Source organism: Eublepharis macularius, chromosome 1 (assembly GCF_028583425.1).
Source record: "Eublepharis macularius isolate TG4126 chromosome 1, MPM_Emac_v1.0, whole genome shotgun sequence".
Lineage (NCBI taxonomy): Eukaryota > Metazoa > Chordata > Lepidosauria > Squamata > Eublepharidae > Eublepharis > Eublepharis macularius.
The window spans coordinates 240,869,924-241,012,214 of NC_072790.1; the positions used below are offsets into that span (position 1 = coordinate 240,869,924).

The window sequence follows — 142,291 nt, forward strand, 5'->3', positions numbered from 1 at the left end:
CAGACAGACTGGTGATTCGCAAGGCCAGATTTATGTACGGTGGAGAACGAGATGATAGAATCGATTGTGCCACTTTGGACTGCGGGGGTGGCTTCTGGTTGTGATTACTGTTTAGGATTAAAAATCTGGCCTGTCAACAGAAAACTAGTATAATGTTGAGAACGGTGCTTATTCCCCCCCCCCACCCTGTTGCCACGACGATTTGCTCGTTGCAGGGAGATTTTCACTTAATAATAATAATAACATTTGATTTATATACTGCCCTTCAGGACAACCTAATGGCCACTCAGAGCAGTCTACAAAGTGTGTTATCATTATCCTCGCCGCTTTCTGAAACGTGAACCCTTCCTTGCCTGAAACCTGCAATTGCGGCGTTTGTCCCAACACCTTATTCTCTTGCATGTGTGAACACTGCCGAGGCCGGATGATGCTGGCCGAAGCAAAGCCCCCCCCCCGTGCAACTTAGCGGGGGCTCAGAGTCTTTCTAAAAACTGCCCTGTGAAGCAACTCCACGTGTCTGCCTTCCCAACCAGAAATCCACGGCCCTTGTAGGTATCTTGCTGGCGGTGGGCAAGCTGCCATTTACACACGAGCCCCTGAGTTCATGCCAAGTTGAACAGAGATCTCTGGCGTCTCCCACCCTTCTCTCAGGAGAGCTCCGGGGAAGTGCCGGAGGAATTCTTTCCAACTTGTCATTTTGGAGCTAGGAGGCAGCTTCAGTCACCGGGCCTGGCCAGGACGGCCGTGGCGGCGCCACTTAATGATGGGTCCGCTGTCCTCCGCCTTCCTCTTGGACCACCTGCGATGACTCCTTGGCACTCCTGCTTCTCAGGTGATTACAAAGTGTCAGAAGGAACTATGATAATTGCTAGAGACGGAGCTTCGATATTAGGCTCCTGGGAAGGGTGCATTCGGGATCCCTTTTTCCCACCAAGCAGAAACGGATTGATCTCAGGCCATGTGAGGGTGGGTGGAGGGAGGGGGAATGAAGGCTGCCGGGGAGGTGTCGGCTTTATGGCAGCTGTGCAGAACCACCACGCCCAGGGAGTAAACAGTACAGCTGGGTTCGATGAAAGCCTGAATGGAGCAGGTGCGGGGAGGATGAAGTGAGAGATAGGCCGGGTGGTGGGAAGTTGTGGAGGAGGCAAGGAACAGTTACCTCGAAGGGACTAGCTTCATGCTGGGAGCTGCACCCTTGGTGTGACCTTTGGTGGAACTTTTGGACCTGCCGCCTGCCGTCTCCCAACTGATTTATTGCTCTAGTGACTTTTTGCCCCCTAAGCTATGGTTCACTTTGTGCAACTGATCAGCAGTGGAAACAAAGACACCAGAGTCGGACCAATCTAGCATGACACCCTCCTTCTGAAAGTAAGCCGCAAGCGGGACACAAAGGCCGCAGGTCTCACCCATTATTGATCTCCAGCAACTGACAATCTGGGGTACACTCAGGGCCGGTGCCAGGGTTTCTGGTGCCTGAGGTGAGACACCTACTTGCGCCCCCCCCCCCCCCGCTAACCAACTTGATATTGTAGGCTTAAAAATGCTGAATTTTAAATACATCTCCAAAATTATACCTTTTCCGGCTTTTCCAGCCTGCTTTCAGTATTCTTGGTGATTGGGAGGGGCAGCGGCGTAGCGTGGTTGTGATGTCATCGCGCAGAAGCGTCCCCTCACCTGAGGCGGGCAGCAGTGGCGAAGGGGCAGGGAGGCGGCCTGCTTCTCCACTCACCTTCCCGCTCACTGCCACGCTGCCAGGGCGCCCAACTCACCAGGGGCCGAGCTGAGGCGGGCGGTAGTGGCAAAGGGGTGGAGAGGCAAGCGGGGACGTGGCCTGCTTCCAGGTCGGGATGTGGTTGTCGGGGGCCAGCATAGCGCCTCTTTTAGACTTCAGCATTCGAGGTGGCTGCCAGCACCACCTCCATGGATGCGCCGGACCTGGATACACTGCCCCTGAAGCTGGAGGTTCCATTTAGCCATCATGGCTAATAGGTATAAAATTTTACATACATACATACATACATGTGTGTGTGTACACACATACACACACTTTCCCCTAATTTTATATCAGTGCTGTAAACGTAGTAAGGATACATGGATGGATAGGTCTATAAAATGATGTATCTATTATTTATTTATTTACTTCATTTATACACCACCTTTCTCCCCAATAGGCACTTAAAGCAGCTCACATCACTCTCAATTTTTCTATTTTATCCTCACAACAATCCTGTGAGGTAGGTTAGCTTGAGAGGGTGTGTCAGGCCCATGGTCATCCAGCAAGTTTCCATGGCAGAGCGGGAGGTTTGAACCCGGGTCTCCCAAACCCTTGTCTGTCGCCTTAACTGCACTGCTGCACTGGCTGGAGTGTATGGAGTGGAGAGATTGGACCCTGAGCATTTTTTGCATTCCTCTTTCATAACACTAAGTTGGCAGCTGGGGGCAATGAAACGGATTGGCTGGAGATTCAGGGCAGGATAGAAATGGAAATACAGTTTGCAGAACATGCCGTTAGCTTGTGGAACTCGCTGTCACCAGATGCGATGGCAGACAGAATGCCTGATCTGAATGTGATACGGGCAGGATAGAAGAGGTTACTCATGCAGATGTCTGGCACCTCATTTAAATGTGGCCACAGTGTGTGCAATTCTACCATATTTGCAGTGCCCCCTCAGGAACAGGTAGTGAGTGAAGACCCAGTTTAAATGAAACACTGGACGAAGGCAAAGTCACAAGGTTATATTTTTCCGTCCCGCCAGCATCATGCTTCATTTGAGCCTTAGGTGGCTTTCAAGGGGATTGGACAAAGCTGCAGGCGATGGGTTGATAGATGAGTTAGCATTATGATAGCTCAATGGAACTTCCAGGCACTGAGGCAGTCTACCTTTAAAAACCAGATATTGGGGTACAACCACCCCATGCCCTGAGGCTCCTGTTCGTCTGTTGTAGGAAACAGATGGACTAGATCAGATACACCTTCTTCTCACCTTGCAAAGCAGATCTTACGGTTTACTCGGATTCTACCCCCTCCCCCCAGAGCTCTGGATCTGCTAATTCTTGTCCATGTTCTCATGCCCAAGGCATTGAACTACAGATGGAAGAGAGGGCATGGCTTGATCACTGGTTGAGATAAAGCGGGGGTGTGGGTGGAGGGGAGTGGCGGAGTCTTGCTTATACAGCGGCTGAGAGAATCTGAAATGGCCCTGCCTTGAAGAGTTAGATCCAGCCAGTCTTACGAGTTTCCATACCCAGTTCTCACATCCAGAGTTCTGGGTGTGTCCACCCGAGATCCGGATGGATGCAAAGCCAAGTCTAGAGTCCGGATGCCTAGCAGGAAGGGAACTGGCAGTCCTGATTTGCATCCTTAGGAAGTGGTTTGCTTACCCCGATAACTGGGCCAATAACTTAATTTGCAATAACTTCAGTTGGCTCCTGAGGCTGGAGATGAATTTTTATCCTTTGTACAAAAAAAGGGAAATTGTCCCTTTTAGGTAAGTGGTCCCAGTTCTGGGTCAAGCAGGGCAGGAGGGTGAGGGGTTAAGATTCATGGCTGTGCTCAAAAGCCTGCTTTTGGGTATTGTATCAAAACTAAGATGCAAAAGGGGCAATTGATGTATGGGAAGAGGAGGAAAGGAAGGAAGGAAGGAAAAGAAAGAAAAGGAGATATATCTGAAAAATAATAATTCACACACAGTCTGAAATTTAAGGATAGGCAATTGGGATTTTCTTTCCACCCTCCCTAAATGGCACCCCTAATTGACATGGAGACAATGGTAACGTCTTAAGTCTTTGAACCAGTCAGTTTCGCCTATCTAAGGTCTTTAAGCTCTGTTAGATTCATCCAACCCATCTCTTTCAGCCTTGTCAGTTTCACTCAAGCAACTTTAATTCTTTTACTATTTTTCGGTGGAAAATTGGATTCCAGAGAGGCTTAAGGTAAATGAAACCAACAAAGCAAAGCCAGGTTTGACAAAGCCAAGCCAGTGGTGACACTGAGAGATCTCTGTCTTTTGGTGCTACACCTCTGAAGATGCCAGTCACAGCTGCTGGCGAAACGTCAGGAACTACAATGCCAAGACCACGGCGATACAGCCCGGAAAACCCACAACAACCATCATTCTCCGGCCATGAAAGCCTTCGACAATATAGTTTCTAGGCAGTTTAGGTCTCCTGGCTGATAAAAAGAAGAAGGCCCAGACTTCTATTTCATTTTAGTGACATTTTAAGGACAAGACCCATGCTGGTTGGTTTTCAATGCGGTCTGGCTTCCCCACTCCTTTTATTAAAGCTGAACTCGTGTTTGGGCTGTACCTCTTCAAACTGCTGGTGGGGAGCAGTGCACATGACTGAATGCTGCCCCTCAAACCTAATTTGTCAAAGGTAAGGATTCTAATCTCCAAGATATGTTACTTTTCTACGTACCGGATACCTTTTGGGGTGAGGCATTCAGCCACACGATTCCCCATTTGCAACTGGAAATGGTACAGTCCAGAAACAGGCAATACCCTCCCCCCCGCCCCGCCCGACAGTGCAAACTGGAACTTCTTCACAGTGCAGAAATTAAATGTGTAAGTCACGCCAATCAATCAAAGCCTTATCGTCTAACTAGGACAATCAGGTCACTTACGCAAGATTATTGGGGATGGGAAAGGGGAAGGAGGAATACAAATTTGAACAGACTAATCATCGCCTTTAGAAATGTTCAGCCAGTTCTTGCTTCACTGGCATCCAACCCTGCCCCCCCTTGCTTCTAGGCTCTCGCCCACAGCTTGAGAACTGCAGCACGAGGCTGTTTCCCAGAGCAGCGTGACTCATTGAGTTTTCCACCTCCTTACCAAACGGGTGCATACTGTTGCCCCAACAGTGTAAACAGAAGAAAATAAAAGGATGCAAATAACTTCTTCTCCCCCCACTCCAACAAACTTGTTGTAAGGCCAAAAGGATGTGTTGTTTTTGCATTTGTGCATGCTATACCGCACCCCAGGAACCTGACCGTAGAGAGGGCGGATAATCCGAATGTATGTCACGGTTGGAAGAGCAAAGAGACTGGTTTAGGCTTCCAAGTCCAAGTCAGAAAACGGGCCCATCTCCTACTGGTTGGGAAAGACATGTTGGGTGATATCTGCATTTGCAAAGGTGACTGTCACCAATGGGATAGATAACTGATGTCACAAGGTACCTGGGGACCTGGAGTTTATCTGGTTGCTTCTGATTTGTCCAAAGTGCTTTGAGTTGGGTTGGGTATACGGCACCCAAGTTACTTCGAGCTGTGCTCCCAAGACTGTGTTTCAAGCTTGCTTGAATGTGAGTAACCAAGATGTCCCACCCCAAAGTTTCACATCCAGTATTTGAGACTCTTTTATACAACAGCGTCCTTTGGTAGCCAAGCACTATTCCTGGAGGTCTTGCATGCCTAAAGCCAACAAATGGACCTGATAGGGTTGCCTTGAAAAATTCCTGGATATTGGGGGCAAAGTTTGGGGACGGCAGTGTTTGGGGAGGTGAGGAAATTCAGTCAATAGGAATGTGGTGCCATAGAGTCCACTGTCCAAAGCTGCCATTTCCTCCAGGGGAGCCGATCTCTGTGCTCCGGAGATCTGTTGTAATTCCTCCAGGCCTCACCTGGAGGTTAGTAACTAGGGTTGCCAGCCTCCAGGTAGTGTGAAAACAAAGGCTGCCCCTGTAATAATCCAGCAGGACAAAAGAGGAACAAATCCACGGGAAGCACAATACAGATAATTTAACAATCATTCACAAAAATGTATTGAAAGTGCAAGTGCTATAGATAATTCATAAATATTTCATACAATCTCATTTCATACATATATATCAATGGATCAACCAGGGAACTTTTCTTGGGTACATAGTGACCAACTGGGTACAATATAAAGTCTCTTAGAATATAGTCCTCCCAAGTCCTCCTTGATGTTAACAAGCGGAAAAAGGTGAAGCTGAAAGACGGAGTTCCAGACCACGCCCAATCTAGGGCCGGCTGCACGCTAAAGATTTCGTATCCACTTCCTCAGGAGCGTGTGGTCCGCTTCACTACAGGAGGCAAACACATAATTCAAAAAGACCTGGAGCGAGATGGCATTGCTTTCTCTCTTGCCTCCAGGTAGTGGCTGGAGATCTCCCGGAATTACAGCTGGTCTCCAGGCCACAGAGATCAGTTCACCTGGAGAAAATGGCTACTTTGGGCGGTGGACTCTATGGAATTATGCCATGCCAAGGTCCTTTCCCTCCCCAAAACCCACTTTCTCCAGGTTTCTCCCTCCAGATCTCCAGGAATTTCCCAACTTGGAGCTGGCAACCCTATTAGTAACCCAAAGATCAAAGCAGAATCATTTTTGTTTTGCCACATGGGGGTGGGTGGGTGGGGTCTTCAATCTAATATTGCACCATGGAATGGAATCCTCCTCTTGGTTCTTACTCTTTGAATCTCGGGCACTTTGCCCCAACCCAGACCCGCAGCACTAAGGATTGTGGGAAATGCATCATTAAAAAATGTATGAGTGTCAGGGTGGACTGATGAGCTACAGAGGAAAAGGGTGATGAGTGGTATTAATGGCTACGCTTTTAGTGAAAGTGGAATTCGAAACACCAGTCATTTGCAAAAAGCATGCTGAGGGTGTTGAAGCCTGGTTCTTCACGATCGTTTGGTTAGGGCTGGGCAGAAACAAACGAATCAAGTGCTGAGTCTGCACGGATGGATCATAGCCAAGGGACGAATCAGGGGATGGGAATACAGAAGGTTACCAGGTCTGCATGCTGAGAAGGCCCCTGCTGGGGTTGCCAAGTCCTGCAAACGATGCAAACCGAATTATTCAAAAAGGCTTTTTAACTCAGATAGGAGGGCGGTATTGTAGGGAGGGGGGTCTCAGATGTTTCGCTAATGAATTAGGGGCCATAGACTTCACCATTATGTTGCTTTACATATTATCTGTTGCTTTAAATATGTGCTCCTATATACTTCCTGTGGTCTAATGTCAGTCCTAGAATTGCTTATGTTCTGTTTCAGCAATTCTTCAACCCCGTATTGGATCCTTGCTAATGCTACGTCTTTGTAAACTTATATTTATTTACCCTATGACGTTGTTTATGGAAATGTCCTTGACTCTGTATGGAAACGTCCCCGCAACTGATTGTACTAATCTCACACTACGTAATCCGCCTTGAGTCTCAGTGAGAAGGGTGGACTATAAATGACATAAATAATAAATAATAATAACCTGCTGGTGGGAGGGGGAGAGCCTGCATGTACCTTGTGCCTTCCACATGTGTGTCTTTGTGTGCCCATGAAGTGTGTGTGTGGTCCTAGTGCTTGTGTGATGATGTCATTTCCGGAAGTGATGTCGTCATGCCAGCAGTGGGAGTACTCCCATGCTGAAACTCGGCCTGTTTGGGGCCAAAATTGGTCCCAGACAAAGCATGGGAGCACTCCCATGGCCAGCGCTTCTGGAATTGACGTTGCATCTGCACATGTGCTGCGCATGTTCCCAGGGTACCTCCTGGGGAAGTGATCTCGGGGGGAGGCTTTCCACCTCCTGCTGATTGCTTGATCGGTGGACAACAGGGCAAATCCCCAGGAGATTGCCTGCCACAGTAACAGGGGAACCTTTTCCCTTTACAAACTTCTCATGACCTGGAGAAGTTACTCCTAGAAAATGTTCCCTGGCATGTACCTCTAAGCTACAGCAACACTCTGGACCAATAGTATGTGTGAGAGAAGTGCTGGACCAAGGAATCCCACCTCTGAGAAGAGCCCTGGTTTTGAGCCTCCTAGAACTTGCGGTCTGACTATCTGCCTCACAGATCTTCAGGTTGTCCACTGCTGCTATCGAAGACAATTGGCTGTTTCAATCAACTGTGACTTCAGCTCCGGCTTTTCAAAAATCCTTTCCCAGACCAGAACAGGGCTCCCCAGCTGAACAAACATTGGCCCGTGGCCAGTGACAGCTTTGTTTAGAGATGACAAGGCGACTCTAGGACTGAAGGCCAGGTGGGAAGGTGAGCAAGCTGAAGATTATTCTTCCAACGGCTTTCTTTTACTTGATTGCTTTCTCTGGATCAGGTAACCCTTACCTAAGAATTCTTTCAATACACTTTGGCACTCTCGTTTGCAGGTGGATTTTCCCATGTCACGCAGTAAAATCCAGTTGCAATGTGCATCCAAAGTGCATTATCCAGCATGTGTGAAAGCAGCATTGATTTCAGACTCTCCAATTCTTTTCAGCGCCGTGCTCTTCCGATGGGGGGCTGGCCCCTCAGATTGCCACTTACTTCTGCCCCCAGTTGGATGCTGGAGCAGCTGGCATGCCTTCCCTCGTCATCCCCAGAGCATCTTGAAGTAAAGTGCAGTGACCAGGCAGGCACCCCGGGGACATGCGTGGAGCATGCGCAGATGCAATATCACTTCTGGAAGTGATGTTGCGCCAGCCATGGGAGCGCCCCTATGCTTCGTTTGGGACCAATTTTGGCCCCGAACAGGCTTTCCAGATTCCTGGATCTCATGGAAGTTCAGGAAGCCCCACCGTGCAGTTTGTTTTGCTATGTATCCAGCCAGTTGGGGAGCAAAGAGGGAAGAAGTAGCAGCTGCTTTGGCTCCTGGTGCGTAAGGATGAAGGACAAGGGGCGAGGGGTGGGCAGAAGCAGGGAAGAGGGCAAGATGGTGACAGCAGCAGAGAAAGTGGTGACTATGCTACTTAAATCTGCAGGTTGTGGCCGCCATCTTGTCTTGTCTTTTTATGGGGTCAGGCCTGGCCCCCCACTTCTAGCATTCCGGTGCAAGACGCCTGTTCTCAAATCTTGCATTTGCTCAGCATTCTTTAACAAAAATAGATAGCTTTGTTTTGCATTCGAGGTGGCCAAACTCTCCATGCTACAGTTGGGAATGGTTATTAAACACACACAAAGATTAGGAGGACATCCGTTGGATATCTGAAAATCTTTCTGTCGTTTTCTATCGACCCATTCTAAGTCAAGCCCTCTGATGAAGCCACAGTAGGGATCCCAGGTGCCCGCTGGTTTTCCTTCTTGCTCGCTGGTTGCTGGAGACCGGCGGGAGGTTCTGGGCCACCTGTGGAGATCACCCGCCACTGGCAGGCACTCTGAGAACACACGCAGTGCGCACGCTCCCAGGTGGAACAATAACATCACTTCCTGAAGTAACATCATCATGCTGGCCGCAGGCATGCTCCCGTACTTTGTTGGAGCCGATTTTGGCCCCAAACAGGCCAGAGTTAGCTCCGCACGAAGTGTGGGAGCACACTTGTGGCCAGTGTGATGACATCACTTCCTGGAAGTGACATCATCACACAAGCACCAGGTGCATGCATGAGAAAACCACCAGAGATGAGGCACGAGGTAAGCACCAGGTCCTTTCTCCCACTGGGGGTGTAGACGCGCCTGGCAACCCTAAGCCACAGGTTGTATGGAGGAACTTCTCCGACCTTCCCCACTCACACTTCACATCGCTTTATTAGTGTGCGTTTGTCCATAGATGTGATGGTGCAGAAGCCGTCTTGCTAACTCTGGGATGGGAAATTCCTAGAGATTTGAGGTTGGACACTGGGGAGGGACCTCAGCAGGGTATAATGCCATAGAGTCCAGCCTCCAAAGCAGCCATTCTCCGCCCCCCCCCCCCGCCTGGGAGAAGTGATCTTTGTATCCTGGAGATCAATTGTAATGGAGGTTGGCAACCTTATGCAGAAGGCCTTATCTGTTAATCTGATCTGCTATGTTTAACTGTTCGGAAGGCCTTATCTGGAATTGTGTTTGGGGAGGGAGCTGTGACTCCTGGGGCTCTAAAGGAAGCTGTGGTGAGGCCCCTGTTAAAGAAACCACTGGATCCCGCCGACCCGCTCAGTTACCACCCACTCTCGAACCTCCTGTTTCTGGATAAAGTGATTGAGCGGGCAGTGGAGAAACAGCTGCAGAATTTCCTGAAGGAGACCTCAGCTCTGGATCCCTTCCAGTCGGGCTTCCGCCCGGGCCATAGGACCGAGACACTGCTGGTCACCCTCACGGACGATCTTTGCAGTCACCTGGATTGAGGTGGAACGATGTTGCTGATTTTACTAGATCTTTCAGCAGCGTTTGATACAGTCGATTATGATCTTCTGACCCACCACCTTGTCGACGTGGGAATTCAAGGGATGGCATTACAGTAGCTTGTCTCCTTTCTCCATGGTTGGAGACAGAGGGTGGTTCTAGGGGAGAAGTTGTCATCCCGCTATCCACTAGTATGTGGTGTGCCACAGGGGGCAATACTCTCCCCATTATTGTTCAACATCTATATGCGCCAAGCTGGTGTGAAGTTTTGGGCTTGGGAGTCATCAGTATGCTGATGACACCCAGCTATACCTGTGGCTGTATGGCCAGCCTGGATCGGCCCCGGATATCCTGGAGTATGCTTTTGAAGCCGTGGCTGGATGGTTGAGGCAGAGTCAGCTGAAGTTAAACCCCTTGAAGACAGAGATCCTGTACTTGAGTTGCGGGAGTGTGGATTTGGGGCCCAGGCTTCCTACACTCAGTGGGGCAGTGCTTACACCGGCTCCGAGAGTTAGGAGCCTGGGGGTGATCCTGGATGCCTCCTTGAAAATGGAGGCCCAGGTCATGGCAGTTGCCAGGTCGTCATTCTTCCATCTCCGACAGACCAGACAACTCACCCCCTATCTTTCAAACCACGACTTAACTACAGTGGTCCAGACAATGGTCACCTCTAACTTAGACTACTGTAATACACTCTATGCAGGGCTTCCCTTGAACTTGATCCGGCGGTTACAACTGGTCCAAAATGCGGCGGCGCATGTCATCTTCACCGGAGAGCCTTCTAATGTACATGTTACACCGGTATTGCACCAGCTGCATTGGTTACCAGTAGAGTACTGGATCAGATTCAAGGTTTGGGTATTAACCTATAAAGCCCTATGCGGACTAGGACTGGTGTATCTGCGGGACCGCCTCTCCCTATATGAGCCCTAGAGGATGCTTTGATCCAGCAACAAACAGCTGTTCATGCTCCCTGGCACCTGGGAGGCCCGCCTAGCATTGACCAGGGCCAGGGCCTTTTTGGTCCTGGCTCCAACCTGGTGGAATGCTCTGTCTAAAGAGACTAGGGTCCGACCAGATTTGTTATCCTTCCGCCAGGCCTGCAAGACGATGCTGCTCTGTCAGGCGTATGGTTGACGCTGGTTGGGCCTCCCCACTGGCCAACTAGAGGAATACATGCCCCCCCCCCCCCAGCCTGTTAAATACTTTGGAGATGGTCGGGTGGTGGTTATTGGAGAAGTCTGCTGCGGCTGTGTTTTAAATATTTATGTGGTTTTATTGGTTTTAAAGTTATATGTATTTTAAATTACTATACCGATTGCAATCCACCCTGAGTCTGCTGATGCGGAGAGGGTGGAACATGAATTGAATAAAATAAATAAATAAATTTGATAGAGCTTTGGACGCAGAAGTTTCCAGAATCAACTCCCAGCAACTCTAGTGAAAAGCATTAGGGAGTAGGGGACATGAAAGACCTCCCCCCTTGACACCCTGGGGGCCCACCTCCTGGTCAGAGTAGACAAAACTGACTTAGACAGTCCAAGGGTCTGAGTCAGTATCAGGATGCTTCATGTGTAAGACCAGATTCCTGTTGGGAAATGACCAAAGCATATGGTGCTGAGGTGGCCAAACTTTACAGTAATTTCTGCTCACCTCATTTCTTAGCCCCTTCACACAGCTCCAGTGTATAGGAAAGCCTTTGCCCTGCTACCAGCTTTGTCTTTTTAAACTACCCTTCCCAGATACCTTTGCATCTCCCAACACGTGCTCTTCACGTATCAGATGTCTCATGTAGAGAGACTCTCAGTCTTCCCCCAAAGTTAGGTCAAATATTGCTTTGATAGCATCTGAACATATGAATCGATGCTCAGGTTGTAGTAGCGGGACTGCCCAAATGCTATGGCACCTTCGATGTGAACGAGATGACTCTGCCATGAGTTTTTGTGGTGTGTTTTGTCAGATGAACGAAGGAGATAGGTTATGTTCAACGGCAATGACAGGAATGCTCACCCAGTTATTAGGTCCAAATAATAAATTATTGCACATAGTCCTAAATGATCTACATTCCAGCTCTACTGTTTTCTGAAATCAGTCACAGACTCACTTAATGGCTTTGAATGGGTGAAAATTGAGTTGTAGGTACGGAGAAGATAAGGTAGATTGGAAATGTTGACAGGCAAGAAGCAGCAGATGTAATAGTTGTTTGTGTGTGCGGGGAGAGAATCAAAGGCAGGCATTCAAGAGGTCTCCAGTGTGTTAAGGTATAATGGAGTGTTTGTTTTAGCACAAGGGAGCGGCTTTGCATGGAACAGTACCAAGTTCAGTCCCGAGGATGCAGTGTTAGGGAAAGGCTTTTTCTTCCTGTGTCCCTAGAGAGTCACTGCCTATCATACAGATCAGCCTATGTCTACTGAAAACTACTACAAAACCATAAACTAATGACTGAGAGATGAACGATTCAGTCGTTCAAATGAGCCGTGGTTTTCAGACTTTGCAGTTTCCCACCACAACTCGCAAATCCAGTGTTTCTGCCACGGAGTTTCTATGCATTGCAAAGAGTTCTGGGACATACTCCAGAGGTGGGTCACACAGGGCAGTGGGGGGACCTATTGGGCCACACCCTCACTGAGTTTGAGTTGAGAGTGCTCCCGTATAACTCTCCCCCTCCGGATATGCATTGGCTGGGAAGAGGGGTAGTGGGGAGCAAGCTTGGTATAACAACGACAATGACAATAAAAACAACATACTATTTAAATACTGCCCTTCAGGACAACTTAATGTTCGCTCAGAGTAGTTTACAAATTGTGTTATTATTATCTTCATGACAATCACCCTGTGAGGTGGGTGGGGCTGAGAGAGCTCTGAGAGAGCTGTGACTGACCCAAGGTCACCCAGCTGGCTTCAAGCGGAGGACTGAGGAATCAAACTTGGCTCTCCAGATTACAGTCCTGCTGCCAAACAGGTAGTGGAGAGTATTTCAGAGAACCCTGTCCTCCGTTACTGGTCTTCTCATTAAGGAAATCAGATAACCTTTAAGAAATCTGAGAAGTCTCCCAGATGTAATTTGGAAGGCGTTGCAGTAGGAAAGAGATTTTGAGTGCAGAAAATATGAAGCCGGTCCATCTAGCTCTGTTTTGTCTACTCTGATGGCAGTTAATCCCCAGGAGTCTTTTCTGACATTTTCCACCTGTGGTTTACTTGGGGATACGGGGGACAGAACCCAGCACCTTCTAGATGCAGTGAACCTGCTCTAACACTGAGCTCTGGTTCCTCCCACTATGTTCTTGATGAGGCCCTTTTGGGTGATGTGGTTTTGAGCAGGTTTTTTATGTGTGTGCAGGCAATGAACGATCCAGTTATTAGAATTCATCGTTCAGGACATGGAAGGAAAAATTGCATTTAGCATTTCACTTCACAGATTAAATAGGATGCCAAATCTTATTTCCAGGCTGGTGTTCTGAATAAGGTACTCTTTGAATAGGCAAACTACAGAGAGAGAGGTTTATCTACAGCTGCAAGAGGTTAAATGAAGTGAGAAATACTCGAATTCCATGTAGGATGTTATGGTTAATTGTCAGATCACATTCGAGTAGTAAACGTTAACAAGACCTGGTATTTCTCATCTGTCAAGATATGAGGTTAATGGCCCATGAGAGGAATATGGATGCTCTTGGGCTGATGAGATTACACAGTTTGTTGGGCAAAAATGGGGTGCGGATGAAAATAAGGGTGAGAGAAGGACATAACATCTCTGTCCGGTCTGGAGAAGCACGTGGACCAATGAGCTGGTGGCCAAAACATTCCACAAAAGAGAGACCCTGCTATTGGGTGATATGAAACTGCCGGGGCTGCTTGTATTCAAGAGGCTGGACCCAGAGAAAATATAAGGACCACCTCGTCGTTGTTCAACATCTTTACTTTTCGCTTTGGCTTCAGAATCTGCGCTACATTTTGGTGAGTCCTGCTTCCCGTTCTCCCCTTCAGACACATGAGTCGAAAACATCTGGAGATGATTCTGGAAAGTACTGCAAGGTGAAACTTGGAGAACAGATGTTTCAGTTCTAGGGCCTTTGTTGATCTGGGTGATGCTCCAGGCAGATGTGCAACTCCCCCCCCCCAATTCTCCTTCCTATTATGCTTAGAGGCAGCGGGTTGAACTCTTTTTATAATGGGAATATTTCCTTCAACATACCTGGAAAGAGAAGTTGCATTTTGATGAAGTTAAGAGAGTGAGGATAGGTAGACATAAGAAAGTGGAACTAGACATGCCCCCATGACGTTTGTATCCCTCTGTTTCCCTTGATTTATTCTTCTGTACTAACAAAATGCTGTCCATTATGACACGCAGCAGAGATTGGGAGGAAAATCTTATCTATTGCAAAGACTCCTGGGTTGTGGTGCATACCTGTGTGCTCAGAGCCCCCCACCCATTGTAGGGCTTTTCGATATTGTGAAACAACATTCTGTAACAGTTCAGGGCAAGCATACTGGGGAAAACGGAGGTGAAACTGGCAGAGCCTTCGGGGAGGCAAAGAAGAAATAAACAAAGCCCCTGAGCGGTGATATTTTCAGGCTCTTTAGAGAGGGGAAATTGACAAAGCCTTCCCATTGGTCTTTTAGAACTCGACTTCCCGGCTAACATTGCGCCTCCCTTCACTTGAGCGTCCTCGTGTAATTTGTCTTGTTTAGAGAGACTCACTGTTATGGAGGGAAACTTGGCTCTTGCCCTCGGTCATCTTGCGTACTCATATCTGCCCGTCCCCTTGCTTACTTACTAGATTTATACCCTTCCTGTTGGTTTGGTTAGACTCATAAGGCAAGGTGCCTTAAAAGGGAAAGCCAGAGTGTTATAATGGTTAGTGTACTTTGGTTCACAACACCACTCCAATATGAAGGTTATTGGGTGACCTTGGGCCAGTTATTTTCTCTCTCTCTCTCTGCATAGCACCTTATGGAGTTACTGAGGGGATAAAATAGAAGAGGGAAAAATCCTGTTGAGCTCTTTGGAGACTAGATACATTCTGGGTTCTGTTTCTTGGTTACTCAAGAGTATGATAGAGTCGTTAAAACTGGCTTTGACACATGTGGAAAAATGTATACATTCAGTTCCCGCTCATCACTTATTCCATCGTATCCTCTTTCTCAATGTGCATTATTCGTCTATTCAGCCTTCTCCCACATTCATCCATTGCAGTTTCTCAACCTTTCCTCTGTGTGTGTGTGTGTGTGTGTGTGTGTGTGTGATGTGCTGTCAAGTCACCTCCAACCTATGGTGACCCTATGAAGGAAAGACCTCCAACCTATGGTGACCCTATGAATGAAAGACCTCCAAAATGTTCTATCATTAACAGACTTGCTCAGATCCTGCAAACTGGAGGGTGTGGCTTCTTTGATTGAGTCCAGCCATCTCGTTTTAGGTCTTCCTCTTTTCCTGCTGCCTTCCACTTTTCTTAGCATGATTGACTGTTCCAGAGAATCTTGCCTTCTCATGATGTGACCAAAGTATGATCGCCTCCGTTTTGTCATTTTAGCTTCTAGGGAGAATTCAGGCTTGATTTGATCTAGTACCCACTTTCCTACCCCCCTATTTTTCTACCATCACCCTCTCAATCATTCCTCCCTGCTCCTAAGACCTTCCAGTATTGGGTCTTAATTTTCCCAGATTGATGAAGCAGTGTTCTAAGATCCTTGCGGCTGTATTTCAGGTTGGTTGCTCAAAATGACGACTTCTTTGGAGAAGGCGCTGGCCACAATTGTTGTCACCTTCCACAAATATTCTGGAAAGGAAGGCGACAAGTATAAACTCAACAAGAGAGAGCTAAAGGAACTTCTGCTGAACGAACTTCCTGCATTCAATAGTGTAAGTTCATTTTGTGGTGGGAGTTAGTGCTAGTGAGGAGAAGCCGCAACATTAAACTCACCTAATCTATCCACACAATCTTTAGGATTAGTTAACAAGTGGATGATGCTTTGCTAACGCCAAAGGGAATGTTCACAACTTGCAGACAGCAACTCAGTTCCAAATCTTACTCATTAACTTAAGCTGTCATCCAACCAAGATATACTTTGTTTTCCTAATGAAGTGCATACACAAGGCAATGTATACTTTTGCAATTTTAAATTGGTTGGGATCAAATTAGTAGCTGCTGAATCCAAGACACAATGCCTGTGAATTTCTCCAGGCTTTGCCTTAATCTACTAGGTTTGTCCCACTTTAGCACCTGTCTTTCCTTGAGAGATGAGTAATTATAAATACAGATGACAACCTTAGGGCTAAACTACACACTACATTTTACACGATTTCACCACGGAGCAAACCATGTTGTGGTCCCGATCCATTGCTTTTACATAGAGTTGTCACTGGGGACTTGCAGCTACAATATGGCTGCCAGTCCCCATTGGGCACTTATGCTGCTGTACCATAGTGGTTAAGTGGTAGGGCTGTGAACCAGCACTCTGTTGGTTCGAATCCCACTGCAGACATGAACACAGTCAGTGGTGTTGGGTAAGCCACTCCTCTCAGCCCCAGCTCCCCAGCTGTATTCTAGGGATAATAATAAAACTTTGTTCACCACGATGAGAGGGACAGTAATCAGTCAAGAAGAACGGTATAGAAGTGCAGTTGTTGTTACATACAGTTTGGTCCTTAAATGGAGAGCAGGTTTGGCTATTGGGAATGGGAAACTGTTCAGATAAAGCTTTGGTGAGGAAGTGAACCTTGAAGGAGAAGAGGTGTGGTTATTTATTGATCAATTTACCTTATTTATTGTCTGCTTTTCTCACTGAGGTTTAAGGCGGATTATAAAATTAAAAACAATGTTTATTTATTTTTAGCCCATCTTTCTCACTGAAACCCAAGGCAATAAAAACAGTAAAAAACATATTTAGTTATTTATTATTTTATTTATTTTATTCAATTTGTATTCTGCCCTTCCCACACCAGCAGGCTCAGGGCAACAAACAAAGCCACAAAATTTGAAAAAATGCAATAGAAACAGCATTGCCTAAACGTTTTCACGGATATTACGAGTACAAATCTGCCACTTGATTAACAGCATCATTGCTTTATAGAATATATCACATACGGTGCTAGAAGAGCAATCTAACCAGTTTGATAGAGCACACTAACTAATGAATCAACTAAACATTGCAATCCTACTTTCAAATAGATAGACGATGGATGTATGGATGGGGCAGGCTTCAGGAAGAGTGCAGGGGAGCATGGTATATTCTTGGATACTGTATATTCTTAGAACTTGGATATCTTAATTGCCCGTTACTTCTACGGACCTGTTACCCAACCTGTACGGATGAACTTTAAAGATTTTCTTTCTGATGATCCCAGAAACAAATGGATGGGGCAGAGTTCCAGAAAATCATGAGTGACCTGGACCACAACAAGGACAATGAAGTAGACTTCCAGGAGTTCTCCTGCTTTCTGGCTTGTGTGACAATGGGGTTTGACGAGTTCTTTAAGAGCTGCCCCAAACTTCCACTCCTCAAGAAATAGATCCATTGGATTGAACGGCTGAACATTCCAAGACCAATTAAATAAACGTTCTTTTTACTATCCCGGGTCTTTCTGTCATTTACTCCTTGTGGTTCTTGGAGAATCTTTAGAGGGTTTATGCAGTGAACTCTGATTGGCAACTCAAAAAACCAAAACCTATAGTTTGAACTGATGATCATCATCAAAGACTGATCCATGATTGAAGACCCTGTAATAGTAGCTAAACAGCTGTGCTTATGAAAGCCTGAGTGAGCCAGTGGACAGTGAATTACTGTCAGGTGCGTAGCATCACCTGTCATGACCAGCTGCATCCTGCTGTTATGGTTATTGGCCAATTCCGCACGGCTTACCTGAAGCTGGAACGTTGCGGGACATTGCGGAACATGCCAGCAAAAATGCGAAAGATTGCGTTTTCTCGTGCGAGTTTTGCGCGATGTTGCGCAAAACTCACGCAAGAAAATGCGATCTTTCATGTTTTTGCCGGCATGTTCCACAATGTCCCGGCTTCAGGTAAGCCATGCGGAATCGTGCGGAATAGCTGTGTGGAATAGCCTGATGCTTTATGTATGGTTAAAGGCTGAGATTATTAGTTGACTGAACTGCTTGCCATTTGGACCTGTGATGGGAAAGTATGCAAGGGAGGTGGTGGTTCCTGCTGTTATCTGTATGCCTCTTTGAACTGCACGAAAAGCCTCCCTCGTTAGTCTGGGAAGAGGTGCCTGCATAAGAGGTACCTTGGAAAATCCCATACATCATTTCTGTTGCTTTTCTTGCCGAGATGCTTTCCCACCGAATATAGATGACAGTCAGACAGGAGGGAGGGGTTTAGAGGATGCCCGTGCTTTTAAGACCTATATACGTATGGTGTTTGTATTCCTGGCAAAGATGGAGTAAGTGCATGACACTAGTAGCTTTTTAATAAAGTGCTTTTAGTGCTTGCAGTCAAGTCTTTGAGAGTTACTTGGCATCCTTACAATTACCTCCACAGGGGGTTTGGCAGAGTTCTCTCCTTGCAGACTTTTGTTACTGGCTTACACACAGAGATGAGAAGCTGCAATGCAATGCGGAACAAATTGCGTAGGAGACTCTACCACTTCCTCCAACTCTCCCACCCCGGAATTAGCTGGATGCATTTTGTGCAACGGCTGGTTCTGAATCAGCCCTCTTGCAGACTTCCAAAATGTTGAGAGCGACAACCTTCCCCTTTAAAGCCTGACATTTCCAAAAATGCCAATGAATTGGCAACAATAATAAAATTTAACATTTGTATAGTGAGTTCATTGCGCTTCATGTATGCCAGCTTGTTGTAATCCCTGTCCCATAAGGCAGTACACACCCTCTGAAATTTCATAGATGAAAATTGGGAGATGCTTGCAAGACACCTGCTCTTATCCCAAGGATCACTGCCCATGGTTTTCTTCCTCGTCATAATTATATATTGCAGAAGGCTCCTCTTGATACATTCGGATCATTTTCTTTGAATTAGCTATCCTTTGCGAAGCAAAGACAGTGTTTGTTCATTTGGTGGGAGATATGCTTTCCCTAAAGTAATGGTCTTACAATTAGAGATGGGCACGAAACAAACCACGGAACAAAATTCCGTATGGAATGGCTGGTTTGTTTGCACCAAAACACGCGTTCCGTGGGAACATGGCCAGGTTTGGAGTTTCACAGACCTTCCGCCAGTTTCAGCCCATTGGCTGAATCCGGCACAGGGTCTGTGAAACTGACAGCCCCAGCACAGGAGAAAGTAACTGTCATTTCACAGACCCTGTGCCGGTTCCAGCATAGGGGTCTGTGAAACTGGCAGCCCATTTCTCCTGATGTCCGGGCTGTTCGTTTCACAGACCCCGTGCTGTGGGTCTATAAAACGGACATCCTGGGCAGCAGGAGAAACTGATAGCCTCTTTCTCCTGCTGCCCAGGCTGTGTAGGGTCTGTAAAACTGACAGCCCCGGCAGCAGGAGAAAGGGGCTGTATGTTTCAAACGCCCAGCACTGGCTTCAGCAGCCAATGCAGGGCGGTTGAAATGCCATGGAACAACGAACCACGAACTGGGAAAAGGTCGGAAGTTCATGGTTCGATATTCCGTGGAACGCTATGAACCACGAATCACGTGGTTTCGGGTTTTTTGTTCCGTGCCCATCTCTACTTACAATATGTTATCACTTGAATGTGTATTTCAGCAACTACAGCATGTGAAGTGGCAAACTGCACATTGTGTGGCATCTTCCTGCACGTGCATTGATGGGGATGTACACTAGGGGCAAAATTCTTCCAACCCAGGCTTGCCAACCTCCAGATGAGGTCTAGAGATCTCCCAGAATTATAATTGATCTCCAGACTACAGAAATCAGTTCCTCTGGAGAAAATGGCTACTTTGGAGAATGGCCTGTATAGCATTATACCCCCTTGAAGTCCCTCCCGTCCCCAAACCCCACCCTCTGCAAGCTCCACCCCCAAATCTCCAGGAATCTCCCAAGACGGAATGGGGCAACCCTACTTCCACCCCAAAGCATTTTAAAGAAGGTATTGACCAAAGTAAAAAATAGGGATGAAATAGGAACCATAATTTACCAGCGAGAGTGACCAGAAACAGAGAGTGTCGCTGGTAAATAGGGACCATAGGAGGATATGTTAATGTTATCTTCATGTTGCAGATAGGAAGTAGGAACCGAAGGGGTTTGGCTAAGATCCAAGCCATATGAAATACGGAGGATCTGCTTAGGGGTTGCCAGATGTATAATTGAGCTGTGCAGCCATCCAATATGGGCTGCGTATGTGTAAAGTGCCATCAAGTCACAACTGAGTGAGGGTGACCAGCAAGGGGCTTTCAAAGCAAAGGAGAAGCAGAAGTGGTTTGCCACTGCCTTTCTCTGCAGAGTCTTCCTTGATGGTCTCCCATCCGAGTACCAACCCTGTGTAGCTTCCGAGATCTGATGAGATGGGGCTATACCAGGGGTGGCCAAACTTGCTTAATGTAAGAGCCACACAGAATAAACATCAGATGTTTGAGAGCCGCAAGAAATGATGCACTGAAGTGACTTCAGATGAAGAGGTGGGTTTGGGGGAGTGTCCTGAAAGTGACATCACAGGAAGGGGTGGGGTTTTGGTGCAGTATGCTGGAAGTGACATAATCAGAAGTGGTGAAGGTTGGGAAGAGCCATCACCTGACCTCTGACTTGGAAGTGACATCACGAAAGTGATGTCACATCCTTGCTAGGCTTCACCCCCAAAGTCCCCAGGTATTTTCTGAGTCAGACCTGGCAACCCCCAAATTTTTATTGAAAATATGAAAGACATGGAAAGAAAGTAAAAAAGAAAGAAAGAAGGAAAAAAGGAAAAGGGAGGGAAAGACATGGAAAGAAAGAAGGAAAAAAGGAAAGGGAGAGAGGAAAAGACACGGAAAGAAAGGAGGGAAGGGAGGGAAGGGAGAGAGGGAAATAACCTAAACTAAAATGTATGGTCATGGCGATACTCAGAAACCTCTGGGAGCTGCACAATATGTCTAGAAGAGCCACACGTGACTCTTGAGCTGCAATTTGGCCACCCCTGGGCTATACCATGCCACCTTCCCTCCCACCAGTATGAATTACAACCATGGCATTTGGGAAGGTGGGGTTTTACTTTCCTCCTGCACCATTTTCTCAGTTGGACGCCCCCCCTCCCAAGATCCTGCAAGGCCCATTAATTAAAAAAGGCAGGTTTCTCCCTTCCCCACTCCGGAAGATTAAAGCTGTAGTGGAGGGCGCTTCCAAATGGGCCTGGGAGAAACATTTGTGGGTGCAACAGCCTCAATCCATACCAAGTCCCCCGTGCCTCCCTTTTGCAGCTTAGCTTTGCAGAGTGCTGATCCACAGCACCCCTTCGGCCGCCTAGTGACTTCATAGCAGAGGTAGGATTTGAACGAGGGGCCTTCTGATTCGTAGCTCGGTTTGCTCTCAGCTGCAGTGTGGCGCTTATGAATCTATTCCTGCTGGATTCCAGAACCGCAGGTCAACCAGGTGAAAGTCTTCTGAAGGACTAAAAGGCTAAATATTCAGGTAAAAAGGAAGGACTCGGTGGGTGGCATGGCTGTAGGGGTCCGGAAACAATATCCCCACCCGGTGTTTGTGGGTGGTTTACAACGTCTGACTTTGTTCTCTGAGGATCTTGGAACACAGAATGTGCCACATTGTGGAACATGAGATAAAAGAGGCCCCTGGATCAGAGAGAAGTGCAAATTCCTGGGTGTGTCTCTTTCAAACACCTGTCAGACAGGTCCAAAGGAATGCTCAACGTCTCCAGTTAGGTCTGGGCATGTTTGAGTTGGAAGAATGTGGTTAATATGCATCACGGGGAAGAATTCAGTTACTGGGTGCCTCCTAGATATTGGGTGTCTTTTAGACGGATAATACAGCTGTACAGGCATTTTAAGAGCCAGAGTTTGGAGGAGATAACTTTATGTCTTCAAAGCCAAGGTCACATGGAGTGGATCCAACTTCTGATCAGCGCTACAAGGATGGAAATAAAACTATCCCCGTCAAAATCCTCTCTTCTGTACAGGAACTTCACTGTGCGTGGCATTATTTAATTGCATTCTCGCTGAGACTCAAGGCAGATTACACTGTTTAAAACAGTGCAATAGGAATAGAATACACACCCCCAAACAGGACTTTTTTCAGCTGGAATGTGGTGGAACGCATTCTGGCACCTCTTCAAAATGATCATGTACTTTGGAAAACCTGAACTGGAAAAAAAGCCGGGATTTAAAAGCTCCTTTCCATGACACTTTGAAGCAACACGGAAAAGGGCACTTAAACCCTGCCACCTCACCTCAGCTGCCTGGTGGGGAATTCCCCGCCAAGCAGCTGAAGCTGGAGTTTAAACGCCCCTTTCCCTGCCACTGTGCCATGCCAGCTCACCTCAGCTGCCTGGCAGGGAAGTCCCCACTAAGCAGCTGAAGCATGGGGGTTTAAAATTTAAAGATCCGCTTGCTACGGAGCTCTGTGCAATGATGTCACTTCCTGGAAGTGATATCATTGAACGGTCTCGGGAGCGAACGTGCATGTAGTGACAGGGTAGCCACCTCCTGCGAGGAGTTGCCACAGGTGCTGCTGGCAACCGCTACCCTGAGTTCCACCATCTGTTTCCCCAGAAAAAAAGCCCTGCCCCCAACAGTAAATAAAACTGGGTTACAAAATTAGAGAGCAATACACTGAAAACAGTATATTGCATACATGGTAACAGCAGAGTTACAAATAATATAATATTGGAAACGCAAAACAGGGAACCAGTACAATAAACGATGTATATATAGAAGGAACAAAGCAATGATTACAGCCTAAATATCACAGGCAGTAACCGTATTGCTTACTATAAAAACACCTTCCCCAAAAGTTGTTTGCACGTTCTGTGGAATTACAAACGCACAGGAACCTTTCTGACGTCCTCAGGCAGGCTAGTAATGGAAGGATGAGGAAAGATCTGTTCTCTCCTTCCTCCCTCCAGGAAATTAATTGAATTGGGTGAGGTTCAAACTGGTTGGGAGAGAAAGGATTTGAGAAAGCTTGTAGCCAAAGCACGGCAGCACAGTGCTCGGCCGGGGCTGGTATTTATGGGTGCAGGTGTGACAAAAGGCAGCAGCTTGGTGGATGTACGCACCTCCCCTGGGCTCAGATCTCTCCTATCTTCCCCCAACAGCTGGCTTTCCCCCTGCACATCTGGGTGAGTTGTTTCCACCGCCTCTTGCAAATTGCTGCTTCTTTTAACCGTGAATCCTTTTTTTAAAAAAGCCAGATGTGTATTTTGTTGGTAAGGTGGTGAGGCTCAAGTGAAACTTGACAATTCTCATTCCTGATGTGCCCAGAAGGATTTGGGGTAGCGGGGCAGAACTCTTGCTCAGATCTTTGGCAAGAGGGCAGGGTTGGGCTAGATGGGCCGAGGGTCTGAGTCTGTGTATAAAGCAGCTTCACGTTGCTTCATGTTTTCCATTCCTATGTATTAAGAAGTTTCAGGGGCAAGGAGAAGCAAAGCCATTAGGAGGCAAGCAAGCTTTTCAAAGCAGGCAGCATCACTGCTAATCCTGCATCAGGTTGCTGCAGGGGTACGGTCGCCAGATTCCTCTTCCCTTCCAGTGGAGGGGGGAATCTGGCATTTAACTTGTGCTGCTCGCGTGTCCCTCTTTGCACACATGTGCGCAGAGTGTGCTCCTGGTGCCTGTGTGATAATGTCACTTCTGGGAGTGATGTCATCATGTTAACCACACAAATGTTCCCATGATCCACCCCAAATGAAGCATGGGAGTGCTCACATGACCGGCACGCCCCCTAGAAGCACATGCATTGTGCGCACTCCTGGGGCGCCTGCCATCTCCTGCTGGCAGATCAGGGGTCAAGGAGGCAACCCCCTGGGGAACGCTATGCAGGGGACAACTGGATCCAAAGTATGCTTCAGCTTTCACCAAATCTAGTGCAACCATTTGACCCTCTTGCTCAGTTTGTATCCAAAATCAAACTCTCTACAAATAGAGCCAGGCTACAAGTGACGCCCGACACAGGTTGAACACTTGTCAGCTTCCCTCAAGTTTTGATGGGAAATGTAGGCATCCTGGTCTTACAGCTTGGCTCTCCATTTAATTAACGTTTACAGAAACCCCACATGCACACCCAGCGGAGGGGAAGGGGGGTGCCCAGCAAGAGCCTGATGCCTGCACCCCCCTCTGGACCACATGTTCTCCCCCACACAGACTGCTGCTCTGTAAACTTCTGTAAGCTGCAAGACCAGGATGCCTACATTTCCCATCAAAACTTGAGGGAAGCTGACTAGTGTCCAACCTGTGTCAGGCGTCACTTGTAGCTTGGCTCCTAGTTTCTCAGCCTTTCCTACTAGTTGAAGGTGTCACTTCCCACAGGAAGGGGAACAGGGGCAGATCAGCCATTAAGGCCACCAGAAAAAGTTCTAGTGGGCAGATGGCCTGGGGAGGCCATCTTCTTGCCGGGACTACGCCCAAGAGAAGAGTGGATGGATTCTGCTGCTGCCACAAACCGGTGGCAATTGTCCCGAGGGCATGTGGAAGGAGATGGCTGGCCTTGCCCCACGAGGTGCATGTAGGAGTTGTCTGGCCCAGCCTCACCCTTCATGGCTCAGCCTTGTTCTGCCTGGAGAGTGACTCACCCAGATGAGGCTCACTTGTCCACTGTGGTGAGGGCTGTGCTTGGCCTGGGCTTGCTCACCCGCCACAACGAGGGATGTGCTCAGCCCTGTCTTGCTTGCCCAATGCTGTGAAGGAGGGGCTCGGCCTGGCCTCACCCTGCCACAACAAGTGACACACCTGACTTGGGTTTGCTCGTTCACCATGGGAAGGACAGGCTCAGCCTGGTCTTGCCTCATTGGCCAGGCCTTGCTCACCTGATGCAGCAAGCGATGTGTTTGGCCAAGCCTTGCAGTGTGGGACTGGCTGAGAAGAATCATTCTTCCTCCTTCTATTGGGTGTGGCCATGAAGGGAAAGGGTGGAGCATGGGTAGGCAGTGGGCAGGCTCTTTTCCAGGGCTCCTTTTTTCTGTCAGTCTGCTCTGTAGGGGACAGTAAATTTGCCCATCCAGGAACATTAATATTCTTTTTTGTTTTATTCCTGACAGCTCGTTAGTAGTCTAATGCCTGGCCCTTTCACAACAGCTGTGAATATGTTCAAAAGCATGTACAACATTATGTTCACAGAGAAGTGTGTGATGACATCCAGGAGCCTGACCTCTGACTTCCATGCACTGAGCCAAACATATGCATGCAGGCTCTATACGTGGATTACTACAGCTTTTAGCAGTGTTTCAATTGTGTGAAGAAGCCTACATGTGCTGTGGACTGTGTCTCTGTAGATGTAGGATTGGATATGTGGGCACAGAGGGTCGATCCAACAGATGCAATCCTGCTTCTGTGCAAGCACTTTTGAATAGCTGCACAGCCCGACAGTAACCAAGACATCAATAACTCGTAACATTATTGAGGGACAGTGTGATGCAGTGGTTAGAGTAGTTAAAATCTGGGAGGCCTGGTTCCGATTCCCACTCTGCCATAAAACTCATTGGTGGTGACCATGGGCCATACTTAGCTTAGCCTTGAGCCAGTTTGGTGTATTAGTTAAGAGCAGGGCCAGATCGAGGGGGGGCAGGGGGGGTAGTCTGCTCCTGGCGCCACCAAAGAGGGGGTGCCGGATGCAGTTGCCAGCTGCCAGGATCGTGGGGAGCTGAGCGGCCACCCACACCATTTGCCTGCCCAGGAGGACAGGGAGCGTGCGGCAAGCTGGCCGCCCCCTCAGCCGGGCAGGTGAATGGCATGGAGGGCTGAGAGGCCGCCCGCATCACTCACCTGTCCTGCTGAGGGGGTGGCCGGCTTGCCACACATTCCCTGTCCTTCTGGGCAGGCAAATGGTGCGGGCAGCCTCCCAGCTCTCCGTGCCATTCACCTGCCTGGCTGAGGGGGCACGGAGAGCTGGGAGGCGCGGGCCACCTCTCAGCCGCCAGAGCTGCCGCCGCTCTGCTGGCGGCATGCCACCCTGTGTGATGATGTTATGAAGTGACATCATGACGCAGTGGTGGGCGCGCACGCGTGCTGCGCGTGCGTGGAAGTGCAGCCAAAATTGGGTTGTCCCGGGCGCCAGGAACCCAAGATCCAGCCCTAGTTAAGAGCGGCAGGACTCTAACCTAGAGAACCGGGTTTGATTCCCCACTTTTCCACTTGAAGCCAGTTGGGTAACCTTGGATCAGTCACAGCTCTCTCAGAGCTCTCTCATCCTCATCCACCTCACAGGGTGATTGTTGTTGTGGGGATAATAATGATATTGACTTTGTAAACTGCTCTGAGCGTGGCAGTAATCTGTCCAGAAGAGCGGTATATAAGCACAAGATTGTTTTATTATTATTATTATTGTTATTATTATTATTATTAAATGAGATGAAATGCGCTAGATAATTATTGAGCTTGTGTCATCAATGGATTTGCTACATTGTGGGGTCACATAAAAGGAAAAAATCCCCTGGCTGAAGTAGCTTATGAGGAGAGGGGGGCTGAACCTGGAGTAAAAGGAGATGAATATGTGGAAGTTCAAATATACTGCGGATGTACAAATCATATTTAGTTACAGACCATTGATGTGACTTTTTATGGCCACAGTCTGAAGAACGGGGTCAACATTTTTGAAGGCAAAATTTTGATCAGCCAGTTTGGTGTAGAGGTTAAGAGCGGCAGGACTCTAATCTGGAGATCTGGGTTTGATTCCCCACTCCCCCGCTTGAAGCCAGCTGGGTGACCTTGGGTCAGTCACAGCTCTCTCAGAGCTCTCTCAGCCCCACCCACCTCACAGGGTGTTTTGTTGTGGGGATAATGGCATACTTTGTAAACCGCTCTGAGTGGGCATTAAGTTATCCTGAAGGGTGGTATATAAACTGAATGTTGTTGTTGTTATTGTTGTTGTTGTTAATGCGGTGGGGAAAACCAATGGCTGCAATTTCATCCTGAGCAGAATGGAACAGTGTTAGGAAGCAGAATTCTCAAAACTGTGTCGCACCACTAACTTATTGAGGGTTCTCATTTAGGTGGTGAAGATGAAGCCAAAGATTTAATTAAAAAGGTGTGTTTTGAAGAGGGTTTACCAGGAAATCGTGAGGAGAAGATCTTGGAATTCACACCACATGGGTGAACAGAATCTAAACCACCATTCACTTGGTGTGTGTTTGTGTTTAATCCTACTTTTTCTTCCTTTTCAGAGGCCAAGATGGAGGCACCTCTTGAAAAAGCTCTTGAGGTTATGGTAAACACCTTCCACAAATATTCTGGCGGAGACGGTGACAAATATAAGCTCAATAAGTCTGAGATGAGAGAGTTGCTTCTTCAAGAGATGCCTGCTTTTGTCAGGGTGAGGAGATTTCTGGGAGGAAAGCTCAGAGGGACACTGAAGTAGGCAGAAGCGAATGTCCCCAATTTTATTTCTCGTTACGTTTATTTGTATTTTTGTTCTCCGCGTTTGTTTGGTAGATCTTCAGTTTGTAGAGTTTTGTTAATGCTAAATTTATGTGGTCTTAAACTGTTCTATGTCTGTCGCTGATATGTTCAAGATGTCACAGTTTGTGGGAAACATTCAGTGTCTGGGAGCAGAAAATGAGGTGAAAATTAAGAACCTCAGATTCGACTCGTACAACGGCGAAATGAAGTGGGGATTTTTTTAAAGGGCAAAACAGGGGGATCAAAAATGTTGAAATAATCTCTACTCTGTAAGGCACAATCCAATTGTATTCCATGACCTGCTCTCTTGTTTAAGAATCTAACACGAGCAGGCTTGTGGGATCAGACCACATCCCCCTAAATCTAGAATTGTATGCAAGAATCCTAGTACTGGAAGGTCTCCTAGTAATTGCCCACCTCTGCTCTAATCCAGTAGGCACTAGTTTCCCCTTAACACTGCGAATTCTAGATGCATTCCGCACTGCCACCACTATGCTGTCATCCTTGGATCATCTGAACATTCTATACCTTCATCCCAAGTCAGGACCACACCTGGAAATGTGCTGAGATTGTACTGAACTCTGCCTTGCCTTCTCCTTCCTCCAGGGGAAGATCGATGAACCTGGGTTTGAATATTTGATGAAGAAACTAGACAGCAATGAGGATGAGGAGTTGGATTTCCAGGAGTATGCGGTCTTCTTAGCTCTCGCTGCTTCTCTCTGTAACGAATTCTTCCGAGAGTGTTCTGACGAGAACAACCGGAAGAGATGAGGTTGATGTTTTTGAGGGGCCCTCTGATTAGACCCAATCTGGGGGCAAAATGTACAGTAATAAAGATGGTTGAAAGAAAGTTATGTGTGTGCTAATATTACTCAAAGGAGACCTTCAGCAAAGATTGGCCAGGCAATTTCTATTTGGGGTGTGAAATTCAGGCCTGTTGTGTCCCTGATCTCCATGCCTTCTCATTTGCTAAACCCTCCAGTTTCTCTGCTTCATTCCACGTCTTCCCAGTTTGTTCTGCCACTCTGCCTTGTGATTAGGCTTGTCAGGTGACCGCCGGTATCAGGCAAACTCCAGCTATTTGCCTCTGTGGCCACCAATCATTGGCAATCTGCAGGGGGAGGCAGGTCGCCTAAAGACCGGGCAAGTATCCTGCATGTGCACTCCCATGGTAGCGAGAAATGACATCACTTCTGGTCTTACAGAATCACATCTGGCTCAATGCCATTACGTCTGGGTTGTGCTAGATGTCATCAACCAGGGAATCAGGCACACGTATTAACTGGGGCCACAGGCACGCATGGTCACTTCTGGTCTAACATAGCGAAAATGCTATGTTTTGGGCTGATTCGTAAAGAATGTGCTCTGGCATGATAATGCTGCTTCTTGTTGCACCGAAAGTGACATCATCATGCCCTGCTGTGGGAGTGCATGTGCTGATGCACATGCACGAACAAGAGAAAGAGGAGCACCACTTAGTCCCTACTAGAGATGGGCACGAAAACAGCAATACGAACAAAAAAAAAGCCACGAACAGCCCAATCTGCTGTTCGCGAACAAGCTGTTTGTGAGGCCCCATTCTAAATGAACAGGTGGTCGTTGCAAGCCTCGTTTGTTGCTGTTCATCAAGCCAGACAGTCTGGCACCGGCAATCAATTCCCTTGGCAATTTAGGCAGGGATTGTTTGAACTCTGTCTGAACTCCTGCAGTTGCCCTGGAAACCCCAATCTAAGCTCAATTTGATAGGCAGGTCTTCCTTTCAAGTGTGGAGCTCCAAATTTGTTAAAACAAGGGAACAAAGACCAGGGGGGAGCGGGGCTTCCAGCTCTGACTTTGCAGACAGTGGAGAGGGAGAGAGACAGTTGCTGTTGGCATTTTGACAGAGAGAGTGCATTCGAGCTTGAATTTTCTTTGTGTGTAATGGGATAGGGATCTACCCCTTCAAGTTCCAGGGCTGCTGCCAGACTCTGGGGCCAAGCTATTATTTATTATTGGTACCTTTCTTGGTGGCTGCTCAGGTCAGGTTTCTGTGAGTGGTGCAGTAGGGATCTTGACTTGGATGATGGCTGGAGGAGAGCCTGCTGGCCCCCACGAACAGCCAACCACGAACACGTTCGTGAACAGGGCCATATTCGTGGTTGTTCGTGAGTCCCTGTTTGTAGATGGCAATGAACAACAAACATCATGTTCGGTTTTTTTCCTGTTCCTGCCCATCTCTATTCCCTACTCCTCCTGCGCTGTCCTTGCCCCCCAACCTCCTGCTAATTTCCAGGGGGACCCAGCACTCCAATTCCGATCTCTTCGTGTGGTTTAGCCCCTAGACTATCTTAAGGTTGTCAGGTCCTCCCTGGCAATTGGCATGAGAGATTGGTACATGCCCAGGGGCTCGGATATGAATGTGTGCATAGAGGTCGAGACCAACCCCTGATGCTGCTTGGCACCCTAAAAAAATCATAGTCCACTTTTCTCACTGGGACTTGAAACAGATGACCACTAAAAACAATGCAATGCTATGCAATAAAAACATACAGCTATCAAAAGCAGAGAACACTTAAAATGCAGTATAATACAGACAACAGGGCAAGAATGATAGACAGGAGAACAATGCAGCGAAACATTATATTACATACAATCATTATATTACATACAATCAGTGAAACATTACATACATACAATCAGATAGATTACAAAATTAAAGAACAATGCGACAAACGCTGCATAATCAGTACAATGAAGATTGCCATAAATTCCAAGGACATTAATTACCACCTTATTCCCTTTATAAGTATGCCTTCCTGAACAATTCTGTTTTACACAGTCTGCAAAATGATGAAAGTGTGGGAGCCTTCCTCACCTTGTCAAGCAGGACTTTCCATGCTATGGGAGCAACAACAGACAATGCTGGCGTATGGGCAGCTGTTGATCTTACCCATTTGAAGGGTGGCACCTTCAAAAGCCTTTGCTCTGATGATTGGAGCTGCAATGGAGCATATCCTGAAATATGCCAGTCCCAGGCCATAAAGGGTTTTGTAGGCAATAACCAGTACCTTGAAATTAAACCTGGAAATAAATTGGTAACCAATGGAGTGACTGCGGAATAAGAGTAATGCACATGTTCTGCCTAGCTCCTAATAGTAACAGAACGGCAGCATTCTTTACTGCCTGGAGTTTCTGTGTTGTTTTCAAGGGCAGACCCATGTAGAGTGTGCTACAGTAGTCTAGCTGCAAGATTATCTTGGCATGGGTAACTTGACCATGCAGGATCAGTTCTCCAGGCTGAAGGAGTGCAGAATTTTCCCTGTCTTAAAAAACAAGTTCTTAGTTTTTTGATGGATACTGCCAAGTCACAATTTCAAATTCTGTTTTCTGTTTTTCAATGATAAAAATGGGGCTAAGTATCACTTCAAGGAGGACAGCGGCCCACCCAGGCACACAGTTCTGTGGGTAAAGTAGAATTGAAAAAAATGTGAAAACTCCCTTCCACCAATTAAGCGGGCATTCCATCTTTGAAAATGAGTTTAATTTTCCTTCTTTTCTTCTCTGCCTGGCTCCTATAACAATCACTGGCTAGCTATGCTGCGTTGGGAGCAATGTTTGTGTTGGATAGAAGATGACTATAACAAAAAAACACTCAATTTCTTCCATGAAAATCTTCTTCCAGCCTATTTCTAGTCAAGTTCTACAAACACCCACATAGAAGCCACTGTGTTGTTTTCCATATAAACTTCCTTGTTCAAATTTTCCATAGCTCCCTCCATGGGATTCATCCCCAGCCCTGCCTTTTGCCTCTGTCTTAGTTAACAAGGCAGGCAGTTTCTCAATTCCACCCCAAAGGGACACAATCTGCTTTCCCAGGCAGTTAAAAACATTTCTGAGCAGGTTTTACTTCTTTCTCCTGTAAGTCCTAAGCATCTTTGTCAGGAAGTAAATGAACTCAGTGGGATTTTCTTCTGAGTAGATATATTTGGGGGTGGGAAGAGCTATCCAGTTGCAGATGGTGACCTGTTAGGGTTTTCTAGGTATATTTAGGAACAGGCTATACATTCTTAACCTCAGGGATGCAAAGGAGTGTGGGGAGGGGGGAACAATAGTCATCCCCTCAGGTGCAAATTAAGGCCATTTTCACATGTCCTTAAAGGGATGGCCCGCTCACTGAACGTTGGCAGCTTTTCTCCTTCACTCCACACATCTCCGATTTCAAACCGCTAGCAGGCTGTTTGGCTTCTGTCTCTTCGGCATCTTTTCGGGGACAAAGGAAAGTGTGGGAAATTGCATTCTCAGAAAAGGCGCCGAAAACACGGAATCCAAACAGCCTGCTACCAGTTTGAAATCGAAGACATGTGGCGTGAAGGAGAAAAGCCGTCAGCGTTCGGTGAGCGGGCCATCCATTTAAGGATGTGTGGAAACGGCCAAAGTTTTCTGTTTTGATCTTATTTATGCTCTTCAAAAGCAACTTGGAAAAAAGTGTATGCTTTAAACATGTGGTATTTGAGACAGAAACAGGACCTAAGAGGCTGTAAAGCCTCAGCTGATGCCTGGAAGTGTTCATATGAAAGCTTGCCATGTTTCTGCTCGTGGCTTGTAAACTCCTGCCCTTGGCCCAGTTCCCTGCCCTCAAGAGACTGAGGAATGAGAGAACAAAAGGGCTGGCTCCATAGCGACTCTCTAGGAATTTTCCTGTGCAGCTATGGTTTTTACCATAGAGATTAGGGGAAATTCCTGCAGCCACATCTGAAATGATGTCATATCCTCCCCCAACTTCATCCTCCAAATCTCTTAGCATTTTCAGAGGCAGAGTTGGAAACCCTGGTGGTCAGCGGGCTAGATGTGGCCTGGCATGACCTAGGTCCAGATTCCAACTTGTAAGGAACATGACTGGAGGATGGTGTGCCAACTTTCAGCCTAACCTACCTTGCACGGCTATGGCCAGGATGAAATAAGATAAACACTGCCTTGAGGTTTTTGGAGGAAAAGTAGAATAGGAAACTGAGTAATAATAATAACAAAGCAGGGGATCTGCGGGGTGGGGGGAATCTCACATTCCTCTCCTCCATGATTTCCTCTTTTCCTTCCCTGAATGCCCCCAGAGCTGATCCCCTTTTCCTGCTTCCTCCTCTCCTTCCCACCAAGCAGCCAATGTAGCTTTAGCTGCCCCCACCTTCAGCTTTCCTCCCTTCCTTTCCCATAGCCGCCTTTCCATAGAAAATTCTGTGTGATGCCAGCTACCTGGCTGCTACTACTGGTCTGGGCCCAGTTGCATGGAGCTGGCTGTTGCCACTGGGCCCAGTTGTGTAGTGTTGGCTGCTGCCAGCAGGCCCAATTATGTGGTGCCAGCTTAGGGTTTCCCAAGTCCTCTTACCCTCCCAGTGTGTGTGGGGGGACCTGGCACTTATCTGGGGTGTCTTCCTCTCACACGTGCAAGGCACGCTCCTGCACTTCACAGAGGCATGACTGCTGCCGGGCACAATGTCATCACTTCCGGAAATGATGTCATCGTGCCCAGTTGGCACACGCCCACTGTGGTCTGGCCCGGGAGGGTTTTTTGCCTCCCAGGCTTGTTCCCTAGGCCTTTCCTTGCAGCTGGCAAGGAGAGTGGTGGTGGGGGACAGAGGCTGGGTGACCTGGCATCCAAATGCCAGCTGCTGATGTTGGGCTGGACCCAGGTATTAGGTGCAGGCCTAGCCCACAAGTACAGTGCTGGCTGGGCCCCGTCTTTTGGTGAGGAACCCACAAGGATTTGCATAGGGCATCTAATTTTTGCCTGTACCCCTCCTACACACTATTTCCTCTTTCCCTCCTCCTGGCAGCCCCAATATCCTCACCTTTCCCAGCATCCTTCTCTCCTTCTCCCATACATGCTTATTTATTTACTTCATTTATACCTTGCCTTTCTCCACAATGGGAATTCAAAAGCAGCTTACATCATTCTCCTTTTTTCCTCCACTTTATCTTCACAATGGGCTAAGTGTGTGTGACTGGGCTGCTGTTGAACAGGAGCAAGTGGCCAGGCCTGGGTGAATCATGCAAGAAGGGTGGTAGCAAGTCACCTGGCATTTGCTGCTAGGCCTAGCTCCAAAGACCAAAACAAACCCAGAAAGGAACCTGCCCCCTCTGCCTTTTACTGACAGAAACCAAGGCGTCAACTGGCAATACTGTTCTAGTTGCCTAGCAACAGCCACAAGTGGTGTTTGTTTCTTAAAGCTGCAGGCCCTGCTTCTATTATTTTGGTTTTTTTTACTCCCCTCCCCTATTTTAAAGATTTCAGATTTTCCTGCAGGCTTGTAGAAAGATCTGTCTTGTCTGTTCATTGCTCCAGTCTCTGGATTTATGTATCCATAGATTTAGTCACATTGAGAATTAGATATATTCATAAATTTGAGGCAAGGCTGCAGACCCCCTAAACAACTTCCCTTGTGATCATTGTAAAAGGTTGTTTGCTGAACTCAGCATGGCTGGGTAGGCCCTGTGGTGTTCTGAGGCACAAACGAGAAATATAAACTGTGAGCTGAGATGTTTTGTGGGTGGCAGGTGAACGAAGCATCTTAGGGTGTGTATTGGTATCAGATGTGATGTAACTGATGGGTGGATAATTCCCAAGGCCTGTCTGCCATATGAATTAACGTGCAGGCTTGTCTTAGTCAGAATGTGTCAGCAGTAGCCGTGGAAGGCTATCTGAGACAGGTCAGGAGGCATTGAGGAACCTTCCCAACTTGTTTATTGGCCTGAACAGAACCTCAATGCTGGATATCTTGGTTGGTATATTTATATTCTTCTCTCTCTCTCTCTCTCTCTCTCTCTCTCTCTCTCTCTCTCTCTCTCTCTCTCTCTGTGGCAGGAGGGGGTCACCAGTACTTTTTCTAGTGCTACTCTGGGGGCTTATTGTTACTTTGAAATGTAACAACAATGTAACAGAAATGTAACAATAATGTACTTTGAAATGTAACAAATGTGGAGGGAGTGGTGGTTGGATTGAATTGTGTAAAGTTTGGTGTCTTGGCATATTAAGATTTTTTTCTGTTGAAGCTCGTAACAAGAGCCCTGCTGCATCAGATCAAGAGTGCAGTCTAATATGGCATCCTGCAGAGGTCAACCAGATGCCGCTTGGAGGTGCACAAGTCAAAACATGCCTTGCTGTGTATCTCCAGCTTCTAGAGCTCAGCAATATGCTTCCATGCAATGTATAATGTCGAGGTCAGAAAGCTTCAGTGAAATGTGGCATGTGCGGCTGATCCATATGGCCGTCCAATAACACTGGATAGCATCTCTGTAGCTCAGCAAAATGGGGTAGAAGGGATGTACGCACACTTACTGAATCAAACCATTGGCCCATCAAGTTGAATATTGTGTACTCAGTCTGGCAGCTGCTCTCCAGGGTCTCAGGGTCACACCTGTCACTTGATTCTTTTATCTGGAGGTGTCAGGAACTGAACCTGGGACCTTCTGTATGCTAAGCAGATGCCCTATCACTGAGCCACAGCCTCTCCTTGCTTAGAGTGAAAACTGGAGGGGGATGGGTTTGAGTGTTGCACTGCTCCTCTCTACACAACCAAAAACCAAGCTGGCGCAGCCCAAAATAGAAAGAGTATGAGTTCAGATCTGACTTCTACCAAATGTTCAAGGTGGCCTTAGAGAAGTCACACTTTTTCAGACTCAGCTCCAGCAACTATCATAAAGGAATAGTACTGGATTATTTTACAAAGTGGGTATTTCAATAGGTTGCTGTTCCTTATTAAAAGCACAGACTAGCTGGCTATTGCACAAAATGCCTGGCTATTGAACGTTGTTCTGCGTTCTGTGTAACAGACCTGCACAGTACAGAGGTCTCTTCACCATTGGGTTAAGTTTGATTGATAGTCATCGTTCACAGGGATTCCTTCACTTCTCACAAACTACTAGTCCCAGAATTCTTCTGGAGGGGGGCGGTCATAGAAATTAAAGTGTGATAAAATTAGGATACATCTTGGATTTCTGGAAAGATGTACAGCACAGAATAAATGAGAGACCATCATTTTTCCAAGATTACCACTGATGTATTTATTAGGATTTAACTCAGAACAATTCCCTAAATCTCAGTGGTTTTTGACAATGCACCTGTTGGTGGTGACCAGGATTATATTGTCCCAGAACTGGAAGCCATGTATACTATTAAAACTGGAATTATGGTATTGAAAACTGTAGTTCAAGATGCTAATAAAAGCAAGCTCATCTAAGAAACCACAGGTACAGAACACTTTTGTACAACAATGGCTACCCTTTATTGCTTTTTGGAATAGGACTTTTCCACGAGAACTGCTACAAAAAAAGAAAAAGAAAAAAAGAAAAAAGATGATGTGTTAGATTGGATTTGAGAACTGAGTATGGAAGTAGCAGGATAAACCACTATACGGAGAGAATGAAAAAAAAAATCAGTATATATTTGAGTCTAGTTCTGCCACTTGTCCTTGATTTGGGATTACCATAATGATAGTTACTGAATATTCAGAATCCAGTGCTGTGAACATGTAATTGCTAGACATGGGCACGAACAAGAAAAAAAATGAACATGGTGTTCGTTGTTCATTGCCATCTATGAACAACGAACACTGATGAACATTGTTCGTGGGGGCCAACAGGCTGTCCTCCAGCTATCAAGATCCCTACCATACCACTCCCAGAAACTCTACCTGAGCAGGCAGCAGGAAATGTACTACTAATAAATAATAGCTTGGTCCCAGAGCCTGGAACCAGCCCTGGAACCTGAAGGGGTTGATCTCTACTGCACCACTCCCAGAAACCTTACCTGAGCAGGCAGCAAGAAAGGTACCAGTAATAAATAATAGCTTGGCCCAGAGCCTGGCAGCAGCCCTGGAACTTGAAGAGGTAGATCCCTATCCTACCACAGACAAAGAAAATTCAAGCTCCAATGCACTCTCCCTGTCTCTCTCTCAAAATGCCAACAGCAACTGTCTCTCCCTCACTGTCTGCAAAACGAGAGCTGGGAGCCCCCCTCCCCCCTGCTCTTTGCTTCCTGCTAACAAATTTGGAGCACCACACTTGAAAGGAAGACCTGCCTATCAAGCTAAATTGGGCTTAGATTGGGGTTTCCAGGGCAACAGCAGGAGTTCAGACAGAGTTCAGTCAGTCCCTACCTCCAGTTGCCAAGGGAATTGATTGCAGGTGCCATATTGTCTGGCTTGACGAACAGCAACGAACAGCAACAAAAGAGGCTTGCAATGACCACCTGTTCGTTTAGAATGGGGCCTCATGATCAGCTTGTTTGCGAACAGCTGATTGGGCTGTTTGTGACTTTTTTTTAGTTTATATTGCTGTTCATGCCCCTCTCTAGTCATTGCTATGCTGGGAATTAAAGATCATGAACATTTGCAAACTATCTTATTAAAGTGATATTAAATCACAACAAATATCTAGCTGAACTGCTGCAAATATGACTATTTCATCACAGAGTTCCCCAACATTGTGCTTATGTGTACCATGGCACCTGCTGACACCTTTCCTGGTGCCCGCCAAGTGTTTTTAGAAAGTGGGTGGGAGTTCTGCCCGGTTTCTGATTGGCTATTGGAAATTTGAGTGGCTGCACAGATTTTTTTGAAAAAGTTGCTTCGGCAGCAGCTGCCACATACAAGAGTCAGTTTGGTGTAGTGGTTAAGAGTGGCAGGACTCTAATCTGGAGAACCGGGTTTGATTCTCAATCCCCACTCTTCCGCTTGAAGCCAGCTGGGTGACCTTGGGTCAGTCACAGCTTCTTGGAGCTCTCTCAGCCCCACCCACCTCACAAGGTGATTGTTGTGGGGATAATAATAACACACTTTGTAAACCATTCTGAGTGGGCGGTACATTGTCCTGAAGGGTGATATTTAAATCAAATGTTGTTGTTGTTATTACCTTCCTTGTGTGATTGAAGGCAAGCTGCAGGTGCCTCCGATTCTTGTGGGAGCCATTTTGTGTAGCCATTTTGTGATTTTGCAGCCATTTTGCATACCATCAGACTTACAAAGGTACCTGCAGTGTCAAAAAGGTCGGGGACCCCTGAGCTAGAGACTTAACCTGGGCTCTCCAAGGCTATCCAGAGGGAACAGTTCTCTATTGCTTTTGAAAGAGGCTCATGGTTTACCTCTGTTTTACTAATTCATCTATTTCCTCCTTGCCTTTCAGAGCCTGTTGTACATGGGCTGTGATGGAGGGAATGTATAATAACCTGGAGCAAGCCCTTGGAGTGCTGGTTTGTACCTTCCAGCGCTACTGCCGGAAGGAAGGCAACAAACATACGCTCAGCAAAGGGGAGCTGCTCGATCTATTGAAAACAGAGCTCCCCAGTCTGAAAATGGTAAGTATGGCATACCTGGTCCGTTTCTACACTGCTTACCTTGTTCCAGAAAACAAATCTCGCACGAAATCACACGAGAAGACGCTGTTATTGCACGAAATCGTGCAAGAAGACGCTGTTATCGTGAGAGAAGATGCGATAACAGCGTCTTCTCGCGAGATTTCGTGCGAGATTTCGCTGTTTTCCGGAACAAGGTAAGCCGTGTGGAAATGGCCCTGTTCCCAGGTATTGGGCTGAGCTTGGAGGGAAAATATGAAATTGCTGGAAGAAATGGTTCATTAAACCAGAGTTGCAGGAATGACAGATTGGATGAGGGAATCAGGCAAAGAAGTAGAAAAGGAGTAGCATAGAGACTTGGTTGAAAGCCATGTTGTGGGGCAAGAACTACCCCCCTCCAACATCTCTATTGTTCAAAGTCTCATTTGCCTCAGTAGCAATGAACCAGGAAGTACAACAGAATATAGCTCATACTAATGGCAATTCTTGTTTCATGGGTTCAGAGCTCCTGCTTTAGTTGGAGGATTTGGTTGGATCCTTCTCCCAAGCAACAATAGGCACAATGAATGGATACTTGCATGCATGGATGAAGGGTAATTGGTGTTCTGATTTGGACCAAAAGCCAGTGGTACAATATTACATTTGGAGACATCCTTGGGGACTGTAATATTCATCACAGAGCTCAAGCTTCCAAGGATCTTGTGCAAGGGAAGCCAAGACAGTTACTCCAAGACAGGCCTCAATAATCCTAGAAGGGTCTATTGCTGATTGGAAATCCCCTATAGACCTTTTGCATGAAATTGATAATGATAATTTGATGATTTGATGAAACTGAGTTCGATCCTGGCAGAAGCTGGGTTCAAATAGCCGGCTCAAGGTTGACTCAGCCTACCATTCTTCCGAGGTCAGTAAAACGAGTACCCAGTTTCCTGGAGGTAAAGTGTAGATGACTGGGGAAGGCAACAGCAAACCACCCCGTAAAAAGTCTGACAACAAAATGTCATGATGCGACATCCCCTCCATGGGTCAGTAATGACTCGGTGCTTACCTTGGCCGTTTCCAGATGGCTTACCTGCCTCCAGAACGTCGCGCCATCTTGCGGGGAAAATGCGAAATATTGCGTTTTCTCGCGCGAGTTTCGCGCGACGTTGCACGACGGCGCGACGTTCCAGAGGCAGGTAAGCCATCTGGAAACGGCCCTTTACCTACCATTTAAATTTGATTAGTGGGAATTTGGTCAAAAGTCAAAAAGATAGCTTTTTTTGGGTAAACATAGAATAAGTGAAAATTTTGTAATGATACTTATATTTGTTGCAGAGAAAATTGGAAACCTTCATTTAGTTCTTATAGTTCCCCCTTTTTTCTTAGCAATGTTGTTTGTCTGTCTGTTAGTTGTTACTTTTCTTTTAGAAAAACTCTTAATAAAATATATAAAAAAGAAAAAAAATCTTAGAAGGGACTCAACAATTCTCTCTCCATTCTTTCCCCTCCACCTTTTACCCCATCTCAGTTACGAATAAAAGAAGGAGCCTTTGAGGAGCTGATGACGTTGCTCGATTCGAACAAGGACGGACAAGTTGACTTTGAGGAGTACATCCGATTTGTGTCAGCAGCTTGCACCTGCTTTCACGACTTCTTCAAGGACTCCCCTGTGGTCTTGCCACGGGTGCAATAAAACCCAAGCAGCGATCAAGCTTGGAGCATGGTGGACGTTTCGTCGTAGGTAATAATTTCAGGAGTGTAGGTAGCGAGGAAAGGGTATTGCTCAAAGATGTCCAAGCAAGACTTTTTAATGAAGCTCTAAGGGGTAAAGAACTCTCTGTAGAGATGCCAAATTGGTCTTCACGTGACCAGATGGGCTAAAAGGTTTATTCAGGATTAGCCTCTTCAGATTCAGGTATATCATACGGCTATGCAGAGAGTTCTCCTTTTTTGCCGTAAATCCTTACAGTTGCTTACCCAGTCCCAGCCACTGAATGTAGTAAAATACTAGAATGATGTCCTGCCCGAACTTATGGTATTACACTGAAAGTGGACATTGGCCATGGTTTACTGAGTATGAGGCTGAAGATTATCATTCTACTACTGCCTCTCAAGGGTACAAGACTCTATTCCTGCCACTGGCAGTAGCAACAAAGTTCAGCATTAAACTGGAACTGTAATCTAGGACTGCCTTATAATTCCTGGAGAATGTCTCTTCTAGTTACAAAGGGAATAGGGCCATTTTAGTGCCACAGATGGCTTGTACGGCACTGATGTGGGGATATAGTGATTTTGTTTCTTTGGTAATGGTGCGATTTGAAAAGTATTTCTCATTGCCAGTTGAAAGCAGCCACTTGGTTGGCACAGAAGGCTAGAGATGTGTACAATTACTTGGTTTACCTATGTCATGGATCTGCCACTCAAATGCATCTTTCAAATGGAAATAGGAGTCTCTTTCAGACATTCTGTTTTAAGGCTCTAACTGTATGTATTGGGAGCATGTGTCACCCAAGTTCCTTCTGTTGCTCACAGTTCCCATTTTGTGTGAATAGCACAATGTATACATTTTCTAGCTTTGGTACATGTAAAAAGAATGCCACATTCTTGAATATTTGTTCATGTGGACCTAAGGCTTGCCATTGTTGCCTCAGAAAATGCTGGGAGATTTTGAGGGTTTCAAAGGCAAGAGACTTGCCACGTCTGTTTGGGCATGCCAGTCCAGCTATAAAACATCTGTGTGCATCCTCCTTCTTATGCACCACAAAGCTGCAACTCGTCAAGACTGTAAATGCAGCTGAGCTGTAACTATTGTACAGTAAATCCAATGTCATATTTCTTGTTCCATGGAATATTCTTTAAAAATGAAACTGTTGGGGGGGGGTCATTTATTTATTTATGCCTATTTAAAATCGATATGCAGACTGAATATCAAATATTAAGTGAGACCTGGGCCGATTCTGCACAGCTTACTTGAAGCCAGGATGTTGCAGAACATGCCGGAAAAAACGTGGAAGATCATGTTTTCTCGAGCGAGTTTTGTGCGATGCTGCGCAAAACTAGAGCGAGAAAACGCGATCTTCCACGGTTTTCCTGGCATGTTCCGCAACGTTCTGGCTTCAGGTAAGCCGTGCGGAATCGGCCCTGGTATAAAATGTTCTTTAGGTGGTATATTACCTGTAAAGGTATAGCAAAAACAAATAAAGACTATAATAAGAAATACTGGAAATGTGTAAAGGGCCTGCCAGTTGAATCTCAATAACTTCACTGCAAGAGTCCAGGACTGCATGAGTTAAAGATTTATTGATGATCCCCAGTTCAGCATCCCAAAACGTTCTTTGTTAGGAATAAAGTCTGGGTCTCCATACCCAGAATATATAGACATTTAAACACAGCCACGTTCCCCCTATCTACAGCAAGTTGATCTACAGCGAATAGGAAGGAATCTAGTTACAGCAGATAGCTACAGGAATGCGAGCGAAGGGAATGTTTTTTCAGATCTTTTCTTGGTGAAAGTTCAACATAGGCCATTTTCACATGCACCCTGGGAGATTGCGCAAACTCACAGCATGAAGCATCTTCCTAGCATGATCTCCCAACATGACCCCCTTTAATGGCCCGATGTTGTCAGAAAAAGGGCCATTAAATGGGATTGTGCCAGGAAATCACACTAGGAAGACGCTTTTATGCCATGAGTTTCATGCAATTTTCCAGGCACATGGCCGTGTGAAAACAGCCATAGCTTTTCTGCCTGCTCGCAGATAAGGAACAGTGTTAGCTAACAGAATCTTTTATACACAGGATTCATTGACACAGCATGTCAATGAATATCAAACCCCAATATAACAGTTAACATTAAGTCTAAAGCATGGCAGGGGCTGATCATGAAGCTTGGCTTATGGTGAGGGCCATGACCCTGACAAAATGTCAGAATACAGACAGAACATTTTTTCACATGTGGTGGACATGCAAGAAAGCGAGAAAATACTGGACAGAGATACATGAAAAAATGCAAAAGATATTAAACCTGGATAGCCCAGGTGAGCCTGATCTTGTTAGATCTCAAAAATCTACCACCACCAAGACCCTTTCCGCTAGAGTTGCCAGTCCCCAGATGGGGGCGGGGGATCCTGTGCTTCTATCCTCCACCCCTGCAACCACTTACCTGGCTGGTGAGGGAGAAATGCACCTCCCAGGGGTTAGCTTCTGGGCAACACTGCACTTCTATGGGCCTGATCTGGGTCCGAATCAGGCTGCTGTGGAGCAAATTGGGCTGGATTGGACCCAAATTGGCCCAATTTGGGCTCAAATCCGCCTGGATTCAGGCCAGATGGGGCCATTGTGAAGTGCAGCAGTGCTCCTGTGCTTTGCAGTGGCCTGACTCGGGCCAAATTGACCCAAATCCAGCCTGATTTGGGCCGAATTGCACCCAATTCAGCCCCCTGTGGGTGCGGGAGCACTCCTGGGGCAGCTGTGGCCTGTGCAATGATGTCGCTTCCTGGAAATGACATCATCATACAGGCCCAGGAGCATGCATACAAAGAAGAATGAGGGAAGGTAAGAACCGGGGCCCCACCTCCCGCTGGCTGGCAACCCTACTTTCTGCTAAGTTAAACACCCAGACTACCACTTTTTGCATTTATACACTGCTTTTCATTACAAGTCATATTTTTTAAAAAAGATAAAGCTGAAAGAACCCTGACCTGGATAGCTGAGACAAGCCTGATCTTGTCAGATCTCAGAAGCTAAGCAGAGTTGGCCTTGGTTAGTAATTGGATGGGAGACCTCCAAGGAAGACCAGGGTTGCAGAGGCACGCAATGGCAAACCACCTCTGTTAGTCTCTTGCCATCTAAGCCGCACAGGGGTCGCCATAAATCAGTTATGACTTGATGGCACTCTCTAGAACAAAGCTGAAAGGAATGGGGCTTTCGGCCAGTGCAGGGTCTAGGCACAACGGAGCAGAGGGGAAATTAGCTACAGACTTCCTTCCCTCCTTCCGCCAGTCTTGTCTCTCCTGTGTAGCTCTTAAAAAGAATTGATCAGCAGTCCCCAAAGTGGTCAGCAGTCCTGAAAACCATCAGTAGTTTCCTGGAGCACCACAGAGATTCTTTTTGCTAAAAAAAAATATTTTCTGTTTTCTTTTTCTCTTCGTTTTTCAGTATATTATACACATGGAACATATCCAGTCATGGGTATTTATTTGGGCCCCTTGCCAGCCATACTTCGGTGCCAAGTGATTTCCACAACAGCTGTGGTCAAGATGTCCTTTAAAAAAAAACCACCCTTGCCCCTTCATACATGCGTATAAGAATGATGAATAAAGATTCCACCAAGTTTGTTTGTTGATTTTCAAAGCGGAGAGCATATCCGGAGGCCTAACTCGGTCTGTTGCTGCCGCTCTCCCCCTTATCTGATTCTGTACATCTCCTCCTCTTGCTGGTTTCATCTTCTTCATTTTAATCTTGTTTTCATTTTTAACGTGGGGGTCAGTGTATGTTCATGCACCATGGCAGAGTTACGACTGCTAGGCAGAGGGCAAGAGCATTACTTTGGCCAACCACATCTTGTATTCTTATTATTGCTGTAACTCGCCCTGAACTCGCTTGCGGGGAGGGCAGGCTAAAAATAAACTAAACTAAATATTTTGGCCACATCTGAAATCTTCCCTTTCTCTGTCTGGTGTGCATATGAAGTTGCCTTACGGTGAGTCAGGCCATTGGTCCATCCAGTTTGGTGCTACTCTGACTGGTAGCTCCTGATGCCCTTTGAAGCAGAGTTGCCAGGGGATGAACTAGAGGCACAACAGAATTTGTGTTTGTGCAGCTTAGAAAGAAAGCTCACATGAAGTCTCGCTTTATTTTTACTAAAGAAACATGAGCTCTTTCTTATAAGGAATTCGCAAGCCTGATCTCATCAGATCTTGGAAGCTAAGCAGGGCCAGCCTTGATTAGTAATTGGATGGGAGATCTCCAGCAAAGACCAGGGTTGCAGAGGCAGGCAATGGCAAATCACTTCTTTTGCCTTGAAAACCCCAGCAGGGGGTGCCATAAGTCAGCTATGACTTGACGGCACCCTCCACCACCATCACCATTCTGGAGAGGATAGAGACAGCATTTTAAATTAACTAGCTAAACTAGGATGGATGGAGAAGGAGAACAGCATGCTTTGTTCTCATGGCTGCAAGATGGAGAAGAGAGAGAGAGAGAGAAGTTGGAAGGAAGGAAGGAACGAATGAACGAATGAATGAACGAAAATTCCCTGAGAGTAGCAATTTACATAACAAAGCGGTAGCCCTGAAGAGTGGAAAGGAAGGATGCAAAAGGGTCCTGATTTATCTGTCACTCTGGCTGTATAGCCCCCCTCTGAAGTCTGAGATTAAGAGATATTGCAAAATCCTTCACTTCCAATAGTATAATTTTTTAAATAAAAAAATTCTGCCCTTTCTCCAAGAAACTCAGGCTGACACACCTGGTTTCTGCTTTCCCATTTTGTCTTCCCAACAACCCTGTGAAGTAAGTTAAGCTGAGAGAGTGTGAGTAGCCCAACATCACTCATAGGGTTGCCAGATCCAGGTTGAAAAATTCCTAGAGATTTTGGGGGGTGGAGCCTGGAAAGGATGAGGTTTGGGGAGAGGAGGAATGGTATAATGCCATAGATCCCACCCTCCAAAGTAGCCCTTTTCTCCAGGGGAACTGATCTCTGTGGCCTGGAGATCAGCTGTAATTCCAGGAGATCTCCAGGCACCACCTGGAGACTGGCAACCCACATGACCCAGCTGCTTCAATAGCATTGTGGAGGTTTGAAGTTGGCGCTCTTAGATCCTAGCCTGAGCTGAAACCATCCTGCCATATTGATAGAACAACAACAACATTCGATTTATATACTGCCCTTCAGGATGACTTAACACCCACTCAGAGTGATTTACAAAGTATTATTGTCCCAACAACAATCACCCTGTGATGTGGGTGGGGCTGAGAGAGCTCCGAGAAGCTGTGACTGACCCAAGGTCACCTGGCTGGCTTCAAGCGAAGGAGTGGGGAATCAAACCTGGTTCTCCAGATTAGAGTCCTGCTGCTCTTAACCACTACACCAAACTGGCTCTCTGAAGTTGTATGGTACGTTTGATGCTGACTTGTACCAAGTCAGAACACTAATAATAACAACATTCAATTTATATACCACCCTTCAGGACAACTTAACACCCACTCAGAGCAGTTTACAAAGTGTGTTGTTATCATCCTCACGACAATCACCTTGTGAGGTGGGTGGGGCTGAGAGAGCTCCGAGAAGCTGTGATTGACCCAAGGTCACCCAGCTGGCTTCAAGAGGAGGAGTGGCGAATCAAAACCAGTTTTCCAGATCAGAGTCCTGCTGCTCTTAACCACTACACCGAACTGGCTCTAGTCTTTTTAGCCCAGTTTCGTGTACTCTGACGAGAAGTAGCTTTCCAAGGGCTTGGGCAGAGAGCCTTTCCTATCATCTGCTGTCTGAGAAACAGAGCTGCCAGGCTGAACCTGGAGCCTTCTATGTGCAAAGGCGTTTCATATTCAAAATTCCATTTCCTATTAATCACAGGGTTCTAGAATCTGGAGCAGTTCCAGCCCAGATGTTGCTTACAGCTCTGAATAAGCTGGTTAGGCAAGCCACTGCGAAAGACTCTGTTAGGCCTCAGCTCCCTCTCTTTGTTCTGAATGACACTTTATTTACTAGACCACCCTCAGTATAGACTTGAGTGACAGCAGCATTCTGCAAGGAGTGGTCTTACACCTGAGCCACAGGATACTCAAAAGCTTACATACGCTTCAACTGACGCAATGTAGTTCACTGACCCTTCCTTTCCTTCCTTCTTTCCTTCGCTTCCTGGCCCTGTGTCACACAGATATTTGTACCATTGATTTTCTCTTGTTTGGATGCCAGCTTTGGCGTTTGCCGTCTCTCCCCTTTCCTGCCCTTGTAGCTTTCTGTTGGTTGTGCCACAACTACCCTCATTGTGCCAAACAGCTGGAAAGCATCTGCCCAGGAATTTGGAGGGGGGGGCTGGCGTCCCCAAGCCAACCCATGCATGCAAACATTGGTGAAATTTCTATTGGTCTGTGCCTCTCTTGTGGGTGTAGCCTTAGAAATCCACAGAAGTCTGGCATTGCTAACCCTTTAAATACGACTCAGCTCTTAATCCTCCTCCAATTCCACCCTTTGATTGGACACATCAATTTCCTGTTTTGTTTCCCTTGGTAAGTCCGTCATTTCTTTAACCTCATTGCTGTTAGAAAGCGGGTGATGCATGACTGAGTCTGGCAGTACTCTGCAGTTACCAATATGGTTGCCAACTCCGGCTTGGGAAAGTCCTGGAGGTTTTGGAGCAGGACCCAGGGAGGACAGAGTGTCGGGAAGAGAGGGAGTTCAGCTGGAGTTGTGATGCCATAGAATCCACCCTCCAAAGCTGCCGTTTTCTCCAGGGGATCTGACCTCTATATAGTCTGGAGTGTTGTATAATTTCAGAAGATCTTCAGAGCTGTGCTTAACTGGTAAATACACCTCATTCTGAAGTGCCACCTGCCACTCTCCTACTCCATTCATGTATGTGTGTGCACCCTGTTTTGTAGATTAACAGTGCAATCCTAAACAGTGTTCCACCATTCTAGGACCATTGATTTCAATGGATTCTGAAGGGGGGAGCTTCGCTTAGGGTTGCACTGTAAGTCCTCCGCATGGTGAACGTGCAGCTTCGGCGGTTTCTACAGCGCCGTGCACATCGTTGCTATTTCCTAAAGGTTTGCGACCAGCAGTAGGGCTACAACTAGTAACATTAGTAGAACGAATGCTTGGAAGCATGGCCTGTAATCTCTGCACAACTGGAATGGAGGCCAGTTCACACATTGCTAAATTCTTGTGTCCCCCCACCTCCCCTGTCCAGTATGGGTCTTGTTCATCAGATGAGAACTGGGAGTTTGGCAGTCAGAAATTAATTCCCAGACACACATGGACCCAATTTGGATTGGGACCAGGGCATGTGGAAAGGTGAGGGTTTTGCCTTCTGCTGGACCATTTCCGCCCACCTGAAATTGCCAGTGCTGCTATTATCGGGAAAACTTACCATGTACTGATGGCTACATGTATGCTTCCCCAAAAGGGAAAACAGAAGCTCCCTAGGGCTATTTCAGGTGGGGTAAATGGTGCACGGGGCAAGTGTTCCTGCCCTGTGCTTGCTTACTGGATCCATGGAGAGCTCAAGGACTTTGTAACCATGACTTGTCCCTAAGGCACCTGGGAGGGACTCCAATCATTCCATAGAGAAAGAACTAGTATTTTGGACACCTGCAGATTCCCAGTTGTTAAAAAGCAGGGCTTTTTTCCTGTTCCCTGCAAAGTTCCTTGCCTTTTGCTGGGGTGAGCAGGACCAGAGCAGACTTTGCCAAAAAATAAAGTGGTGTAAACTTTGTACAGCTTGCAAAATTTTAACATTATGGTTACAGATTTGAAATGCCATTTGTTTTTGCCCGACATTTCAGATTGGTGGTTGTTGTGGGTTTTCCGGGCTGTATTGCCGTTGTCTTGGCATTGTAGTTCCTGACGTTTCGCCAGCAGCTGTGGCTGGCATCTTCAGAGGTGTAGCACCAAAAGACAGAGATCTCTCAGTGTCATGAGAGATGTCAGGAACTACAATGCCAAGACCACGGCAATACAGTCCGGAAAACCCACAACAACCATCGTTCTCCGGCCGTGAAAGCCTTCGACAATACATTTCAGATTGGATTTTAAAGTTCCGTACATGCATATGTACATCATAGGGTTTTCAAGCCTGAATTCTCCCTAGATGCCAAAATGACAAAATTGAGGCTGTCGTACTTTGGTCACGTCATGAGAAGGCAAGATCCTCTGAGAAAGTCAATAATGCTAGGGAAAGTGGAAGGCAGCAGGAAAAGAGGAAGACCTAAAACGAGATGGCTGGACTCAATCAAAGAAGCCACGTCCTCCAGTTTGCAGGATCTGAGCAAGTCTGTTAATGGGAGGACATTTTGGAGGTCTTTCATTCATAGGGTCGCCATAGGAAGGAGGCGACTTGACGGCACATAACAGACACACATATAATACAGACTGGCCGCAGCTCTCTAGGATTTCAGGCAGAGAAAGAGACTTTGCCGACACCTGTCACTGGAGGTGCTCAGGATTGAACCGGTGACATTCTAAGTGTGCTGGCTGCTAAAACTTCACTGAGTATTGTTCCCATACCAAGGCTTGATCCCTGGTCTATAGAGGCTGCCCAGTGCTGACTATAGGCTCCCTCCCAAGTGCAGAGGTGACTTGCAATGTCTAAGAATAGAAGGCTGCCCGGAAGGCCAATTTCAGTGGAAAGGAGGGATAAGAGTATTTTAAATTAGGTCAGAGTGTGTGTTGGAATGTGAATGTCACCTGTCACATAACCCAATGACTTACACCTAAGAACCTTTTGAAGATAACGGGCTCCAGTGTGTCCTGGGCACCAGAGCTCAGCCAGAGACTCTGAACTGAGATAAAAGCCAGCTGCTGTCATGCTAAGGTGCGACCAAGGAACAGAAGCTGGGGCAGCGAGAGAGAAGCCTTAACAGGAGACAGAAAACTGCACTCCAACGCTTCTCTTATTCCAGAAAGGTCACTGGATTTGACTGTTCTAGCAAAAAAAACCTGGCAGAGAAAGGCGGTTTGTGGCATAGTCAAGGCAACAGTTAGTTTGGCAACAAAGAGTTTGTGTCCATCATCAGTCTGTTTGTTTTCAAGGTGCAGCAAGGTTCTTCTTTGTTCCTCTTGTCAGGCTGTCTTGCAGAGAAAGCCTCCCCCCCCCCCGTCCCTTTCTTTTGCCTTTGTTACTGGAGCCCACATAGCAATGCTGAGCACCCCAGGCGGATTTATGAGTCACCGTTTCCTCTCTCTTTGTGGTGACTGTCGGCTGCTTCAGCGGCTGACCAAGCTGGGCGTTGGCTTCCAGCAGAAAACACAAGCCTGGAAGCTATCAAAAGAAGAAAGAGGTCAAATGACAGGCCTGATCCCTGCCTCTGGTCGCCAACTTCGAGTTCGGAAATTCCCAGAGATTTGGGGGTGAAGCCTGGGCAGGGGGAGGTTTGGGGGAGGAGACAGCGGGGTATAATGCCATATAGTTCACCTTTCAAAGCAACCATTTTCTCCAGAGGAACTGACTTCTGTAGACTGGACATCACTTGGTCTTTATGGTGCTATCGGACCCGGATCTTACTGCAGACCAACTGCAGACCAACACGGCGACCTGCCTGAAACTATCTTCATGGCGATAGATCAAGATGGGTAGCCATGTTAGTCTGTCTGCAGCAGTTGCAAAGAGCAAGAGTCCAGTAGCACTGATAAGACTAACAAAATTGGCAGTAAGGTATGAGCTTTCGTGAGTCACAGCTCACTTCTTCAGATACAGCTAGAATGTGAGTCCATCTGTCCTTATATCTTCAAGAGTGGAGTGATTTCGGATGCCGAAAGACAATAGCTGGTGAATGACAATAGCAGGCGTGATTGGATAGGGTAGGGTATGCAGAGGGGTGGTGGGTATGGAGAAATCAGCACTGGTAATGAGACAGGAAGCCTAGATCTCTATTCGGTCCTGGTGGCTGCATTGTTTTGAGCTTTGTTATCAGTTGCAGTTCAGCAGTCTCTCCCTTTCAAAGGATTGAATCGAGACCTAGGCTTCCTGTTTCATTACCAGGTTAGGCCAGCATAAAGAGGGAAAACAGAGAAAGGGAACAATTAGGGAATGACATTTTCTAAAAATGCAAAACTAAACCCCACTCCGGGTTGGATGCCAAACCAGGACAAAGCCTCTGTGTAGCAGCAACCAAAGACTCTTCTGTTCTGTCCACACTACATAGCTACTCTTGATACAATGGCTTCGTTTGAAGAGGGAAGAGTCTGCATTGCCGTGAATCCCCTCCTTTTGGTGGTCCAGTAAGAGGAAGGGATCCCTGTCTCCATATTTTGAGGAGGGGGGGGGAAAGGGAGATCCTGCCAGGCATGGGCATTGCCAGAAGAATGTAGCACAACTGACAGGAGTGCCTCCAGCAGTCCAACTGAAATTGTATACCTTTGCTTGATTTATTTATTTATTTAATGTCATTTATAGTCTGCCTTCCTCGCCGAGACTCAAAGCGTATTACACAGTATGAGATGAGCACAGTCAGCATCAAGTACATTTCCGTACACTATCAAGGATATTTCCATGAACAATGCAACAGGGCAAACATGTACAAGTTTGCAAAAACATAGCATTGGCAAGAATCCAGTACGGAGTAGAAGAAGTGCTGAAACGGAACATAATCAGTTCTGACATTAGACAACATGAAGCACAAGTAGCTCGTCGGAGTACATATAGAATGCAGCAGATATTACGTAAGGCAACAGAGTGGTGAAGTCTATGGTCCTTAACTCATTAGCGAAGCATCTGAGATCCCCTCCCTACAATATAGCCCTCCTATCTGAGTAAAAAGCCTTTTTGAATCATTTGGTTTTGCATAGTTTGCGGAAAGCCAGGGGACTGAGGGCTCTCCTGAGCTCCTTAGGCAGGCCGTTCCACAGGGAAGGGGCCACTACAGAGAAAGCCCGTGCATGGGCTGCTGTTGATTTTGCCATAAGGGAAGGGGGGCCCTTAATGAAATCCATGAACCCTACTTGCTGGCTGTCAGAAATTGGTGGGAGAACACTGCAGTCTTTCTGCAGTCTTTCAGATCTGCCAGGCACAACTCCCCTGAGAGAGAACTTCAAACTCCAGGATGAAAATGATACTACCTCTCCATAAAAGGACTGAACAGGGACTTCGGATTTCAAACTATCTATTAGGGGTGCCAGGTCTTCTGCTCCAGGGGGAGACCTCCTGTCTGTCTCCTGTCTGTCCCTGCTACTGCTCAGGTGGGTGGTGGGAGAACAATGGGGAGTGCGATTGGAGCCAACCAGCATTGCTAGAAAGATGACAGAAGTGATGTCATTACGCGGGTGGGGACACTGTAGCATGGAGCCAAAACTCGATGGTAAAACCATCGAGTTTTTGACTGAATGCTAGAGTGTCACTGGCAACATGATGATGTCAATTCTGGTCATGCTGTCAGTGTCATCATCATTTTACCGGTGATGTTACTACATAGCCAATAATTTAATTTTAATTAATTCAATTTCTTACATTTATATTCCGCCCTCCCCGCTTTCGCAGGCTCAGGGCGGATAACAGAATAAGGGTCTCCCTTGATAAGTGAATCTCCCACAGCTTGCCAATGTCATGCTGGTAAACCTATTTTCTCTAGATGTTAACTCTCTCAGCCAAACCTGGGACTCACCAACTGTTACAACAGGTATTAAGGATCTGACTCAGTTTAAGGGAGCCCCGTGTGTTCATGTGAATTTCACCTACCTACAGTTCACTTGGTACTTCCTTTCACGGCCCCCTGTACTTGATGTTTGTTTATTTTTTCATACTTCCTTCATAAAAGATCTGCTGAGTGAAGATCCACTTACTGCATCTGAAGGAAACGCAAAAATGCACGCTGGAATACAATGCACTTAGTCACAAGACTTGTTTATTTTAGCCCATGTGTGGAATTAGCTGTATAACCGCATGAACCATCTTACAAGAATTAGACCTTTTCCAGCCATCATGGTCAGTGTTATCTACTCAGACTAGCAGCATCTCTCCAGTGCCTCAGACAGAGGTCTTTCACATCATCTACTGCCTAATCCAATTTTTACTGGACATGCCAGGGATTGAACCCAGGACCTTCTGCATGCCAAGCAGATGCTTGATCCTGAGTCATGGGCCTTTCTCTAAGCCCTTGTTCAGCCAAGGATTCCTAGGCAAGGAGTGTTGTAATCGGGAGTTATACAGAAGAATCGTTTTGGTAAGATATCCCACTGCTGACAACATTTTGGACAGCCTGGTCACCATGTTGTAGTAAAGCGAAAACTCATGTCTATTTTCCTCCCAGTTCTCCTTTCACAGTGCCCTCTAGTGGCACCAGTGCTCATTCAGCCAATAATATTCCAGCCATCACAAAAGGCAGGCGTGCCAGGCTCTCTGCCCTCCTACAATTTAAGCAAGGTTACTCAGTGATCCGCTAGTAGGCTGTGGCCAATGTCCTCTTCAACCTCTGGAATACAGATGTCAAATGAGAAAAGGCTGAAATTTAAAGTACAGTGACTCTAGTACCTCATCCTTATAAAAAGGCACCCCAAAAGATAAAAGTAAAGCAGTGAGAGCAACAAATTTCACACGATGCTGAGTCGTGTCCCCCCCCTTATCTTTTAACCAAATGCAGCTGAAATTAGTGTGAGGAAGGAAGGAAGGAAGGAAGGAAGAAAGGAAGGGAGGGAGGGAGGGAGGCCTTCTTAACCCTTTCCCTTCCAACAGTTTTTCAGCTCCCGTCTACTTTTACTACTTTTTTTTAAATAAGGAAAAGATAACTGTAGGGTTCGCTCTGGTTCTCCCAGAGAATGGGATCAGGAAAAATCAGAACTGTCTCAGGTAAAGTAGGGCCATTGAAATATATGCGGGTGCTATAGGAGTGCATTCTCTGTTATGGCCCCCATGTTATAAAATGCCTTTTTTTACACAGGTAATAGGATTGGGCTGTAAGGAAATGGTTTAGGGAGATACACTGGAAAGGGATACGAATTGTAGACTATAGTACTGTCTACAGTCTGCTGCTGTAGGTGTGCACCTACCCAGATAGTTCTGCATTTTGCAATATAACAATAACAACAACAACAACAATAACATTTGATTTATGTACTGTGCTTCAGGACAACAACACCCACTCAGAGCGGCTTACGAAGTGTATTATTATTATCCTCACGACAATCGCCCTGTGAGGTGGGTGGGGCTGAGAGAGCTTCGAGAAGCTGTGACTGACCCAAGGTCACCCAGATGGCTTCAAGCGGAGGAGTGGGGAATCAAACCCGGCTCTCCAGATGAGAGTTCTGCCGCTCTTAACCACTACACCAAACTGGCTCTCATGTTGTCATGTTGATTCGCTTATATTTGTTTTCAGGACTGTTTTCAGTTCTGTATCAGATTTCTGCTTGTTGTCAAATTTCTGAAATCCTTACCCTGTTGTATTGTTTATCAAATGTTTATTGAGCTGTTGATGGTATTGGCCTACACTGTGTAATCCGCCTTGAGTCTCGGTGAAAGAAGCAGACTTGAAGTAGCACAAAATGAATGAATGAATGAAGGAACGAACGAACGAACGAACGAACAAACGAACAAACGAATATGTTTTCTGGGGTGGGAAATTCCTGGAGGTTTTAGAGGTGGAGCCTGCAGAGGGTGGTATTTGGGAAAGGGAGGGAACTTGGCAGGGTATCATGCCATAGAGTCCACCCTCCAGGGAAACTGATCTCTGTCGACTGGAGAGCAATTGTAATTCCTGGAGATCTCCAGGCCCCCTCTGGAAGCTAGCAACCTTAGAGTGCTACCAGACAAGGCTGCTGCATCTCCCAGCACTGCCAGGGGACTGAAACTCTCATTTCCGCCTCTTTTGCTGCTGCCAGGTTTCACCACTAAACGGAAATGGCAACTCCCCTAGAGCAGTGCATGACTACAATGGTCACCACTTTCCACAAGTATTCCGGCAAAGAAGGCGACAAGTACAAGCTAAGCAAGGCCGAACTGAAGGAGCTGCTTTGCAAGGAACTGCCCAGCTTCATGGGGGTAAGCGGGAGTTTTTGTTTTGTCTAAGGCAATTCTCTGACAAGATTTATCAGGCCTCTTCCTGGCAGATCTGCTTTACTCGAGCACTTTGACCCTGTCGGGCTTTCAAGGAGATCTGGGTGGTTGTGTACATGTTTCTGCTTTCTTCCATGTTATCCTCAAAACAACCCTGAGAGAGAGGATAGCCTAAGAGTGCACAACTGGCCCATGATTATACAATGAGTTTTGTGGCAGTGTGGGAATTGACACCTGATTCTCTAACCACTATACAACACTGCCTCAATGACAAGATTTGGGAAGCCCAAATCTACAGACATTGATGGTTCTGTGGCCTTGCCTGTCCTTCCTGGGGGAATGAAGCATTTGTTTTAATTGAGATTAATGTCCAAATGAGCAAACATTTATTTTATTTATTTTTTATTTATTTCAAATTTCTATTCTGCCCTCCCCGCATGCAGGCTCAGGGCGGATAAGAACATATTAAAATACAAAATACAGTAAAAGAACATATTAAAATACAATAAAAATCCATACACATTTAAAACAGGATGATGGACAGCCTTCACAGGGAGGGTTAAGATTTATACACCCCTTTTTTTCCAGGCTGGCGGAGGCCCAGCCTCAGCCATATGCCTGGCAGAACAACTCTGTCTTGCAGGCCTGGCGGAAGGATAGTAGGTCCTGCCGGGCCCTGATCTCAGCAGACAGAGCGTCGCACCTGGTGGGAGCCAGGACTGAAAAGGTCCTGGCTCTAGTTGAGGCTAGGCGGGGCCAGGGACCACCAACAGCTGTTTGTCCCCTGATTGGAGTGTCCTCTGGGGAATATATGGGGAGAGACGGTCCTGTAGATACGCTGGTCCCAGTCCGCATAGGGCCTTATAGGTCAATACCAGAACCTTGAATCTAATCCAGTACTCCACTGGCAACCAATGCAGCTCGCGTAAGAACGATGTTATATGTGCCTTATTTGGCACTCTTGTAAAACACGTACCATTGCATTTTGTACCAGCTCTAATCTCCGGGTCAGGCTCAAGGGCAGCCCCACACAGAGCAAGTTACAGTAATTTAGCCTAGAGGTGACCATTGCTTGGATCACTGTAGTTAAGTCACGGGTTGACAGGTAAGGGACAAGTTGCCTGGTCTGCCACAGATGGGAAAAACCACTGTGACAACCGCTGTGACCTGTGCCTCCATTTTCAGGGAGGCATCCAAGATCACCCCCAGGCTCTTAACCCTTGGAACTGGCACTAACGGTGCCCCATCGTGGGCCGGAAGCCGGGGTCCTGAACCTAATCCTCCGTGGCTCAAGTACAGGACCTCCATCTTTGTGGGGTTCAGTTTCAGCTGACTCTGCTTCAACCAACCAGTCACGGCTGCAAAAGCATGTTCCAGGACATCTGGGGCTGAGCCAGGCTGGCCATCCATCATCAAATACAACTGGATGTCATCTGCATATTGATGACACCCAAGCCTGAAACTTCACACCAACTGGGCAAGGGGGCGCATATAGATGTTAAACAGGGAGAGTATTGCTCCCTGTGGGACTCCGCACACCAAAGGGTGGTGGGATGACAATTTCTCCCCAAGCGCCACCCTCTGTTCCCGACCGTGGAGAAAAGAGACAAGCCACTGTAAGGCAGTCTCTCATATCCCCACATCAGTGAGGCAGTGAGTCAGAAGATCGTAATCAACTGTATCGAACACTGCTGACAGATCCAATAATATCAGCAGCACCAAACCACCTCGATCCAGATGTCTACGAAGATCATTTGTGAGGGCGACCAGCAACGTTTCCGTCCCATGTCCCGGATGGAACCCGGACTGGAAGGGGTCTAGGGCTGAGACATCCTTCAGGAAGCCCTGCAGCTGTTCCACCACCACCTGCTCAATCACCTTTCCCAGAAATGGGAGGTTCGAAACCAGGCGGCAATTGACCAAGTCAGTAGGGTCCAGTGATGGTTTCTTTAAAAGATGCCTCACCACAGCTTCTTTTAATGGCCCAGGAAAAACCCTGGAGCCTCAGGATAGGTTAACAATGGCCTCCAGTGAGGATTGCAGCCCCTTGGCACTGGCCTTTACCAGCCACAATGGGTATGAGTCCAAGGGACATGTGGTGGGACTAACTGATCGCAGGGTCCTGTCAATCTCCTCCCCAAAGAGTAGGCTGAAATGAACAAATATTGGCCCCGAGGACGTCCAAAGGGTCTCTAGCTCACTCACTGAATCAACTGTGGCTGTCAAGTCACAGCAGAGAGACAAGATTTTATCAACAAAAAAGCTCCCAAAAGCCTCACAGATTTTGGGTGTATAGTTAGCTGTATAGTTAGGAACTGGCTGTATAGTTAGGAACTGGGACAGACAGGTGTCCTTGTGAATGTGTGTACCTGTGTGCTTCCTTCCTCACCCCCCTACATATAACATACTTCCAAGTATATATGCCAAGCAAAAAGATATCAAAGGGTGTGTGTGTGTGTGTGCACACGCACGCATAAGTATATAAGATTGTGTGTGATATGGATAAATAGATTTTTTTCTCCTTTTCCCAAAATAGTAGAATTAACAGGCACCTGATGAAATTGATGGGAAGCAGGGTCAGGAAAGTCAGAAGAAAGTGCTTCTTCACACAACAGATAATTGACCCATGGAACCCATTGCCACAGGACAGTTCCTTGCTGAGGGCCAAACTGGATGTTATGATGGCCATAGATCAAATCCGTGGCCACTGATACCGTTTTAGAGATGACATTGTCCAATATAAAAAATGCCACAAGGGTCCCTAATATGGGAGGACCAGGAGAACTTATCCCTCCACTTTTCCAAGGACTGAAACAGCTGTGTGTGTTTGGGGGGGGGGGTAATGTAACACTGTAACGTCTAGCTTGGCTCTAAGACAGCTTTGAAAGGGAATAAGGGAAATGAATGGAGGATTTGTCCACCTACGGCACAATGACTAAAGGGAACCTAAATGAAATTCCCTGCTAGACAGGCTTACCAGTCCCCTTGGTGAAACTACAGAGTTTCTGGAAATTCCTAGAGCTATCCTATGCCACTACCAGGAAGTGATGAAGGGATGCAGCTGATGTCGCCTCCCTCCATGTCCCTGCACTCAGGCTCAGGCTCAGCCAGAGGATGTAGTGATGGACACAGGAATAAATGGCTTTAAGAGCAGACTAGAAAAATTCACGATGGACAACCTCAGAATACTGGGGCCAAGAGGCAACCTCAGAAGAAGGCCTCGGCCTCTATGTCCTGTTGTTGGCCCTCCAGGGTAACTGGTTGGCCACTGATAGGATCAGGCCCGGTGCCAGGTTTTCTGGCGCCTGAGGCCAGGGGCAGGTTCAGCGCTGTTGCTGCCACCCCGCACTTGCGCACACCTGGACTGTGTGATGACATCACATGGTAGACAGCTGGGACGATGTGTGTGTGTCCTCTCAGGCGTCCCACTCAGTTCCTCAGTGCACCGCCCCTGCAGCCTGCTGCGCCTGGCCTGCAGCTGTGAGTGCTGGCGGTGGCAGCAGCACAATGGGGCAACTGAATGGGAGGGCTGGGAGGCTGCAACAGCCGCAGGCCTGGTGTGGCAGGTGGCCAGGGTGGCGCGCAGGTGGCTTCCCAGCCCTCCAGTGCTGCTGCCGCCAGCTCCACAGCACATGCCCCTGCCCCCGGCGCCCTCTCTGGTACCTCAGTGCTCGAGGCGGCTGCCGGACCTGCCTCTATGGACATGGTGGCCCTGGACAGGATGCTGGACTAGATGGACTGCTAGTTCTGATCCTACAAGGCTGTTCTTATGTTCTTAAGCTTCTGGTTCAGGTGAAATTTACCTCTAAATACCAGCTGCTAGGGTTATTTATTTAATTCAATTTATATTCCACCCTCCCCACATCAGCAGGCTGAGGGTGGATTACTATTGGTATAGTAATTTACAATACATATAGCTTTAAAACCAATGAAACCACATAAATATTTAAAACATACAACAGCAGAGTTCTCCAAAAAACCACCACCCAACCATCTCCAAAACTATTTAACAGGCTGGGTGGTAGATACTTCTAGTAGGGGGGAATGTTTTCCTCTAGTCGGCCAGCGGGGAGGCCCAATCAGCATCAACCATATGCCTGGCGGAATTGTTGGGAGGAGGGTACAACAACAGCAAAGACTTCTGGGACACCTGGTTCAACGTTATGGGGAAAATGATGCGGGACTTGATAGAATATTGATCTGATCTGGAAGAGCTCTTGTTATGCCTTAAGCCACATTAAGATGCCTCAATCTCTGTCTTTAAAAATCTTCCTTCCACAGCAAAAGAAGGATGAGGCCAGTCTCCAGAGGCTCATGAGCAACCTGGACAACAACAAAGACAACGAAGTGGATTTCCAGGAGTTCGCTGTCTTCATGTCCTGCGTTACTATGATGTGCAATGACTTCTTCCAAGGCTATTCTGAAAAGATGCCACGGAAAAAGTGAAAAAAAGAAAAGAAATGGGAAGGTTGTGGAATGATGTCAGCCCTGGTGGCAGCTACGGAGATTCTCCATCGGCCTTCCCCTGCATATTAAAACCTTCCTGATTCTTCTATGGCCTTCCATTGTATGCGGGAATTATTTATCATGTCAATTTCCCCAATAAAGTTAGGTTTAGAATAATTCCTCCCTTTTTAGTTGCCTTTCTTTATTGACTAACATTTTATTTGGGGCACTGTATCTTTTCCCCCTCTTGTTGCTGCTGCTGCATTAATGTCACTTATCTATAACACAGTTATGATTAGAGATGGGCACAAACCTAAATATGAACCAAAAAAGCCCATGAACCAGCCCAGTTCGGGGTTCACAAACCATGGTTCGTGGAAGCTCGTTTCCACGAACTTCTACGAACTGGACTACTGATTTGTTTGGTTCGTATTAAAGGGCCAGTTTAAATGGCCATTTGCCCGGAGGAAATGGCCATTTAAACGGTTCCTGTCACTTGCAAGCAGCAGGGCCCTTTAAATTATCAGCTGGCAGGCGGCAAGGGGGATGCCCCCCTCGCCAACTGCCAGCTGATAGTTTAAAGGGCCCTGCTGCTTGCAAGCGGCAGGGCCCTTTAAATGGCCCAACCCCCACCCCAGCCCCAGCCCCAGCCCCAGCCCCCCAGTTACTTTCCATCTGATGCTGGGGTGGTGAAGGCCTCCTCCGCTGCCCTGCAGGCACACAGGGCAGCAGAGGAAGCCAAAAATGGCCTTTCCACCCCTCAAATGGCAGTTGTGGCAGTTGGGGCTGGGGCTTGGGGGGGGTGAGGGGCCAGGGCTGGGGTTGGGGGCTGGGCCGTTTAAAGGGTCCTGCCACTTGCAAGTGGCAGATCCCTTTAAACTATCCGCTGGCAGTCAGCGAAGGGGGGAATCCACCCCTGCCACCTGCCAGTGGATAGTTTAAAGGGTCCTGCCCCTCGCAAGAGGCAGGAAAGGGGCATTTAAACCCCATGAATCATGAACCATGAACTGGTTCGTAACTGGGCCTGTTCCGTGCCAGTTCGTGGTTCGTGGAAACCTCATGAACCATGAACCCCATGATTCAGTTTTTTTCTGGTTCATGCCCATGTCTAGTTATGATCCAAGGCTAAAACAAAAAACACATGCATATATATATTACAACCTGTGTGGTATAGTGGTTAAAGTATGGGACTAGGATCTACGAGATCCAAGTTTGAATCCCCACTCTGCCATGGAAGCTCACTGGGTGACTATGGGCCAATCACACTCTCTTGCCCTCACAGGATGATTGTGAGGATAAAATGGAGGACAGGAGAATGTACACTGCTTTAGGTCCTCATTGGTGGGATATAAATGAAGTAAGTAATTAAATATATGAGCAATTAAAGTGAATAGAGGCTTGGCAATCTCAGCAATGAGGCCTGTTTTATCTTTCACAGTAATTTACTATATAGACTGAGCACCAGTAGCATGAAGACTAGAGTTGTCAGGTCTACTGTAATACCCGTCCTAGCCTGCTTGTTGCTTGAAAGCCTGGTGGGAGAGGACTTCCTGTTTGGGATCCATGGAGGTCTAACGCAGCTCCACTTGCGGAGCTGACCGGACTGCCGTTTTAACCGGCCGGCGTGGTGAAAATAGCCCGCGGCCGACTGCTCTCAGGCGGGGAGCAGGCAAAGAACGCTCAAGACCCTAGGGTGAGCTAGATCTCGGACGAGGGGGGGCTCTACACAGCGAGTCTCCCCCCGATCCTTGAGGTCCCACCTTGCGACGGGTCGGCTATAATCTCTGCGGCAGTTTTGGGGCCAATTCGGCTGGCATAAGACCTACATACCCAAGCATCGATTGGGGGAAGAAGCTGAGAGGAGAACTTAAAATCGAAACAGCAATTACAACCCGAGAAAAGTGAAGAGAAGGTAAAGATCATTATCTTCTGAGACGGGACAGATTGATAAAAACAGAGAGGAAAAAAAGTAGATTTTTAAACTGCAACAGACTAGTGAAAAGGAGGGGAAGACTCGGCAGGAATCGAATTTAAAAAGAGACTAAGTTTAAAGAAGTTATTAAAGAAATGGGACTATTGTTTTGAATACCTGTGGCTTTGGAGCTGTGAGAAAAAGACACCATCGCGAGATCTGCTGTGGGAAGACGGGAGACAGGAAGTGCGTAATAACAATAGAGTGGCTGGAGAGAAGCGGCCCTTGCTGGAGGGCAGGAAGTAGGGAATCGCCATTTTTGAAAGGGGAAGGGTCGCGGCTTCAGCGGAAGAGGAAGTAGGCCATCTTGGATTACAAAATCATAGAGAAACCATAGAGAAAAGACGCCCGACATTTTGGACTCTTTAAAACTTAATTTCTATAAGAAGACCGGGACATTTAAAATAGAAAAACGTTAAATTTTACGCCACGGAGTTAAGGAAGAGAGCGGATTCGTGGGAGCGAGCTAAAGCAAGCCCCACGATGTCAAAAAAAGAGTGGCAATCGGCAATAGAAAACCTGGATAAAAACCTGGACAAAAAACTTTTAGATATGATTAAAGAACTTAAGGACACGAAATTGGAGCTGATAAAAGAGGTTAAAGAGGTTACACAGACAGTAAAATCGGAGCTGTCAGAAGTGAAAAAAGGTATGGAAACAATACGAAGTGAATTACAAGGAACGCAGCAGAGAGTTAAAACAGTAGAAGACGCGATGGAGAATTTAGCAGACACGCAACAAACAGAGATGAGATTGGTGAAGGGGAGAATGTCAGTTGCAGAAACTAAACATATGGAGAAGCAGCTACGTTTTCGTGGCTTGCCAGAAGTGGAAGGAAAGTCAGCGCAAGAACAGATGACTGAGGTGTTGGCTGAGTACCTGGGGAAGGAGGAGGAGGAAGTTGTGGCTATCCTAGATGTGGCATACCGTGTGAATTCGAGAATAGCAACCCAGAGGAAACTACCAAGAGATGTGATTGTGCAGTTTACAACACGAAATATGAAAGAGAGGATTGTGACAAAACAGTTTCAAGATCCATTGGAGATTGATGGCAAGACGATTATTATAATGAAGGAACTGCCCAGATCAGTGTTACTGGACCGGAAAAAATATAAAGTGCTAATTCAGATTTTGAAGGACATGAAAATCAGGTACAGATGGGAGTTACCGGAAGGAGTGTCCTTTGAGTTTGGAGGGGCCAAAAAACGCATCAGATCTGAGCGAGAGATGGAGCGATTTATTAAGGACAATGAAAAAGACTTACCAACAAGATCATGAGTATGGAGTGTAAAGTATTATCTTGGAATGTAAATGGACTAAACTCACCGAATAAGAGGAAAAATACTTTTCACTGGCTACTAAAACAAAAATGTGACATTGTTTGTTTGCAAGAGACCCATATCAGAAAGCAGGATGTAAAATATTTAAAATCTGGAAAATTGGGCAAAGAATATGTAGCGGCCTCCAACAAGAAAAAAAGAGGAGTGGTGTTGTACATAAAAGAGGAGCTACAGCCAAAATTTGTTATGAGAGATGTGGAAGCTAGATTTGTAGCAGTGGAATGTATTTGGAATTTAAAGAGAGTGTTGGTAGTCGGACTTTATGCACCTAACGGTGCAAAAGAAAGCTTCTTTGAGGATTTAAGGAAGCATTTAGACGATCTTGCATACGACCAGATAATTCTTGCTGGAGACTTCAATGGAGTGACAGACTTGGAACTAGACAAAAAGACTACAACGGCACAAAAGAAAAGAGGACTATTACCAAAGCTTTTTTTTGAGTTGATTCAACAAGAGACTCTTGAAGATGTATGGAGGAGAGAATATCCTAAAAGCAGACAGTTTACTTTTTATTCTGCAAGGCATTCTACATTATCAAGAATTGATATGATCTGGGCCTCAAAAGACTTAGCATTATGGACTAAGGAGGTAGAAATAATGCCTATGGTAGGCTCAGATCACAACCCAATTATGTGGAAATTTGGAAAAAAGAGAAAAAGGAAAGCATGGAGAATAAATGAGGACTTGTTACAGGAAAGAGAGAATATGGAAATACTGAGAAGAGAGACAAAGTTTTTTATACAATACAACGTGAATAAAGAAGTACCAACCAATAAAGTTTGGGATGCTTACAAGGCGGTTGTAAGGGGCATACTAATGGACTTAAATGGTAGAGCAAGAAAGAAGAAAGAGGAGAAAAGACAAGAGATTGAGGAGAAAATAAAAGCCAAAGAAACACAGCTAAAAAAGAGACCAGGGAAAAAGAAGGTATACCAGGAAATTAAAATACTTCAAGAACAGCTAACAGCAATGAGCAATAAAGAATTGGAGTGGAATCTCAAAAGACTGAATCAAAAAGCGTTTGAGGGTGCTAATAAACCTGGGAAGTACCTGGCATGGCAATTGAAGAAGAAAAGGGAAAAGAAGATAATAAATAAAATTTGCGAAGATAACAAAACGTATTTGGAGCAGGCTACCATTAGTAGAGCCTTTTATAAATTTTACGCTAAGCTGTATAATAAAAAAGAAGTAAACAAAGAATCAATAGCGTCATATTTGGAGAAAACCAAACTTCCAGAAATCTCGGAAGCTTGGAGAAATAAGTTGAATAGTGAAGTAACTGACGAGGAAATAAGTAAGGCAATACAATCTGCAAATCTAGGAAAGGCGCCAGGGCCAGATGGACTTACGGCTAAATTCTATAAGACAATGGCTAATGAACTGGCACCATTCCTAAAAGAGGTGATGAATGGGGTTTTAAGGGATCAAAGGATTCCAGAAACTTGGAGTGAAGCGAATATATCATTGATCCCAAAAGAGGGCCAAGACCTGACTAATGTGAAAAATTATAGACCTATATCGCTACTCAACAATGACTACAAAATTTTTGCGAAGATATTGGCGGAGAGATTGAAGGGGTGGCTCTCGGAAGTCATAGAGGAGGAACAAGCAGGCTTTTTGCCAGACAGACAAATAAGAGACAACTTAAGGACAGTGATCAATGCTATTGAATATTATGACAAGCGTTGTGACAAAGAGGTTGGTTTCTTCTTTGTTGACGCTGAAAAAGCGTTTGACAATTTAAACTGGGACTTTATGTTTGCCACTATGGAAAAGCTACAATTGGGAGAAAGATTCATCAGAGCAATTAAGGAAATTTATAGAGACCAGACTGCAGCAATTGTGGTGAATGATGAATTGACCAAGAAATTGACGATAAGTAAAGGAACAAGACAAGGTTGCCCGTTATCTCCATTGTTGTTCATTTTAGTATTGGAGATTCTGATGATACAAATACGTCAAGATGATGAAATTCGTGGAATAAAAATAAAGGACTATTCATACAAGGTCAGAGCATTTGCGGATGACATAATGTTAATTGTAGAGGACCCATTGGAGAACATGCCAAGAGTGATAGATAAGATCAAGGAGTTTGGAGACTTGGCAGGTTTCTTCATTAACAAAAAGAAGTCAAAGATATTATGCAAAAATATGACTAAGCAGAAACAACAATTGTTAATGGAAACAACGGATTGTGAAGTAACAAGTAAAGTGAAATATTTGGGAGTCGAATTAACTGCAAAGAACATAGATCTATTCAAAAACAATTATGAAAAACTATGGACTCAGATAGAGAGAGACTTGATTAAATGGAATAGATTGAATTTGTCATGGTTGGGTAGGATTGCAGCAGTTAAGATGAATGTGTTACCAAGAGTAATGTTTTTGCTACAGACAATACCAATCATCAGAGACTCCAAACAATTTGAAAAATGGCAGAGGAAAATATCAGATTTTGTTTGGGCAGGCAAGAAGCCTCGAGTGAAAGTGAAAGTTTTACAAGATGCAAAGGAAAGAGGCGGAATGCAACTGCCCAATCTGAGACTTTATCATGATGCAATCTGCCTAGTTTGGTTGAAAGAATGGATGACATTAAAGAACAAGAAACTATTAGCCCTAGAGGGATATAAAAAAATATTTGGATGGCACGCATATTTATGGCATGACAAAGTAAAGGTCAACTCGATGTTCCTGCATCACTTTGTTCGGAGAAGTCTATACATAATCTGGAAGAAGTACAGAATTTATCTACAAGAAGGAACCCCTTTGTGGGTGGTTCCATATGAGGTGATAGACCCGAGAGCTGTTGATAATGAACAACAATGTTTAACGTATAAAGAAATAACTAAAACTGAAGCATCCAAACTTAGAATAAAGACACAAGAGGAACTATCACCTAACTACGATTGGTTCCAGTATAGACAGATCAGAGACTTATATAATTCGGACTCTGTAAAGGGAGGTATACGAATAGAGAATTCGGAACTAGAGCAGACCCTTCTTAAAGAAGATAAGAAAAGAATATCCAAGGTATACCAAGTATTGTTGAAGTGGTATACCGAGGATGAGATAGTTAAAACACAAATGGTGAAATGGGCTATAAACTTTAATAAAGAAATAACAATGGAGGCATGGGAATACTTGTGGAAAACTACAATGAAGACAACGACATGTATTAATATCAAAGAGAACATTCATAAAATGATCTATCGTTGGTACATGACACCAAAGAAGATTGCGCTAGGGAATTTGAATACTTCTAATAAATGCTGGAAATGTAAGAAGCATGAGGGCTCCCTCTATCATATGTGGTGGTCGTGTGAGGTAGCCAGGCAGTACTGGGGGGAAATAATAAGAGAAATGAGTGAAATTTTACAATTTCAAATTAATAAGAACCCAGAACTCCTGCTACTGAACTTGGGAATGGAGGGAATTCCAGCCCAACACAGGACGTTGATATTTTATATGACAGCAGCAGCTAGACTTTTGTATGCGCAAAAATGGAAAGTACAAGAAGTGCCAACTATTGAAGATTGGACTTACAAATTGCTGTATATGGCTGAAATGGACAAGATGACAAGAAAATTGAGAGATCTGGACTCAGGGCAGTTCAACACAGACTGGGAGAAGCTGAAACAATACCTGGAGAAGAAATGGGAGGTGGGAGGAAAACTGTGGCAGTTTGAGAACTACTGAAGTATTGAAGTAGAGGGGGGAGACTTTACCGGGGGGAGAAGAGATAAATGTGAATTAATAAGCAGTCAGATTAATAGATTGACATATATATAGATATATATAGGTTAACAAACAGAACATAGAGAAAATAATTAATTATAAGGACTAAATATAAGGAGCGATTAACTAACAATATTTTCTTTTTTTTCTGACAAGATTTGTACCAAACTGAATGTCTGAAGATATAGATGGGTCAAATTGATTGACTACGTGAGGAGAGATATATAGAACTATTATAAAAAGATAGAATGAGTAATATATAGAGAGAATAAGTCAAATTGTTTGACATAAACGAATGTATGATCTATATGGTTTATGATATATAGAAATACCTGAAATTGAAAAATTGAGATAAATTGTTTATCTAAGATAGAAACAAAGGCTTACAGTTTGGGCATATAATGTTAAAAATAGTTAAGGATGTACTGCTTAGAATAATGGAGAATATATATTTGTTTTAGATAGAGGAAGCTAATAAAATTAAGGGAAAGGGGACAAAGGGTTGGAAAGCTGTTGGAAGTCAACAAAAAGGGGGGGGGGAAAGGGAGGGGGTTAGAGATGAAAAAATTGGGGAAAATTGAATGTAAATGTGGAAATAATGGATTCTAACCCAATAAAAATTTTTCAAAAAAAAAAAAAAGAAAGCCTGGTGGGAGAAAAAAATAGGGGCAAATTGGTGGAGGAACGGGTGCATTAGCATTGTGGGGGCATGCAACATCAATTCCAGTGAAAACTGAAAGTGAGGTCATGAGGTTTGGGGAGGGGGGACGCTCGCGGATTTGCCAAGCCCTCTGTTCTGCGGTTTACCTATAGAGTTTTTGCAAATCTAAGAACATGGTGTCACTTCTTGGAAAACAGGATGTTGCATGCTGGCATGCTTATTCCCATCCCGGAAATGTTTCTGGGGTAGGGTTGCAGTTCACACCACACCAACACTGGCAGGCACATCCCCTGCCAGGCAGGGGTGGATCAATGATTAAGGGGGCCTGGGCAAAAGTTAAGGATGCTTCCTACCTCCTTTATTCCCACCCAACTCCCTGATTCTATCCTAACCTGAGAAGGGTGGGGTGTTAGGGAAGGAATGGAGCTTAGTAGGATAGAATGCTATGGAGTCCACCCTTCCAAGCAGCCCTTTCCTCCAGGCAAACTGATCTCTGTAGCCTGGAGGTCAATTGTAATTCCAAGAGGTTGCCTCATCTGGAGGTTGGTAACCCTGGCACTGATTACTTCCCTTTCTTTACCAAGGAAGTACTGACTAAACGTACCTTCAATTTTCTTCCATGCAAGATCCCTGCTTGCAGATACGTCAGGATGAACATTTGTTTTAGGAAGCTGCTATTTGCTAATTGATCTATTTCAGTCTTTAAAAACTTGCCATCTAGCTGATACTCTGTGTTGCTGGATTCTACTTGTTTTAATACCGACATTTTTTTTTTAAAGCGTACCTCATTTTTTTAAGGCCTAGTTTGAATATATTTTTTCAAGCCTAATTTGAGGGATTGTTTTTGAGGGAGGTATTTTCTAGCTGAGCTGTCAGCAGAAGTCAATTTGACATATCTCAGTATTTATGTATTTGAAATGAATTTTTTTTAAAAATAAAAAACTGAAGGTAGAAAATATCTTGAAGGGATAGTGTCATACCTCAGGTAGGGTGAGCCACCTTATGCTGCCACCACTCTGGGATTTAGGGTCCCTTGGGAAGGCCCAGAGTACCCTCTCAACCCTTCTGACCTCCGTAGCTAGGCCAATGGTGTGAGGACCCAACAGAGAAACAACAAACAAAAGGATTTATTTACAAGGAGGTCAGTTAATCAAACAACAAACAAACAAGCAAACAAGATGCATTACCAACAATAGATGGGTGAAAGCAAAATAAACAAAAGGCCCTAGCGTGACTGAACTCACTGTCCCTCTGTCTGCCAGGCCTGTCTTCTCACCCTACCTGGATGAGGGCCTCTCCCCCTAGCAGAAACCTCCTCTGGCCTGCTCCCTGGGAGGAAGAACCCAGGCTTTCCCCCTCCCAGACTTATATAGCACTAGCCCCCTGTTTTCTGATTGGCCAAAAAGGGCGCCAAAACGGCCCAGGGGCTCCTGGGAATCATAGGTAGGCCTACTCCCACTGCTAACTGACTTCTGAGGCCTTGCTAGGCCTTATTGGCACAGCCAGATCATGACAGATAGTTAGATGGGTAGCCATGTTGGTCTGCAGTAGAACAACAGGATTTTTGTCCAGTGGTACCTTACAGGCCAACAGGATTTTCAGTCTGTAAGCTTTCGAGAGTCAGAGCTTCTTTCTGTAGACACGAAAGGAGTGAAGATACAGAATTAAATACTGGCCGTTTTTACACTTACCAGCTGTGGAACATCACGCAAAGCTCCCGGCGCAATTTCCCATCATAACTCCAGTTCTCGTACGAAATTGCACCAGGAAGATGCTGTCATTCTGGGAGCTTTGCGTGATGTTCCACGGCTGGTATGCAGTGTGAAAATGGCCACTAACTAATATCATTCAGCAATCCTTCACCATCTTTTTCTCTTTCATTTCCTTTTATTCACTCTTTATTTTGCCTTTAACACTGAGGTGGAGGAAATAAACATGACATCCTGTATGCTGCAAGAATCTTCAAAATAACAGCAGTCAGACATTTATGGGTAGAAAGAGTAGAGACACAGGAAAATAATAATAATAATAATAATAATAATAATAATAATAATAATAATAATAATAATAATAATAAATAAAAATATTTTATTGATTTTTAGAAGTTCATAACAAAGGGGAATAAAAGTAAGAAGGAAGTAGAGAGAGAAAAAAAGAACAAAGATAAATACTGCTTGCAACATTATTCTGCATAACATTTGATACTCCAGATAGGTAAACTGTGATGACTGAAATACATCTCATTAAAAAACCTTTATACTGTATCTTCAGTATCTTCAATTCTTTATACTTATTTTTGGCCCAATCATAGAATAAAGTCCAAGGCCCAACAAAGTCTTCTTCCATTTGTCCTTTCAATATTGAAGTTAATTTGTCCATTTCTGCACTCTCCATTATCTTCACCACTAGTTCTTCTTGCATAGGTGTTATTTGACGTTTCCAATAGTATGCTAATAAAATTCTAGCCGCTGTTACTGCATGTATTATAAAACTAGTAACATAGCCCGTTGTGGGGAAAAAATACAACAGGCTATAGAAAGGGAAGTTTGGGCAGGCAAGCATTCGCTCCTCCTCTGTCACTGATTACAGCTGGTGAAGGAGGGGGATGGGCATTGTAATTTGCTCCATGCCTGATCTGCCTGATCTCGGCCATGTGAAGGGGTGGTGGGCTTTGCTACCTCCTCCGTGCCTGATACATGCTGGGTAAAGGGGGGCAATGTCTCCTGTTCTGCACCTATGGCTGGGTGAATGCAGGAAGGCATTACTGCCCGCTCCGAGCCTGATCCCAACTGGGTGAAGGGGGGGTAGGCATAGCCACCTGCTCCCTGCTGGGTGAAGGGAGGAACAGGCATTGCTACCTGCTCCGTGCCTGATCTTGACAGGTGAAGGTGTGCAGCGAGTTTTTCTACCTGCTCTGATCCTGATCGCAGCTGGGTGAAGGGTGTGTGGGCATTGCCACCTGCACTGCTCCTGAATCTACCAAAACGAAGTATATAACCGTGCCCAACTAACTATGCAGCACGTGTGCTGTATAGACTATTACTTTCAATAAAAAAACTGTAATAACCATTCAATCAACTATGTTGTCACTCCAAGATATATCATAAATACTGAAGGTGTGAATTTATTAGTCCAGCCACTCGGGTGTATCATCCATAATAGGTCATATTTTGTCCATAACATGTATTTGTACAGAAATTGTTACCATTTACAATGCCAACAAATATTTCCAATACAATTAGTGTAACTGCTGATGGGTTCGCCAGCAAGGGGTTCCCGTTCCGGATTCCCCTTTCTCAAAGCAGTTACCACTGTAAAAATATACAAAATAATTTTTAGAATAATTATAAATATTCATACATCTACAATAAGTTATTATAACCATATCACTACATACTCACAAATACCAGTTCTGATGGATGTAATATCTCAATAAATACTGTAAAACAAAAACCACATATCAAATTCATAAAATATCGTCTGAGTTAATATCAAAATCTATCCATATGCACAATAAATTTTCAAATGCTACATGAATACTTACAAGCAATAAATCAACATTTTTTTCAACCTTCAAAGTGTATAGTGGCAGCTCGTTCAATAGCGTCAGCAATTCAATTAAACACACACAGTCGTTAAATATTACATCCAATTGGTGAATGAATCAAATTTCCAATCTCATGTAAAGTGCTAGTGCTCCTAGAACTTCCTCATAAGAATGCAGCCAAGTCAAATGAATTGTTTAAACCCCTTGGTTCCATAGATCGTAATTTAAAAGTCCACCAAGCCTCCTGCCGCAACAGGTCCCGTTGTGACATCAAGGGCTCCTTGTAGCGACTCACATACAGTACAGTATATACAAAATTGTTGTCACCATGTCCCATATTCTTAAAGTGTGCAACTAACGGCGCTTCCTCGATCTTCCTCCGTAGTCTCGACCGATGTTCCTGAATTCTTATTTTGATGGCTCGTCCTGTACACCCTACATACATTTTTCCACATGAACATACTATCAAATACACAACATTTTGGCTGTTACAATTTGAAAACTCCTTCCAATACAATCCTAAGTCCCTAAATTGTTGTGGTGACATCACAAGGTCGCACGTATTACATTTGCCACATTTTTTAAATTATTTCTGCTCCTGAATCTGGCAGGTTGGGGGGGGGGCAGGCATTCCTGTATGCTTGGCTCCTGACTCTGCCTGGGTGAAGACAGGGTGGGCATTGCCACCTGCTCTGCTCCTTATCCTGGCTGGGTGAACGGAAGAAAGGCATTGCCTCCTGCTCTGCGCCTGATCCTAGCCAGATGAATGTGCAAGGTGGGCATTGCCACCTACTCTGATCCCAAATAGGTGATGGCAGGGGGTGAGCATTGCCACCTTCACCACTAATACCAGTTGGGTTAAGACAGCGGAGGGCATTGCCACCTACTCCACTCCTAATACCGGGTTAAGTTGGGAGGTGGGCATTGTCACCTGCTTCGCTCCTAATACCAGCTGGGTTAAGGCGGGGGGCATTGTCACATGCTCCACTCCTAATCCCAGCTGGGTGAAGGAGGGTGGGCATTGCCATCTGATCTGCTCCAGATCCCAGTTGTGTTAAGGTGGGGGTGGGTATTGCCACTTGCTTGGCTTCTGATCCCAGCTGGGGTGTGTGTGTGCATTGCCAAGTGCTCTGCTACTAATACCAGCTGGGTTTAGGTCAGGGGTGACATTTTCACCTGCTCTGCTCCTAATAACTGCTGTGTTAAGGTGGGAGGGGAAATTCCACCTGCTTCGCTCCTCATACGAGTTGGGTTAAGGTGGGTGGTGGGCATTGGCACGTGCTCCTCTCCTAATACCATCTGGGTTAAGGTGGGGTGGGTGGACATTGCTATCTGTTCTGTTCCTAATACCAGCTGGGTTAAGGTGGGGGTGGGCATTGCCACCTGATCTGCTACTAACACCAGCTGGGTTAAGGCAGGGGGAACACATTACCACCTGCTCCACTCCTAATACCAGCTGTATTAAGATGGGGGGTGGGGGTGGGCATTGCAATCTGCTCCGCTTCTGATCCCAACTGTTTCAAAGGGGGATGGAATTGCCACCTGATCCACTCCTAATGCCAACTGGTTTAAGGCGGGGAGAAGGCATTGCCACTTCCTCTGCTCCTAAAACCAGTTGGGTTAAGGCAGACAGTGGGCATTGCCACTTGTTCCGCTCCTAATACCAGGTTCGTTAAGACGTGGGGTGGGCATTGCCATCTGCTCTGCTCCTATTACCAGCTGGGTTAAGGCAGGGGCTGGGCATTGCCATCTGCTCCGCCCCAATACCAACTGGGTTAAGGTGGGGTGGGTGGGCATTTCCACCTGCTCCTCCCCCGATCCCAGCTGGGTGAAGGCAGGGGTGGGCATTTCCACCTGCTCCACTCCTAATATCAGCTAGGTTAAGTTGAGTGGTGGGCATTGTCACCTGCCTCTCTCCTAATAACAGCTGGGTGAAGCCAGGAGGCGGTCATTGCCACCTGCTCCCATCCTGCTCTTGGCCCGGGCTTCCCACCATGGCATCTTTTCTGAAGGGATATGGTGCCTTGCCTAGGCTTCCCTCCATGGCAGCGCCCTCTGGTGGTGCACCAAGCTATAAAGTGAGTTGTCTGAAATACACTTAATTATATAGTAAGAAGATACTTGTGATCCTTATTGAGTTCCTCTGGAATACAGTTCAACAAAAATAACTCTGGTTTAAAAGGTATTGTCACCTGTAGGATTGCTTGAACTAATGTATGCACCATTACCCAAAATTTGTGTACATCTTTACAGGTCCACTACATGTGGTAGAATGTTCCTGTATGTTTTCAACATTTCCAACAGCTACTTGACATATTTTTATACATTTTTGCCCGCCTATCTGGTGTTAAATACCATCTATAAAACATATTATATAAATTCTCTTTAAAAGAAACCGATTTAGTTATTTTAATGTTCACTTTCCATAATGTACCCCATTGTACTGGATCAATATTATATCCTAAGTTTTGCGCCCATTTAATCATACATTCTTTTGCCACCTCATTTTTCATTTGCATTTGCATTAAAAATACATACTTTTAAAATCAACTTTTCATCAGAGGTACACAACAGTTTTTCAAAAGTAGTTTGCTCTAAGTACCCCCCCCCCCCAATTTTTTAATCTTTAATATACCTAGATTCACGGCTCATTTTGAGGGGGAACGCACAGGAACGCAGTTCTGGCAGTTCCCCAAAGAGGTCACATGTCAGGTGGCCCCGCCCACCTGACTCTCAGCCATTTTGGGCCTGTTTCAGCCTGGATTGGGGCCAAAATGGCCCAGATCGGGCCTCTGACAGGTGGTAGATCACTCTCCCTCTCAGCAGCGGCCCGATCCTGACCATTTGGGGCCCCTTTTCAACCGTTTTCAGCCCCCTTTTGTCATTTTGGCCCCAATTTCGGCCCTTAATGGCCAGGACTGGGTCCAAAACAGCCAGGATAGGTGATGTCAGGGGTGTGGCATATGCAAATCAGTTATGCTAATGACACTTCTGGTGATGTTAAGGGGTGTGGCATATGCTAATTAGTTATGCTAATGAGTTCCTCCAGCTCTTTTTCTACAAAATGACCCCTGCCTAGATTCAATTTGAACTCTTGATCACCAAAATTATTAAGATTTGGAGGCCATTTGTGGTTTTCTGGAATAAAATCAAACCTAAAGACAAGATAGAAGAGAAAATTCTAGAAATTATTTGAGGGGCTTCAGTCTGTATTGAGTGCTTGATAATTTTTTGGGGTATAATGAGATAGGAGTTGTCGATTTGCCCTGTAATCTTCTATAATCGTATAGTAATACTATACTGTGTATTACTGTGTGTCTCTGTCTTTTTTCTATGAAATAAAATTAATAAAAAATTAAAAAATAAAAAGAAAAGATATATGCCGCAGAAAGGGGTTAGTTGAGCATTGTTTTGGCAAAAATGAGAAAATGCTCCTATAATCAAGTCATAAAAAGGCCTTCACAGCCACAGATTAACATGGCTTGATGTTATAGCCTGGCCAGTCAGGCCTGGCTCCTGGTTGGATTTTCCCGCTCTGGTCGGAACTTGCCAAGTTTTGTCGTTGAATGAAACTGCCACTGCTGCATTTTCAGCAGAACGTAACACTTTGCTGAACCAAGTAATTTTCCACACACAGAGCAATTTTCCTCCACTTTCCCCTCAGGCTTGCGATCCAGGCCCAGATTCATCGGATCAACCTGGGGCTCATTCCCAGCCAGTTTGAGGTGCCTCTGTCAAGTCTGAGGCCTGTATCTGGACTAATCGGCTTCTCCCTGTCTGTTTGAGGTGCTCTTCCCATGGAAGGAGCCCTATCAGGAGACCAACAACTTGTTCCTTCCTACACAGCCGATTAGCAGCACTAGCCTGGAGGAAGGGGTGTGCTTGGCAGGTAGCAAGCCAAATAGCTGGTGTTGCTAAACCATGGAAGAGTTTCTGGGCTGTGGCTGTTCCACTATCAGGTGTTAAAAGGGAAGGGGGAAATTGGAGCCACTGGATTCTCGTCTTTCATTGCTGGCTTAGTAATTCAGAATCACAATCACGTCCTGCCTGCCAACTTCTGTGGATCATTAAATAGCCGCCTTTTTTTCTCAGTCTGGCTTCTGTTCCTATAGCAGCAGTTTCACACTCCACAACCGTTCATCTCATGAAGTGCGTTCTGCCTCCCGAAAGCGTATGGTGGAATAAACTCTGTTCATTTTTATGGGCTCCTATTTTATTTAGAAACCGACGAAGTGAAGAATTTCCTGCCATGGATGTAGTCAAATATTATAGTTAATAATAACATCATAATAATGACATTTGATTTATATACCGCTCTTCAGGACAACTTAATGCCCATTCAGAGCGTTTTACAAAGTATGTTCTTATTAACAGGACACTGTGAAAACTAACTACAAACAATCAAGGAATTGTTAAGAATATTTATATCAATGCATATATTTTTTTTGGTAAAGAGCAAAAGAAGAATATAGCTATATGATTTAAATAAATATGTATGGGTTTTGTACAATAATTTCATAAGTCATAATTCACAATTCCACACTTTCAGTAGAAGATAGACAAATACAAAAAGTCAATGCTGAATAGCAGAAAACCTCAAACCTCTATGAATAACTTTTTTTACCTGTCTATCTTCTACTGCAAATGAGACTTGTGGAATTGTGAATTGTGGCTTATAAAATGATTGTACAAAAACCATACATATTTATTTAAATCATATAGATTAATTCTTCTTTGCACTTTACCAAAAATATATATATTGATATAGATATTCTTGACAATTCCTTGATTGTTTGTAGTTAGCATTCATTGTGTTCTCTTAACGATTGTCCTTATTCTGTGATACTCTGTTGTTATATGGATGTAGTTAAAGCCTGAAACAAAATACAATGGCATGTCAATTGTGTATTCTTTCGCTGGGTCTTGCCTTTGTGTCCCTTAATGGGGGTGTGGCCAGCAGAAAAGCACCGGCGATAAATGTTCTATAAAGTGTCATATTCTGATTTTAGTAGAGCAAGAGGCAGTGTGAGATACATGGGACCAAGGCAGGCCAGGTTCTTTCCCAGGTCAGCTGGGAACCCTATTGTCAAAAACAGGATCCTGAATGCTTGGCAATCTCTCCATAAAGAGATTTTGTATACTTGGGTCCCTTTTGCATTTATAAGATAAAAATGCACAATAAAAGATTCTGAAGATAATTGCAAAATAGGAAAGAGTCCAGTAGCACCTTTAAGACTAACCAACTTTACTGTAGCATAAGCTTTTGAGAACCACAGCTCTCTTCGTCAGATGAAGATAATTGCAAGGTAGTGTAATCTTATTCAATTTTACAGTGAATGCATGCATATCTGTTTGTAAGAAAGAGCTGACACACATTCACTTTGCAAGTGAAAATCAGGGACTAGTTCCAACATAAATGTGGGTTTACATTACATGTCAAGCTATATGTACATTGAGTGTAACATGTGAACTGCTAATCGCACATTTAAAAAAAGATCAAGTGTACATTTAGGGTTACCAACCTCCAGATGGAGCCTGGAGATTGATTTCCAGACTAGAGAGTTAATTTTTTTCAGTGTGGCAAGAGGGTTAAGGTGATACTTCTGGATGATCACCCAGGAGTGATGTCACATTATCTGTGACTGTTCCCCTTCCCAGGCTCTGCCCACCCCCCCGAAGCTCTGGAGGTCTGGCAAGTGTTGGGAGGGCTGGGAGGGGGAATGAGTGGTGGGTGTAACATTGCATTCTTTTCCAATGTCATAACATCACTTCCAGGTAAAACCATACCATTCTGGGTATAACCATAGAGTTTCCAGCAATTCCTACAGCTACCCTTTGTCACTTTTGGGTTTCCCCAGAAGTGACAAAGTGACATCAGTGACATTCCTTATTTTTGCTACAGTGATGTTTAGTAAGTCATTCATGGCAGATGTTTTGTTCCAGCTCTTTCTGGGAATCTCTATTTTCTCCAGGGGTACTGGTGAGCTATGCAGACTACCAGTAAAGTATGTAAACCCTGCAGTCTGAAGATCAGTTGTCATTCCAGGAGGGCTCCATGCCCCATCTTGAGATTAGTAACTCTATTAGAGGCCGTTTGGTGCATTTTCTTTTAAAAAAATTGCTCCTTGCTCAGGGAGAAGATAATCTTTACAAGCAGAGCTCCTATAACTGTCCCTTTAATAATGGGACGTTATTTACCAGGTGATATCTATCCCTAAAATGAGATGGCTTTATTCAATAAAGGAAGCCAGGGCCTTCAGTTTGCAAGATCTGAGCAAGGCTGTTAATGATAGGACATTCTGGAGGTCATTAATTCATAGAGTTGATGTAAGTCAGAATCAAATTGACAGCACATAACACACACACACACACACACACACACACACACACACACACACACACAAATGCCATACATTTTGAAAAACAATATGGCAACTTGAAAACACACAGCTCACAAAATCCTTAGGAAGAAATCTCAACCTCCATAAAGAGATTTTGTATACTTGGATCCCTTTTGCGATGCACCTTCCCCCACACCTCCAAAGGATCGATCTCTGTCTCCCTCCCTTCCTCCCACTCCACCCTGGCTGCTTGGCATTAGTCTATTTTGTGCCAAACACAAAGAGGTCTATTATTCGGCCTACAAGAAAACAATTCTCTCCTCTGGGACATTCCAGCCCTTGCTTTGAGACTACAATAGAGGCAGGGAAACTTAGCTTCCTAGCCCTTTACTTTCCTCTTCCAGTAATATCTCCATGGCTGCTCCACCTGCCCTCCTTTTCACCTGTCCTCACCCTGTTTGCATCATCTCCCAGTCCCTTCATCCCTTGGAGAGGCTCCTGGCCTCCTGTTGCTAAGCAACCACATCCTCACCGGCATCTTCTGTATGGTGTTTGTTCCTCTGCTGGCACAAAGGCAGGTGGAAGCTGAGGTGGGGATGAGGAAGTACTCTCCTCCCTTCCCTTTAAGTATGGTCCTATGGTCCCATTCCTGGTCTTTTGCTACAAAAAAAGGGTCCCCCTCTCTCTGTTGGACGGAATTGATCCCTATGTTTGGACAGAGAAACGAGGGTCATGTCATGCTATACAAGGGGATATGGTAAAATTTGGAGATGCTGTAATGTGGAGAGGGTAAAGCGATAGGACTGGAGAGATCTGATTTCAAATTCTTTCTTTCTTTCTTTCTTTCTTTCTTTCTTTCGTTCGTTCGTTCGTTCGTTCGTTCGTCCGTTCATTCATTCATTCGTTCGTTTGCTTGTTCGCTCTTTCTTTCGTTCTTTCGTTCCTCTGTTCTTTCGTTCTTTGTCCTTCCTTCCTTCCTTCCTTCCTTCCTTCCTTCCTTCCTTCCTTCCTTCCTTCCTACTGCCCCACACAGGCGTTAGGTCAATCACTTTTTCACAGTCTAGCAAGGCTCCTGTGAGCATGAAGTTATGATAGAGATTTCAATTCCAGAGGGAGAGCTGTGTTAACTTCTTGCAGAAAAAAGCAACCAAGAATCTTACGGCACCTCAACTTTTTATTGCGGAGAACTAATCTCCCTTTTATTGGAGTGTTTACAATCTTTTGTAAGCTTCCTGCTGGCGTATGCCAAATGTGGAGCAGACATTTTAGAAACAAACGAACTAAATAATGGGATATATTTTGTTTTCATAGCCCTGGTGTGAATGATACTTTAGGCAGAAGGAAAAACAAACAAAGGGATGAAAATGAGAAGAGATTTATAATCGGGTGTAGAAAGTGGAGAAGGAGAAATTATTCTTTCTCCAAAAATATGCCTAGAGCTCAAGGTCGGTCTTTGTGAAATCCTTGGCATGAGAAAATATTTGGGTTCACATTCCAGATATTGTATTTTCTGGCTATTTTAATGTGTGTTCCTTCTTGCAAAGCTCTCCCATCTTTAACGAGACCGTCAGGTAATGTCTTAAGAGCCTGTAATGGATAAAGCTTTACTTGTTGAATTTATGTTAGTCCTATGCAGGAAACCAGCAAGGAAAGATCAGTCAATCAAATCCAAGATCCAGATACAAGAGAAGGAGAATCTTAATCCAGATTGTGTCAAGGCTGAAAACAACCCGAAGGAAAGGGGAGGAGGGCAGGAGCAGAGTGGTCTCTTGAGATAGATCCTGGCAACAACGTAAGACCAAACAATTTCCTTCAGCCCTTACTGCATGCATCCGTCCCTGGGGATATGCACCGAAGAATATCCGAGAGAGAGCATGCACCACATTCTGCTTTGCCTTTCAAGGTCATAGTCCACATTTTTGCATCCGGTAAGTTGCTTTGATCTTATATAATCCACCCCCCACCCCCCAGCAAATTGCTTTTGCTGCCTGACTGTATCAGTTTTGAGTGGCCGGAAAGGGTAGTTTTACAGACTGTGTTCATTTCATGTTGCTTAGGTATTTTTTTATGATGCTTTTAGCTGTGACAGTTCAACGGAGCCTCCATGTACCGAGGCAATCTATCTGATGCTAAAGGAGGCAAGCAAAACCAGAGGGCTAGGGTCATCGTGCCTCGCTTGTGGCTTCATCTTGGAAAAATGTTGCTCGGTTAGATGAATCTCTGTTATAATTTTGCAGTGCTATTTCTCTTTTCTCATACATTCGGGATTCGTTCAATCACGTCTGGATAGGGACAGACATGACCTATGGAGCAATAATGCTCCGTCAGGCCCTTGGTTGAAGACCAGTGGGTGTCCCCTCTTATCCTATCTAAGATCGCTACCTCTTCTATGACTGCCCTCGGCTATGCGTTTTACCCACAGCTATGACTTATGCAGGTCATTTATTAGTATCGAAAGTAGCCTATGTATAATGGCACAGGAGTATTTTAATATAAGTTTTTAAATCAGTTTTTAAAGTTGACTATTAATTTACTATGTTTTAATGATGATGTGAGCCGCCCTGAGCCCATTCATGGGGAGGGCGGGATATAAGTCAAATAAAATAAATAAATAAAATAAATAAGATGCTTTGGGTGCCATGGAAAGCAGATCTCTTAATGGCTATCATCCACGATAGAGAAATGGATCTTCCACTTTCAGGAGCAGTCTACTTCTGAGTAACAAATACCGGGAGAGGGAAAATGTATTTATATCTTTATACCCTGCATTTCTCCTAAATGGGGACCCCAAACAGCTTAGAATAGTGCTCTCAACTCTTCTATTTTATCTTCACAACAACAAGAACGCTCATGAGGCAGGTTAGGCTGAGAGAGAGTGGCCAAAACTTATTCAGTGAGCTTTTGTGGCCAAGTGGGGATTTGAACCCAGGACTCTCAGATTCTAGTCTAGGACATCTAGATGACCACTCAGTGGCCCTTAGTTTCATCCAGCAAGGGAGAACTAGTCCATTCTGGGAGTCCTTGGGCCGAACTAGAGGGTGGAAAGGGATCTCCTAGTTTTTCTTATTGTTTGCTTGGAAGTTTCCTCCAGTGAGGCAAATATTGGCTCAGAGGCGTGTGTGAGGTTGGGAAAATGACATGGGAAGAAAGATCCCCTTTCAGACATGAAACTGCCTGGATCACCTTTGTATGGCCAATCAGGATTAGTCCAGCCCACCTCACAGGGGTGTCGTGAAGGCAAAGGGGGAGAAATGATGGGTGCTGCCCTGAGTTTCTTGGAGGGAAGGTGGGGTAGAAATGCTAGGCAGATAAACAACAGCCCTCTGAGCTGCACTCTGATATGAATTGGGGCCCCCTGTGGCTCCCTCAGAATCTAATATGGATGGGAGTGCCTCTGAGCATGGACAGCACATCGTTTCGTCACTGCGAGAGGCAACTTCCATCTCTCCCTACACAGGTTTGTGCATAAGAGCCAGTTTGGTGTAGTGGTTAAGAGCAGCAGGACTCTAATCTGGAGAGCCGGGTTTGGTTCCCCACTCCTTTGCTTGAAGCCAGCTGGGTGGCCTTCGGTCATTCCCAGCTTCTCAGAGTTCTCTCAGCCCCACAGGGTGAATGTGGTGAGGATAATAATAACACAGTTTGTAAACCACTCTGAGTGGGAGTTAAGTTGTCCTGAAAGGCAGTATATAAATTGAATGTTATTATTTCCTCAGCTGAAGGGTGTGCTTCAGGAGTGATAAGTAGGGTTGCCAGCTCCAGGCTGCGAAAGTCCTGGAGATTTGGGGGTGGAGTCTGGAGTGGATGGGATTTGGGAAGGGGCTTCAGCAGGGTATTATGCTATAAAGTCCACTCTCCAGAGCAGCCATTTTCTCCAGGGGAGCTGATCTCTGTGGGTTGGAGAGTTTTCCATGATCTCCTCAGATAAATCTTCCATCACACATAGAGGTTCTGGCCAACAAGCCCAGATAATTGCCTCTGGGTGGAAATATATGTTACTAAGTACCTAGGAACTCTCAAGTGAATTTCATGTGTCCCCCTTACAATTTAATTTTCCACGCATTCACTTACACAGTCACACTTCGATTTGCTCCTCAACTACTAAAAGTAGTTTTCACCACCTCCCACCTCCATTCATTGAAACGCAGATCTTAACACTTTCTCACACCTTAAAGAAATACAAATCGGCAAGTCAAAGGAGCCTACAGTACTTGTTCTCGCAGCAAAAACAGAGCTGAATTGGCACTTTGCCCTCCGGAATCACTTGCAGAGGCAATCACACAAAGGGAGCTCATGTGAAAGCGGCATGCATGTGTGCCGAGCAAGAACAGCATGCACGAGAATTGAGGACCACACACAAAATCCTGCAGTTGAGCTTCCCCAGGTACTTCACAATGTGTATTTCCACTCTTATGTCCACATCTTTATTTCCTTCTCTGAGATATTGTTTCCAGCTGGTGTGGTGCTTAGAATGCTGGGGCGGGAGTGGACAGACCTGGATTCAAATGCCAGTAGGGAAGCACCTTGCAGGCCACTCTTTGCTCATTGCAGAAAGAGCAAGACCACCTGGCATGGGCTTTCGGGGACCACAGTTCTCTTTGTCAGATGCATCTGACGGGGAGAGCTGTGGTTATCGAAGGCTTATACTGCATGGGAATTGGATGGTCTAGCTGTTTTGCTGCTACAAACTAACACGACAAACTCCTTTGAAGCCTCATACAAGCCAACTGACCCCCACACCAAAAGGAGATGTTTACATTTACTAGCAAAGGAATGTTTTGGTTGCACCCTCCCTCTCCCCCCCTAACTGCATCTTCTCTCTCCTCCCCTACTCCCTCCTCCTCTTCTATATTTGACCAGTTTCTGTACCATGCATCTGTCGAAGAGAACTTGATTCTCGAAAGCTTATGCTACAAGAAAATTGGTTAGTCTTAAAGGTGCTACTGGGCTCTTTTTGATTTTGCTACCACAGACTAACATGGCTAACTCCTCTGCATCTTTCCCAGACGATAACAGCCACTTTGTGACTCAGAGCGAGTGTGTGGCCCAACAATTCCCAAGGCTCCCTTTGATTCCTGCTTGGAACGTCCAGTTCTGAGCAATGGCCCAGCATTCATTCTGAAGCAAGGATCTTATTTCTGACCTTTTGGAAAGAATCACTTAATTTGGGTTGCTTTTGTGTTAAGTCTAGAGGCCGGGCTTGGCAAGGCTTTAGTACCAGCACTCCTCCAGTTTTTTAAAGAGCAAACCATGTAGGGAGGATTTTGAATTTCTTACCCCTGATGCTTATATCCCCAATTCAGCATTTTTAGCCCTAGGATTGCCAACCTCCAGTTGGGGCCTGGAGCGCTCTCGGAATTGCAACATCAACACAATGCATAGATCAATTCCCCTAGAGGAAATGGAAGCTTTGGAGGGTGGACTCTATGCCATCACATCTTTGCTAAGGACCCCTCCCCAAACTCTGCCCTCTCTAGGCTCTGCCCTGAAATGTCCCAAAATTTCCCAACCCGGAGCTGGCGATCCTACTTCATTTCCTCCCCTTTGTAAACGCAAGCTGTGATTCTTTCTTTTTGTGCACTTTTGTTTCCATGTTTGATTTTTTTCCTATAAAAGGTATGCCTTTTCCAATGAAATTTGTGTATGAATAAGCAGTATAGGTGCCCTGACCTGGATAGCCCAGGTGAGCCTGATCTCGTCAGATCTCAGAAGCTAAGCAGGGCCGGCCTTGGTTAGTAATTGGATGGGAGATCTCCAACGAAGACCGGGGTTGCAGAGGCAGGCAATGGCAAACCACCCCTGATCTCTGCCTTGAAAACCCTGCCGCGGTCCTCCATAAGTCAGCTATGACTTGAGGGCACTCTCCACCACCAAGCAGTATAGGTACCTTCAAGAAATAGCATAAGGCACACGTGGAGGCAATTATACCCAATTCCCCTTCCTTACTGGAACCCCTTGTACTGCAGGGCAGTCTGCCATGGGCTCATCTGGAGCTAGGGTTGCCAACCTCCAGGTGTGGCCTGGAGATCTCCCAGAATTCTAATTGATCTCCCGACTACACTGATCATGTCCTCTGAAGGACATGGCAGCATCAGAGTGTGGACTCTACGACATCTCACCCTTGCTTAGCTCACTCTTCTTCCCAATCTCTGTCCCCAAATCTCAATGGATTTCTGAAACTGGGAAACTCTATCTGGTTCCCAGCTTTTGGGAATTACAGAGGGCTGCAGGCGAGAGGCGGAGGTGGGAAGCATTTATGGAGTCCAAGCCCTTATGAATTGCACCATAAAAGCCATACAACATGCATACTTGGTACGGAACCAACAGCGAAAAGCGAAGAAGCATAAATAGTCAGCAAACTGGTGTAGTGCTTGAACCAAGGAGGCCTGGGTTCAAATCCCAACTCAGTCATGAAGCTTGCTGGGTGACCTCAGCCATTTCCTTTCACCTGCACCAACCTCAAAGGGTTGTTGTGAAAATAAAAGAGTGACGGGAAAACAAATGGATGATGTGAAAATGTGATACGCAGGTGGAAACCACTAGCAAAAATACATCACGGAAACAGAAAGCATTGGATTAAGTCCTAGAAATGTCATTGTTGTGGGTATTAATGGAAAGGTGATAACAACAATGGAGGAAACATTGCAAGTGATATTTGTTGTCGATCAGGCTGTGGTACGGTTGTCAAGCGGCCAGAAGAAAAATGTTCTCTCTCTTGAAATTTCCGGCTGTGTGGACATGGGCAGCCGAAGCTTTTCATGGCATGGCGATAAAGAACATCCTATCTTGCCTCTGTTAAAGGAACACAACCTTTTAAATCAGGCCAGCTGGCAACCTTAGGCTTCTGTGAAAAGTATTAGAGCAATGCCAGTAAAACGTTAAAAAACTGGCCGCAATGCTAACGATTAGGGAAATGCACGTCTCCTCCTCCGGGATGTTTTTCTTGGTAGGGTTGCCAAATCCCCTTGCCCTCCCAGCGGGAGGGGGGACCTGGTACTTACTTCCAGTGTCTTCTCTCTCTTGCATGCTCTCAGCATGGTGTGATGACCTGGAAGTCATTGCGCAGGCCCCGGGAATGCTCCTGGGCTTCACGTTGAGCCAATTGGGCCCTATTCCCCACTCGTGGGAGTGATGTCATTGTGCTGTGCTGGGAGAGCACCCTGGGATGCTCTTCCCCCGCCTTTTCCTCCACCAGCCAGGTGATTGGTGGCTTGGGGAGGAGGCTGGAGCAGGGGACCCCTTACCCCCCCCCCCCCAGGGGGGACCAGCAACCCTACTTCTTGACCATTTTTGTACGTTTATCTAAGTCTGGGCCTTACCACAGAAACCACTCTTTAGATGTGCTGGATCCTCACTCGAATAAAATGTCGGGAGTTAAATTTGCTCACATTAGCATCTGGAATTCACTGCCACAAGCTGCTAGTTTATATGGCTTTTTAAAAAAAGGTAGACAAAATTCATAAAGTATATGTGTGTCTTTTGATAGTTATTAAAACTTCAGTGTACAGACATAATATAAATCTCGATACTGTGGACAAACATCAAAGGAGACCAGAAGAATCTGGTTGGCCCCTGCTGGAAAGATGAAGCTGTACGAGATGTCTCTCGGTTTGATCCATCAGGGATGCTCTTACATTATCCTGTGCCTTTAATGACCCAACTATGGATTGGAGATCTGTGTTTGGTCCTCAGAAAGCAATCAAGAGGGGAAATTTGGATTGGGTTCTGGGTGCCTGGTAAGAAGAATGTAACTCTTTCCCTACTGTACCATCTTCGGCAATTGAAACTGCAATTCGGTCGTGGCCATCTGGGATAGGGGTGATTTTTATTGCCAAGTTGGGTCAGTGAGGAAAGAGTTGACTCCCCTGCGAACATAAGAGCAGCTGTGCTGGATCAGGCCCATAATCTATTTAGTCTGTTACTCTGTTTCACACAGTGGCCAAACAGAGGCCTAAGAAATGCTATAAGCAAGGCACAGAGGCTGAGCTGTTTAATTCTTGTTGCTCCTCAGCAACTGATGTTCAGAAGTATCCTGCCTCCGAACCTGGAGGTTTTATCCAATTTGGATAATCCTCGATGGATTTATCTAATCCCCCTTTCAGCCAGTAAAACTAGTAGCCATGGCTATACCTTGTGGCCATGAGTTCCACATAGGGTTGTCAGGTCCTGGTTGGAGGGGGGGCTGGCACTTACCACGGGCGATCTCTTTTTCACACACTCCCAGCAGGTGCAATGATGTCACTTCCGGAAGTGATGTCATCATGCCTGTTAGGAGCGTACCCGGTGTGCTCTGGCCCAGGAGTTTTCTTGTCCTCCGGGTCCATTCCCCAGGCCTTCTTCCCCACTGGCCCCCTTGCCTAAACCTCCTGCCCAGATCCAAATCAGCCCTCAGGCTGATGCAACTATGAAAGATACGTGAGCTCCCAGGAAGCCTAGTCTTGGCAACCTTGACCCTTAATATGCCACTTCCAATCAATATCTTAGGAAGAATCAAGGGCTGGGTTTATTAAAGGCTCGCCCAGCCACGCCTTGGTTTATGGTCCTTTATCTACTGTCCCAAGAGCTTAATGCCAAGCTGAGCCTTTGCCAATGCAAACAGTAGCGGCCTTTAAAAATGTAGATCGATTTCTGAGCTTAGAATGTTCCTCGTTCCTCTGATGTGTCGAGGCAATGCCCCGGCGACAGCGATGAGCAGTGACTCATTGCACACAATCCCATAGATGCCACATGGGCAGGCATTAACCTTTTGAGCTGCACGCCTGAGCATTATGTTCCTAAGCGAGGAGTGCGCTTCCTGTGTGACCCACCACTGTGACTGGGGGAACCATTTAAGGACAAGTGTTGCTAACTGACCCGAAGTCCCCTAACTTAATATGCCTCTCCAGATTGCTTGATCTACAGAAATCAGCAAAAAACATCTTTTGGAATTGTAGTTGAACTCCGCACTACACAGATCAGTTCCCCAGGAGAAAACGGCTGCTTTGAAGGGTGGTCTCTATGGCTTTATAACATGCTGAGGTCCCTCCCCTCCCCAAACCTTGCTCTCCCCAGGCTCCATCCCCAAATCTCCAGGAATTTCCCAACCTGGAGTTGGCAATCCTAAACCTATGTTAAATGCAGAGGAACAGGGGTTCGTAAAACCACCACCACCACCACCACCATTTGATTTATATACTGCCCTTCAGGACAACTTAACAACCATTCAGAGTGGCTTACAGAGTATGTTATTATTATTCCCACAACAACAATCACCCTGTGAGGTAGGTGGGGTGAGAGAGCTGAGAGAAACTGTGACTGACCCAAGTCCACCCAGCTGGCTTCAAGTGGAGGAGTGGGGAGTTAAACCTGGCTCTCCAGATTAGAGTCCTGCTGCTCTTAACCACTACACCAAACTGTATTAGGCTGTGGGAAGCTGGGAAAGCAAGAGGCAACCCCTAGGAATATTGTTTTGTAACAGTGTGGAGATAACCCCATTTGGTCCAGGGGAACTGATCTCTGTGGTCGGGAGATCAGTGGTAATTCTGGGAGATCACCAGGCCTCACTTGGAGGGTGGCAACTAGACATGGGCATGATCGGAATTATGGACTGAAAATTGCTCCAATTTTGGCATTTGCGCCATCGGGACCGGGCTGATTGGTTCCGTCCACAGCTCCCGGTTCAGCGCTCGGGTGGGGCACTCTATCGGGTCTTGATTGGATCGATCGGTTTATGTTCGGGATTGCAGTCTGCAGACAGTCTGGCGCGAGCCATCTGTTCCCGAGGGAATGGAGCCCCGTGGAAATGGAGCCTGGGGAATGCCGGAGCTGTTTGCCCTCCTTCCGTTGCCCTGGAAACGCGAATGGAAGCCCAGCTTTCCTTGATCAGCAGAGCTTCCTTCCAACCACGGAGCAGCCAGAAAAGCGCGCGCCCATCTCGTCTATTTGGGAGAAGAGAGGGGAGGGCAGGGGAAGGGGGTGTTCTTCTGTAGCCATGGGCACTCGAATCTCATCCCTGCAAAGCCTGAGAGGCAGCTCTTATGGCCAAACACAGCTCTCCTGCGTAGCAGACCCAGGCTTTATAAATAGCCATGTGCTGCGCAACAAAGTTTCACTTTCCGCTCGCGGGTGGAGTGGGACAGAGGCGAGCTCTCGCTTGCCGCTTTTGAAGAGAGAAAGCGCAAGAGAGAGAGAGAGGGAGCTTTAGCTTTGGGCTTCAGCGGATAGGGAATTAGGGAATAGGGATCTATCTCCTCTAGTCCCCCCCCCCGTGACAGTACCGGCACACTCCCGTGGGGACAGACCCCCCCGCCCCCTGAGGGGAGGCAGCTCACCGCCGCCTCCACGGGCCTGCCGGGCCCGGCGGCTACCATCCTCCTCACCCACCATTCCTTTAGCGCTGGAAACCGCGGGGCACCCTCCCGCGTCGGCATTCCCGATTCCTGATTCTGTATCGGAAATGGGACTTGATCCGTGAGGTTTGGGTACCTGGGTTCGGTGCCGCTGCGGAATCACGATCAGCTAAATCGGGATTATTTTTTGGATCGTGCCCATGTCTAGTGGCAACTCTTTGTCTTGAGTCTGCTGAAAGGCATTGGTTTCTCCTTGGAGAAGCTGGCACCTCCTAGCTTGGGCAGAGGAGTTGTGGTTGACATAGCAACTGCTGCGTCCAGGGAAGCTATGGTTGGAAACTTTGGTCTCTAAGGTGATACTGTTGGTGAGAATGCCGCTCTTCTACTGCAAGCCAACACAGCTGCCCACCTGATTCTATCATAGGAGGAGGAGTTCTCCCAAGAGACATCTGAGCCTCCGTTGTAGAAGGTTGGGAGTATAGAGTACCGATGGCGATTGGAGCTCTCTGGATTAGGCCTCTGGGGTATGGGAAGGCTGCATTCTGGAAGGCAGCCCGCCTCGCAGCCATGTTGTTCATCCCAGCACTATAGATTTGCCTGTCCTGCATTGGTAAAATAGAAAGACAGTAGCAGATTTACTTGTTGCCTACTTCTGGATAGGGGAAGGTGCACAGAAGAGAGCTGGGGGCATTTCAAAGGCAAGCACCCTTTTCTGGGGCAGGGCTCCCTGGGTCTGTAAAGACTTCCTGAGAGGCAATATTGTGTTCTCTACTAGGAGGAGGAAAATATTATTGGTTGATTTTCTGCCTGGTGCATCAGGAAATTTAATGGTATGGAGTCGGATCTACCCAGTGGAAGAAGTGTATGGGGTCCTCTTTGGCCTTTTTTGCACAGGCATTTTTTGGTCACTTCCTCTTGGGGTTTTCTTTTGAATTCCGGACGCTTAACTCCCCCTTCAGATTTCAATGCAGCATTTCAAGAGGTCTTGCTCAGGCAGAAAATTTGGAAGAGAAGCCTTGAAATGCCTCATTGAAATCTGAAGGTGGAGTTAAGCGTCCAGAATTCAGAAGAAAACTCGAAGAGGTATGGGGGCAAAAAGTGGCAAAAGTTGCCCGTGCAAAAAAGGCCTACACTTCTTTCATCGGGTAGATCTGACCCCACACCATTAAATTTCCTGATGTACCAGGCAGAAAATCAACCGATAATGGGGCCAAAAGTGGCAGAAACTACCTGGGCAAAAGGTCTTTGATTACCCCAAAAGCCAATGCTGGGAATCAAGGGACCATGTAGGATTGGGAAGGGTAGGTGGGCTGTAGCAAAGAAGGAAACGGGACAAAAATGTGTTAAAAAGCTGGCAGGATCCAACCTATGAGGTTGAGATTCTCAGATGGCAAGCTAAAGAGAGGCCTCACAGAAGCGAGAGCAAAATCTGGGAGTGCCTGGAGAACTCCCTTGGAGAAAACGTGGGCAGATGCCGAATTTCCTGCCCTGTCAGCATCCCTCGAGACTAGCCTTCCTCTGCTCCTCCATCTTGGCTTATTAGCAAAGGAAACATTCGCATCCTTAAAGAATTGCAAGTGAGTTTGCTAATTTGTTGCAAAGGTTAATTAACGGAGCCAGCAGCAGAGAATGCTTGTCTACAGGGAGAAAGAAGGGTGTATGCTCAACTTTCAAACGTATTATAGAATCAGAAATTTGGACCGAGGCTACCCCAATTCCTCCCTCTCAAGCAAGTTTGCTATTCAAGAAGCTGTTCTGAGGGGGATGGAGGGGAAGTAAGCTCATTCCAGTACAGAATATTTTTCAAAGTATCCCCCCATCACCCAAGAAAGGCAGGGATAGTCTCTGTTTTCTTGTAAAATAGAAGAGTCCAGTAGCACCTTTAAGACTAACCAACTTTACTGTAGCATAAGCTTTTGAGAACCACAGCTCTCTTTGTCAGATGCAGTTCTCGAAGGTTTATGCTACAGTAAAGTTGGTTAGTCTTAAAGGTGCTACAGGACTCTTTTCTATTTTACTACTACAGACTAACATGGCTAACTCCTCTGGATCTGTATTCTTGTAGGCATCAGTGATGGATTTTTTATTTTATTTTATTTATTCATTTATTTTATTTCTATTTTTACCTTTTTGGAATTACCTGGATAAAATGTTATTCTTCTGCATTCAGCTTATCTTATGGGCTCTCTCAGAGTTAAAATTCAGAGTGCTTCCCCACTTCCCCAGACTTCTTGGAACGAATGCATTTGTTTTTTTATGGCAAGGTTTCTAGACCTCTCCCAGAAAGAATTACAGAGTCAAGACAGTTTACGCTGTAAAACTTCTAAACAATTACACATGCCCATACACATAAATAATGACAGCATCAAAGCCAAACTTACACATAACCAACAATTAGGTTGCCAGCTGAGCAGCAGAAGGAGAAAACACACAAGCAAACAAAAGAAGGTGGCTATCATTTTCGGAGAAAACCTGGAAGTGATGTCATGTCACCGATTTCTAGACCGAAGTGATGTAACTTCTGGTTTCTCTGGAAGTGACTTCACAGCACATGTAATCTTGGTGCCCCCATGTCCCCACCCCCAAAGATTTCTAGACCGAAGTGATGTAACTTCTGGTTTCTCTGGAAGTGACTTCACAGCACATGTAATCTTGGTGCCCCCATGTCCCCACCCCCAAAGATTTCTAGACCGAAGTGATGTAACTTCTGGTTTCTCTGGAAGTGACTTCACAGCACATGTAATCTTGGTGCCCCCATGTCCCCACCCCCAAAGATTTCTAGACCGAAGTGATGTAACTTCTGGTTTCTCTGGAAGTGACTTCACAGCACATGTAATCTTGGTGCCCCCATGTCCCCACCCCCAAAGATTTCTAGACCGAAGTGATGTAACTTCTGGTTTCTCTGGAAGTGACTTCACAGCACATGTAATCTTGGTGCCCCCATGTCCCCACCCCCAAAGCTCCTACTGGCTGCCAGGAATAGCCTGGATTCTCTATCAAAAATCTATCCTCACCTCATAGGAGGCTGAACAAGAAGCAGTACTAAATATAGCAGTCTTGCATAATTTAGGAACAATAGGGGGGAAAGGCATTGAGTACCAACAATGTTAGGGTTGGATCCTGTGGTCCATCAATGAAAGGTGCTAATGGCAGAGCTGGATCTAGGGTTGCCAGCACCCGGGGCATCCCAAGTCCAGCGGCGCCCCTGCCCCATGCACAAGTGCTTTGTGCACGCACGCTCCCAGGAGTGCATGATGACATCATGGAAGTGACATCATCATGTAGGGTGCCTCCCAGGAGCATGTTGCCTGTGTGGTCACTGGAGGGCCAGGAGCACACAGCAAGCCGGCCACACCATCAGCACTGCAGGCGCACGCTGTGGGGGGGCGGCTTCCCAGCCCTCCCACGCCGCCACCTATGCTGCCACTGGAGGGCCGGCAGTGTGCGTTTCCTGACCAGCCACTGCTCAGCGCCCTCTGTTCAGCAGCGCTGGGGGCAGGCAACCCCCCTGTCCCCCCCGTAGATCTGGCCCTGGCTGATGGTCACCAATCCTTCTAGCTTTTCCCTTCCCACCAGCAGCCATTTTAAACCCTGGTGATGGTGGAGAGTGCTCACAAGTCATTGCTGACTTATGGTGACCCCTGGTGGGGGTTTTCTGGCAAGAAACTAACAAAGGTGGCTTGCCATTTTCTGCCTCTGCAGTTCTGGTCTTCCTAGGAGGTTTCCCACCCAATTACTAACCAAGGCCAACCCTGCTTAGCTTCTGAGATCTGATGAGATCAGGCTCACCTGGGCTATCCAAGTCAGGGAACCCCGGAAAAGTTTAATTCTCAGGTCATGGGACTGGTATAGAGTAATAGCCACATGAGTCAGGAGGCTGCAGTTGAGGGGGAGAATCGAGTCCTTATGCCTCTTCCACAAGCAGAGTTCCTCTGATGGAACCGGAAGGAACACCACGTGAATCCTGTGATCTTGGGAGCAAGGTACCCTGGGGCTGGAAAGAGCTGTTGTAGTGAGGGAAAGATCAGGGCTCTTGTGCTGAATCTAACCCATAACCCACCCTTGAATAACTCCTGGCCCAGGTCATCAATTTCATAACTTCTCTGTGGGAAAGAGGTTTTGCCCAGATGAATGCAGCTCATGCCAGAACCTTTTCTGTACAGCGTGTTCTTGTCCACGCATGCGCATGGTCACTAAAGCACAATACATAGACTGCAGCTTCATATTCATTTTGTTTTTCAAACGTATCTCTAACCTAAACAGCACTGATGCCCCTCTTGGCTTTTAAATCAACGGAGAAGCTCTTGCAGGATAAACCAAAGGAGCCTTCAATAATGTTCTCTGGTGGGTGGAGAGAGCTTGTCTAGCAATTCTGGATATGAAAAGTAGAGCGTTACAAACTTATCTCTGCTTTCATCTAGGAAATGTTGCAGGGCCTGTACTGGCAAATAGAGATACTGATTTATGAGGGACAGGTGCCAGAAATCAGGGACTCTCCTTGACAATGTGGATCATTGGGAGGCTGCGTGTTTCGCATTAAAGAATTAAAAGAACATGTGTGGGTGACAACCCTAAGATACATGTATGAACTAATTCAATTGCAAAGCATTGAATCAGAGGGGACATTGAAGTTCTATCTGCAAACTTAATCTGCTACCTGCCTTGGGTCCCGGTGGCCTGGGAGAAAGGCAAGCTTGTGAATGTTTTCAGTAAATACAACATGTCTTTATATGTCCCATAACAGCCTCCAAAAGGCATACACTGACAATTAAAAACCACAGTAAGAAATAGATGTGCATTAAAATGAAATATGAACACCAGACTCACAGACTAACAATTAACAGAAGAGAAATGATATGAATAACAGAATAAGAGAAATGATACATATAACTGAATAACAGATTAACACATGAAAGAGAATAGATATTAATTACTCTTAATCAACCCTGACCTGGATAGCCCAGGTGAGCCTGATCTCGTCAGATCTCAGAAGCTAAGCAGGGTCAGCCTTGGTTAGTAACTGGATGGGAGACCTCCAATGGAGACCAGGGTTGCAGAGACAGGCAATGGCAAACCACCTCTGTTCATCTCTTGCTATGAAAACCCCAACCAGGGGTCACCATAAGTCAGCGGTGACTTGAGGGCTCTCCATCATCACTCTTAATCAATTAGGTGAAAAAGATAGATTTAGCCTGCTATCTAGAAGATATGAATGATGCTGCCAGCGAATTGCCTTGGAGAGGAATTCTGTCACTGGTGGGGAGGGAACCTCAGAAAAGCCGCTGGTAGCCTCATTGGCCTTCTAACAGGCACCCGGTACAGACAACAGTCTCAAGAATTCGCTGAACATCTGGGGAGGGAGAATGGGCACAAGGCTGCTGGCTGTGTTCCTGCCTCCTCCAGGTCGCCTGATCATCTGCAAGGTGTAATCATGTGGAGGAAGTGGCAGCTTGATCTCTCCCCCACCTGTGATCAGTGAGGCTGATTTCTGAATAGTTTCAGGTGGGTGTTGGTCTGTAGTAGAAGAGCAAGATTCGGGTCCAGTAGCACCTTAAAAACCAACTAGATTTCCAGAGTATGAGCTTTTGAGAGTCAATCAAAAGCTCCCACCCTGAAAATCTATTTGGGCTTAAGGTGCTACTGGGCTCGAATCTTGATTTCTGAATGTTGCTGATCACATCATCATCATCATCATCATCATAATCATCATCACAACAACAACATTCGATTTATATACTGCCCTTCAGGACAACTTAATGCCCACTCAGAGCGGTTTACAAAGTATGCCACTATTATCCCCACAACAAAACACCCTGTGAGGTGGGTGGGGCTGAGAGCCAAGCTACAAGTGACGCCTGACACAGGTTGGACACTTGTCAGCTTCCCTCAAGTTTTGATGGGAAATGTAGGCATCCTGGACTTACAGCTTGGCTCTCCATTTAAATGAAGTTTACACACACACAGCGGAGGGGAAGGGGGGCGCACGGTGAGAGCCTGATGCCTGCACTCCCCTCCCGACCGCATGTTCTCCCTCCCATAGACTGCCGCTCTGTAAACTTCAATTAAATCGAGAGCCAAGCTGCAAGACCAGGACACCTACATTTCCCATCAAAACTTGAGGGAAGCTGACAAGTGTCCAACCTGTGTCAGGCGTCTCTTGTAGTTTGGCTCTGAGAGAGCTCCAGAGAGCTGTGACTAGCCCAAGGTCACCCAGCTGGCTTCAAGTGGAGGAGTGGGAAATCAAACCTGGCTCTCCAGATTACAGTCCTGCACTTTTAACCACTACACCAAACTGGCACCAAACTGGAGGGGGGCATAGGCATGGCCATTTCCTCCACAAGGTTGCACACTGTGGATGACTGGATGATTGCATGGAGGCAGGACGAAGCTCTTAATTGATGGACAGGTTCCTATGGGGGGGGGACACCATGGATACTATGATGGTCCGTTCACACATGCAATCCATCCCTGCACATACCAAGTGCCAAACATAGAGGGGAGAATCTCAGGGGATTTCCACAGCTTTTACTTCCATGTTTTGACTGTAGCTTTCATTGTGGGTGTGCCCTTCAGCTGAACGTTAGCATTACAGAGATGCAGAAAACTCTAAGCCCGATACCAAGAATTTGCTGCCGCCGTGTGCGTTCCCCCGGAGGCTGCAAGCTTTCTCAAAGGAATTTGCACCCATCCTTTATCCATGCGCTTCCTCCCTTTTTAATTGTGCAATTTCCCCCTCCTCCTTATGGAATTTATTTCCCAGGCTTCTTTAGTGCCATCTTCTTCTGAGCTCTCTCCCACCACTGTGCCCCATGTGGCAAGGTATCCGCTTTCTTAGACACATGTCCTCTGTGCCTTTAAAGCAGAACGACAGGATGAAATCCATAGGTGAAGGTTGCTTGGCATTGTGGCCAGGCAATGATTTGATGGGGAAAGTGGCCCTTGAGGAGGTCTGCTTTTTGTGCAGCTGCAATATCAACAACAACAACTGCAACAGCTTGTTCAAGCAGTGAAAAGTTCCATGGGCAATGATGCAGAGGTTTGGTTGAGGGAGTACCGGAAACCAATGGCTAACGACAACAACAGTTGTCGTACTATCACTATGCATGGCACTTTACAGAGTATGAGAAAGTAGGTCTCTGCCCCGAGGAGCGAACAGTCTGGAAATCAACAAATCCGAGGCGAGAAAGTGAATGGAATTGTTCGGAAACGGCTTCTCTGAAAGAGAATTCGGCCACAACGAATGCCTGTGAAATTTTCGGGAGCTAGCTTCCCTCTCGTTGCTCATTTTAGTAACAGTATGTTGTATACTGTTGCATTGTTTCTCTAATTTTGCGATCCAGTTTTGTGGCCTAGGTGGTTGTATGTATTATACTGCTCTGATTGCATCTTTTTAAAATGTGTAACCCACTTAAGAGTCTCGGTGAGAAAGGTGGACTATAAATGAAGTAACAGTGCGGTCCTAAATGGGTCTACTTGGAATCTTCCTGACAATAGGGCTTACTTCCAGGAAAGAGTTCTTAATATTGTGCTGCAAGTCAATAAATAAATAACTTTCCAGTAGGGGATGCAATCTACGCACTTATCTCAGGGGCTTCCTGGAAAAGAAGTATTTTTTCTCGTATGTATGTATGTATGTATGTATGTATGTATGTATGTATGTATGTATGTATGTATGTATGTATGTATGTATGTATGTCATTTCTAGTCCGCCTTTCTCACTCAAGGTGGATTACACAGTATGAGATTAGTACAATCAGTATCGAGTACTTTCAATACAGTATCAAGGACATTTCCATAGGGTAAATAGATACAAGTTTAAACGACCTAGTATTAGCAAGAATCCAATATAGAGTAGGAAAAAAATACTGAAACAGAATGTAATTAATTCTAGGAATGACATTAGTCAACATGGAGCGCAGGTGGTATATAGGAGTACATATTTAAAGCAACAGATAATATGTAAGGCAATACAGTGATGAAGTCTATAGTCCCTAACTCATTATCGAAGCATCTGAGACCCTATCCCTATAATATAGCCCTCCCATTTGAGTAAAAAGCCTTTTTGATCAAATCAGTTTTCATCGTTTGCGGAAAGCCAGGAGAGTGGGGGTTCTCCTGACCTCCTCAGGCAGGCCATTTCATAGGGTAGGGGCCACCACAGAGAAAGCTCGTGTACGGAATGTTGTTGATTTTGTCCGTGTGCAGCTTGGCACCTGCAGGAGACCCTGTTCGGATGAGTGAAGCTGTTATGGACAGACATAGAGAGGGAGGCAGTCCCATAGGTATACTAGGCCAAGGCTGTGAAGAGCTTTTTATGTAATAACCAATACCTTGAACTGAGCATGGTACCTGATAGGTAGCCAATGGCGTGACTGTAGGGTGGGAGTGATGTTCATGCTCCTGCTCGCTCCTGCTAACAGTTGAGCTGCAGCATTTTGCACTAATTGGAGCCTCCTAGTTAACTTAGAAGGGAGACCTATGTATAGAGCATTACAATAGTCAAGCCTTGATGTTACCATAGCACGGAGTCAAGTCAAGTGGCCAGGTTGGATGTGTCGAGATAAGAAGCCATCTTCCAGGCTAGAGTGAGATTGTAGAAAGCATTTTTTGCCGCTGCCTTAACTTGTTTTTCTAGTAATAACGTTGGATCCAGTATAACCCGTAGGCTCTTAACTGAGTCTGCAGGGGTCAGTTGGGATAGCACATATATTCCTGTGGGAAGATAGCATCAGATTCTTTAAAAGCGCTCTTGCATCCAGCTTCAGCCAACTCTAGCAAGAAAGACCCATCCCTCTTGCTTTAAAATCCACTGTTTAAATTTACACTGCAAAAACTTGTCTGTTTGCCAGAAACTCCACCCCTGCAGGTAAACTGCCTATCCTTGGGAACCATTTAAACATCCAGGCGACAGTTTGCACAAATCGTAGCAAGTGGCAGCCAAATTACTGTTATTAATTGCTATGGCATAAGTAGATCCCATCTGTGACTGGATTGCTTGTGCGGTGTGGGAACGAAGTAGATCAGAGCCGCACCTCTGGAGGAGGGGAGGGATATTCATATAGTGCCAGTGTATTTTCTCTTTAGAAGGAGGATTTAAAAAATGGTTCTGGAGGACGAATCCACCTGGTAACGTGGTCCTGATCCAATTTGGTTGCCTTTAATTTTTTTAAAAAAATATGAGAAGCGCAGTTACGAATCTCCCTCCATCTTGTCTTGTTAGGGTGGGCAACTCTCTGTTGGAAAATTTTCAGAGATTTGTGAGCAGAGCCTGGGAGGGGAGGGAGCTTTATGATGTCATAAAGACTGCTCACTGAAGCTGCCTTTCTCACCAGCAGAACTGATCTCTGTGGTCTGGAAAATTCCAGGCCCGACCTGGAGGTTGGCAACCCCTTGTTTAGTCTGATCACGGAATCACAGAGTTGGGCCATACAGACCTTCTAGTCCAACCCCCTGCCCAATGCAAGATGAGCCTAAAGCATCCCTGACAAACATTCATCCAGCCTCTTCCTGAAAACTGCCAGTGAAGGGGATCTTTAATATTGCAGCTTGAATGTATGCAGCACAGAGACTGCCCATCAAAATGTGTCAATATAAATTCTCCCCTCCCCTCAATCTGGGTGGCAAGGTCTGATCTGCTGGGATTTCAGGGATGGAGAAACCTGCCTTTGACTCCAGAGCTGTCTGTCCCTTGTGGCAGTTTGGTATAGCGGTTAAGAGTGACGAGACTCTAATCTGGAGAACCGGGTTTGATTCCTCAGTCCTCTGCTTGAAGCCAGCTGGGTGACCTTGGCTCAATCACAGCTCTCTCGGAGCTCTCTCAGCTCCACCCACCTCATAGGGTAATTGTTCTGGGGATAATAACAACACACTTTGTAAACAGCTCTGAGCGGGCGTTAAATTGTCCTGAACGGTGGTATATAAATTGAATGTTATCGTTGTTGTTGTTGTTGTGTTATCAACTCTATAATACTGTTCACTCACCTCTTGTTGCTTCCAGATCCTGCCTAGCTGTTCATAATGGAGACGCCCCTTGAGAAAGCCCTGGCTACCTTGGTGTACACCTTCCACAAATATTCCGGGAAGGAAGGAGACAAATTTACCCTCAGCAAGATGGAGCTGAAGGAACTGGTGAAGAAGGAGCTTGCTTTGGGAGAGGCAAGTGGGGAGGGGATTGGCTGCCAGGGCAGATGGAGGTGGAACCACAGTTGGCTTTGAATCATAATCACGCACACAGTTCTGTTCAGTGGTCACTCATTTTAGGAAATATTGAATGACTGGCGGCATTCCTTGATTGATCAATACTGCCAAATTGCCATGAATTTGCATTTCCTTGAATGTATTTAATACATGAGAATGCCTCAGCAGACGCCATCTCAGAAGAGGCATTCCCTTCCATCTGTAGGTTAACGAAGAATGCCTCTTTTTAAATGGCATTAGAAGGGGTACTTAAGATCATAAGAAGAGACCTGCTGGATCAGACCAGTGGTCCATATAGAGGGATTCTTCCGGGGTGAAATAGAATGGGCAGTACCTCTTTTAAAAATGATACCAGAAGAGGCATTCTCTCCCATATAAGTTAGAACAAACAACTCTTCTTTTTAAATGATATTAGAAGAAGTATTCTGTCCTGCATGGCGAGAAAAGGGAGAATGCCTTTCCTAAGATGATATTACAAGAGGCATTCCCTATTATGTGAGACAGGGAAGAGATAATGGGTGAATGCCTCTTCTTAGTGTTATAAAGCTGATCTGTAAACATTGTAAATGCCAAGAACACTGATGCCCCTCTGTCAATAATAATTCCTATAGTTCTTTGGGAGAAAGTCAGAACAGTCACAGCTGGTCCTTGACCTGAAAGGGGCCCCAGACAAAGAAGGTGTTTCGTGTTTTCCCTTCATTTCTGCAAATGAGGAGATGACTATTATTTGTAATGCATTTGCTGCCCATTTCATGATTTTGATGTAATTTAATTTATTCAATTTATACTCCACCCTCCCCACACTAGCAGGCTCAGGGCAGGTCACAACAAAGCTTAAAAACACATTTCACAGTTCAGGCAATTAAGACCATTAAAAACATAAAATTCTTACATACCGTAGTTTAAAAATACAGTCTCTATATAAATATAGAAACAAAAAAAAACATAGCAGCACATAATCTGGACGACCACCTTTTTGCCATCTCCAAAGTGTTTTTACCAGGAAAATATGTGGGAGATCGGAGGTGTCACTGGAAGGGAGGGCATATACTTTAATCTCCCCCAGCTAGGGTGGGGGGCACCACCTAGCATCAACCATATGCCTGGCGGAACAGCTCCATCTTACGGGCCTGGCGAAACGCTAACAAATCTCACCGGGCCCTAGTCTCATAAGACAGTGTGTTCCACCAGGATGGGCCAGGACCGAAAAAGCCCTGGCCCTGGCCGACACCAGGCTGGCCTCCCTAGGGCCAGGGATCTTTAATAGATGTTTATCGCTTGAGTGAAGGGTCCTCTGGGGTTCATATGGGGAGAGGCGGTCCCGCAGATACACCGGTCCCAGTCTGCATAGGGCTTTATAGGTTAGTACCAAAACCTTGAACCTGATTTGGTACTCCGCTGGTAACCAGTGCAGCTGGCACAATACTGGTGTTATATGCCCCCATATCGGTGTTCCAGTGATGATCCACACCGCCGCATTCTGTACCAGCTGTAATCGCTGGATCAGGTTCAGGGGAAGCCCAGCGTAGAGTACGTTACCGTAGTCCAGCCTAGAGGTGACCATTGCTTGGACCACTGTAGTTAAGTCACGGGATGATAGATAGGGGGCAAGTTGCCTGGCTTGTCGAAGATAATAAAAAGAAGACCTGGCAACCACAGCAATCTGATCCTCCTTAGTCAGGGAGGAATCAAGAATCACCCCCAGGCTCCTAACTCTTGGCGCCAGTGTAAGCACTGCCCCATCGAGTATAGGAAGCTGGGGTCCTGAATGCACACTTCCACCACTCAAGTACATGATCTCCGTCTTCGTAGGGTTCAGTTTCAGCCAACTTTGCCTCAACCATCCAGCCACGGCTTCAAAAGCACACTCCGGGACATCCAGGGCCGATCCAGGCTGTCCGTCCAACAGCAGATAAAGCTGGGTGTCATCCGCATATTGGTGACACCCAAGCCCGAAACTCCGCACCAACTGGGTGAGGGGGCGCATATAGATATTAAATAATAATGGGGAGAGTATCGCTCCCTGTGGCACACCACATACTAGTGGCCTACAGGACGATAGCATCTCCCCTAGCACCACCCTCTGTCCCCGATCATGGAGAAACATGTCTACTTCACTTCTGGGTGGAGTCCTGGAAATGATGTCGACATGTTGAGCAATGCTGATTTTGTCAGTCTTTCAAACCTCCTGCTGGTTTAGCAGCCATGATTTACCAGTCAGATAAAATAATAAATTGTATACGACATGAGGATCTGTAAATTGGTATTTAATTTATTCATGCCTGATAGAAGCAAATCTGTCTGTACTGGGGTTTTTAATTTGAAGAATGACTGAAATGCCAATCACCTTTTTACCCAGCCCTTCTTTGGCCATTTCCACATATTCTTAAAGGATTGGCGCACTCACTGAATGCTGCCGGCTTCCCTCCTTTACTCCGTACATCTCCAATTTCAAAACAGTAGCAGGCTGTTTGGCTTCTGTTTTTTCAGGGACTGCGAGAAAGTGTGTTCTCAGAAAAGGTGCTGAAAAAATGGAAGCCAAACAGCCTGCTACCGTTTTGAAATCGGAGACATGTGGAGTGAAGGGGGAAAACTGGCAGCATTCAGTGAGTGGGCCATCCCTTTAAAGATGTGTGGAAATGGCCTTCCACCAAGTTCAGGGAAACAAACACGAGTTTCTTTTCCTCCATTTTCTCCCCACAGCAAGTCTGTGAGCTGGGTTAGGCTGAGGGAGTGTGACTGGCCCAAGATAGCACGGGGAGCTTCAAGGCTAAGTGGCTTGCTTGCAAGAGTGCCCTCAACAGCTTTGCCCCACTATGCCCACTCTTGCAGCAGGAGGAAATGGAAGATGGATGACACCCACATCCAGTGTTGTATCCATGATGCTCTAGGAATTCCCCCAATCTTTGTGGTCTTTATCAAACTGCGGGAATCCTTAGAGTGTTGTGCAACATTCTTCCTCCCTATGTCTTGTCCTCAAATGCTCCCAGGATTGCCTGGTGCAGATCTGGGAACTTTTCTGGGTGGGGGTTTGAATTTTGGCCTCCCGGGACCTTTCCAGCATGCCACATCTACAGCTACCAGTTCAAAAGAAATTGAATTGAGGGCCAAGCTACACATGACAAATGACACTTGAACAGCAAGTGTATTTCTCCCTGTTCACTTGTCCTCCACTCAATCCACTTGCCGTTCAAGTGTCATTCGTCACGTGTAGCTTGGCCCTCAGTATCAAAATTGGGTGGACCAGGATTAAACAAATGGCAGGGAAAAAAATGGCATGGGTTCAAATCCGGCCACAAGGACAACTAAACCAACTTCTAAACAGGTTGAATTTTGCAGTGTCGATTTTGTTCCTGGCATGACACATTCCCTTTATCACGCTCTCTCTTTTGTACTTCCTTCCCTCGCAGAAGATGAAAGACAGTGGAATCGACAAGCTCATGGGGACTTTGGACAAGAACAACGACGACGAGATCGACTTCAAGGAGTACACAGGCTTTCTCTCCGCCCTCTGCATGACTTACAATGATTTTTTCCAGCAAGATGCCAAATAGAGGAAGATCATGCCATCAGCTCAGGGCCTGCATCATCAAGACGCAGCTTTAAATAAAGAGTTTTCTCTCCAGCGACATCTAAAAGCCATTTCATTTTTACGGGTGCTTGCTCGGAGGCATTGGTCTCCAAATCTAACACGTTTCCTAACATGGTTGCCACACATTCGTATTTAAATGAGAACCCTGTGGTAGATAATCAGGAGGCAAGTCTGGGTAGATGGCGGCAGACAGGAAATGCAGATAAGGCAGACAGGAAGTTCTGTGCTGCTTCCTTACCTCTAGTTGGCATCCCTCAGAAATTCAGGTCTCATGCTCACACGCCACTGGACGGTCCCTGCCTGCCATGTGGGAGACTGAGATGAAGCCAATGTATATTTACTGAGCAATAAATCTTACAGTAGCCTTATAATTTCTAAGATAAGATGTAGTGGGGTGAAGTCTGTTAGGAAGGTTCCAGTCTAGAGGTTGTGCCAAGATGGCTGCACAGACATGAGATGGATGCACGGATATATCGCCATGATGGGTGCACATGAAGCTGTTTTATACTAAGTCAGACTCTCCAGGGTGCTAGTTAGAGGCTTTTTCATTTTACATGCTACTCTTCCTTTTAGCTGGAGATGCTGTGGATTGAACCTGGGACCTTCATGCGAAGCAGAGGTTCTACCACTGAGTCGTGCCACTTCCCTTTGTGAAATGCAGCAACATTGAGATGCAAGCATAAAGAAAAACCCTGCTGAATGGCCATCCAGAAACTTGGGGAAAAATGTATTTTCCACATGGCCAACTAGGGTTGCCAGCCTCCAGGTAGTGACTGGAGATCTCCTGGAATTACAACTGGTCTCCAGGCCACAGAGATCAGTTCACCTGGAGAAAATGACTACTCTGGGGGGTGGACTCTATGGAATTATGCCATGCCAAGGTCCTTTCCCTCCCCAAATCCCACTTTCCCCAGGTTTCTCCAGGTTTCACCCCCCAGATCTCCAGGAATTTCCCAACTTGGAGTTGGCAACCCTATGCCCAGCAATAGTGTGAGTGGCTGAAAATGTCAATGCCAGGTGTGAATTTGCTGCAAGGACTGCCATTTTGCCCATGACATCAGTAGCAGGCCACTGATGGAGTCCGCTCTGAACTGCAGGTGGGGTTGCCATCCTCCAGGTGGTGCCTGGAGTTCTCCCAGTATTACAACTGAGATCCAGAGTACAGAGATCAGTTCCTCTGGGGAAAATGGCAACTTTGCAGGGTAGACTCAATGGCATTACATTCTCGCTGAGCGTCTTCCCTTTTCCAAACTCCTCCCTCCCCAGACTCCATCCCCAAATATCCCAGCATTTCCCAGCTTGGAACTGGGTATAGGGTGATGCTTTCTAATATATATCTCAGGAAAAGATGCAACAACCTGTTTGCTTTTCAGTCGCTGCTAGAGCGAGGAAATTGAATCCATATATTGGAGGCTGAGATCATCTTTTTATTTTTATTTATTCAATTCTTATGCCGCTTCTTTTCAGTTAAGATCCTTAGTTAGGAAATCAGTGATGTGATGTACTGGAAGGGGTGGATCCAGAACTAGTGAGTGGGAAGAAGGGCATTTATTTTTGCAAGTCCTGGTGTTTCATTTGCAGGCTGCCAGAAGTCAGGGGATGCTGGCTAGGACTGCCTTTTTTGTGTGCAAAAGGGGTTGGGAGCAAGAGCAGATGACAGAGCTGATTATACAGAATCTGGGCAGGAAAACAAGCAGCCTGGGACAGAGTTAAGAGCAACCAATGAAGGTGCAGAGCGGAGGGCCTGGCTTACACGCGGCATCCAATCGGCCCTTTTCCAGAGGACCAAATTCAGGCTCCACCCATGCCTATAATAGCAGGCTGCAACTGAGCTCTCACTTCTCTTCCTTCTCCAGGCACTCAACATCTGCCCCCTGCTTGCTTTCTTGGTAAGTCCGTTTCACAACTTTGCCTTCTTTCCACATTGCCCAGAAGGGTGACCCTTATGCTCCACGTTGCTTTTAAACTTCTCAGACCACTTTCTTCACAGAGAGGGGTCTAGGGTTGCCAACAGGCCTGGAGAAAAAAGATTTTTTTTTTGATATCGAAATTTTATTTAAAAAGAAAAGATATAGCAATAGAAAGTGCATAAAAACTTTTCCAAGCGCGACATTTGAAATTAAACCAATAGAAAGATACAATTGGAATATATAATAACAAAACGTTCAGTGCAATTCTAAGGAGAGTTACTCCAGTCTAAGCCCATTGATTTCAATGGGTTTAGACTGCAGTAAGTGGCTTAGGATTGCAGAGTTAATTGTGTAATAGTTCTCCTTCCCTCTCCTTGGTTACTTATACAAACTTTAATAGCAACTATTTTAGTTAATCATTTCCCTGTGTTTTATCTTCTTATCTTTGTATTGAGTTACCTTAATTAATCTGAATTTTAGCCTAGATAGTCAAAGAAATCCTTCCATTTCCCCCAAAATTCAGGGAGACCATTTTCGTTGTATGGTGACAGCAGCAAGAGTGCTATATGCAGCAAAATGGAAGGCAGGTATGTGCCCTATGCACCAATGGCTAAATTAACTAATTACGTACATAATAGACAGACAGCTGAATTTTGAGAAAAAAGAATTTTGAGGCTTTTCTTTAGCCTTAAAGTGCGGGTATGGGCAGCTCAAGCTTTCTGAGACACGGTGATAAATAACATCACCAGACCAATGGAATCTCATTAAGCCATACTTAAAGGGGCAGGGCAGTTCTTCCAGGCAGTTGGCAACCCTGAACGGTCCTTGTTTCACAGGCTGGACTTTTTACCTCCCCAGAAAAGGTGAAAAAAACTTCTCTTCTTGATTGTTCTTTGCCTTTTCTCCTTCCTCTAAGAGGCTTGACCGAATTCAGCTGAGAAATTGTAACACACCTATGTGTGGAGCATGTGCAGAGTTCTCCCGGCTGAGGAATGGGAAGCAGAGAGAGACTTTCCACTGAGAAGTTGTGGGGAAAGGCTGTAGGATTTTTCTTCCCTGGCTCGACTGATTTCTCCTGCGGCAATGTGGGGTTTCTTTCCCACCCTGCCTCATCGCAGCAGGCAGGGAGGGAGTGATGGTTTGGGGCAGGGGTAAAAACAGGAAAAGCAAGGAGATGGCTTGTCTGTTGCCCCGAGCAAGACTGCCAGGATACAAGGAGGCTGTGGGTGGGGAAGGGGTGGAGGGACTGTGGAAGGGTGCGGTTGTCCTGAGGCACAACGCTTCGTAGTCCTTTGCTTGCAAAAGTTCGTTTTGCGGTGCCAAAAACTTCCGACTCTCTCCTGACACCTGGTGGAAATGTCTGATATTGAGCGAAGATTTGCAGCTGGGGTGTGGGAGGGGGAACTGTGTGTTTGCATTTGTGTGTGTGTGTGTGAGTGTGCTTACCATTTTCTGGCACAGTTTCTGTAGCTGTAAGAATTGCCCGAGATCTTCCCTCTGCTGAGGAATCTTGGGGCAGGCAAAACCCACCCCTAAACCTCCACCAGTTATAACTTTTGCCTGTTTGGCAAAAAATAGCATTGCCAACATCCAGGGGGCCCCTGGAGATTTTCCAGTATTACAAGTGATCTCCAGGCCACAGAGATCAGTTCCCCTGGAGCAAATGTTTACTTTGTGGACTTTATGGTATTACACCCTGCTGAGGTGCCTCCTCTCCCTAGGCTCCGTTCTTATTTCTCCTGAAATTTTCTAACCCAAAGCTGGAAATCCTAGTTAAATGCTCATAAGAATAATAACAACATTTGATTTATATACCACCCTTCAGGCGCACTTAGATCCTAGCCTGAGCTGTAACCGTCCCACCATATTGATATAACACTTGATTTATATACCGCCCTTCAGGATGAATTAACGCTCACTCAGAGCGGTTTACAAAGTATGTCATTATTATCCCCACAACAACAAGGCACCCTGTGAGGTGGGTAGGGCTAAGAGAACTCTGAGAGAGCTGTGACTGACCCAAAGCCACCCAGCTGGCTTCAAGCGGAGTAGGGAATCAAACCCGGTTCTCCAGATTAGAGTCCCGCGCTCTTAACCACTACACCAAACTGGCTCAGGAGCTCTGAAAGACACAGAGAATTAAGGGGTGGGGGGAAATCATGCCTCTTCCAGGGTGGCTGCTGGTGCCACCACAGGACACAATTGGTTTCCCAGGCCACTGATCCTAATGCAGTAAGTACAAGAGGGGGGCATGCAAGCAAGAAGAGTGGCTGGGCCTCCTCTTTCGTCTTCTCATCAGTACCCTGGAAAAAGGGATCCCATTCCCCTGGTGGGGGTGGGGGATCTCCCGCTTTCACCCTCCACCCCCTGCCACTACTCACCTGGCTGGTGAGGGAGAAGGGCGTGGGAACAGGCCTCCTGGGCGTGCTTCTCGGGTGATGCAATAACGTCACTTCTGGAAGTGATATTGTGCTGCCCAGAGAGCATGTGCTTGCTTTGCAGTGGGCCGATTTGGACCCCAAACAGACTGAATTGGGCCCATTTGAGGCACAAATTGGCCCGTTGCAAAGCACATGCGTGCTCCTGCACCCGCACAATGATGTCACCCGGAAGTGATGTCACCCGGAAGTGATGTCATTGCGCGAGTGCAGGCCAACCTGTGCTTCATGCGTGCAAGTAGAGCATGCTGGGGCCAAGCTAACGGTAAGCTTCCTGCTGGGATGGTAAAGGGACTTTGCAACCCTATGATACCTTCCCTATAATTTGATCCTATTTTTCATTGAACTAGCTCTGAGTCCACTCAGAATTTTGTCCCAGGTTCAATCCTTGACTTTTTCAATTAAAGGATTCTCAATGAATTAAAGGAACCTTCCGGAAACTCTGCTGTTCCCAGGCACTGCCCCCAAATCTCTAGGAATCCCCCAAACCAAAGTTGGCAACCTTAAGTTTGGAGTGATTGCCATGGAGGCATCTCAAGTCATCTTTTGCTAACTCAGGAGCATGACTACCGTCAGTACTAGTAACTCAGAAGGGTATTTTTTTTTCCATTCTGTTTCCTGCGCATTCCATCTTTCCTTCTTTTCATAGTTTTGAATGGGCTGACTCTGGAGTAAATTTCCATTGAAACCAAGGCTGCCTCCACATGTGGGTAGGAAAATGCAGCAGCAAGCCGAGCGAGAGCAGATAGGAACAGCACCTGCATGCCCTGTCCCTACTCCATTTATTGCTGCTGCTGCCCCCTTCCTCTCCCGGTTTCCCTCCATCACGTCAGTGCAAAACCACAAGCATGACACTTGAGTTGCCAACTCTATGTTGGGAAATTGCTGGAGAGTTGGGAGCAGAGCTTGGAGAGGGCGGGGTTTGGGGAGAGGAGAGAGATAATGCCACAGAGTCCACCCTCCAAAGCAGCTATTTCCTCCAAGGAAAACTCATCTCTGTAGTCTGAGATCAGTTGTAATTCCAGAAACTTTCCAGGCTCCACCTGGAGATTGGCAACTCTACATAATACAGATGGCACCTATCCCTCCAGGCGCCCAGCACCACTAGCTTCCCTTTCCCAGCTGATCCCCTCTGTCTAGCTATAGCATGGCTCAGAAGGGAAAAGAAAAAAAATCCCTCTAAAAGGACAACAAGGAGGTAGCGCGGGGAGGGAATGCAGAGCTTAGCTCTGCCATTTTGAAGGTGGAGCTTAGCCCTGCCACCTCCTTGTATCAGCTGCAGGTGGAGTATTTGCATGCTGCAGCCACCCAGCAATTCTTTCTTCGAACTGGATCAAAGGAAGCTTTCCGTTAATCCAGTTTCAAGGAGAAGGGAAGCCAGGGAGTCCTGGGAATGCTCAGATTTAAATAAGCTCTTCCTGTGTCCCATGCGGGAGGTAATCCCCGTGCGGAAACAGCCTAAGATAACTTTCTTCCTCTAAACCCTGTAAGAATGTGGCTTTAATTTGAGAACCTCTTGGGGACGGAAACCAGTACTGTCGTGGTAATCGTATGGAAGTAACGTGGGGCAGAATGTTGGTTCTACATGCAGATAGTTCTGGATTTGGTTCTTGGCGGCAGGGCTCATTTTGAGGGGGAATGCACAGGAATGCAGTTTCGGCAGTTCCCCAAAGAGGTCACGACAGGTGGCCCCGCTCACCTGACTCTCAGCCATTTTGGGCCCCTTTCGGCCTGGATTGGGGCCGAAACGGCCCAGATCGGGCATCTGATGGGTGGTGGATCACTCTCCCGCTCAGCAGCGGCTTGATCCTGACCATTTTGGGCCCCTTTTTGGCCATTTCCAGCCCCCTTTTGCCATTTTGGGCCCAATTTCAGCCCTGAATGGCCAGGATTGGGTCCAAAAAAGCCAGGATAGGTGATGTCAGGGGGTGTGGCATATGCAAATCAGTTATGCCAATGACACACTTCTGGTGATGGCAAGGGGGCGTGGTATATGCTAATGAGTTATGCTAATGAGTCCCTCCAGCCCTTTTTCTGCAAAATGACCCCTGGCACAAGGTACTGAGAAAGAGACCGTGGAGAGTGGTAGCCATACAGAACTGTAGTCTGTTTAAGAAGCTTTATAGATTCTCCATCATTTCGTTTCTGAAGATTGGCTCAGGGAGACAAAGTGAGTCATAGAAGAAGATGGCAAAAACAAAGGCAGGCAGGATCGATTCCACATTTCTTTCCCATCCTTCTTGTTTACTGTACACTCGCAGAAGTTCCACCCAGTGCTGTTTGCAAAGGGCTGCAACCTGAGCCTACCGTTGTTCCTTTCTGGGGGAAGTAAACAGTGTAATCCCGCTAACAGAGGCTTCTGTTGTTCTCTTAAGCAGCCAGCAGGAAGCCGCCAGTCAGCCATCATATGGAAGAAAAAAAGAACTTGTTCTTACTTTGAAAGTTTGCTGAGAAGAACAAATAAACTCCTTTTCCATGTGTGTTTTTCTCTCTGAATCTCTGTCTAACCGTTGGACACCCGTCGGTGTCGGATTCAGAATGCACCCACAACACAAAAACTGTACGATCGCATTTAATCCAGGGTCCGATTTCCAGCTGTGGCTAGCCAGGCCTTTCTGGGAAACTCTTAAGCAGTGCAGGAAGGAAAGAGTTGTGTGATTCAGAGGTACACTGCCTGTGAATGTGGAGGCTCCATTTAGCTCTCTGGTCTAATAGTCATCGATTACACTCACGCCTCCCATCTCTGTGAATTTGTTAATCCTGTTTTAGAGTTATCTAAACCAATATCTGATATCCCATCTTGTGGATGTCAGAAATTAAACTCTGCATTAAGGAGTATATTCTTTAGCCTGGCCTGAACCTTATGCTAATCCCTCCCTCCCCTCAGACCTGACTGTTATGGGAGGAGAAACAAAAATCTCTTCCCACTTTCTCCAAACTATGAATCACTTCACAGATGGTTGTCGTGGGTTTTCCGGGCTGTATTGCCGTGGTCTTGGCATTGTAGTTCCTGACGTTTTGCCAGCAGCTGTGGCTTCACAGAACTCTGTTAGAATCATAGAGGCGGAAGGGGCATCAAACGTCATCCAGTCCAACCCCCTGCACAATGCCAGAAATTCACAGCAACCATCCCCTTTCCCAGTGACCCCTGCTCTATGTCCGGAGGAAACTGTAAAGCTCAAGACAACTCGGAGGTAGTAATATTACTGCAATATGAAATATGAATTATGTTAAATGTAATAAAGTGCTAAGTGCAACCGTGTTGTGTCACAATCAATTAAAGCAATATCATAAATATTTCATATACCACATCTCATGAACAACATTCAAAAAAATCTCACTTGGTGTGAGATTCAGCTCGAGGTCGTTCTCTATTCGACTGACTCCTGGTGGTCCTCAAAATAAGAGTTCCAGTTCCAGGTTGCCTGCCATTGTCATTGCCTCTTCATATGTACTATGGACTCTTCACCGGTTGTACTACTGCCTGTATAGACACTGTATGAACTACTGTCTGAGTAGACACTGTATGAATTACATAGACGGCTATATTGCTGCTAGCTCTGTGTATCTTCACCATTTTTGAATGTTGTTCATGAGATGTGGTATATGAAATATTTATGACAAGCATTGCTGCCTTCTCCATGCCTGACTTCGGCCTGGGATTCCTGCCATGGTACACTCTCTGGAAGTCTGGTTGCCTCATCTGGGCTTCCCTCCACAGCAGCACCCTCTGGTGGCACACCAGGGTAGGAAGTGAGTTGTCTTGAATTTGCTTAGCCTTTTATATAGTAGGATGGATATTGCTTTAATTGATTGTGACACAACACGGTTGCACTTAGCACTTTATTAAATTTAACATAATTCATATTTCATATTGCAGTAATATTACTACCTCCGAGTTGTCTTGAGCTTTACAGTTTGTATATCGGAGGGACCCCCTTTAGTTAGTTACTATGTCCAGAGGAAGGCAAAAAAAAAACCCCTCCAGAATTCCTGGCCAATTTGGCCTGGAGGAAAATTCCTTCCTTACCACAAAGTGGCAACTGGCATTTCATTGGGCATATAAGAAAGGGCCACAAGAGCCAAGCCAAGCACCGGCTTCTCCCTTCCTCCCCCCCTGTCATGATCTGTCTAAGTTCATACTGAGTTCTAAAATCAGCATTGCTGTCCGGTGGCCATCTAGCCTCTGCTTAAAAAACTCAAAATAAGGACAGCCCACCACCTCCCGAAAAGCCTGTTCCACTGAGGGACTGCTCTCACTGCCAGGAAGTTTTCCCTAATGTTTAGCCCCAAACTCCTTTGCTTTACTCCATTGTTTCTGGTCTGACCCTCTGGGGCAACCAAAACTAACTCTTGCTCGATCCTTCATGCAACAGCCCTTCAAATACTTGAAAAGGGGTGTAAACAGACCCAGCTCTTTCAGCCTTTCCTCATAGGACCCCTCACCATCTTTGTTGCCCCCCTTTAGACACATTCCAGCCTGTCAACATCTTCCTTAAACTGTGATGCCCAAACTGAACACAGTACTGCAAGTAAGGTCAAACCAGAACAAAGTGTTACCATTCTATCTTATACCATTCTATCTTTGTCGCCTAAACTTCAAAATATTTATTTTAAAATTTATTTTTACTTCACTCATACCCCACTTTTCTCCTGAATGGGGACCCAAACTGGCTTACATTGTTCTCCTCGCCTCCATGTTTTCCTCACAACAGCCCTGTGAGGTAGGTTGGGCTGAGAGTGTATGACCGGCCCAAGGTCACCCAGCAAGCTTCCTTGGCCAAGTGGGGAATCGATCCTGGGTCATATACCTCACTGTCTCTCACCAGCAGGATACCTTTCCCCGCTAAGTTGGTTCATGACTAAATGCACACATGATTTTGATTAAACAGAGAACCCAAACCAGCATGGGTTGTGTATGGAAATGTTTGCGGTTGATGTAAGGTTAGGAATTTTGTCCAAGAAAAACTGCCCAGTCCTAGACAGGTGGGAGGGACCCAGAAGCAAAACTGAAACCAGCATACTGAATGCTGCCAGATGTTAGCTGTGCTATTCAAGGACTGGACAGTCGTGAAACCACAGAGTTCAAATGATACAGCTAGGTTTCAAAACAGCTGCTACGGGCAAGATAGCCAAGCCACTGCTGTTACAGAAAACCATACTTAAAAAAAAAACCTTTTTCTCCCCAGGAGAAAAAGTTGTAGTCATATTGGTCCACGTACAATACAAAAACCGAGAAAAAAAATCCGTCTCATGCTGCTGAGTCACAACCCTCCCTCCATCGTACAAATGGATAAGTGAAGGATGTGGGTAGAAAAGCTTGCAGTGCATAGAGTTTCATCCCAAAGGCTTGATATTATTTATTTATTTATTTATTTATTTATTTATTTATTTATTTTATTCAATTTATACCCCGCCCTCCCCACAGATGGGCTCAGGGCGGCTAACAACATTCAAAAAAATACATTAAAAGTCACAAAAACATAAAAATCAATAATAATTTTTTAAAAGTCATTAAAATAGTCCAGGAGCAGGCTATTTAAACAAATATTGGGAGTCCGTATACGGGCATAGCAGATGGCCAAGGGCAGCCCCAGAAGAAGTGGTGGCCTTAGATGGAAGGAGGATACCCGCTGGCACTCAGCTGAAGGTCTGGCGGAACATCTCGATTTTACAGGCCCTGCGAAACTGTAACAGGTCCCGCAGGTCCCAGATCTCCAGTGGGAGAGCGTTGCACCAGGCCGGGGCCAGGGCAGAAAAAGCCCTGGCCCTGGTTGAGGCCAGACGGATGTCCTTTGGGCCGGGGACCACCAGGAGTTGCTTGTCTGCAGAGTGCAACACCCTGCAGGGGACAAAATGGAAGAGGCGGTCCCGCAGGCATGCAGGTCCCAGGGGGTTTTGTTTGGCTATACCCTCCAACCATGTTCCTTGCCTATGGACTGAATGCAAGGAGGACGCCCTGTGATGAGTTGGAATTACAGAGTGCCACAAGCTCTGGTAGGGAAAAGACCACAGCTGGCTTTAGTGCCAGGTTCTCTTCTAATTCTCTTTTCCTAAACTTTGGGCAGTAGAGAGAAAGGTCCATTGTTTGATTCTGCTTTAAGAGCAAGGCTGTCAGAATATAGAAATCTTTTTTAAGATTGCAAGGGCGTAGGAGGTTGCGAAATTGTTAGGGTAAAGACAGACTTTTTTTTTTTTAAAAAAAGGGATACCATTGCTTTTGCAGTTCAGTTGGGCTGTTTGACTTCTTCTTAGTGCTTATTAGAGATGGGCACAAACCAAAATATGAACCAGAGTTCATCACGAACCGAGCCGGTTCGAGGTTCGCGAACTGGCAGTTCATCAGAGCCCATTTCTGACGAACTGCCACGAACTTTAGGCCGATTCGTTTGGTTCATTTTTCAGTTCGTCACTGTAGTAGCCTGGTGCTGATTAATCAGTTTCCTAGGCAATGGAGGGAGGGGCTTTCTGCTGCCCAAGAAGTGACTTTTTCATGAACCAAATGAACTAGTTTGCAAACCGGGGCAAGTTCATGGAAGTTCATGGTTTGTGAACTGCAATGAACCACAAACCACGCAGTTCAGTATTTTCCAGGTTTGTGCCCATTTCTAGTGCTTATGCATCCATTCATTGGCAGATTCTTTCACCATTTAAGAAAAACACTGCCAACATTTTCCCAAACAGTTGAAAAAGCCATTTTACATATTGCAGGAACGAAATGAGTTGGTGGTATTATGGATACTAGCCAATAGGCGGGCCTCTTTTTATAGTTAAAAAGAATCGTGTCGAACCTCTGCAGAATGGGTTCTTCAGAAGTTGCCCAGGGAAAGTGGAGTTGGCAATGGGTTTTTTTCGCTCTCTGGATGATAAGGAATTCTGTATGATGGTGAGCATTTGAAGCAGTTTAAATTGGACTCAGGATAACCAAGTTATTTGTGAGTTGAGATATTATTGTGACTAGAGATCAAAGCCTTCCCCTACAACTGTAAAACTGAATCTGCCTGCACTGAGTTTCTAAGAAGCCTCTTTGTCCTTCCCCAGATCAACTTCCAACTTGAACTTTCAAGATGGCATGCCCCCTGGACCAAGCTATCTGCCTCTTGGTTGCTACTTTTCACAAATATTCAGGCAAAGAGGGTGACAAGAACACTCTGAGCAAGAAGGAGTTGAAGGAACTGATCCAGAAGGAGTTGACCATTGGACCAGTGAGTGTTGAAGGAAGGAACTGAAAATGATGCAACTTCCTGCTGGCTGCTGTGTGGGCAGGAGAGAAAAATAACAAGTCATACACTTACTTTATATTTAGAAAAGAAATAAGAGTTCTGTATTGTAGGAACTCCATACTCTGATAGGAAAGGAGGAGAGATAGATCCTAACTATCTATCTAATCTAAGGATGGACATGGATGCTAGGGCAAGGCCTGCATCCATACTACCAAGGTGGAGGGAGGAGAGGAGAGAGGTGTTGCCTGGAACAATGCCAGGAAGAGAAGAAGTGAGAGGGAGGAGGTCAAGAGGAGGAAATCCTGAGAGTAGCAATCTATGTATCAAAGGACAGTCAGAGCAGTAAACAGTAAACTGAGTGCCCTGACCTCTCTATCTTTCTAACTCTTTGGTTTGTCCCCCTCTGAAACCTGAGGAAAGGGACAGCACTGAATCCTCCTCTTCCAACAGTTGCCAGGCCAAGCAACCAGTGGGAGGGTTGGGGGCAGAGACAACGTGGGGGAAATCAGGCAGTGACAATGGATAGCTATGGGAAAAACCAGAAGAGCTACCTGCCATCATGTCCTGGTTTCCCCTGGAGGTGAATTGCTGGTGACCCCAGCAGTGTTTAAAATATGCCCCCACTGCTGCTTGGAGTGGCAGCGGGCCACGGAATGCCCCATTCTAACCAGTGGCTTGGGGTATCGTTTTGTTGTACAATTTGTGGCATGATTGCGTAACAAATGTAATATTAGAGAAATGAAAGCCTTTTTTTCTTAAAAAAAACTTTCTCGGGTCATAATGTGATATAATAGGCAAATAAACCCAATTAATATAATAGACATAATGGGCTGGATCCCATGGAAGAATTTCATGCATGCAATAGTCTAGGAGTTAAAAGATGAGCTAAGATTACTCCACACTGTTTGTCTGCGCTAAGGCATTCTATCCTCACCGTTTTTTGGCTGTATGCATAAGACACAGCACAAGGCATTTCTTCTGTTAGTTTCAGATTGCGAATGGTCTGAAATCCTGTGGACCATAAATTGTATGTTCCATTGTTGCACAGCACACCTGATGTTAAACTGACATAATATTAAAGCTATCTGTGTTGTTGCCAACATTGCACTGCTGGTTAGGCAAAGTGGCATTGGAGTAAGGATATTTTCCTTTCCTTTCTACTGATGCATCATTGGATCCAACCCAATGAACATAAACTTGGGTCGTTTTCACACTTGTTAACATCACACAAAACTCATGGAATGATGGCGTCTTCATGGCACGATTTCTGATGTCACTCCGTCATGATTCCGTTTTTGTGGTATGATGATGTCAGAAACGGTGCCATGAAGACGCCGCCATTCCGTGAGTGTTGCATGATGTCAACGAGTGTGAAAATGGCCTTGAGCTTTTGAAAGGGAAAGAAATGACAGCAAATTGCACAGCTTTACCTGAATGTGAATAAAATAAAAATGAATAAAATAAAGAACATTGTTACTTGCTGTTTGTGGATGTCAAAGTTGCTGATGGACTTTCCGTGTGCGCGTGTTCTTGTTTCTGTTCTAGAAACTGCATGAAGAAGAGATTCAAAACCTGATGGCAGATCTGGATCGCAACAAAGATAAGGAGGTGAACTTCCAGGAATATGTGACCTTTTTAGGCGCCTTGGCAATGATTTACAATGAGGCTTTGTGTTCCTCATCTTAAGTGAGCCCAACTGTACCAAGGGGGTGTGGCCTTGATGAAAAGGAAGTGTCTCTGTAAGCATTTTTGTGTCCAATAAAAATTGAATTTTGTAATGTTGGGATGGAGTATGTGACTTGTATTCTTTTGGGGACAGAGGAGGGATTCAGAGAAGGATTTTTGCGCATTTTCACTATGGTTGCCCGGTGGGGAAATGGGGATCAGGGGTGGAAACATGACATAGGGTAACTCTAGGAATTTCCAGAAGCTCTATGGTAAAACCATAGCATTTCTGGCAGTTCCTAGAGCTACCTTCTGTCACTTCCTGTTTTCTCCAGAAGTGATATGGCAACCCAAATAATGTTGGTGTTTTTTTTAAAAAAATCCCCTGCTGTTGCAGGCTGGGAATCCCTTATCTTAACTGGGGGACTGGCATGCAATGTCTCTCCTATTTTTCTCCATCACCTGGCATTGAGGTACAGTGCTTCTGTTCATGGAAGTCCCATGTCGCTGTTATGGCTAAAAACCATGAACTTGATAAATCTAGAAATAAAGAGTAGGATTTGAGTCCAGTGTCGCCTTAGAGACCAACAAGCTTTCCGGAGTGTAAGCTCTTGAGAGTCAGTGCTTTTTTCTTCAGACACCACAGGCAACATGAAAATTGTGTTGGTCTCTAAGGTGCCACGGATTCAAATCCTGCTGTTTGACAGAAGGCCACCACAGCTACCTACCTAACTATCCAGAAATAAAGAGATGTCTAGTCCGGCATCCTGTTTCCAACAGGGGCAGCTCAGGTGCTTCTGCAAAGTTTCCAAGCAGGTCATGAAGACAAAAGCCCTCCCCATTTGTTGTGAGTACCCTGCCTCTGAATATGGAGGTTCTGCTTAGCTATCCCAGATAACAGCCATCAAAGTCTCCTCCTCCATGAACTGAGAAACTCATAGGAGTTAATACTCTACCATACAACATACTGGAGATCTCCAGGCCTCATCTGGAGGTTAGTAACCCTAATTCTCTCCAGGACTGATTCACCACCCAAGCAACCCCAGCTTTAGCTAGGAGTGGTACAGCCTTTTGATGGTAGGACACAGATGGAAATTAGAGGACTCGCCTGTGCCTGTTGCCACAAGTAGCATCTCCTGAAATCATTGTTCTCACCATGGCTGATTACATGAAGTGACGCAGTGTAGGAGATGTCCTTGGTACTTGTTTGGGGTAGCAAAATCTCTTGAAGCATCCCCGGTTTTTACTTGGAACAAAACTACCGCTCTTCCGCCACCCGTTCATGAAATTCAATCAAATTATTACTGGTAAAAACAGATGCGAGTCAGTTCTATGTGAGTAATATAAAAATGGAATAAAAAAGAAATAACATTGAAAAGGGTGTGCGCACGCATGCATGTGCGTTAACATACAACAAATCCCCCCAATCAGAAAAGCCAAAACAATCAAGAAAAAAGGTAAATAGGTGAAAATACAAACTTGCCTTTGCAAAATGTACTAAACTTTACAGATGTCCTTGAATACAGTGGTGAGCAGAAGGTCAGTTGGGGGTGACCAGTCACTTTTCAAGCAGGCAAAAGTAGACATGGGCACGAACGGTAAAAAAAACGAACATGCTGTTCGTTGTTCGTTGTTCGTTGCCGACGACAAACAAACAGACGAACAGTAACGAACATGTCCCATTAATGAACATGTTTGGTGTTCGTTGTTCGTGGGGGCCAGAATGGCCCCTGTTGGACTTAGAGAGACCATATTCACAGGGAGAGTTCAGCAGGCTTTTCTCCAGCCATCTCCCAAGTTTGGTTAAGATTGCAATACGGATCTTGGAGTTATACATTCCCAAATCTGACGCCCCCAAGAAACTCCCTTTCAACACAATTGGAGCCACCAGTTGACTTTGGCCCCATATACAAGTGGTGGACTCGAAACTTGGCCCCATGTGCCCGCCTGCCAGGCCTCCGAGAGGCTACTTTCCAACAAGGTATAATGGTGGGTGATGTTAGAGGCCTCCGGGCCTGGCGGGCTGTGGGAGGTGGTGGTGGGCTGCCTCCCCTCTAGGTGATGGGGTGTGTGGCCACTCGCTGGTGGCACACCCCATGTGCCCACCCACCAGGCCTCCCAGAAACAACTTTCCACCAAGGTATAATGGTGGGTGATGTCGGCGGCTGCTGGGCCTAGTGGGCTGGGGGAGGCAGTGGTGGGCCAGCTCCCCTCTAGAGGGTGGGGAGTTTGGCTGCTAGCTGGCAGCACCCCCATGGGTGCACCCATTAGTCCTCCCAGAGGCTACTTTCCATCAAGTTATAATGGTGGGTGATGTCAGCGGCCGCCGGGGCTGATGGGCTGGGGGAGGTGGTGGTGGGCTGCCTCCCCTCTAGGGGCAGGGGGTATGGCCACTCGCTGGCAGCACCCCCATGTGCCTGTCCACCTGGACTCCCAGAGGCTACTTTCCGCCAAGGTATAATGATGGGTGATTTCAGCAGCTGCCGGGCCTGGCGAGCTGGGGGGGGGGCGGTGGTGGGCTTCCTCCCCTCTAGGTGGTAAGAAGTGTGGCTGTTTGCCAGCAGCATCCCCCATGTGCCCCATGTGGGGAAGGGTTGTATTGGTTCCATCCAGAGAGGGAGAGATTGAAAAAGGGAATGGGAACTTGTCTGGGAGAGGAGGACAAAGGGTTACCAGCCGTGGAAGCAGCTCTGAGAACTGAGGGGGTCTAGAGCCCGCTGCAGAGGAGCTTGGCCTAGAACCACAGTAGACTTGGGGTGGCTCAGAGCCCAGGTAGGTCCAGGTCCATGGGGGGATACCCAGGTAGGTTGAGGTTGACCTTGATGAAGGTCAACATGTCCACCAGGTCCGGGTACAGATGTGTGCAGTAGGGATGGAGGAGGTCTCCCAGGTGTGAGAACACCCACTTGCTCTGCACACTGGTGGGATAGCAGGACAGGATGTTGGTTGCCACAATGGACAGGTCCGGCCATACAGCAGATTTACTCGTCCAGTACTCAAAGGGGTTGGAAACGGGGGGGGGGGGGCTCAGTGGGCTTTGCAAGGTACTCTCGCACCATAGCTCCTGCTGAGTCCTCCACTGCAAGAGACACACCCACTGTGCTGCGGCCAACCACACAGCCCACCAACGAGGCCCAGAGATCAAGTGGGGCCATTTGGATGGGTCTCCCCTGGTGTGGCTCTCTTCCCCCTCCTCCCCCTCCTCCCCCTCCCCCTCCTCCTCCTTCTCCACTGCCTGTCCCTTGCCCCTGCCCGGTTCCCTCCATCCTGCCTTCTCTTTCTGGAAATGGAGCACTGCTGTGTGGAGCTCCTTTTTTCAGCACTGCATGTGATCCGCCAGCATGGCAATGCTGCCCTTGGTCCAGGGGTCACAGAGGGAGACCAGTTGGCCCAGGCTGGCCTCATAGGAGCACAAGCCTCATGGCACAGAGGATGCAAGCACTCGGTCATCCTCCTGCCTGCATCCTCCTCACAAAGTCCTGGACCCTGGGGATCAGCTCTTTTTTGTGCTCGAGCTCCTTGACCAGGAACTGGTCGAGCCTGTGGATCAGGGAGATGACCTGACCCAGGCTGCCCTCACACGAGCACAAGAGCTCACTGGTCTCCTTAAAGAGCTTCAGCATCCGGGACATCTGGGCAAGGACTCTCCATTCCATGGAGCTCCATCTCAGCTCCTCTCCCCTCCTCAGAACGTCCGTCGATGACAGGATGTCCTGCAACGGGCCCTTTTGCTCTACCAGACGACATATCATGTCATAGGTGGAGTTCCAGCGGGTGGGCAGGTCCTGAAAGAGTTGGTGTTCTGGGTCCCCCCTCCCCCTGCCTCTGGAACAGCTCGTGGGAAGAGTTGATGCTGCGGGAGAAGTGGGAAGCAATGCGGCGGCAGCTGTCCAGCAGATTGCATGTCCACAACATTCCCTCATCCCAGCTGTCCCTTGGCTTGCTCCCCAGCCCAAGCACGTCCCTCATCACCAGGTGCAGCTTGTGCCCCATGCACACCAGGCCCAGGAGGGATGCCTCTTTCAGGGCTGCCAACATGTTGCTTCTGGCATCCGTCACCATGAAGCCACGGACAAACCCGTCCCCCCCAGCCCTTCACTCTCTTAGTGCCGCCTTTATGGTGGTGGTGATGTTCTCAGTATGGGCATCGTCCAGCCCCTGGGCCTGGAGAAGAACTACCCTGTAGCCTGGTGTCAAGCATGGCACCTTTTCCCGGGTGCCAGTTCTTGGCCTGGGGCAGTGGAGGTCCTCTGGTTGCCACCAGTGGGCAGTGATGGCAAGGTAGCCATGATGGCAGCCACTCCAGAGGTTGGCTGTGAAGTGTACTGTATGGCCTTTGGTGGCCGACAGCTCCTGGAGCACCATGTCTCACACAGACTGGTAGAGGGCAGGCAGGACTCAGTGCCCAATGGTGTGCTGTGACAGCATGGAGAACCATGGGGCAAAGTGCTGAAGCAGCCTTTGGAAGCCCATGCCCTCCATGATGGATAGGGGGAATCCTTGCAGCACAATCATCTCTGCCATGACACAAATGCTCGCCTCCTGAGCCCTTGACCTCACCCTTTTCAACGGCACTATCCCTGACCCTGATGGAACAACCTCCCCAAGGGCGGCCTGCCTGACCATTCCTCTCCCACCAGCAGCACCTTTGGGGCAAGGCTTCTTGCTTGGGGTGGATTCCAGTGACCCTCCCACTGATCCTGGCTCAGAGGAGCTGGTAGTCCTCTGTCTCCCCCCCCCCAACAGATGTTTCGCTGGCCAAGGATGGAGACCACAGGCTCAGGTGGTGCATCTTCAGGTGCCTAGTCAGGACTGTCAATGACAGGTGCTTCAGGTCATTGCCCTTGCGCCATCACAGACATGGCACCACACCACACAGGGGTCATTCGGAAGGGCCCGAAAGTGCCTCCATACAGACAGTTTGAACCGTGGTCCACTAACTGTTCAAGGGAAGGAGGACAAAGGGTTACTGGCTGTGCCCTGGAGCTGGCAACGGAAGATGGAGTGAGGAGTGGACTGCAGGCAGGGACAGAACTGGGAGTTTGGGATGGGGATGGGGATGGGATGGATGTTTCATCGAACCCCAACCATTCCTCCATGGATCCCTCACCCTCCTCCTCCTCAAACAGTTTAAAGAGTTCCTCTTCCCCTGGCGGCAAGAGCTCTTCAGATTCCTCCACAGCCCCGACAGGTGATTTTTGGGGAGCGGGAGTCTAATCTGCTCCAGAGCCCAGCCCAGTACTGCTTCCCACAGGGCAACTGGGACAATCTTTGCACGTCCCTGCATGACCACCCTTGGCCCCCGCCCAAAGCCTCATTGTGCCAGCAAACAAGAATTAAGGGGGAAAGAAAAGTAGAGAGCACTGTGAGCCCTCAGCCAAGGTGCCCACTGAGCTTGGCCCCAGGGCCTGACAGCTGCCCTGGAACCAGAGGGAAGGGGATAGATCCCTAGCCCAGCACTCCCAGATACCTGTCTGGATCAGGCACTAATAATCAGGTGAGCCCTCAACCAAGATGCCCACTGAGCTTGGCCCACTGAGGTTCCCACTGGCAGCAGCCCTGGAACCAGAGGGAGGGGGTAGAGTTCTAGCCCAGCACTCCCAGAAACCTGACCAGATCAGACACTAATAATCAGGGTGAGCCCTCAGCCGAGGTGCCCACTGAGCTTGGCCTCAGGGCCTGACAGCAGCCCTGGAACCAGAGGGAGGGGGTAGAGTCCTAGTAGAGCACTCTCAGAAACCTGACCAGATCAGGCACTAATAATTAGGGTGAGCCCTCAGCCGAGGTGCCCACTGAGCTTGGCCCCAGAGCCTGGCAGCAGCCCTGGAACCAGAGGGGATAGATCCCTATCCCACCCACCACACACACAAAAAATCCCAGCTCCAATGTACTCTCCCTGTCTCTCTCCCCAAAGGCTAGCAACAGCTCTGTCCTACTCCACTGCCTGCTGAAACTGGAAAGCCAGAGCTTGGAGCATGCTTCTTTTTATAACCAGAGGTCTCATAGAGAAAAGCAGGAGGTCTGTGGTTGGCAGTCAGAACTGCTTAACAGGGTTTGCAGGGATGAGATTGGAGTGCCCATGACTACAGAATACCACCTCTCCCTCCTCCCTCCCCCCTGGCCTTTGCTGCCATGTAAGCAATTGTAACCAATTTGGGCTCCACAGTTGGAAGGAAGACCTGCCCATCAAGCTAAATTGGGCTTAGATTGGGGTTTCCAGGGCAACAGAAGGAGTGCAGACAAAGTCCAGGCAGTCCCTGCCTCTGTTGCCAAGGAAATTGATTGAAGGTGCCTGACTGTCCGGCTTCACGAACAGCAGACGAAGACAACGAATGAGGCTTGCGAAGACCACTTGTTCGTCTAGAATGGGGTCTCATGAACAGCTTGTCCACGAACCACTGAATGGGCTGTTCGTGGATTTTTTGCATTCGTAATGCTGTTCGTGCCCATGTCTTGTCAAAAGTAGCCCACCTCCTCTAGAGCTGCTGTAATCACTTTAATCCCCAGAGTAAACTATTAAAAATAACTATGAATCTCTTGTTGAATCATGACATGCCACCCCCCACGTCGCCTTTTTTACAGGCTTGTTTCAAATAACCAAAAAGACACCTCTGGCTAAAACACCATTTTAATTTTAAAAAACACACTAAGTAAGAAAAATTTATTAACCAGGTTACACAATTTACTGGCATGATTAATCAAGTCACTTAAATATTTCAATGAGGGTATCCACAGAGGTCTTTAGAAGGTAAAGCTTCCTAGCAAAATGCCATTAGGTATGAAGGGACAAAAAGAAGAATATAAAACATAAAGAGGTCCCAAGCTCCTCAATATATTTTCACAATTTTCACCTGCCTGAAAAGTTATAACTAACCACTGGATAGTTTATCTGTTAGGTAATCGTAAAAAAAAATTCTCCAGATTATGTTTGGGGGGTTACTACTAGTAATTTATTGTAAATGTCCAAAGACCAGGGCGCATTTCGAGGGGGAATGCGCCAGAACGCAGTTCCGGCAGTTCCCCAAAGAGGTCACGTCAGGTGACCCCACCCACCTGATTCTTGGCCATTTTGGGCTCATTTCAGCCTGGATTGGGGCTGAAACTATCTGGATCGGGCCTCTGACGGGTGGTGGATCACTCTCCCACTCAGTAGCAGCCCGATCCTCACCATTTTGAGCCCCTTTTTGGCCATTTTCAGCCTCTTTTTTGCCATTTTGGGCCCAATTTCAGCCCTGAATGGCCAGGATTGGGTCCAAAACAGCCAGGATAGGTGATGTCAGGGGTGTGGCATATGCAAATCAGTTATGCAAATGAACCACTGCTGGTGATGACAAGGGGCATGGCATATGCTAATGAGTTATGCTAATGAATTATGCTAATAAGTTCCTCCAGCTCTTTTTCTACAAAATGACCCCTGCCAAAGACCATTGTAATCTTCAGTGGATTATAATTGGTATAATCCTTGTGCCAGCAGTGGATGTGTTCCTGTGCTTGGTGTGGGGCCAATTCAGCCTGTTTGTAGCCCAAACTGGCCACTGTGAAGCATGGGAGCACGCCTGCCGCCAGCGCAATGATGTCGCTTGAGGAAGTGATGTTGTTGTGCCCTGCTGGGAGCGTGCCTACTGCACACTTGCCTGGGTTGCATGCCAGTTGTGGGCAATTGCTGGGCAGTTTGCCACTTCCTGTCAATTGTCAGTGATTGGCAGGCAATGGAGCAAACTGCTAGGAGATTGCCCGCCACTGGCGGGCAGCTGGGAACCCTAGGCATTGCTCACTTGCAGGGAAAACCTGGAAGCTACATAGGGCAGCTCTAGGAATAGCTAGGAACACTCCAGTTTGACGTAGGATAGCTCTATGGAAGCCCTATGGTTTTACATTGGGTAGAACTCGGTTTTATCATAGAGTTTCCATGATTCCTAGAGCACCCTGTTGCATTTCCCTTTAAGTGATGTAGCGATGTCACGATCATCATGCCCTACCATGTCCCCACCCCCAGTGCTCCTACCTGTTGCCAGGTTTGGCCTGGCAACCCTAGTTCTATCACTCTACAAAAACACAGGTGCTGGGCAACAGGTTTCCAAGCGCAATGACCCATTAATATGGCTGAATAGTAGTGAAAGCAATTCTGAGTTTACGGAATGCAGTATTGAAAGTGATTCTGAGTAGTAATAATACACTTTGTAAACCGCTCTGAGTGGGCGTTAAGTTGTCCTAAAGGGTGGTATATAAATCGAATGTTATTCTTATTAGTGAAAGCAGAATGGATAGTAGAGAAATAGTCGTGAATAGCAGTGAAGGCCCACACCTTTCCAGTCCTAACCTACCTGTTGTCCCTGGCCAACTTTGGAGGGCCTGCTTTGGGTGCCTCTACCATCTGCGGCTAAACAAGTAGTGGTAACCTAAGAAACGACTTTCTTAGTCGTTGGCACCAAAAGGTTGGAACTCCCTCTCCAGAGAGAGGCGTCTGCCCCCCTCTACTGCTGTCTTCTGCCACTGAGTGAAAACTTTTTGTTTTGTTTGGCATACTACCAATAACTGCTATCAGCCCTCCTCCCTATTCTTTGTGTTGTGTCTTTGTGTATGTGTTTTACTGAGTTATTTTTTATTATTTTACATGTTGTTTTAAATTTTTAAAGGTTTTAATCTTCTCCACTTTGGGGATCCTATTTGGGTAGAAAGGTGGCATAGAAATGTTTTGAAATAAATAAAACAACTTTTGTGTTCATGGCTCCCGGTCATTTACCTCTCTTGTAGTATATTAGCTTGTCAGGCCTTTGTACAGCATAGATTGCTCCCTTAGAGCTGTACTTCACAAAATGCCTGATTTGGTAGCTCTTGGCATTTGTAGCGTTTTTGAAAGACTGAATTCTCATAAATATTGCTCTAATAGTTTACTAGCTTAAAGACATCAACAGAAGCAAAGACACCAGCACTGAAGGCAGGTGAAAGGAAAAGATATACAGCAACCTATGGGAAAAAAAAGAATAACAGGCATATTCCTAGAGCCATACTATTGACTCACAGTCTTCTTTGTGATAGAAACACTTCTTCATTTGCGATGGAAGAAAAACATGAATTATCTTCATTGATGCATTACTGCTGTGCAACACTAGAGGGCAAGAGAGGACTGATTTTTAAGGCCTCCATGGCAACTTCTTACAATTGCCGTCTGATGGGTAGATTCATTGGTAGGTGGCACAATCGGCTGTCTGAGAAAGCAGAATTCGTAGGCTTGCAAGCTCCTTGTTTGGAGCAGGGAATTCTCTGCTCCTGGCACTCCTTTCCTGCTGATGCTTGAGGCTGTAGCAGGAATTTTTTTTTAAAATCATCAATTAGATGAAAAAAAAAAATCAAAATTGAACCTGGACAAGATGGAAGTGATGCTGGTTGGAAAAGCAGAGCTCTTGAAGGACATTGAGCTTCCGACCTTTGATGGGGCTCTATTGACCCCGGCTGGCTCAGTTTCGAGCCTAGGGGTTATACTAGACCCAACACTGCTGCTAGAGAAGCTAGTAAATGCAGCTGCAAAAAAAAAAAAAGCCTTCTCACAATTCAGTCTAGCCCGGAAGATGGCACAGCTGATCTAGCCACCTGGATTGATGTCACAGTACCCCCGAGACTAAACTAATGTGATGCATTCTACATAGGTCTCCCTCAAAGTCAACTTGGAGACTCCAGCGGGTGCAGAATGCTGCAGCTCATTCACTCTTATGAGCTAGAGGGAACAGGCATATCAGTCCCATTCTGCAGTCACTCCATTGGCTTCCCATCAGTTACTGGGCTCAATTCAAGGTCATGGCTATCACATTCAAAGCCCTTCATCACCTTGGGCCCTCTGATCTGTGCACCTTGGGACCTCTTCCCCTATGTTCCAACATTGCGGCTTCGATCAGCCGAACAGGGCCTTCTGCAGAGACCACCCTGCAGTTGGGCAAAATCAAGAGCTGCTCCTACATGTGTTTTCTCTGAGGAACCCCCACCTTATGGAACGGCCTGCCTGAGTTGGTCAGGAAAGTTCCCACTCTCCTGGCTTTCTATAAACTATGCAAAACAGAAATATCCAGGAGGGCCTTCAACCCAGATTACAGAACTGTGTCATCATAAGAAATAGCTCAGAGAAATGCCTTGGTTGAGGAAGCGGATTAAATGCTATGGTATTGGATACTATCTGCTGATATACATATGCACCTACTAGGGAGTTTCCATGCTGCTAAACATGCCATGGAAATTAGTTATGCTTTGTTTCAGATAGATTTTATCTCTGTGCTTGGCTATAAGCTTGTTTAAAATTTTTCTGCTACCATTCCCTGTTGTATTTGTTTCCCTGAATGCCGTAACCGTTGTTCCTTATTGTACTTTGCTCAGTGAATGTCCTAGCTGTTGATTATGTTGTGTTTTCACTCACACTGTGTAATCCACCTTGGATCTCAGTGAGAAAGGCAGACTATAAGCAACAACAACAACAACTTCTGAGGAAAACCTGGAAGTGATTCCAGTCCTCTCTAGGAATCACCAGAAACTCTAGGGTTTTACAACAGACTTTTTTTTGACAATTCCTAGAGAGGCATAACAATTCTGGGGTTCCCAGGTTTTCCTGGTAGTGACATCATCCTGTTGCTGATGAACACCCCCATGTCTCTATCCCGGGTTTCAAAGCACTAAGGGCCAAGCTACACATGACGAATGACACTTGAGCAGCAAGTGGATTGAGCGGAGGGCAAGTGAACAGGGAGAAATACACTTGCTGTTCAAGTGTCATTCGTCATGTGTAGCTTGGCCCTAAGATAATTGGGGAAGCAGAAAGGAAACTCAATCACTTTCCCCGTCCCAGATGTGTATGTGGGAACAGCATCTGTTGGTGGTGGGCATCTCTGCCTCACCTTACCATAGATTTCTTTGCTTCAAGCAGGCATCTCTGTGCACTGATCTAAAGACAACATACTGGACAGGTCTTGGAGGACTCAGCCTCAATCCTGGGTAGTAGCTGCTGGGTGCATCGGGTCAGCTTACTAACTCCAGGTTGGGAAATTCCTGGACATTTGAGGGTGGAGCCTGGAGAAGGCAGGTTTTGGAGAGGAGAGGGGGTTTAGAATACTTATTTCATCACAGGCTTTGCCTGTTTTTCCTAGTGGATTGGCTTACCTTACTTTCACATGAATGTCTCGGTAGGGCCGGAGTCCCCAACCTTTTTGAGCCTGTGGGCACATTGGAATTCTGTCACTGTGTGGTGGGCACAACTACAAAATGGCTGCCACAAAATGGCTGCTGCAGGAGGTGGACAAAATGGCTGCCACAGTTTACCTTCAGTCACACACTGAAGATACTTGTGCTGTGGAAGCAATGTTTTTAAAAATCTACACAGCCAATCAACTCTTCAATAGTCAATGAGAAACTATGCTTGGCAAAAGGCCTATCTGGCCACACCCACTTGGGGCGAACCAGGAAAGGTGTCAGCGGGAGCAATGGTGCCCATGGTTAAGTATGTTCCTCCCAGAAGCCCTTCTACTGTCCGAAGTATCGAAAAGTGATGATTAGAGTGTTGGACTTGGCCTGGGAGACCCAAGTTCAAACTTCTGCTCAGCCGTCAGGGTACCTGGGTGTCCATGGGGAAATAGGGAAGGGAGAAGAATGCCAGGCACCTAGCATTTGACAAAAAGCTCTCAACATAACAGGAAATGTGTGGCTTGGTCTGCCAAAGAGCAGATGGAGAAAGATTTAGTGGTGGGACATGACTTGCCAAAACTCATATGCAGTGGACATTTAGTATGGAGCAGGGAAAGGGGGCTGGGACTGGGAAAGCTTTCTAGGAGGAACTACAAGGGGGGTGGTTGTGGAAGTGTGGAGGAAAACGTGACGTGTTCACCACCAGAACAGCTAGAGATGGACCAGAAAGTCTGAGAAGGAATTTTATCCAGACCTTCCTACGTTGAATAGATGTGTCCTTGTAAGACCCTTCATACCATGATCCCTACCTTAAGCAACCCCCTCCCCAGTTCTCCCCAATATTACACACTGTATTCTGAAGCTACAGGGAGGGGCTGTGGCTCAGTGGAAGAGCCTCTGCTTTGCATACAAAATGTCCCAGGTTCAATCCTCGGGTTGCCAGGCCCCCTCGATCTCCCAGCAGGGAATTGGGGGCTGGCTCTTACTTTTGAGCAGGGAGGGAGCGCGCGCGCAAAGCTTGTGCGCACTCCCACAAGCATGGTGACATCACTTCCAGGAAGTGACATAACACGCAGCCCTGGGAGCGCACCCACGCTCCGAAGGGGCTTAGGTTTGGGGCTGCTGCGGAGCGCAGGAACGTTCCTGCCCTTCACAGCAGCCCAAAACGCGCCCATGGATTGGGCCCATTTTGAGGTGCTGTGGAGCACAGGAGCACTCCTGCACTCCACAGCACCTGAAATGGGCCTGTTTTGGTGCGCATCAGGCCCGAAAGTCCTCTGCCTGAGACCCTGGAAAGCCTCTGGCAGTTTGAGTAGATAATATTGACCTTGAGGAACTGATAGTCTGATTCAGTATAAGACGGCTTTGTATGTTCATGAGCGCATCTATTAGGAAAAAGTAAACTAGATTCTTCTCTAGGCAGGATGTTATGAACTTCCAGCCTGAGGAATTTGAAGGCTTGCTCTTCTTGTGACCATTCCTGTAGAAGAGGATTTGCGGTGCAGGCAAATTCCTTCCACGCTTTTATTCCGAGGCTGCTGCTTAGGGTGGGAAGGAAGTCGGCATGGTACAGCCCGAACGTGTCAGATCTCAGAAGCTAAGCAGGGTCAGTGCTTGGATGGGAGACCACCAAGGAACACCAAGCAAGACTCTGCAGAGGAAGGCATTGGCGAACCGCCTCTGCTGCTTGCTTGCCTTGAAAATCCTTACTCGCCATAAGTTGGTTGTGACTTGAGGGCACTTTTACGCACAGACACGCGCACACCATGCTTAGGGTGGGAGCTATTCCCTTCCTTAGTCCCTAGAAGGTGAAGCCTTCTGAAGTTATTTGGTTGCCCCTCCCTCTTTGATGCAAAGGGGGCTGGGCCAGGATCGTGGCACTGAAAGAGATTTTCCTAAAGGCCTACAAAGAGATGGATGAATATATGTCCTCCCAGGGGTTTGCCTCCTTGCCCGCTGACCTGCCAGGGGTCAGCAGGAGGTGGCAAGCTCTCAGAGGTTGCCTGCCACCAGCAAGCATCCCAGAAATGCGAGCTGTGTGTGTGCTCCCAAGGAGCATGACGACATCACCCCGGGAAGTGATGTTGTCATGCTGGCTGCAAGTGCATTCCTGTGCTTCATTTGGGGCTGATTTGGGCCCCAAGTGGGCCGAACTGGCCCCGCGTGGAGTGTGGAAGCACTCCTGTGGCTGGCGCAACAATGTCACTTCCAGAGGTGATGTCATCACGCAGGCTCCGGAACACATGCGCGCAAAGCGTGCACGCGTAGAAGACCTCACTGCTGGCACGAGGTAAGTCCCAGGACCCCCTCCCGGTGGGAGGATATAGGGACCTGGCAACCCTAATGACATTCCATTATGATGGAACAATGACGGGAAAGGAGCAGTTTATAACAGAGGACAGATGAATCAGCCCCAAGGAAGGAGGAGGTAAGATTTAAGGGTGTGTGTGAGTTCATACCAGGAAAGATTGACCATCAGATTTATGGGCCCCAGGTCATGAAGGGCATCAAAGGTAACAATTAGCCCTGCAAACTGAACCCAGAAGCAAATTGGTTGATGATGCGCTTGTTCCAGCTTTCTGGGCAGCCCTATATAGAATTTGTTACAGGAATCTTGGCTTAGAGGTTACCACAGCACAGATCAGTGTGGCCACAGAGGGGAGCACAGTTTCCAAGTGGTACGCAAATGAAAAGTTCCTCTCGGCCACAGCCTCAACCCAGTTCCCAAAGAGGAAGGAAAGATCCAGTGGTACCCCAAGACTTCTGATAGGATCAGCCACAGTTGGTTTATTTATAAGCTAACTGCTTACTATTTTTACACAATATTCAATAACAACAACAACATTCGATTTATATACCACCCTTCAGGACAACTTAATGCCCACTCAGAGCAGTGTACAAAGTATGTCATTATTATCCCCACAACAAAACACCCTGTGAGGTGGGTGGGGCTGAGAGGGCTCTGAGAGAGCTGTGGCTGACCCATGGTCACCCAGCTGGCTTCAAGTGGAGGAACGGGGAATCAAACCCGGTTCTCCAGATTAGAGTCCCGTGCTCTTAACTGATACACCAAACTGGCTCTCATTGTGTCTTCCAAAAATACAAAGACACCATAACATAAGGAAAGGGGTCAAACGTTAGAACTGCAACAGTGTCAGGGTCTAAAATAGCAAAAATATGCATCCATGTGCCCCCCCCCCCATTTATCTGTGGGCTTACCAGAGCCAAAGCCTCCCATCTAGGGTTGCCGGGTCCCTAGAGTTGAGAATTTCCTGCATCGTGCAGGGGGTTGGACTAGATGACCCTAGAGGTCCCTTCAACCCTATGATTCTATGATTCTATGAATCGTGAAAGCTCCTCCCTTACCACACATTTTATTAGTCTTATAGGTGCTACTGTACTCTTGCTCTTTTCTACTGCTACAGACAGACTAACACGGCGGCGTATCTTGATCTAGGTTCAAAAGTGGTGGTATATCAGAAGGGGATATTTTTGCCCTCTGAAAAGCTAGGTTGTCCAGTGAATTTACGCTAGTGAGAAAAGGCCTTTAGATCATCCCTAAATCATCTCTTTTCTCCTCCTCCTCCTCCTCCTCCTTCTTTTTTAATTTATAACATTCAGCCGGAGGAAGAGTTCTGGAGACCTTGAAAGTTTGCACACTCTTTTGTGTCATTTTGGTTTGTCAAAAGAAAAGGTGTTGTGTGGATTGTGTTATGTGTTCAGAACAGAATGGCAACTTTTGTCCAGTGTATTCGTCTCTCTGAAGAGGGCGTTTCTTTCTTAAATTTTTCCCAGCCTCACTAATCAAGAAACTTTGTCCTGACACTGCCCATTTTATTAGCTGATGACTTCTTAACAGAAGTGTAGGTGGTGTTTGAATCATCAATATAATGTTCACCTCAATGGCTATTTCAAAAAGGGCAGGGATTTGGGCGTAGGAGCTTGGAAAGGCAAGGCAGACGTCTGGCAGAAGTGGATGATTTCCTCATCTGTGAGACAATCAAGATTTTGTCTTGTGTTGTCACTTAATGAATCAGGATGTTGATGTTCCCATTTCCAAGAAACTCTTACCTGTTGGGCAAAGACGGCTCTGATGACAGTCAGTACTTACTGGAAGTCCTGACCAACATACTGAGGGTGATCTGAAATGGAGAAAGAAATAATGAAAGTGACGAGTCATAGAACGCTGTGGGATAATGGGTGATTTCAATAACCCTCACATGGTGTGAGTAAACATTGTTCAGGTCACGAGAAAGAGACGACGTTTTTTGATGATGAAAATTTTAGCTTTTAAATTGCAAGGTGGAAGTGTTAGTCATGGAGCTAACTAGGGAGAAGGGAGCTCTGACTCTCGAAAGCTCTTACCCTGGAAATCTAGTTGATCTTTATTTGGTTTATTTATGACTAGACCCAAATCTTGCTCAACTAGAGAGAAGGAGACCTTAGAATTGGTGCTGAGTATGGGTGCGAACTCCACTATAGGAAATTCCTGGAGATTTGGGGTAATGCCTGGGGATGATGGAGTTTGAGGAGGGGTGGACCTCAGCAGCTATAGAGTTCATCTTTCCTTCAGGAGAACTGGTCTCTGTAGTCTGGAGACCAGTTGTAATTCTAGGAGAACTCAAGTCCCTACCTGGAGTTTGATAACCCTAGAGTTGATTAGCATTCAGAACTGGACATGAGATAGGAATCATTGTAGCAATTGGGAGGAATATTCACAGTGTTATTAAGTTCAACATTTATGTGAATAAGATGCCACTAAAGTCCAACACAATGGCATGTGATTTCAGAAGAAGAAACTTCAAAAATGAGGGGATTAGTCAAAAGGAAGCCGAAGGGGAGGAGGGTAGAGGGCCAGGCTGCTTCAAGAGGTTTGAAAGTGATTGAAATCCACAGCAATGTAAGCTAATATAAATGTACACTGTAAATTAGGAAAGAAACCCAGTAGATTACTTAAACTTGGGCTATCAGATTTGGGTAGCTGTGGCATATATAAGCAGCTGAGTGCAAAAAGGACTCTCATATTATGGGTATATCTGATTATTGTGCCTTTTTTATTAGAAATTAATAGGCAAAATAGTTTTACTCTAGACTGTTCACTGGTTCTTAGTCCACTTGCCCCAGTATTGGGGTACATTGCATCTTCCAAGAATCCCTCAAAAGTACAAAGGTGCTGAATTATAAGCTAAAGAAGTGAAGAAAATGATGAAAATACACAATTCTTCAAAAGTGGGAAGCAACACACCACACATGGAGGAGAAAGATTGGAGTCCAGTAGCACTTTAAAAATCAAGAAGATTTTCAGTGTATGAGTTTTTGAGAATCAAAAACTCTTTGTCACTTTCAAGTTTCCTACTTGCAGGGCTGTGCACCCGAAAAAGATTCGGGTTTCCTGCTTTGGGTTTATCATTGGGTAAAAACAGGCGAGAAGCTCAAAGCAGCACTTTTCTTGCCATTTGCAAATGGCAAGAAAAGTGCTGTGGCTGCTGCGACTCTAGACAAAGCTTTCTGAAGCATTACGAAGTGCTTCGGAAAACTTTGCTTTGGTATTTCCGAATTGGCTCAGCAATGCTGGGGCCAATTCAGAAATACTGTATCTATTTGAATCGGGCTTGATTTGGGTTAAAACCCAAATTGGAAACTTGAAGCACACACTTGTACGTACTTGTATCTAATAAAGAGTGCTTTGACTCATAAAAGCCTTGGAAATCTTATTGATCTTCAAGGTGGCACTGGACTCAAATCTTGCTGTTCTACTTCAGAACAATATGGCTATTCTCCTGAAAGCACACAGTGAAGCATGAAGCAATGTTATACCTTTCAATCAAAGGAAAAGTTGACTTTTAGACGAAAAGCCATCTATGTGAAGCATCATTTCCATTCTGAATTTCTGGATTCATTTGTATATGAACATTTGTGTAAATCAGTTTGTTAGCAGTATAGGATTAGCTGAGTGTTTGGGGGCTGAACAGGATTTTTTTGGACGTACCTCTAATTAGATACAGAAGGATCCTTTTTTTGCTTGTTTTATACTGTATCAGGAAGAGGTAGCTAATTTAAATAAACTCTGTTAGAGTTAACTGCATGTAGAGATCAGAGCATTCTCCGAAATGGAAAAGATACTGAAAAGGGGCAATCAAAATTAATAAGGAATTGAAGCTTCTTTCCTATGAGCAAAAGCTATAGTGTTTGAGGCTGTTTTAGGGCAGAAAAGATGAGGAGGGGACATGATAAAGACTTATGAAGTTGAACCTAATGTAGAGAAAATGAATAATAGAATCATAGGGTTGGAAGGGACCTCTAGGGTCATCTCGTCCAACCCCCTGCACAATACAGGAAAATCATAAATACCTCCCCCCACCCCCACCCCCACCCCCCACACACCCATGCGCAGAAGATGGCAAAACACTGTCAGGATCCCTCGCCAAACTGGCCTGGGGAAAATTGCTACCTGACCCCAAAGTGGCGATTGGCCTTACCCTGGGTATGTAAGAAGGGGCCACAAGAGCTCAACACTGATGTAATTCTTCCTGCCCTCCCCCTCATGATCTGCCCAGGTTTACAGAATCAGCATTGCTGTCAAATGGCCATCTAGCCTCTGCTTAAAAACCTTCAAAGAAGGAGAGCCCACCACCTCCCAAGGAAGGTGTGTGCAGGGGAAAGAGAGGGCACTGTCTTTCTCCCATAATCCTTTGGCAGATGATTCCAAAGCAGTTGATTTTAAGGGAAAGAGCAGAAAGAAATTCTTCACACCATCTAGAACTGACTTAAAGATTTTGCAGTCATAAGTTTGGGGTGATGGACTTCAGCTTACATAGCTTCAGGGGACTTGACAAATTCTTGGAGGAGAGGTCCCAAAATGAACCTCCAATTTCAGAAGCAGTGTGCCCCTGAACAGCACTGGATCCAGGCGTGCGGACGCCCGGGGCAAACCTTGCCTGGCTGCTCCACATGCGCACAGTGCGTGTGCGTTCCCGGCGCTGTGTGATGTCATCACGCAGGGCGGGAGCCATGCGCAGCAAGCCAGCCACTCCAATGCCCGCTGAGCCATGGAACTGGCAGCAGCACGGGCGTGCGCTGGGGCAGCTGGCTGGCTTGCCGTGCGCGCAGGACCTCCCAGCCCTGCGCTCAGCCATCCCGCGCGGCAAGCCAGCTGCCCCAGTGCACGCTCTAGCTGCCAACAGCTCCGTGGCTCACCAGATGCTGGGGTGGCCGGCTAGCCATGCGGCCACCTGAGCACAGGGCTAGGAGGCCCTCCGCACAGTTAGCATGCCCCACTACCCTGTCCCGCAAGCCGCTCGCTCCAGCGCATGGTGAGCCGTGGAGCTGGCGGTGGCGAGGGTGTGTGCTGGGGCAGGTGGCAGCTGCGCCCGGCGCCCCCTCTTAGGCGGTGCCGGGGGCAGGCTACCCCCCTGCCCCCCTCGATCCGGTCCTGCCCCTGAATAGTATCTATTGGGGGAAAACTACAAAGATAAGCTGTTCACTTCTTGCACTCCTTGTAAGCATCTTGAGGCCAACTGCTAGTTTAGCTTGTGGAACAGAATGCTGAATTGGATGGACCTTTTTTCTTGATTTTCCCAGATTCTTCTTATTTTATTTTGTTTGATGCACGTTCTTGAGGGTCATAACTTTTCTTTGCTTTTTGTTGTCCTCTTCCAAATCCCGCTTCTGATTTCCCCCTAGCCCAAACGCATCTTCCTGATCAGGAAATAATTTCCATAGGATGCAAGCAATCAATTTCCCGGCAGCAGTGTCAACATCTGTTGTTGATCTGGCAAGAGAACAAAATTTCGTAATTCGCTTGAGAGTGAACTTCTAGAAGCTGCATCTCCAGAACTGGTTTGATGAGGAACTGTACTGTTCTCCTTTGCTTCTTTTAGAACTGGTTCAAGGATAACATTGTGGCTGCTTTTCAGTAACACCCAAAGGCATTACCCATCACCAATTGCAACTGAATAGGTCCTTCAGTTCAAGTCCTGGCAGGAATTAATTTATGGATTTTTCCTCCCTTGCATTTTCCTAGCATTTTCACCATTTCCCCTAGGAGAATTTTATTTTATTGAAAAAGGGTTCTTGAGAGCATCTCCCGATTTACTAAGCATCCCCTCATCCCTTGTGAAATTTTTCGTTTTCCTAGTTTTCACCTGCTGTTCTCGTTCTTCCGTTTTTTGTCATATTCAGTTTTCCTACTTCTCACCTGTTCTCGTTCTTCCTTTTTTGTGTGCAACTGGGTGGGAGAAACTGTCACCATTGGCAGTCACATATGCATTGGGAGACTTGCCTTAAAAACCGCTCTGTCACTCAGGGCTAAGCTACAAGTGACGAATGACACTTGAACGGCAAGTGGATTGAGTGGAGGGCAAGTGAACAGGGAGAAATACACTTGCCGTTCAAGTGTCATTCGTCATGTGTAGCTTGGCCCTTAGTGTGGCTTGGAGCACTGTGAAGATGGGAGGAGAGGATTCGTTCCTTTCCTCCTGCACCACTTTCCCTTCATGCCTGTTGCTTCAGATGTGATCCTACCAGGTAGTTCTATGTTGTTTAATGTATCAGTCTTAGAATTGCTTATGCTCTGTTTCAGCATTTCGTCAACTTCGTGTTAGATTTCTGCTGCTTTTAAGTCTTTGCAAATTCGCACTTATAGACATTGTTTATTAAAAATGTTTATTGTTTTTACATTGTTTATTGAAATGTCCTTAATGTATGAACTCACATTGTGTAATCCGCCTTGGGACTTGATGAGAAAGGCAGGTTATAAATAATGTGTAGTGGTGGAGAATGCCCTCAAGTCATAGCTGACTTATGGCAACCCCTGGCAGGATTTTCATGGCAAGAGACTAACAGAGGTGGTTTGCTATTGCCTGCCTCTGCAACCTTTGTCTTCCTTCAAGGTTTCCCACCCAATTGCTTAGCTTCTGAGATCTGACGAGATCAGGTGCACCTGAGCTGTCCAGGTCAGAGCTTAAATAATGTGAACAAATAAATATAAATAAATACTAGGGAAAATGGTGCAGGGGAGAAGGCACAAAACTTCTCTTCTGTCCTTCACAGTGCTCTGAGCTGTACCAAATGATGGAGTAGTTTTTTTGTGTGTGACTGTGAGTCAGATCCTGGAATTTTTTCAAGAACATGGCTGATGATCCTTTATCACAGGAGTGTACATCTTGTACACCCAAGATGTACAAAAACTACAACCTTTGGAAGCCCACCCATAATGAGAAGGATCTTATCTGCATGCACCTGTAAAGCACCTCTAAGAAGCCTTTTAGTCCCATAAAAACCCTTTCCTGTCATTCCCTTCGCATACTGGCCATTCTAACATCCCACCTACCCCTCCAATAAACCTTCACTGAAATATTTCATGTTCTTTTTTAAAAGAGCCATCTCATGTCACTCCAATTGCAGTCCATACAAACAGAACAGCGCGGCTGAGGGAAGTGTATGAAAGGACTACCCTTTTTTGGTTGATGTGAGGCCATACTAGACTTCTTGATGGCAATGTGATGCAATAAAGCCAAGCCAGGAAGAAAGAAAGATGGGAAGTGATACAATGTTGTTAGTAACTGGTGTGGTGAAATAAGCCATAAAACAGGGCCCGACGAAATTGGTGGGGGCAGTCAGAAAAATGGCAACATTTCTAGAGGCAATGAATGCTCAAAAACATTTTCAACTCTAACTCCGCACTCCCATGCAATGGGGATGAAATTCTAAGCAACTGGAGCTCTTACCCAAGGGATTTCCCCTGGCAAACTGCAGAGCGGGCACATGCACAGAAATGGTGAACAGAGTTTAATCTTGCATGCGTGCCCATGAATGGCGCCCTAGGTTCATTAGCGTTGTGTTTCTTTCCATTCCATTCCGAATGTAAATTACTTCCTAGTATCAACCAACGAAGGCATCAGCCTGTTAGGAGGAAAGTACAAACTGTGGAGCGCAGCAGGATAAGACATGATATTTTATGGGTGTTGCCTCCCTTCACCACATGCTTTTTTTTTTGGTAAAACAAAAATACCTCCCCCTCAGTTTTTACATTGTGAATGGAAAGACATACATAACTGGTTTCCACCATGTCAGCTTTTAGGTGAGATCATTTCGCAGAGAAATCTGATCTGTCTTTTGCCTCACCTTGTGAATGTGTCGCTTAACCTTTGGGGTGGGAGGCAGCTTCAGTGTTTTCTTGCGAAACAGGTGAGCCACCTGTTGAGAGCCTGGGGGAGGGGAGTACGGAGGACAGGAAGACTGGGTGAATGCCCAGCTCTTTGGCCCTCTCACGTCTCACATCTCATGTCTAAACTAAAGCAGAAGCTCTTCTGCTTTAGTTTAAAGAAAACCTTTATCTAAATGTCAAAAGTAGAGACTGGGGAGGATCGAGTAAGGTTGCAGGCACTGCTAGCTTTATCCTCCCTACCTTCTTTGGAGTCTTTGGAGGTGCCCTCCTTCTTTGGAGGTTTTAAAGCAGAGGCTAGATGGCCATCTGACAGCAATGCCAATTCTGTGAACCTAGGCAGATCATGAGAGGGAGGGCAGGAGGGGTTACATCAGTGCTTAGTTCTCATGGCCCCTTCTTACAAGCCCAGGGTAATGCCGATCACCATTTTGGGGTCAGGAAGCAATTTCCCTAGACCAGTTTGGCTAGGATCTTGATGGTGTTTTGGGCATGGAGCAGGGGTCACTCATGGTGAATTTCCTGCATTATGCAGGGGGTTGGACTATATGGCTCTGGAGGTCTCTTCCAACCCTATGATTCTATGATTCTCCCAGGGTGTTCCAGCAAGACATTTGCCTGTTCCTGTAATTCGACAAATATCCAATAGCTGGAACAGGTCCAGCAAAGAGCACCCCTGTTTAATATAGAGTGAAAGCCTCACCCCAATCAGAGTACCAGCAATATGATTCAATCCCAATTCAAAATAAAACCAACCAGGAATGATGCTGTGAGGCATAAACATGGGCTTCATAATTTGGTGGGACTGTGTATATGTCAGGAGTCATTCTCTCCCCTCGCTGCACGTGTCATGGGGAAATGGAAACCAAAAGCACAACACAGCCATAAACACAACTGCACCACCAGAAAAAGTCACACCTGCCATAGTTTGGGTCTGAAAGTAAGAGAAATCACATTTAGGTTCACACAAGCTGGGTTTGGCTGAATTTTTGATCAGTGACTTTCCCAGCACTGGGAGGTAGGGCAAGCGCATCAGCTAAGGACATAATGAATTGTTAATATGTTACATACCTCCTAGGAGTAGAGGGCTGATAGGTTTAAGGAAGCTATGTGTAAAGTTTCCCCAGTGCCAGTGACCTGCCCTTTGAGACCACTCTCCTAACAGCTGGGACAAAATGGTCCACTCCCCAGAAGAGGGGAATGATGTGTATTTTTAGAGCTGTTGGCAATTTTAAAGCGACCAAAAAGAGAGATAATTGAAAATTTCTTGCTGGAATTAGCTGAAATAGAGCCCTAGCCTAGTAGGTGACGTGACTGCACAAGCTGATCTCTTGGGATCTTCCCTGTAGGATAATTATTTGATTTCTGGGAGGATCTGGCTTGTAGGATCTGTGGTTGATATCCTTTAGTTGATTGCTAGGGATCTGCCTTGTTTGCTTTCAGTTATGGCCAGTCTGCTTGTAAAAAAAACCCAGTCCTTCCTATGGCATCCAAAGGATGCTCAATTTGGCAGAACTACCTCTGCCACTTCTCACCACTTATGCATGAGCAGCATGTTAGGGGCGTCTGTCAAAGGCATCTCAGGGGATGGAACTAGAATCCACCAGCAAGAACATGATCCTTCCTTTCCATCTCTCCCATTTGGCTTCCAGAAAGGAAGCTTGCAGACTCACCGCGGGCTGTGTTGCATCCAAGGGCTAGGCTGGGGCAAGGAGAAGGTCAGCTATGGAAGAGGAGGAGCCCACCAGGAGAACCTCGTCCATAGGCAGACATACGGACAGCACCATTCCCAACCAGCAAAGACAGGAGCAGGACGCTTCCCCACTCACCACACTCATTTTTGGGCAGCTGGGGAGGCCAGTTACAGCTTTAAGTGGTTTGGCGGTTTTGAGGCATTGGGGCGGATCCAAAGGGGTGAACAGTGCATAATGAGTGGCTCAAAAGGGGTGGCAAGGGCTGTCCAGCAGCTGTTGGCGGAGGGACATCACTTGCCATTCCGCGGTTGCCAGCAGGAAGGCTGGGGGAACAATGCATCGAACAGCGAAGGGCCTTTCGATGCTGGGGATCTGCTGCTCTGTGCTTCGCCAATGCTCCAAAGTGCTGTAATCAATAAAGCGGTGGCCATTTCAAGCAAACAAGATGTGTCTGTGCATCATGGAATCATAGAGTTGGAAGGGGCCATACAGACCATCTAGTCCAACCCCCTGCCCAGTGCAAGATCAGCCGATCATTCGAAGGGGGCCCAGCCAGCACATAGCTCATAGGATGCAATACCTTGGCAATTCCTAGCCCTGGATCTCAGCAATCCATTTGGATTGATCTCATGCACTTTGGACAAGACTCTGCCTTCGAAAATGCCAATCAGAACAACAATAAGTTGCGGTGAGGAAAGATGTGTTGTCATCCTTCCTTCATCAGACGTGAACCACAACCCCCCCTCCCCCCCCCCCAATTGGCTTACATCCTGCATGTGAAAATCTGGGTGGGGCAGGGTGCTGTCCGTCTTTGCAAAAGAGGAATGGGTGCTGGCGAGACATGAGCCACACACCTCCTCTGAAAAGTATAAAAGCTCTCCCCTTGGCTTGACTTCTGCATTCACGGCAGTTCACAACTTCGCTGATCCTCCGGCCTTTAGAACTGTTGGTAAGTCTCTTTTTCTCTTTGCAGCCACCCGGGATGCTTTGAATTCTTGTAATCTGAACTGACAGCCTGAATGACAAGGGTTTTTTTTTTTTTGCAAATCTGGATGGCTTTAAATGCCAAGGAGATCTCCCTGCCCCATTATACTTAGTGGAATTATCAGGACAGTTTATGGGTTATCATTTCAGGTGGGTAGCTGTGTTGATCTAGTAGAAAAGCAAGATTTGGGTTCAGTAGAACCTTAAAGACCAACTAGATTCCCAGGGTGTGAGCTTTCGAGAGTCAAAGCAGCTCATACCCTTGAAATTTTGTTGATCTGTGGGTTATGTCCTCCAATTCTGCCCCCTTTGAACTGGAGAAAACAGTTCTTCTAATCCCAGGAGTATGGCTGGATTGCACTGGCCTCATTGGGGAGAACTTTGCACATGCTCACAGGCAGTTTGTTTTATTAAAGGTTCAAAAATTACGGGCCAATTGAGACCCTCTTCTATCTTCTTATATCGTGCTGGGATCGAGACATGATGTAAGGTGGGTGGGAGAATTACTTAATTATGTATTCCTCACTATTTGGATAACTAACGCTTTGGGGTATGGCCTATTTCCTTCTTAGGAACATGACTTGCAATACTAAAACTCAGCTGGAAAAGGCCTTGGATTGTGTGGTCAATGTCTACCACCAGTACTGCATTTTGAACCCTGTTGATGACTACCTACAAATCAAAGAGTTCCAGAAGATGATGAAGGAACAGGCCCAGCCCTTCATCAGGAACACCATCCCGGTAAGTAGCTTATGCTGGCAAGCTATGGCCAGAGCCTCTACGCAGCTGGGCAAATGGGCATTTTATTTCCTCAAGCATAAAGATCAGGGAACTACAGTAGAGATTTATTTTTGAATGTTGAGAAACATTCTAGCACAGCGATAATCGCTCAGTGGCTTGGGAACCACGCTTGTGGCTTTTCTGAGCACTGTTCCCCCAGTGTGGCGCATGCGCCATGCTAAAGGAAAGGGAGCAAGGCACTTGTAGATGGCAGGTAGTGCTTCTGCATTGAAACAGCTGCCACCAGGGGAGTGGGTAAGCTGCTAGTCTATGAGGTGCATGCTTTATGCTAGGGGTGGAAGAAAATGTGGCTGTTTTTGGTTGAGGGTAATTATGAAAGTGGCTCTCCATGACCTGTTACAGCAAATAAAACCCCATCTGCAATCTGAAGCAATGCAATCTAGACACTGATTTACTACGTCAATGAGATGTAGGCCTTTTCATGTATCTAGGACTAAGGGCCAAGCTACACATGACGAATGACACTTGAACGGCAAGTGGATTGAGTGGAGGGCAAGTGAACAGGGAGAAATACACTTGCTGTTCAAGTGTCATTCGTCATGTGTAGCTTGGCCCTAAGTTTTTGCACATACCCAGGATGTAGCCCTATTTGTTAACAGGGTGCTCTGTTCTTGGTTTTCAAGGTCTCGGTTGTAGATGGTAACACAAATGTTTGGTAATGCTATGTCAGAAAGACTGACTTGGATTCTTGAAATGTGATCTTCCTTGGGTCTTCCTTCTTGATGCAAATGTTGCTTCATCCAAAGTGTAGAAGTCCTCAGGTTTCGAATGCTGTTGCTACGAGAATTATGTCCCAGGTGTTATAACAACGAGCAGTAACAAAAGCAGATCATTGCATTACACACTGCTGGTTCTACTGTACTAATGCAACTGTCCTTTCCTGTCCGCTTCTTCTTTTTACAACTGGCAGCCCGGGGTCAGCCAAGATGCTTATATCAAGCAAATATTTCAAAGAGCCGACAGGGACAAAAATGGGTCCGTTAAATTCACAGAATTTCTGTATGTACTGGGGGCTTGCCTTGAAGAAGCCCACCACAGATCCCATGACTTGGGCGACGACCACAAAAGCGGCCAGAAGCCATCTGGACATGGACACGGACACAGCCACTGATTCTTCAAGGCACCGAGTCCTCGATTGCAGTACCCACGGGCGCACTCCAGAACTAACTACATCAGCGGCAATAGCAGGCACTTCACTGGGCATTAACAGGCATCCATCACTGTCTGCTTTTTCTTTGTGGGTCATATAAAACAATAAATGATTATTTGAAAAATCTCAATATTCTCCTCTTGTGTTTGTGACACAATGATCAGGCAGGGATTCAGTCTGGGCAAGCAGGGTTTAGAGAGAAGGTTGATGCTTACATTCTCGGATGCTACTAGCTTATCCTGAGCAATTTTCCTGTATTAAACCAAAAATTCCTCTTGCTCTTTTGTCAGTGGAATTTTGTCTCAGTCTATAGACACTGACAGGAGAAACAAAGGTTTTCCTTCATTTCCAACCAACCTGATTTAGACACTTTTGCCCATATATCCTTCCCTTCCAGTTCACTAATCTGTAAGCTCTCCCGGCACCCAAACTTCCTGCCACACGCACCGCACACAGACACACAATTTACCTGATGGTGCTGGGTGGCAGGAGGTTGTTGGAGTAGGTGGCAAGGGGGCTCAGGTAGGGCCAATGGCTTTGAGCCCAACCAGAAACTCTGAGCCTTGGCGGCTACCCACCTTTAGGATACACTTGTGCCAGCCATGCCCTGCTGTCTCAGATCTACAAGGTGGCTAACAAAAGATTCAAATTTCCATGCTACAAATTAAAGCAGGTTCAAAACAAAAGGAGCACAATTTGAAATGCAGGTAATGGGGAGTCATTAGGGAGACATTTACAGGAACATTTACATTTACCAAGGCTACTGAGAACCACCGTGGCGCTATCCTGAAAGCCTCCCCTACCTCCTTGGTACCTACATTTTGGAACTCTCCTAGAAGACTTAGGGGGGAATTTTGGGGGATGGATCTAGAATCCACCAGCAAGAACAAGCTCCTTCGTTTCCATCTCTCCAATTTGGCTTCCATCACAACTTGGCAGTTCCACATTTGTACGCTGAAAGGTGCGTAGCCTGGGATCTTAGCAATCCGTTTGGATTGTTCTCATCTGCCTTAAAAAAAACCCAATCAGAACAACAGCAAAAGTCTTTGAGGTGTGGAAAAACTTGTTGTCGTCCTCCTTTTATCAGATGTGAACCATGAAACCCTCAAAATTGGCTTACATCCTGCATGTGAAAATCTAGGTGTGGCAGGGTGCTGTCCGTCCTTGCACAAGACGATGATTGCTGGAGTGGAATGAGTGCTGGCAGAGACAGTGTGAGCCACACGCCTCCTCTGACAAGTATAAAAGCCCTCTCCTCGGCTTGACTTTTGCATTCACAGCAGTTCAGAACCTCACACCAATCATCCCGCCTTTAGAACTGTTGGTAAGTCTTATTTTTCTCTTTGCAGCCGCTCAGGATGCTTTGGACTCTTGCAGTCTGATTTGTAAGCCTGACTGCTGATGTTTTTTGCAAATCTAGATGGCTTTAATGTCCTTCTGACAAGGAAGTCCCCCTGCCCCATTATAGTTAATGGAACTGTCAGGACAAACAGTCTGTGGGTTATAGTTTCAGGTGGGTAGCTGTGTTGGTCTAATAGAAGCGTAAGATTTGCGTCCAGTAGCAAACTTAAAGACCAACTAGATTCCCAGGGTGTGAGTCAAAGCGGCTTGTCCCCTTGAAATTTTGTTGATCTGTGGGTTATGTCCTCCAATTCTGCTCCCTTTGACCTGGAGAAAACAGTTTCTCTAATCCCAGGAGTATGGCTGGATTGAATTGACCTCATTGGGGAGAACTTTGCACATGCTTGCAAGCACCGTGTTTTATTTAAGGCATCAAGACTTACTGGCCAGGTGAAACCCTCCTCTATCTATTTATATCATGCCAGGCATGTAGGGTGGATAGGAGAATTACTTATGTATGCATTCCTCACCATTTGGATAAAAAACTTCTGGGTGTATGACCTGTTTCCCCTCAATCCAGATCTAATTTGACTACCAACCACACTTTCTCAGGTGAAGTCCTATTAGAGTTCCGCCTTAGTTACTCCCCTTGCCCTTTTTAACAGAAGTCAAAACTGAGCTCACATGGATGTTAGGCCAAGACCAGAACTTTAGGATGACCCAGCATTTTTTGGTTTCTGCCTGGTCCACGATTCCTCCTTGCCTAACCCAACATCTCAGAGGTAGGGATCAATGGGTGGTTTCGTGGCTGAAGCTGCAAATCTTCACAGGGCATGTTGAGGAGGCCAATATTTATTAATTGGTCTGGGAAAGCTGATGCATATAAAGATGTGTGCTGTGAGATGTCCACCGTCTATGTTGCAGAGGAAGTTGTACAGAACCAAAATATTACAAACGATTTCAAAAACCAACCAGCAGAACAAACCTCCATTCTCTCCCTCCAAACTGTATTGTTGGATCAGGCCAAAGGTCCATTTAGTTCAGTGTTTGGTAGCTGCCCAGTTGCTTCTAGAAACTCATAGGCCACAAGATGTCCGTCCTCCATTGGTTGTCTATTGGGTACTCAGAGATAGACAGCTTCTGAACAGGTTCTATTCAGCTATGAATTCTAATGTCGATTCTAATGAATGTGGCAAATCCATGTTAAAAACCCATCCTAGACAGTTGCCATGGCTACATTCACTGCCAGCAAATCCTCTCCTTTCTTCCTGCTCTACTACATCAGCCTCTATTTGTAATATCTCCCTCATCCCTTCTTCTGACTATTTAATACAGCCCGATGTACGTACATTTCTATGCACCTGAGGAACTAAGTTCTGACTCACGAAAGCTCATGCGGAAATAAAAATCCTTAGCCTTGAAGATGCTACTGGACTCCTGTGTAATCTTACAATGACAGACTGGTTCAGCGACCCCTCTGGAATCACCTGTTCCTCATCCTCACTGTATTTTTTATTTTTGTCACCTCATTTCAGGTTTTTCTGAACACTCGGAAAGATGAAAACTAAGATGGAACAGGCCTTGGATTGTGTGGTCCATGTCTACCACCAGTACTGCATTTTGGACCCTGTTGATGACTACCTACATCTCAAAGAGTTCACAAAGCTGATGAAGGAACAGGCCCAGCCCTTTTTGAGGAACACTATTCCGGTAATTAGCTTATGCTGGCAAGCTATGGCCAATGCCTCTAAGCAGCTGGGCAAACGGACATTTCCTCAAGCACAAGATCAGGGAATTACAGCACAGATTTATTTTTGAATATTGAGTAACATTCTAGCACAGCAATACTCACTCAGTGGCTTGGGAACCACATCTGTGGCTTTTCTGAGTACTGTTCCCCCAGTGTGGCACAAGCGCCATGCTTAAGGAAAGGGAGCAAGGCACTTGTAGATGGCAGGTAGTTCTTCTACCTTGAAACAGCTGCCACCAGGGGAGTGGGTAAGCTGCTAGTCTCCCTGAGGTGCAAACTTTATGCCAGGGGTGGAAGAAAACATGGCTGTTT

General features: G+C 46.3%; 6 protein-coding genes and 1 long non-coding RNA gene across 11 annotated transcripts; all 7 read left to right on the forward strand.

Moving 5' to 3' along the window:
• The first annotated feature begins 683 nt into the window (after nt 1-683).
• On the forward strand, nt 684-17,617 carry LOC129337678 (protein S100-A4-like). Of its 3 annotated transcripts, none has more exons than XM_054991583.1 (3): nt 684-832; nt 15,753-15,907; nt 17,393-17,617. In XM_054991583.1, exons 1-3 carry the CDS (start codon nt 805-807, stop codon nt 17,555-17,557), a joined length of 348 nt encoding a protein of 115 aa, XP_054847558.1. In that variant the 5' UTR covers nt 684-804; the 3' UTR covers nt 17,558-17,617. The 3 variants fall into 3 exon arrangements, with proteins under 3 accessions (XP_054847558.1, XP_054847574.1, XP_054847566.1); XM_054991599.1 differs by lacking the exon at nt 684-832 and adding an exon at nt 3,436-3,488; XM_054991591.1 differs by lacking the exon at nt 684-832 and adding an exon at nt 13,937-14,001.
• A 5,478-nt stretch (nt 17,618-23,095) lies between these two features.
• Nucleotides 23,096-28,382, forward strand: LOC129330827 (protein S100-A4-like). Its single transcript, XM_054981041.1, has 3 exons — nt 23,096-23,262; nt 27,298-27,446; nt 28,139-28,382. The coding sequence occupies exons 1-3, from the start codon at nt 23,190-23,192 to the stop codon at nt 28,301-28,303; spliced, it is 387 nt and encodes a 128-aa protein (XP_054837016.1). The 5' UTR covers nt 23,096-23,189; the 3' UTR covers nt 28,304-28,382.
• Nucleotides 28,383-34,164: 5,782 nt separating this feature from the next.
• LOC129330835 (uncharacterized) lies at nt 34,165-40,667 on the forward strand. The gene is made up of 3 exons (XR_008597074.1): nt 34,165-34,284; nt 37,685-37,856; nt 39,364-40,667. It is a non-coding gene; the product is annotated as an uncharacterized LOC129330835 (long non-coding RNA).
• Nucleotides 40,668-45,954: 5,287 nt separating this feature from the next.
• Nucleotides 45,955-58,162, forward strand: LOC129341652 (protein S100-A4-like). The gene is made up of 3 exons (XM_054996946.1): nt 45,955-46,064; nt 53,365-53,524; nt 57,821-58,162. The coding sequence occupies exons 2-3, from the start codon at nt 53,384-53,386 to the stop codon at nt 57,983-57,985; spliced, it is 306 nt and encodes a 101-aa protein (XP_054852921.1). The 5' UTR covers nt 45,955-46,064; nt 53,365-53,383; the 3' UTR covers nt 57,986-58,162.
• Nucleotides 58,163-77,220: 19,058 nt separating this feature from the next.
• Nucleotides 77,221-99,716, forward strand: S100A5 (S100 calcium binding protein A5). Of its 3 annotated transcripts, none has more exons than XM_054988862.1 (3): nt 77,221-77,509; nt 95,904-96,061; nt 99,514-99,716. In XM_054988862.1, exons 2-3 carry the CDS (start codon nt 95,924-95,926, stop codon nt 99,655-99,657), a joined length of 282 nt encoding a protein of 93 aa, XP_054844837.1. In that variant the 5' UTR covers nt 77,221-77,509; nt 95,904-95,923; the 3' UTR covers nt 99,658-99,716. The 3 variants fall into 3 exon arrangements, with proteins under 3 accessions (XP_054844837.1, XP_054844847.1, XP_054844855.1); XM_054988872.1 differs by lacking the exon at nt 77,221-77,509 and adding an exon at nt 86,301-86,375; XM_054988880.1 differs by lacking the exon at nt 77,221-77,509 and adding an exon at nt 95,714-95,745.
• Nucleotides 99,717-101,447: 1,731 nt separating this feature from the next.
• S100A6 (S100 calcium binding protein A6) lies at nt 101,448-113,048 on the forward strand. Its single transcript, XM_054995302.1, has 3 exons — nt 101,448-101,584; nt 111,085-111,248; nt 112,812-113,048. The coding sequence occupies exons 2-3, from the start codon at nt 111,111-111,113 to the stop codon at nt 112,950-112,952; spliced, it is 279 nt and encodes a 92-aa protein (XP_054851277.1). The 5' UTR covers nt 101,448-101,584; nt 111,085-111,110; the 3' UTR covers nt 112,953-113,048.
• A 23,747-nt stretch (nt 113,049-136,795) lies between these two features.
• Nucleotides 136,796-139,018, forward strand: LOC129342034 (protein S100-A12-like). Its single transcript, XM_054997479.1, has 3 exons — nt 136,796-136,902; nt 137,510-137,678; nt 138,649-139,018. Exons 2-3 carry the CDS (start codon nt 137,514-137,516, stop codon nt 138,847-138,849), a joined length of 366 nt encoding a protein of 121 aa, XP_054853454.1. The 5' UTR covers nt 136,796-136,902; nt 137,510-137,513; the 3' UTR covers nt 138,850-139,018.
• The last annotated feature ends 3,273 nt before the right edge of the window (nt 139,019-142,291 follow it).

Excerpts from the sequence above, each read along its gene's own strand:
- LOC129337678 (XM_054991583.1), top strand. The coding sequence starts at position 805 with ATGACTCCTTGGCACTCCTGCTTCTCAG. Across the intron at positions 833-15,752 it reads TTGGCACTCCTGCTTCTCAG|GTTGGTTGCTCAAAATGACG; the intron begins GTGATTACAAAG and ends GCTGTATTTCAG. Across the intron at positions 15,908-17,392 it reads AACTTCCTGCATTCAATAGT|AAACAAATGGATGGGGCAGA; the intron begins GTAAGTTCATTT and ends TGATGATCCCAG.
- LOC129330827 (XM_054981041.1), top strand. The coding sequence starts at position 23,190 with ATGTACGCACCTCCCCTGGGCTCAGATCTCTCCTATCTTCCCCCAACA. Across the intron at positions 23,263-27,297 it reads CTTTCCCCCTGCACATCTGG|AGGCCAAGATGGAGGCACCT; the intron begins GTGAGTTGTTTC and ends CTTCCTTTTCAG. Across the intron at positions 27,447-28,138 it reads AGATGCCTGCTTTTGTCAGG|GGGAAGATCGATGAACCTGG; the intron begins GTGAGGAGATTT and ends TCCTTCCTCCAG.
- LOC129341652 (XM_054996946.1), top strand. The coding sequence starts at position 53,384 with ATGGCAACTCCCCTAGAGCAGTGCATGACTACAATGGTCACCACTTTC. Across the intron at positions 53,525-57,820 it reads AACTGCCCAGCTTCATGGGG|CAAAAGAAGGATGAGGCCAG; the intron begins GTAAGCGGGAGT and ends TTCCTTCCACAG.
- S100A5 (XM_054988862.1), top strand. The coding sequence starts at position 95,924 with ATGGAGACGCCCCTTGAGAAAGCCCTGGCTACCTTGGTGTACACCTTC. Across the intron at positions 96,062-99,513 it reads AGGAGCTTGCTTTGGGAGAG|AAGATGAAAGACAGTGGAAT; the intron begins GCAAGTGGGGAG and ends CTTCCCTCGCAG.
- S100A6 (XM_054995302.1), top strand. The coding sequence starts at position 111,111 with ATGGCATGCCCCCTGGACCAAGCTATCTGCCTCTTGGTTGCTACTTTT. Across the intron at positions 111,249-112,811 it reads AGGAGTTGACCATTGGACCA|AAACTGCATGAAGAAGAGAT; the intron begins GTGAGTGTTGAA and ends TTTCTGTTCTAG.
- LOC129342034 (XM_054997479.1), top strand. The coding sequence starts at position 137,514 with ATGACTTGCAATACTAAAACTCAGCTGGAAAAGGCCTTGGATTGTGTG. Across the intron at positions 137,679-138,648 it reads TCATCAGGAACACCATCCCG|CCCGGGGTCAGCCAAGATGC; the intron begins GTAAGTAGCTTA and ends TACAACTGGCAG.